The sequence below is a fragment of the Magnolia sinica genome, chromosome 6 (genome assembly GCF_029962835.1).
Source record: "Magnolia sinica isolate HGM2019 chromosome 6, MsV1, whole genome shotgun sequence".
Taxonomy (NCBI): Eukaryota; Viridiplantae; Streptophyta; class Magnoliopsida; order Magnoliales; family Magnoliaceae; genus Magnolia; species Magnolia sinica.
The window spans coordinates 43,302,839-43,447,017 of NC_080578.1; the positions used below are offsets into that span (position 1 = coordinate 43,302,839).

Genomic DNA, 144,179 nt, shown 5'->3' on the forward strand with positions numbered 1-144,179 from the left:
AAAATGATTTTTTTAAAGGTTTGGGACGAAAATAAGACAGATTTATTTATCAAGTAGATCATAGTGCACGGTGAGGATTGAACGGCTATCTTTGAAATCCTTGAGATCTTAAGATTAGATTGGATGGGAAATAAATGTTATGGCGGGCCTTGAAAATTTTAGTAGTGGAAAATCATTATCACCACTTATATTTGAGTGTGGCTCATTTGATAAACATATGGCCATGTGGTGTGGCCCACTTACCATATTTATGGCCCATTGTTAAGGCCCACCTTGTTATATATGAGGTCCCTGTGATGCGGCCCATTAGATGTATTTGGGGCCCATGGGTTGAGGCCCAATATGATGTATATAAGGCCCATTTCAATGCGTGATTCCGCCATGATAAATGTATTGTATATCTGCACCATTTAGCCCGCTGGATGGTAGGACTCTTCCCTCCCGATGTATGTATTTTATATCCGCACTGTCTACCCGTCTTGATGGCGCAGGGCCGCTTGCTGCATGTGCTGGGCCCGCCCACATTGTACAGGCCCACCATGCTGAGTGTACTTCACCCACACCGTCCACTTGTGCGGCCCGCCTAGATGTACGTATTTTGTATCCACACCGTCCATAATGTTGAGATAGTGCAGGACAATGTTTGATTGGCGCCGATTTATATGGATATGTTTGGACAGTGCTGATCATCATATGTGGGCCATGAGTGGAGCAATACACATGTTATACCTACAACTGTTGAAATGATTTTTGGTGCGGCCCATATAATGAGGCCCACCTTGATAAGTATATACGAGACCCATGTATGAGGCCCATTTGATGTACTGGAGGCCCATGGGTCAAGGCCCAACAGGACGTACATAAGGCCCATTGTAGTGTGATTCACCATAGTATTTATGTTGATTTTATAGTGGATTATACCTTGGGAGCAATGGTGGTTTGATGTCCACATTGTAAGGGTGACGTTGGTTTAATGTCCGCATTGTCACTCTCTCCCTAGGGCCCATTAATAGGCCCGTACCTGTAGCATATAGTCTGTCTAGGCCCATATTCGTTTTGATTAGAGCCCACCTCATATGTTCCACCCTAACCGTCCAGGTCATAGAGGACTAGCCTCGATGTATGTTTTATTCACACCGTCCGTGGGATGTGTGACCCACTAGATGTATGCATTCTATGTCCTCACTAACCATCTAGTGGGACCTATCTGCTGCAGGTGCAGGGCCTACCTATTGTGCATTGTACGACTCATTGATGCGGCTCACTTGTTGTATATGAGGCCCATTGGTACGGCCCAATGTATCGACCACCATGATGTGTAGGCCAAGTGCTTTATGTGTAAGGCTCACCTGTGATGACTAATTAAGGCCACTTATTGGATATTTGGGCCCACCTTATGATTAACCCTATGCAGACCACTGCTTGGGAGCAGTGTTGGTTGAATGTCCACATTTTTGGGTAATGATGGTTAAACGCCCACATGGTGACCTTTCCTTAAGCCTAGTTAGACCCATTCTCATCGATACTTATTGTATAGGCCGATTCTAATTGCCAAGGCCGAGTATCGAGGCCGGTTCTGAGCGTCGAATCCGATTATTAAGGCCGATTTAGTTTGTCGAGACCTATTTGATGTATATGCAACCCGTAGTTGAGGTCCAATGAGATGTGTATTCGGTCTGCGTAATGTATATGCAGCCCGTGTTTAAGGCCTAATATGAATAAGGGTTCTATGTAATAAGGCCCATTGTGATGTGTATTAGGCCCATAATGCATGGCCCATTCGACATATTCGAGACCCATGTGTAGAGCCCACGTGTTATGTATTTGAGGCCCATGTGCAGGGCCCACCCGTTGTGTATATGTGGCCTTTGGGTAAGGCCCATTGTGTTGTATATTAAGCCTTTCTGTAAGGTCGTGGTCCCATTATATGAGCGTCATTCCTTGGGGGGCAATGTTGGTTAAATGTCCACATTGTCGAGGCCGATTGTTGAGGCCAGATATTGATACCGATTATAAGTATGTGACAGCATAGCATCATGATACATGCCCATACGCATCATCTGCATGTTTGTTATGAGATGTGGTTGATCATTGTGTACGTCATTGAGCATGTTGTTATGAGACTCCCTGATAGGCGGAGGTTATCTCACATGAGCACGCGGTATACGCAGGATTGATGCATGACTGGATTGTATGACTCATGCATCTCGCATGAGGATTACTTTCCGCCCGAGCGGCAGCCGGGTCATCGCCTCCACAGGCGTATCGTGGATGGCCAAATGGGACATCGAAAATATTTTGTTCTAGCATACGAGCGTCATAGATGTCCCTGGGTGAAAATCCCTAAACCTCCGTGGCCAGGAGACGCCCCAACGTCGAGACCGAGTGGATGCATGAGCGCCCGAGTGCCGAATACCAGGAGGCCGCGTCTCCCACTGTGTCGTGGTCGGTTGGGAGGGGGTGTGGCCTTACTCCCCCGAGGGTAGGGGCGATACTAGGCTGAGTTTAACCAGCTCGTGAATGGGTCCGCTATCGACGTGCCGGATAAGTATTGGCAGACTATTGGCAAGGCGGATAGTGAGGTTTCTTATGCTCACTTGGACTGTGCGGCTGGGAGAGCGGCAGTGCCATTTGGAGTGTACTAAACCCCAGTGACAATCCCAGAGATGAACTGTACTGATATGTGGATTTAGTGAGCAGGAGTTGCATACTCATTCATGCATTCATTCATTCACTATCTACTCGGGTTGGTGGTACGCAGCTGGTTGTTACATGTGCCTTCGCAATGGCCAGGATTTCGGTTGGGGCGCGCGACTGACCTGAGATCAGGAGTTTACCACATTGAGTCTGACTATCCAAATTTAGGTATGGGACTGGTTTGGATAGAAGTCCCTTGTGATGGACCCCATAGCCTGCGATACTACATACTACCATCCCGACTTCACACTCCAAAGACATGGTCATTCCATTCACACCGCATATTGCATTACATCCATGACATACGACATCTTGGGTTCCTGTTCCGCATTTATATGGTCTAGATATGGTGACGTATTTGTGAACACATAAGGAATTATATACCCAATTGCATTCTCGGCATTCGATATTTGGCTCTTTATGACTCCTCGTTTGCGTATCTGTTATGCGTATTCCGATATTGATTGGCTCATGGACTTGCTCGTATTTCCGCTTACTCTGTTATCGTATGATCTATGATCTTGTGAGTATTTCTGTTTACTCTGATAATTCCTGCTCTTGTCAGTATTTCTGCTTACTCAGATAATTCATGATCTTGCTAGTATCTCTGCTTATTCCGATATTGTACGATTTATGGATTTCCAGTACTTCCAGTTTGTATGATAATGGCATTGTATTGAATACTTGGCACTTACCTTGTGCACACACTTACACCACCCCCTAAGCTTTCTATAAGCTTATGCACGATAGATGCGTGCAGGTGTTATTAGGTTGCAGCAGCGTTGAGCTTGGAGCGTGCAGTTGTATTCTGGAGCTTTGATTTCGATATGTGTATTTTCCCTTTCAGCGTTGTACTCAAATGATTATATTAGTGGATATGTGATGATGATGTTGCCTTTGTCAATTGGGTAATCTTGTGGTTATGCTTATTATGAGTTAAATGTACAAAAAAAAAATCCTCCTTATAGGATCCCAGGATCGGAATCTGGCGTATAAGCTATAGGTTTAGGGAACTGAGAATAGGTTAAGGTTTAGGTTTAGGAAATTAGGATCGGGTTCGGGATCGGGTTTAGGTTTGGGTTTTCAAGTTTAGGTTTAGGTTAGGGAGTTGAGATTAGGATTAGGTGTAGGTTTGGGTTTAAGGATTTGAGAATACATTTAGGTTTTAAGTTTAGGTTTAAGGAAAGGTTATAAGTTTAGGTTAGGTTTAGGTTTAGGTTTAGGTTATAGGTTATAGCTTTAGGGAATTGAGAATGGGTTATGGTTTAGGGAAAGGTTAGGTTTAGGTAATAGGTTTTGGGATTTGGGAATAGTTTTGGGTTATAAGTATAGGTTTAGGTTAGGTTATAGGTTAAGGTTTAGGGATTTGAGTTTAGGCTATAGGTTTAGGTTTAGGTCTAGGTTTAGGTTTAGGGAATTGAGTTTAGGTTATAGGTTTAGGGAAAGCTTAGGTTTAGGTAATAGGTTTTGGGATTTGGAAATAGTTTTAGGTTATAAGTATAGGTTTAGGTCAGGTTATAGGTTAAGGTTTAGGGATTTGAGTTTAGGTTATAGGATTAGGTTTAGGTTTAGGTTTAGGGATTTGAGTTTAGGTTATAGGTTTAGGTTTAGGTTTTATGTTTAGGTTTAGGTTTATGTTTGGGTTTTGGGATTTGAGAATGGGTTCGGGTTTCGGTTATAGGTTTTGGTTTCGGTTTAGGTTATAGGTTTTGGGATTTGAGAATGGGTTCGAGTTTAGGTTATAAGTTTTGGTTTTGGTTTAGGTTTAGGTTATAGGTTTTGGATTTGAGAATGGGTTATGGTTTAGGTTTAGAAAATCGGGTTCAGGTTCGGGATTGGGTTTAAGTTTGGGTTTTCAAGTTTAGGTTTAGGTTTAGGTTAGGGAGTTGAGATTAGGATTAGGTGTAGGTTTAGGTTTTGGGATTTGGGAATAGTTTTAGGTTATAAGTATAGGTTTACGTTAGGTTATTGGTTAAGGTTTTGGGATTTAAGTTTACGCTATAGCTTTAGGATTCGGTCTAGGTTTAGGTTTAGGGAATTGAGTTTAGGTTATAGGTTTAGGGAAAGGTTAGGTTTTGGTTATGGGTTTTGGGATTTGAGAATAGTTTTAGGTTTGGGTTTTATGTTTAGGTTTAGGTTTAGGTTTGGGTTTTGGGATTTGAGAATGGGTTCGGGTTTAGGTTATAGGTTTTGGTTTCGGTTTAGGTTATAGGTTTTGGTTTAGGTTATAGGTTTTTTGGATTTGAGAATGGGTTCGGGTTTAGGCTATAAGTTTTCGTTTTGGTTTTGGTTTAGGTTATAGGTTTTGGTTTTACTTTTGATTATGTGTTTTGATTTAGGTTATAGGTTATAGGTTTAGGTTTTAGGTTTTGGTTGTGGTTTTGATTTAGGTTATAGGTTAGAGGTTTAGGTTAAGGTTTTGGAGAAAGGTAATAGGTTTTGATTTAGGTTATAGATTATAGGTTTAGGTTTAGGTTTTGATTTATGTTATAGGTTATAGGTTTAGGTTTAGGTTTAGGTTTAGGTTATAAGTTTAGGGATTTGAGAATGGGTTCGGGTTTAGGTTATAGGTTTTGGTTTAGGTTATATGTTTAGGTTTAGGTTATAGGTTTTGGTTTTGGTTTAGGTTATAGGATTTGAGAATGGGTTCGGGTTTAGGATATAGGTTTTGGTTTTGGTTTAGGTTATATGTTTTGATTTAGGTTATAAGTTGTAGGTTTAGGTTACGGTTTTAGGGAAAGGTAATAGGCTTTGATTTAGGTTATAGGTTATAGGTTTAGGTTTTAGGTTTAGGTTTAGGTTTTGATTTATGTTATAGGTTATAGGTTTAGGTTTAGGTTTAGGTTTAGGTTATAAGTTTTGGGATTTGAGAATGGGTTCGGGTTTAGGTTATAGGTTTTGGTTTAGGTTATATGTTTAGGTTTAGGTTATAGGTTTTGGAATTTGAGAATGGGTTCGGGCTTAGGTTATAGGTTTTGGTTTTGGTTTAGGTTATAGGTTTTGGGATTTGAGAATGGGTTCGGGTTTAGGTTATAAGTTTTGATTTTGGCTTAGATTTAGGTTATAGGTTTTTGGATTTGAGAATGGGTTATGGTTTAGGTTTAGAAAATCGGGTTCAAGTTCGGGATTGGGTTTAAGTTTGGGTTTTCAAGTTTAGGTTTAGGTTTAGGCTAGGGAGTTAAGACTAGGATTAGGTGTAGGTTTAGGTTTAGGGAATTGAGTTTAGGTTATAGGTTTAGGGAAAGGTTAGGTTTAGGTAATAGGTTTTGGGATTTGGGAATAATTTTAGGTTATAAGTATAGGTTTAGGTTAGGTTATAGGTTAAGGTTTAGGGATTTGAGTTTAGGCTATAGGTTTAGGTTTAGGTCTAGGTTGAGGTTTAGGGAATTGAGTTTAGGTTATAGGTTTAGGTTTAGGTGTCGGTTTGGGTTTTGGGATTTGAGAATGGGTTCGGGTTTAGGTTATAGGTTTTGATTTTGGTTTAAGTCATAGGTTTTGGGATTTGATAATGATTTCAGGTTTAGGTTATAGGTTTTGGTTCTGGTTTAGGTTATAGGTTTTGGTTTAGGTTATAGGTTATAGGTTTAGGTTAGGGTTTAGGTTTAGGTTATAGGCTTTTGGATTTGAGAATGGGTTATGGTTTAGGTTCAGGAAATTGGGTCCAGGTTCGGGATTGGGTTTAAGTTTGGGTTTTCAAGTTTAGGTTTAGGTTTAGGTTAGGGAGTTAAGATTAGGATTAGGTGTAGGTATAGGTTTAGGGAATTAAGTTTAGGTTATGGGTTTAGGGAAAGGTTAGGTTTAGGTTATAGGTTTTGGGATTTGGGAATAGTTTTAGGTTATAAGTATAGGTTTAGGTTAGGTTATAGGTTAAGGTTTAGGGATTTGAGTTTAGGCTATCGGTTTAGGTTTAGGTCTAGGTTGAGGTTTAGGTTATAGGTTAAGGTTTTAGGTCATAGGTTTTGGTTTAGGTTAAGGTTTAGGTTTAGGTTATAAGATATAGGTTTAGGGAATTGAGAATAGGTTAAGGTTTAGGTTTAGGAAATCGGGTTCGGGTTCGGGATCAGGTTTATGTTTGGGTTTTCAAGTTTAGGTATAGGTTTAGGTTAGGGAGTTAAGATTAGGATTAGGTATAGGTTTAAGTTTAGGGATTTGAGAATACATTTAGGTTATAGGTTTAGGTTTAGGTTTTAGGTTTTAGGTTATGGTTATATGTTTAGGTTAAGGTTTAGGTTTAAGTTAAGGTTGAGGTTTAGGTTATAGGTTAAGGTTTTAGGTCATAGGTTTTGGTTTAGGTTATAGGTTATAGGTATAAGTTAAGGTTTAGGTTTAGGTTTAGGTTTAGGTTTAGGTTATAAGATATCGGTTTAGGGAATCAAGAATAGGTTAAGGTTTAGGTTTAGGAAATCGGGTTTGGGTTCGGGATCGGGTTTATGTTTGGGTTTTCAAGTTTAGGTATAGGTTTAGGTTAGGGAGTTAAGATTAGGATTAGGTGTAGGTTTAGGTCTAGGGATTTGAGAATACATTTAGGTTATAGGTTTAGGTTTAGGTTTTAGGTTTTAGGTTAAGGTTATATGTTTAGGTTAAGGTTTAAGTTTAAGTTAAGGTTGAGGTTTAGGTTATAGGTTAAGGTTTTAGGTCATAGGTTTTGGTTTAGGTTAAGGTTATAGGTATAGGTTAAGGTTTAGGTTTAGGTTATAAGATATAGGTTTAGGGAATTGAGAATAGGTTAAGGTTTAGGTTTAGGAAATCGGGTTTGGGTTCAGGATCGGGTTTATGTTTGGGTTTTCGAGTTTAGGTATAGGTTTAGGTTAGGGAGTTAAGATTAGGATTAGGTGTAGGTTTAGGTTTAAGGATTTGAGAATACATTTAGGTTATAGGTTTAGGTTTAGGTTTTAAGTTTTAGGTTTTAGGTTAAGGTTATATATTTAGGTTGAGGTTTAGGTTTAAGTTAATGTTGAGGTTTAGGTTATAGGTTAAGGTTTTAGGTCATAGGTTTTGGTTTAGGTTAAGGTTATAGGTATAGGTTATAAGATATAGGTTTAGGGAATTGAGAATAGGTTAAAGTTTAGGTTTAGGAAATCGGGTTTGGGTTCGGGATCGGGTTTATGTTTGGGTTTTCAAGTTTAGGTATAGGTTTAGGTTAGGGAGTTAAGATTAGGATTAGGTGTAGGTTTAGGTTTAAGGATTTGAGAATACATTTAGGTTATAGGTTTAGGTTTAGGTTTTATGTTTTAGGTTAAGGTTATATGTTTAGGTTAAGGTTTAGGTTTAAGTTAATGTTGAGGTTTAGGTTATAGGTTAAGGTTTTAGGTCATAGGTTTTGGTTTAGGTTAAGGTTATAGGTATAAGTTAAGGTTTAGGTTTAGGTTATAAGATATAGGTTTAGGGAATTGAGAATAGGTTAAGGTTTAGGTTTAGGAAATCGGGTTTGGGTTCGGGATCGGGTTTATGTTTGGGTTTTCAAGTTTAGGTATAGGTTTAGGTTAGGGAGTTAAGATTAGGATTAGGTGTAGGTTTAGGTTTAAGGATTTGAGAATACATTTAGGTTATAGGTTTAGGTTTAGATTTTAGGTTTTAGGTTAAGGTTATATGTTTAGGTTGAGGTTTAGGTTTAAGTTAATGTTAAGGTTTAGGTTATAGGTTAAAGTTTTAGGTCATAGGTTTTGGTTTAGGTTAAGGTTATAGGTATAGGTTAAGGTTTAGGTTTAGGTTTACGTTTAGGTTATAAGATATAGGTTTAGGGAATTGAGAATAGGTTAAGGTTTAGGTTTATGTTTTGGGTTTAGGTTTAGGTTTTAGGTTTTAAGTTAAGGTTTAGGTTTAGGTTAAGGTTGAGGTTTAGGTTATAGGTTAAGGTTTTAGGTCATAGGTTTTTGTTTAGGTTAAGGGTATGGTCCCTGCAAATACAGATATAAACATAGCCATCTGACACAAATGCCAGACCCTTCCAATGTTGTCCATAAAAAATGGACAGCTTCATCATGGTCATAATAGCGGCCATCTGACACCCCGCTCTTCCGAATAGCTCCGACGCACATCCGGGTCTGCTCCATTAATTTCAATCAAATACATAAACACGGCCTGTCCAAATGGCCAGGCCCCTCCAATATTGTCCATAGGAAATGGACAGCTTCATCATGGTCATAACAGCAGTTCCCACCTTCCAGAGACCCCCGCTCATCCGGATAGCTCCGACGCACATCCGAGTCTGCTCCATTAATTTCGAGCAAATTTAATGAAGCAAATACGTAACCACTTGGTCCCAAATACTTACTTTATAAAAGAAAATCTCCTTTGTTTTCTCAAATTTTCTATTTCGATCTTTTTTAGCTCAAATTCATGTTAATGCATGAGAATCATGCATAAACATAGATTTTAAGCAAAATACATGAGGGAAATTACAACATAGATATCATGCACATGATATCACATAATGTATTGTTTGATGAACTACACATGTTCATTCTTGACAAGAGACATACCAGATGCTTGAATCTGAAATATGCAGCTCCAACCCTCCCACATGCAACATCCACCTGAAAGAATGTGCATAACCGTCATGCTTGAGTATTCAATATAGGAATGTACAAGTAAAACTATAAAACCAGAGATACTCACTGCATTTTCAAGATCTCCTCCATAGTTGACGATTCATTCTAAAGCCCTTCTCCCTCCTCCTTTACCCGGGCTTGGGACCGGCAATGCAAGGAATTGCATTGGCGGAGTTAAAAAAAAGCTTAGGCTCCATTTGGTTTTAAAAAAAAATATTTTTATAAATACTAATGTGATGACCAAATGGAGCCGAAGACTATAAATACGTTCAAATATAGAGTACAAAATTCATTCAATATTAAAAGAAATAAAAAAACAAGTGCCAAATTAGTTCAAAATTAGTTCAAAATGCACACAACAAGTTCAAAATTAGTTCAAAATGCACATAACAAGTTTAAAATTAGTTCAAAATGCACACAACACATGTTCAATTATACAGTACCAAATTTGTTCAAATTATTGAATTCTCAAAGCCTGTTTCTCCCATTGCACAAATGATCTTGGACCGGCCTCTCCAAGTGTAAATGCGAACCAATCTTCTTTCCACAAAGGAGAGTGAGGTTGTATAACCTCAGTCAGGACAACAACAAAAGCTCCATCCTCCAACGGCTCGCAATGGATAGTTGCATTTGGATTAACTTCGTGTACTTCACCACGAGCAACTACACCACGTTTTTCAAAACCAAGTAAGTCGTATCTCTTACTGATATATATAATATCCGGCTACATTTACACATAAAATGGCATTAGTATTGTTAACGTTTATAATATAATTGTAAGCTCATTATAGTAAAAAATTTATACTTGCATACCGACAACGTCTGAGTAGATTTAGCGACTGTTGGTGATGAGAGATTTTGAGTATACTGTCCATCTTTCTACATATCAACCAATGTTTTCTTCATCTCAACTATATCTTGAGTCATACCATCCAATTTTTTCTTCACCTGAGATAACTCTTGAGTTACGCTCTCTTTCTCTTTTGTCACATTCTCTACCTTTAAAGGAGCAGGGCTAACTTCTTCAGTCCTACCTTGCTTATTGAGTAACCTAGACCCCGCATTCGCCCTTTATTGTCAGACCCAACTAACTGTAAAACATTGTAAATTAAGTTATTAGGATATTCATAATTACCATAAAACTTAAGTAATTTTTAAATTTTATTAGTACCTCTGTAAGGGCATCATCCATGCCGGTCATCCTAGAAGCAGGATTGCTACGATAGAGCTCATCTAGTTTTTTCTGTGAAAAAATACAAATGAATGCAATATAATTCAAAGTTATACTTAGGCTTTTCATAAGGGTACTAGTTAGTGGTACGAGGGATGCACTTACAGCAAGGTCAGGATATTGGACAACTTTGTCCTTTCTTGTATGGGCTCTTAAGAAGACTTCACATTTACCTATCTCGACATCAGAGGTAAGATTCTTCTCCATCGCCTTTGACACATTACATATCATTCAAATACACATCATTAATAGATTTAGATGATGATAATTCAAATTTAAATTCAATTTTAAACTATAATATCTATTTTTAAATACATACCATCTTATGGTGAGTAACAGCCATGCTGTGCCTCCCGAGACACGCAGGTCCTTTTAGCTTTGGCCCGATTGACTTTATTCCTTACACTTACCCTCTTGAATTCCTTGGTGGTATGTTGATCCACGAAGGCCTTCCAATCCTCCATAGGGATACCTGGGGGGGCAGGACCATCTCTTACAGCAATAGGATCCTTGTTTGTAATATATTTTGCAGTTAATCTTCTCTTGTAATTCCTTCACGCTTCATTGATGCGTTTTGTAACGTAATCAAGACTTGCAGCCCAACTTTGACCCTCAAACTCATAAAACTGTGATAACTTTCTGTGACCATATGAATTTGTTCATGAGGCACTTGGCGAAAGTCCACGTATATGATCGGGATATGAGAACGGGTGAGGACACCGACATGCGATGCAAAGTCTCTGTGATCGGAACAGTCCTCATTCGGTTGCCCGAATTCATTCGTCTTTAGGACTTTTTTCCTATCAGGTGGCACAAGTAAAGAGACCCCCTTAGTAATGCCTCTTTTTTTAGATGAAGAAGAAGTTGACACAATTATATAAAAAGAATAACAGCTATATATACACATCATTGATTACTGCCAATATATAAGGAAAAGAAAATTTACATATATAATTAAGGAGAAGTATCTTATTACCTTTGGTATTACTTGAATCTGTACTCCCAAGCACCTGCGCACCCAATACCTCTGGTTGTGAATCCATGTGTCTATTTCTTCCCTAATATGAAAAGATAAGAAAAGATTTTTTTTTAAAAAAAACTAATGGTTAAGAAATAATTTAGATCACAGATAAAGTACAAAAAATTCACTATATTACCCAAACCTTGTTTAGATTTCCTCCAATAAATATCATTCTGTTACATGCTTAGAAAATACAAACAAATCAGTAGATTCTCTTCAATCGTTTTCTTTTCTTTCTTTTCTCGACCATAACACTGACATCTTCAGATCTATTGAATATCAACTCATCAACCATTGCTAATGAGGTGAGATCAGGTCCTGCATCAGCATTACTTATAGCCTTTAATCGTTCCGATAGAACGCATGTCTCTTATTCGATAAAAAAAATTTTGGGAACCTCCAAGACAACATGCCAGTCAGGATTTTTTGGATCTCTGGAGTAGAAAACTTGTGTGGCATGCTCTGCAAGAATGAAGGGTTCGTCACCGACTTTGTCTGAACTGTAAAGACTAGCCAAATTTACTAATCTTAAATTCGCTTCTGCATCAAAAGAAACACCATGATGTGTCACTTTCACCCAATCACACTTAAATAGGACGAGCTTGTACCCTATTCGGTACTCCAATTGGATAATTCTACGAAGGACTCCGTAGTAAGGTTGATTTTCATCCACTGTATTGATATCCTTAGCACTTGATTGAAAGGTTGTCATACCCTCTGTCCTAACTCCACTGTTTTGGTTCGTTTTATTCTCCTCATAGTCCTTAGTGACAAAGAGGAAACCATTAATACAATATTTATTGTATTGCATAGAAAAAGCTAGAGGTCCTCTCACAACATTTTTAAATTCATTATCGTCAGATTCAATGAACTCTGGTTGCCTCTTAACCAAGATATGAATTCGTCCTCGCTAGGCACCCTGTTGATCCTCTTATAGCATCACTACAAGAAATCTTTGTGCTTCCTGCGCGATATTCGATAACATTGTTATATTGAAATCGCATAAAGTAAGGAAAATATATATATATATATATATATATATATATATATATATATATATACATATATATATATGAGCTTATTATACATACCATTCCCACTCGTCGTAGCTGGGATGACTCTTCAATACCCATTTACGAGCTTGTTCGTATTCGATACCCGCTAAGATAACACTTTGACCCGAACCTACTGGACCAACATCGTCATCATTAGGGTCATTATCAATGATATCTTCCAACTTACGTAGTCCTGTAATGACTCTGTTAAACTGTTTTTCCAGCTTTTCCAGTAGGCTTGTTTTCTGTTTTCCTTTATATTGGTTGCAGAATATAACTGTCTCCTCTTGGATGTACTGCTCTGCAATACAACCCTCAAGTCGTGTCTTGTTACGAACATAGGCCTTGAATGTTTTCATGAACCTGAAAAAGTTAATGATACATTATATATACATGCAAATGTAGATATTAAGCCGATTTATTCTGATTAAGCTCACAACGTACCTTTCGAATGGATACATCCATCGATAGTATACAGGACCACATATGCGAGCCTCATAAGCCAAATGGATCGACAAATGCATCATAATGACAAATATTGATGGCGGGCATATAGTCTCAAGCTGACATAATGTCCTAGTCATGCCTCTCTCGAGAGTAAGGAGTATTTGAAGGTCTATGGTTGTCGAGCACAAGGCATTAAAGAAGGTGCAAAAGCTTGTAATTATAGGACGAATGACCTTTCTATCCCTGAATGCATGCTGGATGAGAACTGGGAGCAGATGTTGCATCAACACATGGTAAAAATGAGACTTCATTCCCTTTAAATCCATGCAATCTTCCTTTATGATGGTCCTCCAATTCGCACTAAAACCGATCGAAACACGTAGCTCATGTAAAGTCTGGATGAAAAGTTTTTTCTCTTCTTTTCTTAGACAGAAAGGACTTTGTTTCTGAATCACCTTGTCATTGTTCTTTTTCAGCCATAGACGCTTCTTAATTCCCAATTGTTTCAGGTCCCTGCGTGCATTAGCATCATCCTTGGTTTTGCCAGGCGTGTTCAACATCAAGGCAACAAGGATTTCACATATATTTTTCTTAATATGCATGACATCAAGGTTATGACGTACGGGAATATCTTTTCAATACTCCAGATCAAATAATATAGACCGTTTGAAGAACCACGGTGATTCAACATCATCTGCTAGCTCTTGTCGGCCTTCATCAATACCCCTTATATTACTCTTCCCAGTCTTCCCCCACTGCATATTCAAGTTCGTGGTTTGTCTTTTAACCTCAATCCCATCCAGACGGATCGGTTGACATCGTATCTCCACCTTCTTGTTGAACATGCCAGCACTTGTCCTTCCTAGCCTATTCTGACATTGGCAACCATCGTCTATGGCCCATATAAACATGTTTCTTTCTATATTGAAGTCACAAAGAATCTGTGTTAGGACCACATACAGGACAACCATACTTACCCTTTGTCCTATAACCAGAAACGTTACCATATGCTGGAAAGTCATGAATTGTCCAAAGCAGAACGACACACATGTTGAATTTATTTTCATGGTATGCATCGAACGTCGTGACCCCTTCTCGCCATAACTTTTACAGTTCATCAATCAATGGCTGTAAATAAACATCAATATCCTTTCCCGGTTGTCACGGTCCCTCAATGAGCAAAGCCAACATAGCAAACTGAGGTTTCATGCAAAGCTTTGGTGGAAGGTTGTACGTCACACACATAACGGGCCATGAGCTATACGACATACTGAAAGTGCCAAATGGGTTAAACCCATCTGTAGCCAAACCCAATCGAACATTGCAAGGCTCAGCTGAAAAATCCGTATACTTGTCATCAAGATTCTTCCATGCAATAGAATCAGCCAAATGCTCCATCTTTTCATGTTGAAATTTCCTGGTTGAGTTCCAAGACATTTCTTTCGCCAACCATAGCACACTGAACATTCTTTATAGCCTTGGTATTAATGAAAAATACCTTAACACCTTCCTAGGTATTGTAGATCCTTTTTTCTCAGAATCCATTTCAGTCTTGTACCTAGAAGTTTTACAATTTGGATAAATGGTTTTCATCTCATTCTCTCTCCAGTATAAGATGCAGTCATTTGGACAAGCATGGATTTTCACATAATCAAGACCCAACTTTGTAATGATCTTCTTCGCTTGGTAGGTATTAGTTGGGGCCTTGTTACCGGAAGGTAACACCTTCTTTAAGACTTGAAGGAGCTCTGTAAAGCTTTTTTCACTCCATCCATGATTCACCTTTAATTTGAAAAGCTGTACAATGAAAGTCAGCACGGTGAAATCGTGGGCCCCAGGGTATAGCTCAGCCATTGCGTCTCGTAGATTTGCTTCAAACTCATTAGTTTCATTTTCTCCGAAGACGCCTTCAACTATAGGGGTCACGTTGGGCTCATCCTGTACAACTTCATCTAGGTTATTACCACCAAGTTCTTGAACGATCGCGTTGTGAACCTCATTTAAGTTTGAGACACTATGGTATTGTTGGGAACTTGATTCACGTACAGTACACTTAGGTGATACATGCTCCACATGCATGTTCCAAACCCTATAGTTTTGGTCGAATCCATTTTTCATTAGATGTATTTCCATATCATCATAAGAAACCGGAAAACGTGCACATCAGCAAGTGGTGCATGGACAAGGAACAAATTCTCTACCAGGAAGGTTTTCTTGTGCAAACCTTGAAAAACTTCTGATTCCAGAAAGAAAAAGTGGGTCAGGATATTCATTACAGCCAAATCTCGAGTAACCAATGGGTCCATTTTCAACCTGCACCTTACCAAAAATTAAAGTCAAAAATTAACCTAATGCACCATCCTCCTTAAAAGTTGGAAATGAAGGAAGTGCTATCAGATGATTGGACCCATACAGATATTATCTACCAAAACAATGTATTAAGGAGTTTGCAATCATTGTATTTTTACAATAAATTAATAATGTAATTAATAAGTAAAATCTTGAACCACTTGCATAGATGAAAAGTCTCACATGCAATTCTAATATATCAAGCTAAATGATGGATCGTACCAGTTAAAGACTTCACCACACAAGGGCAATGGAATGCTTACAAAGACCTAGGATGAAGAAACCACACAAATATCAGCTCTATCCCAAATTTCTTCAACCCACATTAAGTTTTAATGGTGAATTACCACTGTTTCCTGTGCATCCAATCCATTTGTATAGTATTGGCCCATCATGATGAAAAAAAACTACCCAAAAATTGTATTATTCCGAGACTGAAGTGGACCATACGATGTATATTTAGAATTTTTAGGTATAATTTTATAAGTGGCCAGACTAGGAGTTGAAACAGCCTGATTTTTTGAATAAAAGCCAAAAATGTTTACCCCCAAGCTTGATTCCTGATGAATGCAATGTAGTGGATTAACATGTTTTATGACACGTGTGGTGGATGAGTCACCAACATTTTAAAAAATGGTGTAAATGCACATGCTAGTCTAGCACTTCAATCATATTTCTCAATATATATATGAATGCCTATGCCAGTAATATAAAAGACATTGTAAAAAAAAAAAAACACAGAAATTCAAATTGATGTCACAATCTGACAAACCCTGATCCCAGGATATAGCAATCCCATGGATCTTAAGACAATCCACTGACATCACCATCATTACCTTTAAATCCCATCCAATCCACCCTAATCCCTTTAAAATTGCTTGGGACTTGTTTGGTTCAAGGGATTAGAAGGGATTGGAAGGTTTAATCCCGGGATTGGCCAGGCGTCCCAAATAAACCAGAAATAACAATCCCGGGATATAGCAATCCCATAGATCTTGCACCAATCCATTGACGCACTATCATTACCTTGAAATCTATATAATCTACTCTAATACCATCCAAATCCATCCAATCTGCCCGGCCAAACAGGCCCTAATGGTGGGCATTCAATCACCACAGTTTCCTATGGTGTGGTCCACCTGAGATTTGGCCCTAAAATGAAGTTGAAAAAATGAATGGCCTACATACACATATTATGGTGGAGCCCACAAAGCATTTTTAGGGCCCGTTTGGCTGGGTGGATTGAATGGTATTATGGTGGATGGCCTGGATTTCTAGGTATTGATGGTGTTGTCAGTGGATTGTCTTCAGATACATGGGATTGCTATATCCCTGGATTGATATATCCAGTCTGTTTGGCACACCCGGCCAATACTGGGATTAAACCTTCCCATCCCTTCCAATCCCTCGAGCCAAACACGTCTCAGGGATTGGGATCAGATCACCGACTCTGTTTGGCACGCCCGACCAATCCCAGGATTTAACTTCCAATCCCTTCCAATAACATCCAATCCCTTCCAATCCGACCGGCCAAACGGCCCTTAGATTTCAGAAACAGAGAGAGGGGCAAATCCTTCCAATCCCTTCCAATAACATCCAATCCCTTCCAATCCGACCGGCCAAACGGCCCTTAGATTTCAGAAACAGAGAGAGGGGAATGCGGATTGAAGGATTGAAATATTTGAGAAAGAGATAAAGAGGGAGAAAGAAAGAAACTAACCGTACGATGCTTCTTCTTCTTCTCCTTCTTGCAGCGAAATGGGTTTCGGGAGATGCGGAATGCGGCCTTGAGACAGGGAGAGAGGGTGAGGGAGATCAGGAGATGAAGAGAGGGCAAGGGAATGAAAGAGACTGAGTGCGAGAGAGAGAGAGAGAGAGAGAGAGAGAGAGATGGAGACAGAGATGGAGAGATGGGTTTCGGTCTTGAAGGGCGGGAGAAAATGGGGATGGGTTTCAGTTTTGGAGGGAGTAGGGGTTTTGGACGGGCGCGTGACGGACGGCCCTGAGAAGTTTTGTGATTTTAGTTACGTGGGGCCCGCTATGATGTATTTCATATATCCACTCCATCCAATAAATTTAAATTAATATTTTAAGTGTGATAAAAAAATTATTTAGATCAAATCTTTAAGGTGACCATACAACAAATTAATAGTAAAAATTTAATGTATATTATTTCTTATGGTGTGGTCCACTTAGACATTTAATCCACATAATTTTTGGGCTCATGCAATAAAATTATATATCCGAATTTTTAGACGGCTTAGATCAAACACATATATTCCAATGGACCTCATGGATCCCCCTAAGCACCATCTATATTTAATATGCTTTAGGTAGAGAGGTACGCTTTAGCTACAGAGCACTTAAGCTATAGCTACGGATTAAATCCGTAGCTATTTTACTACGGATTAAATCCGTAGCTAAAAGCTTTCAACCTCCATGGCCATTGCTCGATTTTTTGGTAGTGCGTACTGAAACAGTTCATGTGAAAGGCTAGGAAAGGAAGGCATTTATAGTTTGTTTTGAAAACTTTAAATAGACCATTAATTGTTTTGTTGATATTGTGCTAATTGTTGTCTCGATGAATGTTAGATTATTGGGTAATTCAAATTCTTGTCATTCAATCATAGGTTTTGATAGTTATGCAGATAAAAATTTGATAGTTAGATTGATGGAGATTTGATTGTAAGACAGCAATTATAGGAAAGGATTAGTCAAAATCAACAGGAATTTGTGTGAAAGGATTAGTAAAGAATCACAGGAATTTCTATTATCGGCACTTTATCGGCGTTTTTCAAAGATTTTTATCAGCGTTTCTCTAATCTTTTAGCAGCACTAATCTTTTAGTAGCACTTGTTACATCTTTTACCGGCGTATTTAGTACCGTTACCGGCGTTTCTAACAAAATTTACATACGTTTCTTATCACTTTAACGGCATTTTTATAGTTTTTAGCGGCATTTTTTATCACTTTTAACTGGCGTTTGTCGGAGTTATCGGCGTTTGTACAATTTTTACCGACGCTTTGTGGAGCTATTAGCGGCGCTTTATTGCTTTACCGGCACTTTATAGTTTTAGCGGTACTCACGGAAGCGCCGGTAAGTCTACTATTGGCGGTGGCCGTTAGAAACGCTGCTAAAAATGGGAGACCGCAGGTAAAAGATACAGTAACGCCCCCTTTTAGTGGCACATGCCCGACCGCCGATAATTCTTCTACCGGCAGTTTTTGGACTTTTAGGGGCGGTTTCGGCCGCCGGTAAAGGTCATTTTCTTATAGTGGCGCTTGAAGTTGGATGATGGCACACTAGCATTTGCTCATCTTGAAAATTGGCACATGTGGGGTGCCTTAAAATGATGGTGGCACATCGGCTAAGGAGTCAAGTTAGCACATGGATGGACACGTGGCACTTCAGGTTGGGCACAGATTAGGTGTCACCCGGGTAACACCTTAGCGGCTGTTACCCTTACTGTAGGGCCTACCTTAATGATGTGTCATATATCTACACCATTCATCCGTTTCTCTAGTCAATTTTGAGAAGAGGTCACAAAAATCAAGTAGATCTAAAATCTCAGGTAAACCACACCATAGGAAACTTAAGTGATTGAATGACTTGCCGTTAAATATTCCAAATGCCCGTCATAAGATTTTAGTAATGTTTATTTTCCAACCAACCTGTTAATAATGTCAAGTAGACTGGAATGAAGGTTTTTAAAAAAATTAAAAATAATAATTTTTTTTTTAAAAAAAAAAAAAACATATATCAGCTTGATTCAAAACTATTTTGGCCACGAAAAGCTTTTAACGGCCATTAATCATTGTTTCTATTGGTGTGGTCCAAATGATATTAGGATCATTTTAAGGTTTGGGATTGCTTCATAAAATGATATATAAAAATAGATGGACAACTTATATATACAAACAAATATGTCAAGGTAGACCCCACACGGCTAGGGTAACAGTTAATCGCCTCCCCTTCAGCACATGTGTGGTAGATGGACGGCTGACATGCGGCACATTGGCAGAAGTGTACCAACTTCCTGTGTGTCAGGAAATCGGATTGCATACTGAGTATCTGAGTACACTTTATCGAGTAAACTCTGTCCGGTCGAATATGAATGTACATGGTTTATTCACACCACGCCACCATTTTTACTTGCTCATTTTAGGGGTTGAGCTCAAAATTGAAGCATATCTAAAGCACAACTGAACCATAGTAATGTTTATTTGTCATCCCACCTATTTATGAGATCACTTAGACATGGATGAATGGAAAACACAAACATTATCTTGAGCTAAAACTTCTGTCGTCTCCAGGAATTTTTCAACAATAGACTTTCAATTGACATTGTTTCCATTGGTGTGGTCCACTTGAGATTTGGATATGTTTAAATATTTTTTTCTAAAGCCTTAAAATTATCCGGTAAAATAGATGGACGGAATGGATAAAATATATAAATTACGGTGGGCCCCACAGAGTTTACTTGGAGTGCTGAGTTACTCGGTACGCAATCCGCTACCGTGTGACAGAGCATCGAAGTCTCTTCTCCTTTATTTATTTCTTCCGCGCGTACAGTAGACGATGAACAGTACAGCCGATTTTTACAGAGCATCGCCGTTAGATGCGGTGAGAAGAACCGGCCCTGACGCGCTTGCTCTGCAAAAAGGCATGTGGGGATGGCGTACTGCGCACCTTTCATGGGCTCGCATTAAGAGACGTAGTGATCTTACTTGCAACCGCTCAGCTGCAGTCGGCATACACGCGAACCCCACCGTGCCAACTTGGCACCCGTGTATGAGATCTGTCTCGATCATCAGCCTCACCGATGGTGCGGGTCCACATATCAGACGGTGTGAACAAATAGACAGCTGGAAAGGGATGACCAACGGGTATATTCGATGTAAATTTTCACCCGAGCTTTAGGAACGGTTACATACATACTGGGGCCCACCTAATGAACGTCTCCGATCTCCTGGTTGAAACGTGTCGACACGTGTGGGGGACTTGTAGTAGTTGCACCTGCATTCACGACTGCAAATGGCATTCCTTGTGTTTAGATACCTAAATAGCGGGGCCCACATGAAGCCGGCATGTGACGGAAGCGGATTGGATGGTGTACCACACATCAGCTATGTAGCTGGTGTAGATACGTGTCGTGCGAAGACGGAAAGCGGATTGGCTGGTGTACCACACATCAGCTAGCTGCTGTATTCACGCCAGTAAGCTCTATGGGTCTGATCATGAGGTATGTGTTATATCCAAACGGTTCATCCATTTTTGCGAGCTCGGTTTGAGGTTAAGATAAAAAATAAGGCAAATATAAATATTAAGTGAACCACATTGCAAAAATCAGCAGGAGATTGAATGTCTACCATTGAAACTCTTTTTGGGGTCATTGAAGTTTTGAATCGATATAAAATTTATTTTTCCTCTTAATTCAGTTACATGTGACCTTATGAACAGATTGGATGTAAAATAAACATTATGGTGGGCCCCTTCAAATTGTTTAACCGTGAAAATTATTACCTCCGCTGCTATTTATGGTGTGGTCTTGATGACGTTTATATATGATTCATCTTTTGTATAATGCTCTAAAATGATCTCTAAAATTCTATGAACGGTGTAGATATAATAAATACATAACAATGGGGTCGTGTAACTTTGATCTCCTGGGAACCGTTCGTACAACTCGGAGCTCGAAGAGCGACAGTGCCCGTCTTCGCATGACACGTACTCTGAGGTACACCAGCCAATCCACTTCAGCGACGACGAACGCCGATGCTCCTCGAGCTCAGTTATACGAACGGATCAAAAGACATCAAAGTTACGTGGCCTCACAATGATGTATTTATTATATCCACACCATTCATTCATTTTTCAAGATCATTTTAGTACATTATCCAAAAAATGAATCATATCCAAAGCCCAAATGGACCACACCAAAAATAGCAGAGGGATAATGATTTTCGCCGTTAAAAAATTTGTTGTACCTACCATAACCTTTATTTTCCATCTAATACGTTCATAAGGTCACAGATACTTGGATGAAGAGGTAAAAAAAATATCATATTGATCCTAAACTTCTATGACCCCCAAAAGGGTTTCAATGGTAGACTTTCAATTTCCAACAGCTTTTTGGAGTGTAGTCCACTTTATATTTAGATCTGCCTTATTTTACGCCTCAAGCCTTAAGACAGGCTGTCAAAATGGATGGACGGTTTGGATATAACACATACCTTATGATGTTACCCACAAAACTTGCTTACGTCAGCCAGTCCGCTTCCGCATGTGACATGCCCGACGTCCTTTTCATTCCTCAGAAATGATTGATCGGTGGATGGAGGAATGGACGGTTGGATGGATGCCTTTTCGTTTACTATTTCCACGTATCCTAGAGAATCTAGACTCCTTAGCGTGTCCTTTCCCTCAGTCATTAGAAAGAGGCTGTACGGTCGCTTTGGTAGATCATTGTCATACGCGTGACCTTAAAACAGTGTACATGTGGAATACTTGTTACTCAATCCACGGACGTGGTTTTCCTTTCGCGGGAAGTTCCTGCATTGGGAAGCTAGGTGGGCCACGGTGATAAGGTGATGTTTGGGAGAAATCCATCCCGTCCATCCTTTTTTGAGCTTATTTTAGAACATAAAATAAAACATGAGGCGGATCCCAAATTCTAAGTCGGCCACATGAGAAGAAACAATGTGTGGAAAGAATTGCCACTTTGAAACATTAGTAAGGCCAAAAAAAAAAAAAAAAAAAAAACAAATCATGCTAACTTTTTCGTATTTGCAGTTTATCCCAAGTATGAATAACTTTATAAACGGTTTGGATGACTTAAAAACATCAAGGTGAAACTAAAGACCGTGTCAATTATAAATATTTTTTCTACTGTGGCCCACCTGAGTTTTGAATTCGCCTCACTTTTGGTTGCATGGCTTAAAATGAACTCGCAAGACGGATAATCGGGATATATTTCTCACAAACGTCAGTGGCCCCACATAACTTTCTAGTACAGGATCTTTTCCTAAGAAATCTGCATCCAATCCAAAGTCATCCGAACGTAGGGCACCGATATATAAAAATTAGGTTTGGTAAAAAGATGTGAATGAGCAAGTAAATGTTATGGGGCTTACTATAATATATGTGTCTTATCTAAACCATTTGTTTCTTTTCCTAGTTCATTTTAGGGCATAAGCCCAAAATTTAAGCATATCTAAAAAGGTTAGAATGGTAGATGCCATTATCCCCCCACTATTTCTGGGGGTGTAGTTAAGTTGAACGTTGGATATGCTTAAATTTTGAGCTCATGACTTAAAATGGACACGGCAAATAGATGTGTTGCGTGGATAAGATACATACATCTGAGTTTATTGCTCAGCACACAATCACCTGTAAGGAAGGCCAAATGAGTACGGTAAGTATTGAACATTGGTCAATTTATTTAATCTGCGTGGCCCACTTAATGAGAACTAGTGGGTGCAACATAGTTCTAAAACTTGGTGAGTTGGACTTGAAACTCGGCCGAGTCAAGGCACTGAGTTGATAATAAATCAAGACTAAGTTTTTAAGAACATCACAGATGGATGCATGAGTTTGATATTTGGGTCCCAACTCGGCAAAAACTGGAACAACATCTACAAGCAAGTCATGAACTATGTTTGTCTTATCATATTCATGCTCATACCATTGACCATTCCAAGTATATGTTATTATTTATGTATTATTTGAGTGTAATTATTCAATATCAAGTCGAGTTCAATTCAGTCTCTAACCTGATCTGACTCGGTTAGATATCAAGTTGAGTAGGGTTTTCAGTTATTAGAAAGAGGACACACAGGGCTATGGTTTTAAGAATCGGATGAGTCTCATGCAATTTGTTCGAGTCAGTGGACCCGATCCACCTTAATACAATGAGTGAACCCAGATTCAGGTGAGTTGGACTGAATCAAACCTGGCAAGTTCTCTAAATAGATTATATCTTGCACATGTGGTACACAATGGCACATGTGTGGCTTCCCCATTTTATTTTATTTTTCAAAAGTAGTGCAACGGCGCCTGGAACCTACTTACAATTAAATGGTTATTAAGTAGCACCTAAAGAGGCCTATAACCTGTTTGCACCCTTAAAAATGAATGGCTCTTATGGTTCTTCACAAAGTTTTTTCTTTTTTCTTTTTTATTGGCTTCTTTTCCCCCACCTAGTGATCTCTTAAAGTGGGAGCGAAGTAGGTGTCATCCGGGTAACACCTTAGTGGGTGTTTGCCCTTACTGTGGGGCCCACCTTAATGATGTGTTGTATATCCATGCCGTCCATCCGTTTATCCAGCTCATTTTAGATTGTGATCCAAAATACTAATTACATTCAAATCTCAGGTGGACCACACATCAAAAAACAGTGGTGATGAATGTCTACCATTAAAAACTACCCAGGCCCCTCCTTAAGCAGATTTGTAGTGTTTATTTGCAATCCAACCCGTTGATAACGTCAAATAGACCTGGATGAAGAAGAAATAAAAGGACTAGGTTGATCCAAAACTTTCGTGACCTATAAAAAGATTTTAATGGTCATTCACCACTTTTTCAAAGTTGTGCCACCGGAGATTTGTATCTGCTTAAGTTTTAGGATAACGTCCTAAAATGAGCTGAAAAAACAGATGAGCGGCGTGGATATACAAAAAATTCCATAGGTAAGGGTAACACCTAATCTCTCCTTTCTTAAATTTCTTGAAGCTGTACGTGTGGGACCAGGGACGCAGATTTCCTGCGAAAGCCTTTCCTAATAAGTTACTGGTATGGGAACTTAGGTGGGGTTCACCTTGTTGTTTGTGAGAAATTCACCTGTCCATCTATTTTGTGAGCTCATTTTAGAATCGGATTCAATGTTCACAGTTGAAATATTGGTGGGGCACTAGAAGTTTTGAATTTGGCTAATATTTGTGTTTTCAGTTAATCCCATTAGGAATGACGCAATGAACAGATTGGATGCCATGTAAACATTGATGTAGACTCTCAAGTGAGGTTTCAAAAGTAAGAATTTACCTACCGACTAATTTCCTTTAGTGCAGACGACTTAAGTCTTGGATCCTGTTCACTTTTGAGTCTCCAGTCCTACCATGAGGCACATCCAAAGTTGGAATGGGCCACACCAGATGAAGAAGCTGAGATGGAAATGCTTGCCATGATGTTTATATCCCGTCCAACCCATTCATAAGGTGATGAAATGAAAAAACAAAAATAATAGCCTGATCCAAAACTTCAGCTAGCCATCGACAAGGTTTCAATTGTGGGTGTTCAATCCCAACCGTATTTTCATTCTAGCCCACTTTTGAGTTTCCAATGTCTGATTTTTCTGCTCAAGTCCTAGCATGATCAGGCACATCTGATGAACGGAGTGGATATTATATATACATCATGGTGGGCCCCCTCATTGTCATTTTTGGATACAACTGAACACCGACCATAGGGCTAGGGCCCATACAGATTTTCGTGCCTAACTAATAAGCCCGTGCCTATGGTCTGCCTAAACTGAATAGGTGGGAACGGGAATGATACAAAGGCCCAATTAAAAGATGGCCATCCATGGCACATTTTAGTGAGGCCCAATCTCATAACACAATGGTTCGTTGTAACAACCGTTGATCCATATTCAACTCCGGAATTGAAACATTTCTTTCTTGATTAAATCAGAAATGAAACATGTTTCTCTGTGATGCATTTGTTGTTGCAGCAGACGACCGTTTGATATTAAGGAGGCCCTCAAGCCCCTCGATCACATATGCCGGAAAGGTAGCTGAAGCCCTTTTTATTGGCTTAATTAGCTTAAGAGTAGATGTATGGTGTTGTGCTCAATGTGTTTGCCCCACCACCCATGCGGACCATTCATCAAATGTGTATGTCCCACTACCATTGTGAATGGATCATTGAAAGTGTGGGTCCCGCTACCTGTGTGAACCATTCAGATGGCATGTCAGCATCTTTTTCACACCATTTGCACCTTTTTCCAAACCATTCAGATCTGATTTACGACATCCAAATGGGTTAAATTCGAAATCAGATTTAACAGATCACACAAGATCTCCGACTGTTTTTTTACTGGCATCCCAATGGGCACTAACATGTTTAAAAGGAATCCAATCTAGAATTCATTGAGGGTGCATTTGGTTGATCGACAGTAGAATGGCTGACATGAAACAAACAGGAAAACGCTACATTGATAAGATTCCAATCCTTGGGACGGGTTTCCCATAAGTAAGGTCAGAACTCGGCAATCTGCAAATCAACACACATACACCAGTCTCTTACAATCAAAAGCTACTCCAATTGAATAAAGATCAACCTTGAAAACCTTATGATGAATACCATTGAAAAATTTTCATAAAAAAAAAAAAAACCCCACGATTAAGGCCACGATGAGAGAACCCATACATGTTAGATAACAACCTGATGGACTCCTGAACGGGTGATTGACGCAGACCAAGAAAGGATAGAGAATCAATCAATCCTACACACGTTCATATGAAATTTGGAAAAATATAAAAACCCCACAAAATAAAATCATGGCCCACCCGTGCATTGAAAACAGAAATCAAATCTGTACAGTAAGATGTAATCACTTTACGATAGATATAGACACCTATTTCGTGAATATGGTTCAAATAGTTTCAGCTAATTACAGTTCAAAGCCAAAGCATTTACACCACACAATCTCAATGTTTCAATCATCACCGTCTTTGTTGTTTATATCAATGCAGATTCTAAAAACCCATTTCAAGAATGTTAGGCAAAGGCACCAACATTCAGAATTGAACGGTCAGCCTCTTACCATTTCAGCTCTTCTTTCAGCACATGTTCCCAATCAGAGGGCGGGCTCTCAAACCCGCTGGCTTTGAATTGATTCCAAAGTGGGGCCGGCATGCATGAAGGAATCACAGGCTCATCAGGAACACGTAAACAGAACCCCTTGGTCATTTCCTGCTGTTGTGAAACATAAGAACTCAAGCATTTTTCACCAATGTCATTTGGAAGACATTGCCCATCATAGATGTTTCCAACTTCCAAACATCTTTCTCCAGATTGATCCGTGATAAACGGCCAAGGCTTGCTCCTCTCTATTTTCTCCTCAAAACAATGTGGCACGGAGCCTCCAACGACTACTGGCATTGGTTGTTGTTGCTGGCCCGTTTTACTTGGACAACTTAAATTATCAATCCGGCTTTTTAGAACCCTGAATCTGGCCATCACTGAAGACTCGACATCCTCCACCCCCTCCATGCTCAACTGATCCAGTTCCACTGGGTTGTTGTGACTGCTCACATCAACATCATCTCCTACGGTGGAGACATGCTCAGACGGATTTTCTTTAGACTTGGGTGCAGATGCATCCTCGACCTTCTCCTTCATCCTCATCGGATTCGTCACCTTGGGTTTTATGGGACTGCTCGGCTTAACATGCTCTTCGACAATGGCAATTTTCTCAGTCGAACTCTCTTTAGCCTCGTGTGAGTATGTGTCACCCGCAGTGGTCCCGCTGATTGAATTCAAGCTTGACAGTTTCTCATTTATAGGCTTTCCTGCCACGTCCGCTGGGCCATTGGAATCTGTAGCTACATCGATCGATTTCACCGGAGGTAGGATGCAGTCAGTTGAATCAAAGGTGTTCAAAAACAGTTACGTAACGGCCAACAATGGCACCCGTCACGCATTATGGAACTCTAACGCCCCATTCTGAAAAGTTTGAACATTAATGGCTGTTAGGTCCAGTGTAAGGACCCAGTGCTGTGATACATGCTATATATGCATATGTGTATGATGGGAGACCCTTTCGCAAAGACATACCATGAGGTATATATAGCACATGTATATGTATATATAGAGGAAAAGGTTCTATGATGTCGACCTCATGGGAGCTTCCCATGAGGTTGAGCTATGTAATGTGTGTCGGACATCAACACAATTAATTAGATGCACCCTTCCATGGTGGGTCATGGGCCTACAAAACAGGCCAATCCATGACTTCGGTGGGCCACACCATACACAACCGTTGAGAGTGGATGCCCACCCATTGAAACCTTCCTGATTGTTTATAGGGCATATGAAGATGCGGTTTAGACATCTAACCCATTGTGTATGTCCCATTTGGATGGGGGGCACACCAAATTTTAGGCCATTCCACCAAGTGCTTTAAGATGTTTTAGGCATGATTTTACATGGTTTTGAGTTTCGGATACGACTGATTTTAGGACATCTAATAACCTAGAGGGGACCCACCAAATGCATGGTGAATGTCCGACACACATCACGGTGGGGGTCGACCTCATAGAACCTTTTCCATATATATATATAAGCAATATTTTTAAATATATATATATTTTTTGGTAAAATATTTGGAGTTTAGATTATTCAAATACACATACGGAGTCTAGATCAACATATGCATGCATTAAATCAAAGTTTTTCAAATGTTTTTCTATTTATTGTTATCTTTTAATTTCAAATTATGTTGTTAATGATTAGTGCCAAATTTATTTATTTTTTTCCTTCAAATTTTTTAAGGGGACATTGGGTTTAGATCTACATATGCATGCACGTAATCACCCGCAAACCACGGACATTGGGTAATCCCCCCCGGGGAGGGTGGGGGATGACCCATGACACTTGTTGTTTGCCCAAACCCCGTGTGGGTCACCACATCAACAACAATATTCATCCAAAATTTTATCTAAATTTTTTCCTTCAAATTTCTTAAGGGAAATGATGTCAAATACATAAGGATGTGCAATAGTAAAATGAATCCCACAGATTGGATAAATTTAAATCCTTTTTGAGGGCAAATGGCAGCTCAGCTAAGAAATAAGGATATTAGATGGTAACATTATAAGAAAGTAAGTAGGAATAGGCATGCCATAAAATTCAATTATTGTGGCAAATTAACTGAAGGAATCACACGAGCGAAACATCAAAAGGAGGCAAGTTGCAGGGTGCCCAAGCATCCCAAAAGAGATAAGGGAGATGATGGGGCAGAATTTAAAATTTAAAATTTTAAAAATTAAAATTAAAATTAAAAATAAAAAATAAAAAGAGCTATAGTACAAAAGAAGCATAGATCTGAAAATCAGTATCGTATCGGCTGATACAGGCGTATCGTGCATTGGTCACCCCTGCCTTTGAATCACTCAAATACATCATCAGATAGAGATTTCCGACGCCATTAACAGCTACCTGGAGGATCAAAACATCGGATTTCAGCTGATTTGAAGGATCAAAACAGTTTCAAGCCGGTTTTGAAAAAAATCAAAAAATAGGTTAAAAAATCCATTTTTTTCTGTTGATCCTTGTTGAAATCCATAATAATGTTTATTATATGCCTAGATCTACCAAAAACTACGAGATTTGAATATCGTTTTGATCATTTTTAGATTTATTTTTATTTTTTTGCATCTACACTCGATTTTTGTTAAAATTTTGAAAAACCAATTTTTTTAAGCTGATCTCATATTTGGAGAGGAGAGCCATTTCCGATCAGATCTATAGCAGATCTGATTGGGGAAAAAAAGTTTTTTTTTATTAAATCTGTTGAAATTTCTGAAAATTCCAAAAACAAAAATTAATATGATCACAGATCTGGAGAGGAAGTTATTTTCAATCAGATCTACGTCAGATCTGATTATAAAATAAAATAAAATAAAATAAGTTTTTTTAAATTTATATCAAAAAATTTGGAATTTGTAAGGAAAAAAAAAAATCAAATATGCTACTTGTGGTGGGGGGGGTAAGATCTACTCCAGATCTGAGTAGTTTGGTTGTTTTTTTTAAAAAATATTATGTCTACTTTTCTTCAATTTCAATTTTTTTGTCATTTGTTTTTTTTCTTTTCTTTTTTTTGAAACTTGAAATGTAATACATGTCTAGGGGAGTTATTTTGCATCAGATCTACATTGGGGAAATCAAAGTTGGGGACCTGATTTGGGGAAAATCAGAAATAGATATTATATATATATATATATATATATATATATATATATATATATATATATATATATAAGATTCTTTTTTCCTTATTTCAAAATTTCCAATTGAATTTGTAATTAGTTAATGATGCATTATGTATGTTTAGTTTCTTAGTTGATGATGCGAATTGATAACATATTTTCTTTATTGTTTATAGTGTTTTGTTTGTGGCTTTGTAGCTTGTGTAGACTGCAGAGTGCCAGAAGCAGTCTTGTCTACTCTACTATTGTGTATTGAATTTGATTGGCCATTGTTGTATTTGTTAGGGATGGCTGGGAATGAGAATGAAGATGTAGGGTGGAAGTATGGAGTAAGGATAGGTGGGTGTAGACAACAAATTGTGCAAGTTTTGCAGCAAGAGTGTAAGCGGGGGCATAACCCTATTAAAACAACACTTGGCCCATCAAAAGGGTCAAGTTTCAAGGTGTCCAAGTGTCCCTCTGGTAATAAAGGAGGAGATGAAGAACTTAGAAGAAATTAATAGTAAAAAGGCGATGAGGGAAAGAGAACAAAGCTACGCTTGATGCATGTAGAGCAGAGGTGTTTGGGGATCCTACACCGCTGCCTGAAAAGGATGTTGAGTTAGGGGAGGCTTCAGATAGATAGGTGATGATTGCGAGGGAAAGTTTATGATCTCGACATGAGGATGAGGAGCGGCATCAAATGTTTGGGAGGATTGGTTCAGTTCGTTATGTGGGTGGGGGGAGTGGTATTGGTAGTGGGCATGACAGCAGAAGATTATTTGGGGGCACTAAGGCAGGGCTATGTCATGCCTTTAGCATGCGACGATGATAGCCACAACCTTCTCAGCCCAACCCCCTCCATATTCATAATCTTGATGATGAGAGGGAGCCACGAGCACCTCCCAGTGATGAAACAATGTTTAGAAAGGCCACTAGCATGCAAACGAAATTGAAACACATATGGTCAAAGCAAATAGTGGATACTCTTGCAAACGCATCTGCAAAGTTGTTCCTGCACAATAGTATCCTCCAAATGTTGTCGATTGCCCATACTTTCAGGTGTTTGTGGATGCAGCAACTGATGCGGGACCCGAGATTAAAGCACTCAATTCTTATGACATAGATCGAAGTATTCAAATAAAGTGTGCAATGAAGTGTGGACTTATGTACAATCATTTAGAAGCAAATGGACAAGTAGAGGATGCACAATCACATGTGATCGTAGACATGGCCCAACCAGATTGAGTATGATAAATTTCATGGTCTACTCCCACTTAGATGCAGTCATTATTAGAGCAATTGATTCATCTGATGAAGTGAAGAATGTTGATATTATATTTGGCCTGATGGATAGAATGGTAGAAGAAATTGGTGAGAGTAACATGGTGCAGATTGTCACTGATAATGAGGCATTATATAAGGCAGCAGGAAAATATCTTATGGCAAAGAGGCTTCATCTGTTTTGGTTGCCTTGTGCAGCACACTGCATTGATCTCATCCTTGAGGATATTGGGAAGAAGCTTAATGTGTCGATACTAATTGAAAAGGCAATATTGATCACGACATATATTTACAATCATAATTGGATAATTGCTTTTATGAAGAAATTCACAGGAAAGTGAGAGTTGTTGAGGCCTAGGGCACTTAGCCCTGTACACTCATAGAGGAGCACTTAGCAAGATGGTTGCATCTTATCAATGGATCAACTTGAAGTGAGTTGTACACGAGTCGAACCGAGTCGAGCTTGGCACAGCTTGACTCGGCTCGGCCAGTAGCTGACCCCAGCTCGAACTCAGCTCGGCTCGGTCCTGGAGCCTGACTGGCCAGCTCGACTCGGTTCGGTCAGCAGCTCGGGCCAATTCGAGCCGAGTTCGAGCCTGTGCGACATTTTCTCAAACACATGGAGTGCACCTTCAATTTCTCACAGTATACAAAACAGCAGCAGTAGTTTACAGGTATTTCATCAAACACTCAATAGGGAGCATAAAATCAAAATACGAGGGTGGTTTGATCATGTACATTTTTTTTTAGTGATTTGTTTCGTATTCATACCTTCCTCGCCACCAACCGATCCCGCAGAGAATGTATGCACTCGAAACAACAATTCGTTGAGTCATTTCATCAAACAGTTGGTGAACAACATCAATATCAAAATAACCGAGTCACCGAACTGATTCGATCTGAGTCGATTCGAGCTCAAACAAACTCGAACTCAGCTCGAAATTTTTTCGAGCTCCTAGAATCAGCTCAACTCGCCTCGAACTCAGTTAATTGAGTCAAATTGAGCTTTTTCGAGTGGAGTCGAGCGAGTTAACCGAGCTAACTCGATTCGTGTATAGCTCTAATGGAGATGTATGTGATTATAAGAGGTAATAAGTATTGTAAGAAAGTCCAATAAATTACGAAAGCAATGGAACATTTGATTAAGGCTCTTCGACAAGTGGAAAGTGATGAAAGGCCGACGATGGACTTTCTTCATGAAGTTATGGATAGAGCAAAGTTGTTAATCAAATGTGATTTTAAACACTACAAGGATTATTGAAAGCTCATAGATAGGCGTTGGAATAAACAGCTTCACTATGATCTCCAAGTTGCAAGTAAACATAGGTTACAGTGATTAAATTTACTTATTCTTTTTCCTTCGGTTTTTATATAGTGTTGATAATTCGACATGTTCTATTGTTCTCTCTTTTAATCAGTTTGTAGGCTTCTTTTTAAACCCACAATTCCAATACACGACTACATATAAAGAAGCTGATGAGATTACTATCAGTTTGAAGGATGTCATAAAAAGGTAGGAGCTAGACATTAACCGACGGATTGATGTTATTAATGAAGTTAACAATTATTTACATATGTGAATTGTCTAGTGTAGAGTATGAGATTTGTGGTACTTATTATTAACGACTATTTCACAGGTAGAGATGTATAAACTGGCAATTGGCAGCTTTGAATATCTACTTGCACGAGCTGCAATACAAAGAACCAATCAAGGTAGGTGCATTAAGTTATAAAATATAAAGTATGTTTTTACAAATTTAATAAGCTAAATAACTAATATATGATATATTTCTTTGTTACCTATGCAGCTCAATGGTGGGTCAATTATGGAGAAAGTGCACCTACGCTCCGGAATATTGCAATAAGAATGTTGAGTCAATGTACATCATCTGCTAGTTGTGAAAGAAAATGGAGCATTTTCGCCAACATCCACATTAAGCAGCGAAATCGATTAAAAGAGATACATGTGCAAAGAAATGTGTTTATCTACTACAATGTGAGGTTGTGTTTGAAAAACATGAAAAAAGCAATAGGGCAAGCTGACAATAAAGCGCAATATTGTCCAATAAATTTGGACTATATTGTTGTTAAAGACAAACATCTTCTTTCATGGCTTGAACAAAGGGAGAAAGACAAAGAAGCAGCTTGAATACCCAGAACTCATTACAAAAACCGCTCAGAGCCGTCCTCCAGAACCAATCATTGAAAAAGATGACGAAGGTGAATGTAGTAGCAGTGCGACTCATACTAATAGCAATGCCAGTGATGGTGCTGATGCACATACTACTTGTATTGCTCGGTACACCATACACCCGTCTACAGACCGTGAGGCTGATGAGCACTGAGTTAGTATATAAGACCGGACTTATGAGTCTACTAAGTCACGATACAGCCAATCGGGGGGGGGGATCATGAAGAGGTTGAAATTAATGGCACTCATGGAGCACCGGGACATCAGGAGGCTTACGGACATTATGGATATGGTTAGGATCCGTACAAATACACGGGGCTGGTTGAGCCACTTTCGTGTTGGAGACGTGTAGTCCTCCTGATCAGCAGTATGGATATCCAAATCCAAGTTATTCGCCATTAGTATCACAGTCTCAGCAGTACGAGCAACAATATGGCTATTTGTCTAGTGCTGGTGGATATCCTTACTCAGGATCAAGGTCGGTTCATAGTCAGGATTAGTCTACCTCAGGTTTCGTTAACCTACTCTTTCCATCTAGCTCTAGTAATAATGGATATGCAGCACTAGTACCTATTGAATAGCCACAAGTGTAGTCGGATGACTATGAGGACGTAGAGGTCGACAAACCACAACCAACCAAATTTTCATTTTGGTGGTGAGGTGATTGGTGAGTTTTTATTAAGACTTAAAGAGTACTATTTTTTTAGAGATTATTCACATTTAAGGAAATCAGTAAGTATTTCTACACTTACATTGTAACATACACCTGTCACACACATTCTCCAAGTAAACACAATACTAGTGACTAGACTAGTGAGTAGTGATACTTCTTGGACACTTAATAGTTAATACTAAATAGCCCAATAGTTGATATAGAATCATATTAGACTATTAGCAATATATGATATCAATTTATGACATATATCAACAGTTATATATATATATATATATATATATATATATATATATATATATATATATATATGTCAACACCAAAACTTATAGTTTGTCAACCTGCCAGGACAGCATTCTTACCAAAGAATGGTCCAATACACCATTTGAATACATGGTCAAAATGCAAAAAACAAAAAAAAAAAAAAAAAAAAAAAAAAAAGAAAGATAGATTCATGAATCTCATTTTTTTCCCTTTTTTTTTATTTTTTTCTTCAAAAAAAAGATATGGGCCAATACGGCCCCAATTCCGATACGTGACGTCATATCGTATCATTTTTCCGCGGGACGGGTGCGATGGCCAATACTGCCATTCAGAACCATGAGCATAATGCTCTCCATGCAACTCGAGCAAAAGTTTTTTGTCCTAATTATATGGGTGTGGGTGATGATGATAATGCTGAGTTAGGTGAGAATTCTTACAAGGAGGGTGACAATGGTGAAAAGAAAGCATGTGTACTGCTCATGAAGATGAAGAAAGCTAGTACATGTTTGGAGGAAGGTGGTAAATTTGCAACGTAGGAGGCAGTGAGAATGGGAGTGGGAGTTGGGCCGGGAGTGCCAATGGAAGGGTACGGTGAGAGTGGGAGTAATGGTACGTTCAGTAGTTCACAGTGTGCCTTTAGTCAATGATCGACTTCACATGCTCCTTTGGCTGCTGATGATGTGGATGTGGAGCTAAGAAGACCTTCATGTGATCCCGTTGTTTAGAAAAGAGACGATAAAACATAGGAGGTTGAAACAAGTGTGGAAAAGAAATTGTAGCTGATAAGCTTGGTAGGCCAATAAACAAGTTATTCATACGACAACATAGCTTCAAATGTTGACAAGTCCTCCAATGGGCAAGTGGTAATAGATGCAGTATCAGAGATGGCATAAGAGTGCGTACACCCACAACTCGTGAAATTATGAAGAAATGAACAGATATGTAATACAAAGATGTGAAAGCCTATGTGACCACTTTTTATATCAATTATGGCAGAACAAATATTATGTGTGATGGTTGGACTGGCTCAACCAGATGAAGCATGATAAGCTCCATGGTGTACTGCCACTTGGAAATTGTGTTCTAAAAAGCCATTGATGCATCCGAAGTAACGAAAGATGCACAGTACATTTTCAGTCTTATAGATAAGATGGTTGATGAAATTAGAGGAAAATACATGCAAATTATTACCAACAATGAAGCATCATACAAATTAGCTGAAAAAATGTTGATAGAGAAGTGGAAACGTTTATTCTGATTACCATATGCCACAAATTGTATCAAGCTTATACTAGAAGATATTGGAAAGAAGAAAAATATTTCAAAATCAATTAACAAGGCAAAGCAAGTCACGACATTCATATATAATCATAACTAAGTAGTTAATATAATGAGGAAGTTCATGAATGGGAGAGTTACTTAGGCCTGCGATGACTTGATTTGCCATGAATTTTATTGCCCTTGAAAGTTTATCCAAGCATAGGGAAGAGTTGAGCGAGATATTTGCTTACCTACAGTGGCTCGATACAAAGTATGGGCAAAAGATATCAGGGAAACCAGTTGAGGTTATGAAGACCACATGAGACAACAAATAATGGGAAAATGTCTGAAACATCCTCAAGGTAATAGAACTACTGATGAGAGTTATCCATCTTGTAAAATCCAAAGAAATACATGCCATAGGCTTCCTCTTGAAGCCATGGATAAAGCAAAGCTTGCTGTAGGTCGTGATTATAAGAACTACAAAGATTACTTAAAAATAATCGACTAAGGTTTGACGAATCAGCTTATCCACGACCTTCATGTGGCAGGTAATAATGTAGAAGTGATGCACAATATCTATTACTCTTACTCTAGTAATGTCTCATACTCATTCATTATGCACTTATTCATTATTACTATTTTATTTTTATGATATAATCATTAAAGTCTTTTATTGTTTTCATTATTGTAATGTAGGCTACCATTTAAATCCAAGATGCCGGCATATTGCATCATTTGTTGAGGATGAAAAGGTTCGTGTTGGACTAAAAAATGTGACAAAAAGATACAAGACCGATATAGATATGCAAATAAGGGCCTCAAGGTAGTTCAACTCTTTAATTATTGGTGATTACTGGTATTGTAATACATATTTTGTTATTTTGGTACTTAAAACAATTGAATGTTTTGACGTATTATCCACCGTTGAAAATATACGGACTTTACCAGGGATGTTTCTCAGATCCACTTGCACAAAGGGCAATTTTTCAGACACGTCTAGATTAAAAAATAAAATTAAATAAATAAATGATATTTATTACTATTACCAGTACATATCATAAAAAAAAAAATATTTTATTAGTAATGCAGAGTGATGCATTTGACAGTATTTGCCATTACATATCATAAAAAATATTTTCTTAGTAATGCAGAGTGATGCATTTGACAGTATTACTATTATGTGCATAAGGTTTTTTTTTTTTTTTTTTTTTTTTTTTGCCAATCAATAGCTTCATTTTGGAGAGTGCAAAAGGCTCTCTAAAAAATAACAACAAAAGTTTGAGCCAAACAACTTCCTCGGCTGCGAGAGAAATTGAAGTTGTTTTGCACTAAATTCATTTGAAGCAAAAGAATGAGTTGCAGGTCAAGACATTGGATCGGCTTGTCTACATGCACTACAACATAGAGTTGAGATTACAGAATGCCAAGCATGCAGCGAACCAAATTAAAGAAGGCGGCTTTTGTCCAATAAATTTGGACAATATCTGCGATGAAGATAACCCACTTTTTTGTAAGTGAGGATTTTATTAGCAAAGAAAGGAAAGCAAACCAATTACAAAACAAAACAGGAACAAGATAATAAAGGACACTCGACGAGAGCCTTCATATTAGAGGCTCCCCCAATAACATCATATTTTGCCCTTCTAAGACTTTAAATAGCAACCCACTTCTACATTGGTTGGAACAAAAGAGAAAAACGAGTAGAAGAAGAAAATGAGGAAGTTGAGGCGCATGACTTATCATTACGCACGAGCCAGCAAGAGAGTCGTGCAACTGTTTTGAAAAGGGTTACAAAAATTTGACCTGAAAAAAAAAAAAAAAAAAAAAAATAGTAGCAACGAAATCGAGACGGATGATGATGATGCACCCTGTCCTGCTTCTAGTGTTGTCAGCACACGAGGGCACAACTGTCCACACACTTTGAGACCGATAAGCATCAAGCAGAGGAGGCGGGACTTAAGAGCATAATGATTCATGACACTATCAACTAGGGGAGGAGCATCATGGGAAGAAGACCAGCATCAATGGTACCGGAGGATATAAGACACCAATAGGACATTAAATGACTTACTAAAATGGATATGACCATGACCATGGCAGTTTAGGGAGGCCCCTCAGGCACTTTCTTGTTGGACTATTCTTGGAAATTATTAACATAGAGCAAGATATTGGGGATATAGATATCCAAATCCAGATCTGAGTCATTCGGCGTCGTCGTCTCAACAGTACAAGTAGTTCTAGTATAACTATGGCTATGACTATGGGTCATCATCTGGTACTACTAGTTATTCTTATTCAGGTTCGATATAGCAAATGCCTAGTGACAATGATATGATCATGATCAATCATCCTCAAGTTTCATTAACCTAGTGATGCAAGACCGATGCATGAACTAAGTAACATGTGAGATCAAATAACCGAATTAAGATATTTAAGAAAAAAACACAAACATCGCTATGTTCAACACAAATATCATGAAAATCAAAAGAAAATCATGCATAATCCTAACCTAAGCTACCAACATCGTAACACAAGATCATTAAATAAAAAGAAACTACGATCTAATGGATGTAGGGACATCCAATTAGCATAGAATATAGTCTATTTTGAAATAGGAAACCAAATACAACTTAGGGTGAAAATTATGGTTTGTGTAATTTGGGAAAGTAGGAAAATTGGGAATTTTAAGTTTAGGGTTAAGGTCTGAATTGCGGATGGGTATGGAAAAGTTGGGTTTGGAAGAATACGAAGATTTGGGATGAAAGAATTAAGAATCTAAAGGAAATACCTGGATGAGGAAGAAAAAAAGAAGATGGTGTGGGGATAGATGGAGACCTCGCATCTCCGTTGATGAATATTAGCCTCGCGCCAATCTTCCTTCCAAATCACATGGAAGTATCTTCAAATCGCATGAAGATGGGAAAAGAAAGCAAGAGCTTTTCTCTTTTTTTTATCACGAAATTCAATGAAGGAGAGATCACACGCCCTCCTCTTTTTATAGATCCAAGAAGTTTCAAAAATTACTAAAATTTCCGTCTTTTAAACGTTAACAAAAATAGTCCTAGTCTAAATAAAATCAAGTAAAACACTCATAATGCGTCCAAATATAAAATAATCAAAAACTAAATCCTAAAATATGATAAAGTCTAAAACCGATGTGGACGATCAATGATCAATGGCCTGATCATTGCGTCCCTCCGATCCAACGGTTTGAATCACTCCATAAAGTAGCTCATGTACATCTTCCCAGTGTGGGGTCTTCCAGATGCTCACACATGCACATGGAGTCTTCAGCACGATCACTGGTACTCGCCTAGCCACAAGGAAATCGGCGTAGCCCGCTTCCTCCTCTAATACGTACGTAAGGGTGTACGTGACGTGATGTCCTCATCACGTAGTCTTTCCTTCTGGTTATTATGGATATCTAACACCCGTTCCATAGTTATAGCTAGACGATGGCGATGTTGAAGTTGAGCAGCCACAGGTAGTACAATTTTCTTTTTTGTGATGACATAATTGGTGCGGTAAGTAATGTTTTTGTATTTATGTGTCCCTTAACATCATTTTATTACTTATAATATCATTTTATTATAGTTATATTATGGTTGTTTGTGGTAAACTGGTTATATATATAAAAATATATAATTGTCTCATCATTAGATTTATGTTCATGTGATCCTATTTATATTAAATCATTGACATTAGATATTTAGATAATTAAATATAGGAATTTTAAAGTCAGTCTAAACCTCTCAGGTTGATAAAATTATCAGGCAGCCTGTGACAACATTCTTACCAAAGAATGGCCCATTATACCTATTAAACATATTCAAAACCATAAAAGAACACATTTAGAATCCTCTCATTTTTCTAATTTTAAAAAAAAAAATTCATATTTTTTTATTTAAGAAAAAAATCCAACTGTTATGGGGCCATAACAATCATTACGCGCCATTACAGCCCATAACATAATAGTCTCACGGTCAGCCGTTACCGTAATTGAATACCTTGGTTAAATCAGAAAGGGGTAGAGATGCACGGCTGAGTTCACCTTTTGCTTGGTGCTGCTCATATTTCTCCATCTCGATTTTCATGCGAGCGAGTTCGTGTTTCATGGAACATAGTGCAGCTTCAGCCTCGAACCATAAATTCTTATATAACAGAGTTTGAGGATGCTCCTGTACCTGCTCATGAGTTCTTTCCTCCATGACCTTCGTTAGAGCCTGTAGATCAGGAGAAGAGAATTTTGAATGGTACCCATAAGAGTTGCATACCCTCCCCACAAATGCCAGTGTGTAAGAGATCCGGGACCTTGAATATGCAAGGCACATGTACGTGACCTTGACTCAAAAATCAGGCTGGTGGGACATCTGAGCCGTGCAGCAGTTACACTCCATCATGTAGAGGACCAGGGGCCAGGGGAAACTGCTTTTATACATGCATGGACTGCCTGATGAATTGACTGGTCTGTTTTTCGGGCACATAAGCTACATAGTAGGATCCACCTGATGCACGGCTCAGATACCGCATGGAAGGCCACATGCAGAGGTGGGTGTGTTGAGATCCATATGGGCTTGGCAACGGTCATAAAAAGAATGGATGAACTGGGAAAACACGCTACTGCTATGAAACCCCGTCGAAATCATGAACACAATCAAGTGGTCCGAAAGGCCCTGCTGCACGTTCATATTCTAGCTGACAATACCATCAAAATGGGATTTATGAAGGATGAGCATGAAGATATCATTGACAGAGCTTTGTTAAGTGCACACATGTATGCAATAAAACTCATGTTCATACCACACATGGTCCACTCAGCATATGAGCCGTACATTTGTTTTGCAAATGGTGGCCCACCTGACCACTGGATCAACCTGATTATTGTTTTAGGGAATCAACATAGTGATGTTGTTCTGATAGATGGATTGGATCTTGGACCTACCATGCCATGCTGGCATGTGTGGCATGTACATGAGCTTTATTGGGCACACATGTAGACTAAGCAAGGGTTTCTTTGAGATTATGTAGAAAAAGGAGGAGAATGGAATCAATTATTCCTCAAATACCATTAAACTTGAAACATAACAAAAAAGCTGCTAAGGTTTCACAAATTGTTGAATATCTTGAAAGAGTCAAGGGCAGTATTCATACTTCCTGAATTATGTACTTTCATTTGAATTGGGTACTTAGAATATATATATATATATATATATATATATATAATGCTAACCAGATACCAGAATCATAAAGAGCTGAATGGATTTTTATTTTTTTTTTTTTCTTTTTAACAGTGAACAAGGGTGTTTCTTTTAAACTCTACACAGTTTTCCAACTGACAGAAAATCACATGTTGAGAGCATATAAATATAACCCGGAGTTCACTAAACCCACACATATGGAGCCCTGCTTATTCATATGCAAGCACACCTCCCAATATGGCACACCTGCATTGTAATCCGAACATTCCATCACGTGGGCCAAACTTTCAAATTTTTGGCCTAAACAATCAGGCTGTTTCACTACTCACATGGGCACAATGTACAAAATGACTGGATGGCTAAAAGAATGGGTTTAGCCATTTGTTTATTTTTATAATCTGGCCCAGCCGAGGAGTGAAACAGCCTGATTTTAGACCAGAAGATTCAAACAATGTGGCCTCCTTTGATGGAAAGCTCCTTGTGCACATGTGTAATATTTGCATGTCCATTTCGGTGTCAATGGGAAGGTTGCCACACACATGTGAACTTAGTAAACCTCTACATAATATAGAGTATGCTAAATTCACGTCTGGAACCATACACATGTCATGCACATGTGGACACAGGTGCAAATATGAATCACGTAGTGAGATATGAGCTTTCTATTAGGTTGGAAATATTGCTTAGATATCCTGCCTATAAATTCAGAAAATTTCACTCTTCAAGTGGGCCACAATGTACAAAGTAAATTCACAGCTAATTATTTTTTCTAGCCATTCATTTGTCATGATATATTTATATTGAAGACACAGGGTGTCCCTACCTCATTTTTGAAATGAGACTAATCCCTGCAGATACACGCATTCACCCACAACCACGTGTATCGGGTAAAGCCAAGGAGGGGAATCGAACCCTCACCTATAGGGAGCAAACCTACGGTGAAGACCATTCGCCCAAACCTCGTTGGGTTCATTCGTCATGATATGTTGTACCTGAGGAGTGAAATTCCTGATTTTGTATGACAGAAGATAGAAACAGTGTATCGTACATGATGGAAAGCTCAGATTTCACACATGTCACATTGTGACATATTTACCCACATGTGGATGTGTATGGCTCCTATACACATGTGGAATTAGAGAACCACTATAAGATATACTAAGAGTGCCTCCAGAAAAACCAATAAGAGCAGAAGATGTGTCAGAGGCAAGGAAATTCATGAAGAAAAAGGTGTGCACCTGCACATTGATTGGTTCACATGGGCGGTCCAACCCACACCCTGGAGTAAAGTACTGCTAACTTTTTTGGATTGATCGCCTACATGACCAATCCAAGTGCGCGCAAACTCCTTATTCTCACATGCAAGTGTAAGATTAGCACTAAGAATAGAAAAGCTATCATTACCTTGAGAGGAAATGATTCGGGCATTGTTTTTGTCAATCCAACCTTGTTGGGAACGCATGCTTGAAGATTGTTTATTACAAGCCGAAGAACCTCATAGTCACGCTCCTTCAATGCATTGGCATAAGGCAGCAATTCCGAAATATTAAACATCATCATAACCAGCATCTGAGATTCTAATTTTGGCAGTGAACGCACACTTGAATTATCAGAAACTCCAAGCATTTCAGTAATCCCACAGGAAGCACCAACTCCAGAAGAAGAAGCATTTGAACCATGTTCCCCAGCATAAGAATGGAAATCTGTTGAACCTTTTTCAGCAGCGTCAAAATCCAACCTAGCTTCTGCAAATCTAGTCTCTGATGCATGTTCCGCAACAGAAGTAACAACATCTTCCTGGCTTGAAGTCATCCCTTCTGAAGTCGTGAGTCCAGAATTACCTTTTGGATTGTGGGGAAGAACATAACAATTTTCCAGTTCTTTCATGCCTACAGAACATTGGGTCCCATTCAAATCAACAGCCTCTGAACAATCAACTGGAAGGGGTTTGGTGGGAAATGACAATGAAGAATCCTCCCTAAACCCAGTTTCAGCAAGGGTTAAACATCCATATGGTTTTGGAGAGGAAATGGCTTCCGTATCATCACCATTGACGGGAGAAATCTGACAGTGTTGATTCAAATCACTGCATCCTTCTGATTCCTTTAAAACAGCCATAGTGGAAACTGCATCCACAGCCCCAAATGGAGAGAGTCGAGAAGATGAAGCGCCTTTCCAACAGGGTGAGTCTACGGCAGATATGAACTGATCGAACTCCTCAGAGGAACTTTGCAGAGAATCACCCGGTCCAGCAGAACCAGGTGCCGAGGAGACATTGGCAAGGTTCAAATGGGGCAGCTCTAGTTCAGGTTTGGCCTTCAAAGAATGGTTCGAGGAACCATCTATGACTGGTTTGGGGTTTAATGGTGTACTTATTTTCACTGGACCCGCAAGAATATGGGGCTGTTTTAGATCAGATTTCACCTCCGAAGGATGGCTCGAGGAATTGTTGACAGCTGCTTTGAGGTTCAAAGGCGAACTTATTTTCACCAGAGAGGGGCCCACAAAAATATGGGGAAGTCCTTGTTCAAAATTTGCCTTTGAAGCTTGGTTTGAAGATTCCCCGATGACTGGTTTTGGGGCTTTTAATGGCAAATGTATTTTCATCGGAGAGGGACCCACAAAAGTAAGATCATCTTCTTTTGTGTCATTACTGATTCTATTTTTATCACCATAGCTTTCTTTACCATGTGCAGCATTCAGCTGGACAATCGGCACCTTTACATTGGCAGACACACGGCCTGTATGACCCACAAAAACATAGTCATCATTTTTCATGTAGTTACTAATAATGTTTTTGTCAGCATAGCCTTTTCCAGCAGCATTCGACTGGATGATCGGCACCTTTACATTGGCAGACACATGACCCACAGCTTCCTTGTTATTACGTGCATCCATGGGTTGACCACCAGAGCTCATATTTTTAGGCACAATTGCCACTGGCGTTGAACTAGGGCGGCTGGCTGGTGGGCCAAATGCTTGAACTGGGGGTGTATAGCTCATCTCAGACGGATAGAAAATTGTGGGATTGGTTGCCTCATGTTCTGTATGGAACATATCATATGAAGCAGTGTTTAGATTAAAGGGATTCCAGACTTCTGTGGGGGATGTTGGATCCGGTAGCTGGGAATAAGGCATTTCTTGGAGTACGGACCCAGGAGCCACACCTGAAGTTCCGGGCATGTTGTATGAAGTCACATTTGCACTGTCCTCTGAAATCCCCGAGCACTTTGCATCCAACCATTCAGTACCAATGACTTTTGATCCAATGTGAACTTTTCTTGCTGCCGATTGGATACCTTTTCCATGCAAACCAACTGAAGCTTCTTCACGTGCCATAAAGCCTTCATCAGCAGGACCTGGAAAATAACATGAAATGCATGCAAATGAACATAATGAATGGTTGAAGAAATGTATAAGCATGTGAATAGAATAAAAGCGAATAAATATTACTCTAGGCATGAATGGAATAAATGCATCACATTTTGCATATTGAAATGCTTTAGAAACTTGACAAGACAGCCCATAACTCAGACTAGTCAATCAAAGTAGGCAAAGAACTGCATCATAAGAAGCAGACGGCACATGTCTGAAGCTTCCAGGTGCTATCATTTTATTCTACTTTATCTTTTTGGTGCTGTACACACATAATTGATGAGACAATGTGACGAAGACAACAACAATTATGACAAAGACGAAGGTGACAATGATGATGATTTGCACACAGTTCCTCAGAAATCCGCACCATTCATACGTGAAAATTAGTAAGTATGAAACTACATGATGCAATGGCAACACAATTTTTGTAAACATTGAAGATAAAGAACCCTCCAGTATGTTCTATTACTTCCGCATAAATAGCACATAGCAGGAAGATAACAAGGATCAAATCTAGTTCTCGTGAAGAACCAACAAAGATTACAGCTTTTTGCTCTATAGGATAACACTATCATCATTGTCATCATCGTCATCTACGCCGTATCCCAACTAATTGGGGTCAGTAACACAAATCCTTTACAGCATTATTCGGGATTTGCATCCAATGCTTTACAGGAATACACTCATGACTCTTGAATACATAATGTTATTGCAGATTTGCATCCAGTGGTGAAGGTTTTGTTTGAGAAGGATGAAAAGAAAACATATCATAAGTTGCTACATAAATCCCATAACAACATTTTATCATCAGATTCTTCTTTCGTAATCTAGAGTTTGACTCAACTTTCATATAGAAGTAGCTAGTTGGTGATCTATTCTAATTCAATGCTTTTGTAACTTTCATCGCTTTGCTGATAATTAATACATTGTTTCCTTGTCATTTCACTCATTTTCTATGTGAAATTAAATACATATTTAAACATTTAAATTCAGTGTAGAGAAGTAAATTTTATGATTTTGCAAAAAACATACCACTAAATTTACGGCATATGTCACACATGACAACTAACCACTTGCTCTAAAAAACTCAAACTGATACAGCGTGGAGAATCAATCCCTTTATCTCATAGCCCAGGTCAGGTCCTCAGCCAAACCCCCCTTTTGGGCCCCACTTCACAGGGGTCCTGCCTCACATGGGCCGCTCACCCCGAGTGTGCCCCCGCTTCATATAAGCCACCCCACTCGAGCCCAGTGTGAAAATGCCCCTGCATTAATATGACTTAGTACTTTTTAAATTTTATGATAACATGATACTACCTAAATTGAACTTTTATATGCTACCAACTATTACAAACTTACAAAAAGGTTTAGCTATAGATGTAAAACTAATGCCCTTTTTTATTTTCGTTTTTTACATCTTTTTCTTCTTTCTTTTTTCTTCTTTTTTTTTTTTTTTTTTTTTTTGGAGGTATAAAGAAAATTTTATTAAGAAGCCCACTGCCAAAGCAAAACGGGAAAAGTGAGAAGCCCATTCAGTCACTAACAGCTTGACCTTACTGATCACAGATTTCTCCAACCCCATAATGTTTTAGAAGCAACATGGTGTCATAACGGTCGTTACAAAGCCATAAAGGTTGTTACATAAAGGTAGTGGTGGCAACCGTTACACATTACAGGGTCATAATGGCCGTTATGGAAGAAAATGACCTGTAACAGCCCCGCAACAGTCCATTACAAGGCTAATGCTGTATTTTTTTTAAGTACCAGTAACTTTTAATGACAAGACGCCAAAAGGCAAGAAAGAATACAAGAAAAAAGAAAAGATCCCCAACCCAGCCTAGGCTGAATTTACAAAAGCTACCCATTCGAAAGCAAGGCCTTTAATCCTACCAATGGCCCCCCTTCAACTGACAAACATTCATTTTGAAAACAAGAAGCATTCCTTGCCCCCCGAACAACCCACATGAGAGCCATAATATGGAGCCTCCAACTCAACTTTTTTTATTTCCCATTTCCGCCCCCGTGCCAGGCCCAGAGGAAATCCTCCGTTGATTTCGGTATCACCCACATAGTGGAAACAAACCAAAAAGATGGTCCCAGATCTTCTTCAAAAACGGCCAACGAATGAAGAGATTATCAATCAATTCCGCCACATCAAACATATATTCGGTAGAATGGGGGATCTTCTCTGAAGATTGTCAATGGTAAGGATCCTCCTTGTCACTAGCCAAACAAAAACCGCAACACGAGGGGCACCATAAAGCCAATGGTGGAAAGGATGAGGCAAGTCACGATGAATAGCGGTTGTGGCAATCATATTGTATAGCGATTTTACAGAAAAGTTGCCCGATCGGTAAACCTTCCAAACCATGGAATCGGAAGCCTACAGAGAAGGCGTAATATTTTTTAAGCACTTTAACAAACCCACCAGCTCCTCTGTTTCCGCATCCATCAAATTCTTGCGACAAGGAGGATTCCAAACAAAGGAAACCTCGCAAATGGAGACACAATCTGAGACTGAGATGAACCGGTAAGAAGCAATGAGAGCCAGTCTTGGGAAAAGATCTTGTAACGCTCTATCCCCACACCAAATATCCACCCAGAACCTAATATGACTCCCATTTCCAAGAGAGAAAACAACCCCTCTTTGCACTAAGTGCTCCATTACTGCAATTGCCTTCCAAATGGATGAGGCTCTATAGGAGGAGGATCGACAAACGAACCACCCGCAACGTTTTGTCCCGTACTTATTTGGTATAAGCTCCCTCCACATCCTCCCCTGCTCCGATCCAAACCTCCATACCCATTTGCCAAGAAGAGTTGTATTCATGTTCTCCAAGCTTTTAATGCCCGCCCCTCCCAATTCAACAGATTTACACACCTCCTCCCATTTAAGGAGATGAAACTTACGTCCCTCAATAGAACCATTCCAAAAGAACTCTCTTCTCATCTTTTCTAACCTGTGCAAAACCGCTTTCGAACATTTGAAAAGAGAGAGAAAGTATATTGGCATATTTGCGAAGGCTATCTTGATCAAAGTCAATCGTCCTCCACAAGCGAGATAGTGAGTCTGCCAAGTCACAAGCTTCCTCGAGATTCTTTCAATAACCTTGGCCCATGGATGAATAGGAGGCTTACCAATATACAACAGGAAACCTAAGTGTGTCGTCGGGAAGTCAGTAGGCCTACATCCAAAAGAGCTTGCAAAGGGCACAAGATCTTGACCACTGATGTGAATTCAAAACATTGATGAGTTAACAACATAAACTTTCAATCCCAAAATTGCCTCGAAGCACATAGTAATTCTTCAAAGGTTGTCCACGGATGTTAAGTTCGCATCACAAAAAAAAAAAAAAAAGGGTATCATCTGCATGTTGGAGATGCGTGAATGAAGCACTATGGTTAGCCATTTTGTACCCAGTAATCATGCCATTATCTTCACCCTTGCTGAGCACCCTACTTAAAGCTTCCCCAACAACCACAAAAAGGTACAGAGACAAAGGCTCCCACTGCCTTAGACCCCTAGAAACTTTGAAAATTCCTTTTTGGAGACCCATTGATCAAAATGGAGAAAAAGGTGGATTGCACACAAGCCCGCATCCACCCTCTCCATTTTTTACCGCAACCCAACTTGTCCAACATGTAGTTCAAAAAGCTCCAGTCGACACGATCGTAAGCCTTCTCAATATCTAACTTGCATACAATACCTGTCATTCCATCCTTATAGCTTGAATCGATGCACTCATGAGCGATGAGAGCGCTATCTAGAATTTATCTCCCTGCAACAAAGACACCCCGATTCTCCGATATAACATTACCAAGCATATTTTTAAATCTCAAGGCCAAGACTTTAGCTAAAATCTTGTAAGGTCCCCCTATCAGACCGATTGGTCTATAGTCTTTAAGATGCTCTGCCCCCTCAAGTTTAGGAATAAGAACAACAAAGGTCGCCCCGAGCTCAATCGATAGACGTCCCTACTCATAGAATTCGGAAATATAGTCCATGATATCTTTTTGTAGTAAAGGCCAAAATTTCTCAAAGAAGAGTGTTGGGAAACCGTTAGGGCCCAGCGCCTTGTCCCCACACATCAAGTCTACAGCATCTTTCACTTCTTACATGAATTCTACCTCAAGCGACAATGCATCGTCATCTAAAAAGGTCTGAAACTAAAGATTGTCCAATCGCAATCTTTACCACTTTATCTCCTAAAAGCAGATTCTTATAAAACTGAACTATAGCATCACAAATTTTGTTCTTATCTATCATTTGCCTCCCTTCTACAATCAAATTGGAGATCTTATTATCACGTGCCCGAGCGCTAGCCATGAAAGAACCGAGTGTTTTTGTCCCCTTCTTTAAGCCAAACTGCTCTCGATCTTTATCACCACTTTATTTCCTCTTCTTTTGCCCGCTTTTCATATTTTGAGGATAAATCTGACCTTCTTTCTTTTTCTACTGAGGACAAGCCGCCATCCCCTTCAATGACATCTAAAGTATGAATTTCTTCTAGCATGCTATTGAACTCCGCCTCCCGGTTTCCAAGAACCTCCTTTTTCCAGATGTTGATTTTGTTCTTCAAGGGTTCTAATTTCCTAGAGATCTAGAATCCCGCATACCCATCCACCGACAAATCATTCCACCAATCAGAAATTAACTATTGAAAGCCTTCGATTTCAAGCCAAGTTGCCTTGAAACTGAAAGGTCTCGGCTCCCAATTATCTGCAGCCACATCTAGCAATATGGGGCGATGACCTGACACGATCCTAGGCATAACACGTTGAGAGACCAACGGAAATTTTTCCAACCAAAGAGGCGATACCAGAAATCTATCCAATCTAGATAAAATTGGATTCTGCTGACCATTGGACCAAGTGTATTTTGCACCTTCCAGTGGAAGATCCACCATATTGTGACTGGCCACCCAATCTACAAAGGCAGCCATGCTGCTGGTAATGCAGTCTCTAGAGGATTTTTCATGACTGAATCTGGTGACATTAAAATCTCCCCCAACACACCAAGGGTCCAACCATCACTGTCTAACAGCATCCAGCTCGGCCTAAAAACTACCCCGCTGACTATAGGAGCAGGGGCCGGCCGTACACAGTTGTAAACACCCAAACTGCTCCAGATGAGATTTTACTAAACTGAACAGAAACAGAAAAAATACCAGCGAAGGAGTCTATCTTCTTCTAGAGGTCCACATTCCACGCTACAATAATACCTCCGGCAGATCCAACAGCACCAGTAACCACACAATCCTTGTATCTTACCCCCCAGATCGAATCCAAGAAGCCCCTATCCATCTCCCAAAGTTTGGATTCTTGTAAGGCAATAATATTTGCCTTAGATTTCTTACACATTCTCCTAACCTGAGCCCTTTTTTTCTTTACCCCCCCAACCCACTAACATTCCATGATAAGATGATCATTGAGAAACCTCTTTCCCCAATCTAGTCCTCTTACCTCCACTTGCTCCCCAAGCTGCTTCGTAATTGATAGAGCATTCCAAACTAAGCACTTCCATCCAGCCCTTGGACTTCTTTTTTTTTTTTTTTTACCTTAGAACATGGCAGTCCTATTAGATTTGAGTCCCCCTGAGTCGAAGAAAGTGTAAAAATTCACATACATCCTTGTCACTTACTCCATACGACATCCCCACCATGCCTCCCACCCGCATTAGCGCATCTTTTGCCCACTGAAACTGAGCTTCTGAAATCTTACATGTTTCCCCGATCAAATGATGATACTCTGTACCAAAATCGTTGTCGTTCATGGGAACATGCCTCTTTTCAGCATACAGAGGAGTCACGATCATAGCCTCTTTTAGATCATTGGCCTAATTTGCGAGTGCGAGTGAGTCTTACCCTTTTTTTCGTATCGAAGGTTGAGAAATTGTTATCATCTCCTTCATCTTCGCCATAGATTGTGGCCACTTCCCAGCAATCCAGAGGGCTTTTACTCTCCTGACGATGTTCAGACTTATCATCCTCTGCCCATAAGTCATGGTCAGCTTCGATAGATACCTTTTTCTTCTTCTTCTTCTCCTTCTTCTTCTCCTTCTCCTTCTTCTCCTTCTTCTTCCTCTTCTTCTTCTTCTTCTCGCCCTGCTGCAGGCCTCCTCTTCCTTCTTCTTCTTCTTCTTCTTCTTCTTCTTCCTCTCTCTCTCTCTCTCTCTCTCTCTCTCTCTCTCTCTCTCTCTCTCTCTCTCTCTCTCTCTATTTTCGGTTTCCCTCTCTCTCCCGTCTTTTTCGTCTGAAATCGGAAGCCGATTGACTGGTGTACACACCCCAGCTATAGCTATATAGCTATTGTAGGTACGTGTCATGCTAAAACGAGCACTGAAACTCCTCGAGCTCTGAGTTGTACGAACGATTCAAACGAGATCAAAGTTGCATGGGCTCCACAGTGATGTATTTGTTATATCTACACCGTTCATCTATTTTTAGATATTATTTTAGAGCATTACGCAAAAAATGAATCATATCCAAAGATCTTCTGGACCACACCAAAAATAGCAGCAGAGATAATGATTTTCACCGTTAAACAATTCGTAGGCCCACCATAACGTTTATTTTCCATCCAATATGTTCATAAGGTCAAAAAGACCTGAATGAAGAGGAAAAACAAATTTCATATTGATCCAAAACTTCTATGATCCCAAAAAGGGTCTCAATGGTAGACGTTCAATACCCCACTGCTTTTTGCAGTGTGGTCCACTTGATAATTAGATATGTATTATTTTTAGTGTCAAGCCTTAAGACGAGCTCGTCAAATGAATGGACAGTTTAGATATAACACATACCTCATGATCAGACCCATGGGACTTACTGACGTCAATACAGGTATGTCATTGAGGTACACCACCTAATCCGCTTTCAAAGAAATGTGTGTGGGACACTTTTGTACACGTGCCGCGTGGCCCCACCATGATGCATATATTTTATCCATGCCGTCCATCCATTTTGCCACATCATTTTAGGTCATGATCCAAAAAATTAGTAAGATCCAAATCTCAGGTGGACCACACCATAGGAAACAGTGGTAGTCGAATGCTCACCATTAAAAATTTCTTAGGGTCCACTGTAATGTTTACTTTTCATATAACCTGTTAATTGGGTCACACTGACGTGGATGAAGGGAAAACACACATGTCAGCTTGATTTAAAACTTTTGTAGCCCCCAATAAATTTTTAATGGTGGATGTTTAATTATTGTTGTTTCTTATGCTGCAGTCCACCTGAGCTTTGGATCTGCCTCATTTTTGGGCTCATGCACTAAAATTATTTGGCAAAATGGATGGACGGTGTGGATATAACACATTCATTACAGGTGGGGCCCAAAAAACTTTGACACTCGTGTGCTACACTTCACAATTCGGGCCCCGCCTAATTCGGGCCCTTAAAAAATTGAACACGAGACATGTATTAACATAAAATTTACCAATTAAATTATGGACTGTAATTGCTAATTCACAATGCCAAAATCAAATTGTTTGAATAGTTTTAATAGTTAATTTGTGGACGTTTATTTTTTACAATAGGGCCTTTTGATTATTTTTTTTCATGATTCACTATCCAATAAATGTCCACCAATTCATAAGCGGGATAATGCCAATAAATTGCATGAATTTGAGGCTGATTTGGGGCACGGATTGGTCCTCCAAGTCAGCCCCAAATTGGTTACGCTATCTACCTGAATTTAATTTCATTTTTTTAAAGAACTATTGGGAGAAATGATATCAAATTGTTAAGTATATAAATTAGATATTTATAAAATTAAATATATGAATTTTGTAGTCAAATTCAAGTTATTTGGTTCATAAATTCATCAGACAGTCCGATACAACTTCTCACCAAAGAGTGGACCGTTACACCACCATAAACATGTTCCAATTTCTAAATGAATGCATATTTGGAATGCTTAGAATATTCTGGATTTAATCCATATTTTTTCATATTTTTTTGGCAAAAAACAAAAAAAAATGCACCGTTACGGGCCGTTACGCCCCCGTATCCGCATCAGTATCGGAGGGCACCATTACGCCAACCGATACCGATACGGGATACCTTGCTTCGTCCACATGTCTCAATTTGCAACCGTTCATCATTCAAGTTTCAAAGGGTAGATGGACAAATTTTAGCATGAGCTTCGTCAAAAGAGAACATATGTTTGTTCAGACTCCTCCGACATCTGTTGTTGATGCGTGTCCCGATCAGTGTTGTCATGTGCGACCGCATATGCGCATATCCATATGCAGATCGCATATGCAATCAAGGCATATGCGATTGCATATGTGGCATATGCGAAAATATGCGATTACATACAACCAGTGTTCGAGTTGTCGGTATCGCTACAAGTTTCTCTAGCTAGAGATAGAAACAATCTTGTTATTGCTGATAATATCTTTAATAATTGGAAATTCGAAGAAAACAAGAGGAAACATGGGGAAAACGGTGGAATTTTTTAGTGGAACTTTAGGAGATGCCTAAATACATTTGCATATTTAGGAATTAAAAAATGACAAAAAGAAGGCTTACATAATAAGTTTTCATTTAATGGGGGTCTAAAAGTATGTGTTGCCATAAAAAATTACTCAAATAGCAATTAAAATGAGTTTATATAATACAAATACAACTACAATACAATAATTAAGACAAAAAAGTAAATGAACTAAAAAAAAAAAAACAAAAAACACATTTCTAGGAGTTATACAATACTCAAAAATATACACATGGAAGTGGGGCCACATGATGTGGCATATATTAACTCAAATAAAACAAACCGGGTTGTGCAGCCCACTATCTCCATGTTAATCCCAAGATCAGATTGGTTGATGAATCTTAGTTGGAAACATGTTTGTGTAAATAAGACTATTGGATTTTATATTTTTTCCATTTTTAGTTGTTTTATTTTTTTCATTTTTGTTTCTCCTTCGTTCATGTCCATCTGACCTAATGAATAGGTTGGATGGCAAATAGACATGATAGTGGGCCCTGGGAAGTTTTTAATGGTGGGAATTCAATTACCACTGTTCAATTGTGGTGTGGTCCATGGTCCACCTAAGATTTAGCCGTTGTTGACTCCAACTTGGCTGTGGTCCGATGTGGGTGGGACCCTAATTGTAGGGCTGACCTCCATGTATGTATTGTATATCCATGATGTTCATATGTTTTGCTAGCTTATATTAGGGCATGGTCTGAAAAATGAAGTAGATACAATTTGAGGTGGACCACACCATAGGAATAGTGGTCATTGAACGCCCACCATTAAAGACTTCATGGAGTCCATCGAGATGTTTGTTTGCCATTGAACCTATTGATAAGGTCAAATGGGCCTAGATTAAGGGAAAACACAAAAAGCAGCTTGGTCCAAAACTTTTGTGGCCTGCAAGAAGCGTTTATGCTGGGAATTTTATCCTTACTGTCGGGTCCACCTGAGATTTGTAGTTGCTTCATTTTTGGGACCACACTGAAATAAGCTAGCAAAACAGATGGATGGAGTGGATACACAATGCATATATCTAGGTCGGCCCCACGGTCAGGGTCGTACCAACATTAGTTGCATCTAGGGTAACAGAATCTAGATTTTGCGCAACCCTAAAATTCGGCGTAATTGGGCTGCGACCTGGAACTAGCAATGTGAACGGAACCCTAAATGTAGGGCCCACATCCATATATACATTGTAGATCTACGTCGTCCATCTATTTTGCTAGATTATTTTAGGGAATGGTACAAAAAATGAACCAAATACGAATTTCAAGTGGACCACACAACAAGAAACAGTGGTCATTGAACGCCTACCACTAAAAACTTCCTACAGTCCAACGTAATGTTTGTTAACCATCCGCCCTATTGATAAGGTCACAAAGACCTAGATAAAATTGGGGGGGGGGGGGGGGAACAAATATCACTTTATCGAAAACTTTTGTGGCCCATAGAAGGTTTTTAATGGTTGATATCCACGATTTATGTGGTGTGGTCCCCTTAAATTTGTATTGCTTCATTTTTGGGACCACGCCCTAAAATAAGCTAGCAAAACATATGGATGGCGTGAATATGCAATGGATAAATGGAGGTGGGTCCTACGGTCAAGGTCCAACACCCACATCACCAGCTCCAAGGTTGCAACCAAGTCACTCCAAAAATTATGCGCGCACGTGATTGTGTTTGGAGAACTCCACTTTGATGTTTGTGGGCCCCTTGTTATGTTTGCAAGAAATCCATCCTGTCCATCCGTTTTGCCTAATCATGTTAGAATATGGGCCAAAAAATGAGGCAGATCCAAAAATCAAGTGAGTCGCACGACAGCAAACAATGAGGATTGAATGTCGATCGTCGAAACATTAGTGGGACCACAATTTTTCGATCAGACTAATATTTGTGTTTTCGGATCATTCCAGAAGGAATGACCTTAAGAATGGTATGGATGGCATATAAACATCATGGTGGGCCAAATGGAGGTTTCAACAGCAAGCATTCTCTACCAACTCTCTCCTATCGTGCAACAAACCTGAGTTTTGAATCTGCCTCATTTTTGGGCTCATGTCCTAAAATGATCTAGCAAAACGGATGGACATTGTGGATTTTTCACAAACATCACAGTGGGCCCCACGGCCCCAATATGATGCAAGATCTTGCAACAGGCTGTTGCACAAGAAACGTACGTCCATCTTCCTCTCCCGAGCCCTGATTCCATCAGAAAAATCCAAAAGAAAGTTTTTGGAGACATTTTTTTTGAAAAATTCGAAAGACCTTCGAATAAAATTTCCAAAATCTCGTTGAAATCCCTCCTTAATATCAAATTTATCATCTAATCCAAGAAAAAATGGGATTTTTTTTTTCGTACCTTCAAAAACTGGCCCATAGGCTATCGATCCGTGATTGCCCACTAAAATCCACTTCTAGATCCACTAAAATTCCTCCAATGACACTGGAAAACCCTCTCGCAAATAGATTTCTTTAAAAAATTAGAGTTCGAATATTTTTTTTCCTTTTTTTCCGATTTTACAGGTATTTTACACTGTCACATTCTTGCTGATAAATTGATTTATCGTGTAAATCGATAATTTCAGTGATTTCTCAGCGAAAATGCGAACAAAAACAACAATGTTTGGTTTAGGTTTCACAGAGCCATCGACAACAATAATATCAGCGAATTATCGACATTATCGTCAACTTAAACACTACATACAGCATATGAGATCACATATTAACCATGGCACATTAATTTTTTTTATTTTTATTTTTTGAAAAAAAAAAAAAAAAAAAAAAAGTTATGCCTATAAAAAAGGCTTCCAAACTTCCATTTGCAATATTCTCACCCCAAAACTCTCTCACTCACTTCTTCTCTTACATTTCTTAATTCCAAGTGGTCTCTCTCTCTCTCTCTCTCTCTCACTCCCCCCCCCCCCCCCTACATTCCTGCTCTCTTGGAAGTTGGAAGATCAAGATTCAAGCACTTTCAAGTTTCCAAGAAGATAGCTTGTTGATTTTCTACAATAATAAATAAATAGCTCGTTGATTTTGTTGTTACTTCTTACTTGTTAACTATATTGTTGAATATTAATGACTTGATGTTTAATTCATTGTTTAATTGATTTTATTTCTCTCAATGTATTTTAAATATGTAAAATTAGTTACTATTAACTTAGGAAAGTTACCTTAGTTTCTTTCTCTTTTTTACATTTTTTTTATATTTTTCCCTATTTTTTAAATTTAAAAAAAAATTAAATATGTGATTGCATATGCGCATCGGCATATGCGATCGCACATGATCACATCTGCAATTCAACAACATTGGTCCTAATTCTGAACCGAATCCTCGCCGAAACTGCCAGCACATACAAGCAGTCTGGGCACGGAATCTGAACCTCCATTTGAAAGTCAGTTCAGGGCGGTTTAAATTGGTTTCGGTGCTCCTGCTTCACACCAGTCATTGCATGTCACTGCGAGAGGAGGAAGATCTTCGCCAACCCTATCTCCTTCCACTACTTCGTTACACGCATCCCCTCTGTTATTCAGTGCTCCTACAGAGGATGGAGATCATGCTCCCTTTCCCTCTTCTTTTCGACCGCCATTGAAGCCTTGAGCAGGTGTCTCCTCTCAGGTCTTTGATGGGGACATCAAAGGACATACTTGGGTGTACCAGAGACGGAGGCAACCACCCACATCAGTGCAGCTCCCTGTGGATAGGAGATAAGTTGCAAATGGGGCCCGCCGGGCTATTTTAAAGACCCCACATGCATTGGGTGTGCATCAGGAAGACCCCACTTTGGGATGATGCATGTGGGCTACTTAAAAGACGGTTTTAGTCATTGGATTTTTATTTCGTATAGATCCGACCGTTGGATCATGCCAATCAGGCCACCAATCTTCCATATCTAAGCCCCCTTGGACCCTGATCTTATTTCATTTACATTTTTCGTTATTTGTAGGATTTATTTGATTGTTAAGATTAATGGTAAGTGTTTTAATTTGCTTATTTTGGATTATGGGCCATGTCACTTAAGTGAGTGGTATAGTTGTAATTTTTTTTTAATTTTTAATATATAAGCAAAGAGGGGGTGAACGTCCAACCCTAGTGGAGTTTGAGGGGGGACAAAAAAAAAGGAGACTTTCATGTGTGAAAGGTATTTTCCTCTTTATTTTTTAGGGTGTGTGAGAATCCCTCCCTTCCAATTGAATTGTGGAAGGGTGGAGGCTTGCTTGGTGGTGGATTCCTCTAAGGTGCTTTCTTACTCTTTCTCTTCTCCAACAAGGTATTCCACTTTTCTCTTTTTTTCATCTTCTCCTTCCCTTACAACCCTTCTCAACCCAACCCAATCCACCTTCCCTCTCCTTTCCTTACCTATCCACACTAGACCTACACACACACGCACGTGCGTTCGTACGGACCGCCACATGTGGGCCCCTTTTGGTATTTTTCCCTCCTTAATTCCCCTCCAAACCTACCTAATCCCTAGTTCCCTTAATCCCTAGAACCCCAATCCCCAAATCTCAATCCATGCACCCGAAACCCTAACAAAAATCTGATTTTTTTTGTAAATCCCCTACTCAATCCTGATTTTATTGCCATCATTGTCTTTTCGTGTGGTTGTTGCACTACCACAGCAAGATTGGAAGTCCCTACTTCCAAGTGTGCCACTTTCGTAATATTTTATATTTTCATGCACCGCATACGTGATAGCCTAGGTCTTTTGTGTTACAAATCTCAATTTTCTAAATCTATTATGTGGATATGTTTGGTTTTACATGTTGAATGTTGAAACTAATGCGTAAATTGATCGCAAATCTTGCATCCTACATTAGTTTTCATCATCCTACATCAGTCTTCCAAAGCTCACCCCACCTTAGCGAAATCCCCCATTTCTCCTCTCTTTGAACCTTAAGAATAAGCGTCTCTTCCCCAACCAGCACTGTAATCTCCGACGGATCATCCAACGCATTCTTCCTCTTCACATAAATCCAAGCAACTCCCAACTCGTTTCCTTCTTCTGTGGCCTGATCAATCACCATAACCTCTCCCAAATAGGACCCAGCCACCATGAAATTTTTACTTGACCATCGAGAGGAATCCCCCATATGGAAACCACTTTGGTTTGCATCCAAAGTGGGAGCAGTCCACCCACTTTCGGATCCTCTTGATCGGTCTGTTCCTATGCAATCCTCCAACAACCATCAACAAATCCAGATTCCTCTCCGGCCGAACCCAAATCCAGACCTCCTTAGGTCCGATTGGTCTGATCGAAAAATCATCCCTAAACCAGCCACAACAATCTTCCAACCAACCTTGAATTTGGGGTATAGTCGAGTTGGGGATAGTTTCAGTGAGTACAAACCATCTCAAGCCCTCATTAGCTTTCTCCAACACCTTCGAGTTTATTTTCACTGCTTTATGCCCACCCCCACTCCCCAGATTGGTCTGATCGAAAAATCATCCCTAAACCAGCCACAACAATCTCCCAGCCAGCCTTGAATTTGGGGTATAGTCGAGTTGGGGATAGCTTCAGTAAGTACAGACCATCTCAAGTCCTCGTTAGCTTTGTCTAGCACCTTCGAGTTTACTTTCACTGCTTTCTAACCCTGAATGAGAAATCATCCATAAACCAACCACAACAATCTTCCAGCCAGCCTTGAATTTGGGGTATAGTCAAGTTGGCGATAGTTTCAATAAGTACAGACCATCTCAAGCCCTCGTTAGCTTTGTCCAGCACCTTCGGGTTTACTTTCACTGCACCCCCCCCCCCCCCCCCCCCGTCACTGTAACAATCCATTCGTCCTCTGGAATATCCTGATGGGGAGTGCTTAAATGGGTCTCCACTTTCTTAGCAGAAGTTGATCATGCCACCACGTCTCGGAAGGAACAAGTTTCCCCCCTCACAACCCCATTCCCCTCCTTCCAAATCTGAACTTCTCCCTTTCGTTCTCCCTGTTTCCCGACTCCCCCTCCCAACACTTTCCTTCCTATCGATCCCCCTGCTTCCTTGTTTTTATGTTTCAGACCAAATCACGCCCTTTACACTAGGATTTTTTTTCCCACTAAAACCTTCCCCATGTAAGAGCCCCACTCACATGCCAGTTCCTCCTTTGAACCCATCCGCACGAAGGCGAAGCCCTGAACTGTGCAGATATTCAATCTCGAGGAAGAACGGCCTCCATCACGGCTCTTGCTTTGTTGAACTCTCGGGAAGCTGATCGGAGCCCACCTCTTTAGAAAGCCTATAACGCATAGAGTCAAACAGGATGAGAAGTCCTTTTTCTTTCCCTGTACTTTGTCGGTAGAGGATGAGATCTTCCCGACTGTTGTCCATCCACAATCCTCAGAACCTGCCCCTTCACTCACACCCACGCCTTTGGTTTTTTATCAATAATAATTTAAAAAAAAAACATAATGGCCGTTACAGGAGCCTCATAAAGGTAATAGTGATGGCCGTTACAACCACTGTTACCATTGCAAAATACCTTGGGGATAGTTTCAGTAAGTACAGACCATCTCAAGCCCTCGTTAGCTTTGCCCAGCACCTTCAGGTTTACTTTCACTGTTTTCTACCCCCCCTCTCTGATTGGTCTGATCGAGAAATCATCCCTAAACCAGCCACAACAATCTTCCACCCAACTTTGAATTTGGGGTATAGTCGAGTTGAGGATAGTTTCAAGAAGTATAGACCATCTCAAGCCCTCGTTTGCAACATTTAGTTGATTTGGTAATATCAGTGTTTTAAATAGCTATGCTATGTACCATGTATCTTACGCTACATATAGTGTAGCTTTACCCTAGCGCTATGTAGCTCATGAAAATAGCTTAAGTTGCTCGTAGTCTATGTTGCATGATAATTTGCATACCCTAAACGCTACATAGACTAAACTACATGCTACGTACCTTACATTACAAGTTATTTTTCACTAAAATATTAAAATCAATTAATGTTTTCAATGATTTGTTACATTTTTCTATTTTCAATAAAAAAAATTAGTTAATCTTTTCAATGCTTTTAGTAAAAATAATATATAAGTACCAGAATTAAATCAGTTTCATTGCTCTTTCTTTACATTTATACTTTTACCCTTTCCTATTACTTGAGATTGTGTTTGGTTGAACCAAATATCATGAAGTTTTGTTGAATTTCATGATTAATCAGTCTAATTTGGTGCGGAATATCATGAAATTGGTGCAACCAAACGCAACCTTTATTAAAAATCTAGAAGTAGTGTGTGACATCCACACGCTATTTACACATCATGCTTCCTAGGGGTAAATGCTACACCACACGAGATTTGCTATTTAAAACACTGGGTAATATAATGTTGAATCAATACATTTGCAGTAAGAAAAAACAAAAACAAAAATGAATTTTTACCTATTTTTCTATTTTTATTTTTTTCAAATTCAGACCCAAATCTTTGACTCTTCAAAAATGGTTTAGATCTTGTATTTAAATCTTCAAAAATTGCACAAATTTAGTTGAAAATGAGCTAAAAATAGTCTCACGAAGCAAAAATGACCAAAAAAAATGGAAGAAAATGGAGGCGTGGGGGGGCTGGGGGAATTAAAAACAACCCCCAGAACGGGACTTATATACGTGTAACAGCCCTGGGCCATTATGCATGGTGATAACTCATAACAAACCGTTATAGATCTGTTACAGTTCGTTTGACACAGGCTGTTATGACACCATATCGCGGGCTGTACGGCATTACATAATCATTTTCGTATACCTTGGTGAAGGCACATCGTAAGCATTAAGACAGCCAAGCTGATTGTGTCCAATATGAAGGAAGACAAAACATCAAATGTTAGAAGTTACACTACAAAGAGAAAGAAGTCCATACTATGCAAGGATTTACTTTCCTTCCATTAGTGTTCTGATCTAGAAAAGCCTTTCTTTTCTCTTTTTCCTTTTTTTTCATTTTGAAGGAAAGGATAAAATCTAATTCTTTCCTTATATTGGACTTTAATTTAATAGTTTGGTAAGTGAAATTTAAAGATTAGTAGTTACAAATGAAGAGAGCATAGATAATGAGGAAAAAGAGATGGGATGAATACATATCAAGGGCTAAATGAACAAAGGAAGAAACGAATATGTATCGAAATACTAAAGGAATGAAAGAAGAAAAGATTTCCTATCTATTGTTTCTTGTTGATAGATGCCTACATTTCGTCGTATTCAAAAAAAAAAAAAAAAAAAAAATTGCCTACATTTTCCGATGGCCAAGTCTTGTATGTGGTGCTTCTATGATGAATATCTTGTTCAATCAAAAGTGAGCAACAATTCAATTTTCAAAATGAACAAGAATTATACATAAATAGGACATGTACTTTACTATTTTTTAATCTGTGACCATTATCATCATAGCCTTGTCATCTTTCAAAAAAAAAAAAAAAAAATCATCATCCCCCAAGGTAGAACAGCATTAGGATAGCTGACCCCAATTAGTTGGGAACTTGGGAAAAGGTTTACATGATGATGATGATGACGAGCCGAGGCTTTGAACATTGGTACAGCTGGCATATTGGCCAGGCCCAAAAACAATATGATATGGGGGTGTACCAAACCTGTATCGGCTTAAACGTTTTTTGTCCTAATTTTTTTGAAAATTAGGAAAATAGGAAAAATATTAAAACACCAAAATCTATCTTCTTCTTCTTTTTGATGTTTCTAACAAGTACTCAATGATGTCTCGGACATTTCTCTGATAAGAGTGTTGTCTATCAACTTCACCTAACCAGAGTTTTAAATATCAAAGATATCGGCCAATATATCCCACGATATATCTTGTATCCCACCTGTGTGATACGAAATGCACGGGTAGTGCCGATATATCCCACTTATTTGATCCAGTGAGCATTTTTTATTTTCGATCCATTTTTTTGCTATAAATCACGTTAAATCAGTGTCAAATGGTTACAAATCTATGATTCTTCATGTTTTCAATGAAAAATCATGGATTTGGAGCTTCGATTTCGAGATTTGGGGGAGTTGGGGCAAGTTGCGGAAAATTGGGAAAAATCGAAATTTCCCAATTTCTCGCAAATCAGTTGCAAATCTTTGTATCCAAATACAAAATCAAACATGTATGTAACCTGATCTAGTGATTCTTCTTTTGCTTTTGAATGTATTGATTGTGTTTCCATACATGTCTTCTTACATTTATAAATTATATGAATAGACTTTAAATATACTTGCATCAGTTCAGTTGGACAGTGCATGTATTAGGACCCCATACAAAGGAAACCTCTATTATGTGCACTTATTTTTTGTAATGTTTTGATTTCTAAGTGTGTATTGATGTCTTTTTCAACAATCTTTGAAGTTTCCATGAAAAATTCGATCAATTTCTCAATGTTCCCATGTTTCCCACAATAGTGATACATTACGCGATACAACCGATGTATCCCATGCGATAACCGATATGTATCCGTATCCCAAGGGTGTGATACATTATGCGATAACAATATTTAAAACATTGCACCTAACAAAAGTCAAATAAACAGGCCCTAATCAAACACAAATCAAGCATGATTTTATTAGGTTAGGGACATTATAATGAAATTAGTGTTTTAAATAGCTTTCGCTATGTAGTGCATAACTAACGCTATGCAGCGTGCGACTTACGCTGCGTAGCGTAGCTTAGCCTTAACATTGAGCAGCTCATGAAAACAGTTTAGTTGTGTGCAGCCAATTCTACATGTTAATTTACATATGCTACACGCTACATAAACTATACCACACGCTAGTAGTTCACATTACAAGTTATTTTTCACTACAACATTAAAATCAATTAATGATTTCAATGATTTATTACATTTTCTATTTTCAATAAAAATTAGTTGATCTTTTCAATGCTTTTTTTAGAGGTAGCTTTTCCATGCTTTTAGTAAAATAATATTAGTATAAAATCAGTTTCATTGCTCTTTCGTACCTTTTATCCCTGATCATTGCCCTTTCCTATCACTTTAGATTGCATTTGGTTGTGCCAAATTTCATTATTAACTAGTATAATTTTGTGCAAAATATCAGAAATTGGTCAACGAAGCACAACCTTGCTTAAAAATCTGGAAGTAGCGTGTAACTTACACCTCACGCTTTAGAGGGGTAAACGCTACGCTACATGCCATTCACCATTTAAAACAATGACTGAAATATAACAAAACAATGATTTAAAAATGTAAACATGATAGTTTTTTCCTTCAATTTTTTTCCAAAATGGTTCGTTCCACTTCGATTCATCGAATATCACTCAAATATTGCTTTTTGATCCCCCAAAATTAAGCCTAAGTCAATTGAGTTTTTAAGCTTTGTCTATGGTTGAAATGAAGAAACAAGTGAAACTGGCCTCTTTTTTCTTTAAGGTAAAGATGATTTATTGGAAAGGTGCACGCCAAGATAGCGCCCAAGCCTTACAACCCACTCAAGCAAAAAAGAAGACTACAATCCTTTGAAATAGCAATACAAGAGGCCCATTTGGCCACATGGGATTTTACCCTTCAAACAGCATAAGAATTAACATTGCTAATATTGTTAAAACATCTCCCATTCCTTCCCCCCACGCGATCCATAAAACATCCATTCGCACCAATCTCCACTCAGCCCGAGCCTGCTTCCCGAGGTTCACCCCATGCCACGCCATAAACAAACTCACTGCCAAGGTTGGTATCACCCACTACACATTAAACGAGGTGGGAAGGCAGGCCCATATCCCACACATGAAGGATGAAGCTGGCCTTATCGGCCCTATTAGCACCGATTAGGATCGTCAACAGGTTGGATTTGGATCGGGTCCTATAGTACCCTTACCCGGGTATTGCCAGGTACAGGTATAATTCTTGAAGACCTTGATAATGCAGGGGCATTTTCACACCGGGCTGGAGTGATGTGGCCTGTGGGATGCAAGGGCACACTTGGGGTGAGCGGCCCGCGGAACCCATGGATTTGGGGCCCACGAGGAAGATTCGGCCGAGAACCTAACCCATGGATTTGGGGCCTAGGCTATGAGATAAAGGGATTAATTTGTCATGCTCTATTAGTTCGAGCTTTTAGAGCAAGTGGTTAGTTGTCCTGCATCACTAGACCTAGATCCAATCAAGTTCGGGTACCCATCAAATACCCATCAGGACATTGGCTCTATGTTTCAAGTTGGATTTGGGACCTCCAAAAAGAAAAAAAAAAAGCATTTACATGTTTGGACCCACCCGATAGGTGGATTAGATTGCACATACATAAGCCACTTGGACATGTGCATAGTATGTAAACGAGCTCTCTTACATTTGTGTGGCTTAGGAAGCCTCATTTCTTTTGCTAGAATAATTGTGTGCGTGAATTTTACTATTAGAACTAAATGGACATGACTCTAACCTGACTTTAAACAGGTCCATCACATGGACCTGACCCGAACCCAACTAGACCTAATTTTTAGTTGGGTCCAAAAGGTGAGAGCCTAAACCCAAGCCAATTTCATAACGGGTCCAATAAATGGGATCTAGACCCATTAAAAATGGGTCAAGTCCATCAGGTACCCACATATCTAGGTACCCATGACAGCCCTAGCACTAAAATGGCCTGTGCACTGATCAATACAGGCCAATGCAGTCCATTTTTTAAACAAAATGGTTTACCCATTATTGCATATTGGGGTGGACCAATGCGGTTACAGTATGGCAAATGCAGTCATATCATGACAAATATTGAAATCGATGCTTGTCCCAGCCATTTGGGATTGGCATATATCTAGATTTGTGATGAGTGATGAAATTATTTAATTTCATCAACAGTTAATCTTACTGATGCACAAGGAAAAATGTCGATTAAGAAGGTTTTACAAAGACGACAAGCAAAGTTTAGTTCTACTTCAAATATCGAAATGCTCCATTACATAATCCCAAAGAAACTTTTTCATCAATTAATCCCAAAGCAACATTTTCTTATCTTAAAATAAAAAAATAAAAAAAGATAAAAGTTTGTTCCTATAATCAACTACTTGAAAGCATATATAGACTATAGAAAGCCTGATTCTAACCCAAATAGGAAACTAACCACAATAGAACCTACATTATAACAACTAGCTAGCAACAAAATTACCCAATCTATAAAGCTTACTTTACTCTAACAGCCCATAAATTAGGAAATGTCTAATCCATGGTGAGCCTTAACAGCCATTATGTAATGGTAACGGTGGTAACCACTACGCCATATGGGGTCGTAATGGCCATTACTAAAAAAAGGACCCACAACGGTCCATTACAGGGCCAATACAGGTTTTCTTTTAAACAATTTTTTAAAAGGCCGTTACGCCCGTATCATAACAGTAACCATGACGGCCACCATTGCCATTAAGGAATACCTTGGTCTAATCTACCCTTGATCTATACATTGAAATGGACGAATTTGGTGATAGAAACATCACTGTAGCATAGCTCAGTTCGAGGAAATATCTGAGCACTATTGTATGAAAATTGCACAACCAAGGGTGGAGTTGTAACCACCTAATCCCAACCGCATCAGTTATAGACTATAATACCAAGATATCAGATACGAAAGAGGAAGCAAAGGTTAGAAGTGAGGATATCACTCCATGTTTCCCAAATCCCAGAACATAGAACTATGAGCCATCTGCACAATGCATCTAACCAGCTTCCATGGTCCACCAGTTCCTTTGAATGTGGAATGGTCGTCATTATCCAATTGGGGAGTTTCATGCAACATGACCATCTAATTTGGGCCCAATCAAATCAACAATCTGGATCACCCGAGCACATAACCCACTTATACACAGCAGACTCTGTCAGCAATAGTGAACAAACCAATTTTCGCACAATTGAGAATTCACCCTCTACGGTTAATCATCAATCGCCGTCAAAAATAGTAAATCAAGATAAATACATCAACCCATCAAAACAAGAACAATTACATAATTAAGGCAGACTATGAGCATGAGAACTAAGGGCGAAGAATCACATCAAACCCCATGTTGGGCTTGAGTTACCTTTCTGAAATGAGCTTCCGTAATTCGATACCACCTTGCCGCTGGGGCACCTCCAAGAGAAATCCACATCCTTCCACTGACCCGTCCAGTCAACTGAATTATAGCCAAAACCAGATAAATTCTGGACATAATCAGAGGGAGATGGACCTTCTAGGGGGCCGACTGCACCAGATTTCGACAACCCAAATCCTGATTCTTTCAAACCCAAATCACCCTTATCATGGACTGCCGGCAGGTATTGGGGATAGAACGGCTCCGCTTCAATGAGGCTGCTCGTTACCAATCCTGATTTCTGCCCGTACGAGAAACCACAGGCCGTAGGATCTATAGAGGGTAAATGGGCCCCATCTGAACCGATCAATGGATGGCCTAAGTACCCATAGCTCCTGCGAACCGAATCGACATCTGAGCTCGGGACGTAAAACGAATCAGACACGGGAGTGGAAGGCTGCAGCTGGAGCCAATTATCAAGGGATGACCTCGCCGCGACGTAATCGAAGGGATCGTCAAAAGCGTTTGGCGGCGAGGCCGGCTTGGGTTTGGGGACAGGGAAGCGATCGACGGTGAACGGCTGAGCTAGTGGCGATAAGGTGGACGACGACGACGATCCGTGGCCAGGGAAGGGACCAAGACTCATCATCCTTCTTCAAGTGAATGAAGCAAGATAGATAAAAGGAGTTGAGTCTGAGAAAGATGAAAAAGGAAGCTATTTCGCAAAAGAAGAAAAAAGGTGTTTGGATGTCACAAAGAAACCAAATTGAAAAGGGTAGAGACTGTAAATAAAGACTAGAAAGAGGATGGAATTCATGTCACGAAAACACAGCCCAAGATCGAAGTGTAAGACGGAAGTGCAAAACCAATACCTGGTGTTTTGGTAAATTTCTGATGGGAGGGAGGAGAGAGTGGGTATTGGAAATAACGAGGAAAGTGGCGTTTTGACGTCGCGGGACTCTCTTTTCGCTCTCCTCTTCGTGCTACGCCTTTTTCGAGGCTCGCACGTGTAGAGAATGGACGCGGAATAGCTCCGGAAGCGGATTAGCTGTTAACCGGGTAACACCATAGTGGGGTGTTACCGTATGGAGCCCACCTTGATGTATTTTTATTTTTTTTAATCCGCGCCGTTCATATGTTTTTTTTTTTATTTCATTTTAGTAAACGACCCCAAACCTTAAGAAAATAAAAGTCTCAAGTGGATCACACCACTAGAAATGGTGATCGGTGATGAATGACCGTTAAAAACTTTTCATGGCCCATGAAAGTTTTAGAACAAGCTTATCTTTGTATTTTCCCTTCATCCAGATCTTATTGACATTACCAACAGTTTGGACGGCAAATAAACATTACAAAAATCTCACAATGGGCGGTTTGGAATTTTTAATGGTTAGGCAGTCCATCACCACTGTTTCTTGTAGAGTGGTCCACCTGAGATATTAGTATGCTTGATTTTTGGAACTATAAACTAAGATAGGCTGGAAAATTGGATGGACGGCATGGATATACAATACATCATCATGGTGGGCCCCGCAGTAAGGGTAACACCCAGTAAGGTGTCACCGGGGTAACACCTGATCGGCTCCCATTAGCTCCCACCCGGTATCCAGCCAGGTGGACCGTCGGGCCCTCCTCGAGTACGGAGTTGTATATCCACACCGCTTCTCTGTTTTGGTAGGTTATTTTATGGCATGGTCCGAAAAGTGAAGCACATTGGAAAGGATGGTTATTGAATACCGGCTATTAAAAACTTCCAAAACTTTGTTGGATCCCCTGTAATGGTTATTTGCCGTCCAACATGTTGATATGATCACATGGATCTGGAACAAAGGGAAAACACACATGGCAGCTTATGATGTAGGACATGAAATTCAAGTATGATGTACAAGATTTTCAGACTCAAGATGACGTTAGTTCAAAAATAATCACACAAATTTCCACATCCCACATAAAAGTGCAAACACTCGATCAAAAGGAATCTTATGCGGAACGAGGCCTACACATGCTAAGAGCGGATCAATCAAAATTATAAACCAAACAAGAATCAAATTAAGGTAAAGTCAGCCACACGTACAGAAATAATTCTCCGATCCAAGGGGTTCACAAATTTCAATTCAAGGAACTTTAGGGTCAGTTTGGGCGGTGGGATTAGAAGGGATTAAGAGGGATGGGATTCAAAAAACATAATTTTTACCCATGGCAGGGATTGTCCCCTGTTGCCATGGGATAAGATTAATGCTTGCTTTGTTGATAATACGATGGTACATTGAATGAATATACCCACCATCATTTGAAATTACTGGGAATAACACTCATGTGTGTATATCTAAACTGTTCATTTGTTTTGTAACCTCATTTTATGACATGGGCCTAAAAATGACGTAGATCCAAAACTTATGTGGCCCCAAAGAAGTTTTCAACGATAAGTATTCAATCCCCGTTGCTTTCTATGGTGGGGTCCACTTGAGCATTAAATTTACCTAATTTTTTGACCCATGCTCTAAAATAATCTCGAAAAATGGGTGGACAGTGTGGATTAGCCCACACATCATGGTGGGACCTACAACAACTTGCTAACATTGAGTGAAATTGGCATGGGACCCAATGCAATTCTATTTAATGTAATTCCAAGCTTTTCCATTCTTCCCAAACATGGAGTGGAATTGGCACAGGACTAGATGAATCTCATCCCACCTAATCCCTTCTAATCCCACCGCCCAAACTGACCCTTAAGGTTGAAGAAAGGGCATGAAATTGAGTTTTTGAGTAATTTAGGGTTAGGTTTAAGGATTTTGGGTGAAAACGGAGTGAAAGAGAGGAGAGAGACGAACGAGAGAAGTACCGCACACGTGGACAACAATAATGGCCCAGACGCACGTGCGTGTGAGCTCGGGCGCACGTGTGTGGGGCCCACTATTTAGAAAAAGGTCACCTTGGCCTTGGTCGACCAAGGATATACTCCAAAACTTCCAAATTGCAACTCGATCCGATGCACGGTTTGTGCGTGGTACTCCATCGAAGTTTCAGCCCTCTTGTAGGGCCAGATTCTGAAAATCTGTTGAAGAGAGGAAATTTGATGTAATAAGGGACAGATTTGTAGCGCAGATGATTATGAGAGATGAGAAGGGTGGATAGTATAAGATGGGGGCGGATTGGGATAGATGTGAGATATGGCTTTGCATCACGGTAGTTAACCCTTCGATAAAGGGAGGGCTTCGCACCCAATTAGGCTTCACAACTCAGAGAGTAGGAAAACACAAAATTTTTATTAATCTTCCATCCTTCAAAAAAGCTAAAATGGGTGTCTATTTATAAGAAAACCATATACTCCAAAATTCATCATGTGTGCAACTTATTACTTGGCGATGAAGTAAACCAAAATAAAAATTAAACAAAGAAATCTAAAGCGTTCATGATATTCTAAATAATAATAATAAGCAAAATCTAAAATATGAAATCAATCCAACTAGTGAGCCATGATCAAGAGATCCCATGGTGTGCTTTTCTTGACAGTTGGGCTCACTCTTTTGAATCAAAACTCCGTCTCCTAACTAAGAGGCTCTCACTGGATGTCGTCATCGATCCAGATCGACAGTGGGGTCCTTCTTCTGGCGTACTTGCGTAAGGGGTGGCGTGTGTGCACATGTGCACATGATGTCCCCATCAGCTTGATTCAAAACTTTGGTGTCCCCAAAAAGTATTTAACGATGGAAATTCAATTCATAATGTGTCATTCACCAAAAATTTGTATTTGCTTTATTTTTTAGAATCAGATTAGGTGAGACCGTAACTAACCCAAGACGTTATGGCCTTTGCTGTGGGGTCCACACTATTCATCTGTTTTTACATTTTAGGACATTATCCAAAAAATGAAGCATTTCAATTATTCAGTGGACCATATCATAGGAAACAGTGGTGAACAACCATTAATGAGCCACAAAAGTTTTGGATCAAGTTGATATTTGTTATTTCCTTCCATGCCTACGTGACCTTATCATCGGATTGAATGGAAAAAATATAAACCCTATGGAAGCATTAAGGTGCTCCCTAATAAGTTTTTAATGGTTGGGCATTCAATCACCACTGTTTCCTATGGTATGATTCGCCTAATAATTTAATCTACTACATTTTTTTAGATAATACCCTAAGATTATCTAAAAAAACAGACGAATGGTGTGGATACAAAATAAATACATTAAGGTGGGCCTCATGGTAATAGTCGCACCGTCTTAGGTGAGTCCAGGGTCTCACCTAATCTACTCCCATTTTTTGGGACCCTGCCCTAAAATCAATTGGCAAAACAGGTGAATGGGGTGGGTATACAATGCATAAAAAAAATTAAAAAAAATTAAAAAAAAAACAATGGTGATTGAATGGCCACTATTAAAAACTTTGTAGGCCCATTGTAATGTTTATTTGCCGTTCAAACTATTGATTGGGCCACACATAACTGGATGAAAGGAAAAATACAAATATCAAAATATCAATATTATCTTGATCTAAAAATTTTATAGCCCTAAGCATTTCTTAATTGTGGGCCTTCAATCATGACAGTTTCCTATGATGCGTAATCCACACAAGATTTGAATTTGACTCATTTTTTAGTCATGCCTAAAATGAGTTGAAAAATGGATGGATTGAATAAATAATATACATTATAGTGGGGCCATAGAGCACTAACCAATATTGATGTCCATATTCGCAAGTTAGAATAAAAAGTAAGTTTCATGGAAATTGTTTCTATTTTTACCTATCATTTCATGGACATATCAAATGCACCTTTATAATGAAGTTACACCATCCATTTTGTTGACCATTGATGGAATTTTTTGGATTGTGAGATTCTGGAGAGACTTACATTTGAAATCGGATGGTTTATCGATCGAGTGCTTAATCAATAAGTAGACCTTTTCAATTGAGAAAAAAAAAAAACTCAGAAAGAGTGTGACAAATGATACACATGTACTTAAAATTTGCACACAAGGCAGAGAAGTAATTCAAATCAAACCATCCAAATTGTCTTTCCTAATTTAAAAGTACCATGTACCAGAGGTTAGGTTGCTATTAGATCTGTGTCCATTTATTGGATGGTTAAAACAAAAAATATCCAATAGTCATATTTCAACAAACAAGAGTTAATGAGCGGGAGGTAAGAATTGCTCAACCTGTTCATCCCCATTATAGCCACTTCCTATGGGAACCAATCAGATCAAGTTACGTGTGATCTGGATGGATTTGTGTGGTGTATTTGAATATATGTAAAGATATATGAAGAGGATTATAAGATAATAAAGCTGGAGCACATTGAGTGACGCCACGACATTATTTAAGCAACCGATGGAAGAGCAATCGTGTATAAGCGGTTACAAGACATATGGCAAGAGTAGAAACAAAGAAGGTTGCGTAGTGTCAAATGGTTATAGCAACCGTCAGAATGTGGGAATGATCTAAATGGGCAGGGTAAGGCTATAAATAGCAGGGGAATTCAGCAAGAAAAGTTGTCTCATACCAATCCAATCAAACCCAAAAATTATCTTTCAAGTATTAGTCCTTTTACATTCCTTAGTGTAAATCGCTTTGCTTTTCCCGCCAATTCAATTACATTTCCTAATGTAATCGTTTACTTTTTGCTCGTTGTTTACATTCCATAGTGTAATCCGTAGCAGTAATCAAGTAACTAGAAACTTTAACTGTAATTGAATCTACGCTCATACGTTGGATTCAGTTCCTCATCTAAGAAGGTGCTTTGCAGTCGTCCTTCGCGACTGACTGTAAAAATTCATTTCTCATTTTTTATTTTATATGTACTAGAAAGTTTTTTTTTTTTTTTACAGGAGGCAAAGGTGTAACCCATCATCAGAAATATACATTGTGCACCGGCCATGCAAATGAACAATGAGCAACAAGCATTGGCACGCCCGGTGGGACGCTATCTCTAACTTACAAGTGTTACATTGCCATTCAAAATTATGAATAGAATGAGCAACCAAATTATTGGGGTTGAACCCTCCACACCGATCGCACCGCCTCCAACCAAGGATGTGTTGGTTCAAACGGCCCCTGAAATATCAAATCAGAATAATAGCCCGACACTCAATACTAAGAATTAAGAAGGGGTCTTGACCTCTCGGACCGTTTCTCCTGAAGAGATAACAGTCGCACTCTAGGATGTACAACTGAGTATATTCAACATGTTCAGAAATATGGAAGAGCCCGAGTCGAGCAATTCTGTATTCAAACTAAGAATACTAATAGATACATGGTCAGCTAAATCGAGGCCATGCATCGATTGATGGCTATGATGGTCGAACGAGCGCCAACGGCAAAGCAGTATAATGTCGAGGGAAGTTCTATTGGCAACACAGGTCAACCACCATATATACCTCCTTCAAAGAGGAATCCACCACCAATTCCAGTTCAAGAGATATGAAATGCTCCGCCTCCTACTAAATTAAGACGACCAGAGTGGGAGGCTAAGAATTTTGTAGCTGAAATTCAAATTCAAGGCTTACTGGGAGGATATAATCCCCAACAATTCCCCAGGAACTCGTTGCTCTAAGAGAGACCAAACCAATTAGGTCCTGATCCACCACTGGCAGTTGAACCTCGGCGAGTAGAGCATAATCAAATCATACAAATGATCAAGGAAGTTGCAGGTTAAGTATTCAGTTACAATACTATTCTGGTCTACCATAAGCCTTATCCTGAGTTGATTGGAATTATGGATCGGACTTTGCCATGTTTTCAGGTGATCTTAGTCAGTCGACCATCGAGAACGTTGGTCAATTCACCATGCAATGTGGGGAGTTGGCGAACGATGACTATCACAAAGTACATTTATTTAGTCATTCGTTAACGACAACGACTTTCATGTGGTATTCCAATTCATTGCCAAATTCGGTTCACAATTGGCAAGATATGGAAGAAAAATTTGGTGCTCAGTTTTTCTCTAAGAACAGAGAAATAACTACGACTGATCTCGCCCGTTTTCGATAGTTATTAGAAGAAACCTACGAAAGCTATATCACTCAGTTTAAAAGGGTAAAAAGTCAATGTAAGATTGTTATGACCGAAGTTAAATTTGGATTCATTCATCATCGTGGTTACCAATTATTTCACTAAATGAGTAGAGGTAAAGCCTATGAAAAGGGTCAGCTACAAAGAAATCATAGAATTCATTGAAAGTAACATTATCCATCGGTTCAGGATTTCAGAATCAATCACCATGGACCAATGTGCAACATTTTTAGCAAATGAAGTAAGAGCCATGATGGACAAGTACGAGAATGAAAAATGAAATTGGAAGTTATGAGGAGAAAGGAAGCCTATGATGAAAGAATATGGACATGACGCTTATATCAGTCAAGGTGATGGAGTATTTATTATGGCATCATTATGATTTTGCTTAGTACATTGCAAGTACACATGTCGTAGCAGAGTTTAGTTCTTATTTTGAAAAATGGTGGTATGGTTGACGTGTAGGGATTTATCGGTCGAAGATGGTTACTGTGACATCGGCACGTGTATATAAGTTCGGTTGCATTAGTGAAGGGTCACTCGTCACTTTCACCTTTTTTTAAAGGTGAAGAGATGTGGGGGCAATGTTCATCTCCATTGTCACCATTTTCTACGAGAACCAATCAGAGCGAGTTACGTGCGATCCGAATGAATCCACGTGGTGTATTTGAAGATTTGCAGAAATATATGAACAAAATTCTATGATAATATAGTTGGAGCACATCGAACGATGCCAAGACATTGTTTAAGCGGTCAATGGAAGACCAATCATGTATAAGTGATTACAAGACAGATGACAAGAGCGGAAGCAAATGTCATGTAGTGCCGAACGGTTATTACAACTATTAAAACATGAGAAGGATCTAGATGGCCAGGGTAAATCTATAAATAACAGGGGAATTCAGCAAGAAAAGTCGTCTCATACCAACCCAATCAAACCCAAACGTTATGTTATCTTTCAATTGTCTTTTTAGATTCCTTAGTGTAATTGTTTTATTTTTCCTGCCAAATCAATTATATTTCCTAGTGTAATCATTTAATTTAAGCTTGTTGTTTATATTCCATAGTGTAATCCGTAGTTGTAATTAAGTAGCTAGTAACTTTAGCTGTAATTTGGGTCTACGCTCATATGCTAAATTCAGTTCATCATCTTGAAAGGTGCTTTGTAGCCATCATTTGTGACTGACTATAAGAATTCTTTTCTTATTTTTTATTTTATTCATACTGAAAAGTTCTTTCGTACAGAATATAAACTTGTAACCTATCATCAGAGGACGAACCCTATCATCTGAATATCGCTTAATCTTATTTACAGATTGAGCGAATGGCCAAATAGGCAGTCGATCTCATCCAATCTCAGCCATATACTCTGTATCTGCCTGTCTTGGCACTTGAGGTCATAATTGTTTAGTTTGAATTGGGCCGCAAATTCAATTTTGGCACGCCTGCACTTACCACGTGACCAAACTGCCAAAAACAACCAGCAACACAACCAACTCATCGACGTCTTATGCAATTTACTTGGTCTAATATTAGTTATGGGTCTTTTGGCACCGCCTCAAATACCCTGGTTATTTGGTATAATAAAGTAACTGGAGGTTTCAAATCCAACGGGTTTGAAATCCAAAGCGAGAGCTTGGATCACACCTAAAATCATTTCAATAGTTGCATGTGTAACATGTGTGTCACCATGCTATTATTCTATTGGGCACATGGCTCACTAATAATATCCAAGAACAATTAGATTATCAATGGCATCACCATTAATTACTTTAATATGATCATCAGTACCATCCAAATATTGTCCATGTAAATCAACGGTTAGAATCATTGTTTAGTCACTCGGACATGATCTTTTTCCTGTGGCTCATCCAAGATATGGAATTTTATCATTTTCAGGCAAGACATATTGCAGCGGGCTTATTACAACCATTGTGTCAAACACTACATATGTCTCTAATTAGAGCTACTAAAGTTGATTTAGTAATTAAATTCAAACCCCCGTAGATATACAATGCAGGGCTACTTTTCGATTAAAGTTGATTCCCAATCTAGGGTGCAAACACATTAGGAGGATTTCAAATCCATGGGGTTTCAAATCCAGAGCATTCCGAATCTAGGGGTTCCAAATCAACGCCTCCAAACAGGCCCTAGCTAATAGAGAATACATGCCATATGCAAAATTTCTTAGTGCCCGCATGTCAAGTGTCATCGTCTGCTAGAGTATGAAACAACTCCCGTTTTCAACTGTAACCAATCTGAACCCTCCGTAACACTAGTGAAGAGGGCCAAACAACATACCACAAAATCAGAATCTTGCGGTATATTTTTTTTTGCTACATTGGAAAATTTGCAGTTCTAAAATATTGCAATATCATCTCCACCCAAACACGTTCTAAGAAAATAATTATCACATGCAAGTCTTCATGTTTATTAAGCATTTCATTAGCAATGAGAATTATGAGAAGCAAGCCAAACACCCACAAATTCCACAGAAACCAAACAAAAGCAAAACCCTATTAAACTAAGATCAAGAAGCATATTAGACCAGAAGAGAAGTGGACATACCTTGCTCGAACGGGCTTCTTTGATAGAAAACGGCATTTCGCTTGGGCTCCACCCAAACACTCATCCCTTTGGCTTTTGATTCAATATCAGACAGATTCTGCGCATAATCGGATTGAGAGGACCCTTCTAAGTTTGCAAAAGTGCCAAAACTCGATGACCCAAAACAAGATTCTTTGAAATCTGAAGCGTGGTGAACATGGATTTCATATGGGTTTGGAGGATAATAAGGCTGTGCTGAAACAAGTCTGCTCGATAACGACTCCGACGGCTGCCCGTATGGAAAACCATTGGCGGTGGGATTTGGAGAAGGCAAACGGTTAGCATGTGGGCTGTTGGATTGAGTCATGTAGTACCCGTAATTGAAAATTGGATCCTCATCTGCATTCGGAGACGGAAACGAATCAGGGCGCAAATGGAGCCAATTTTCACTAGATGGCATTGGTGCAACACGACGGTAGTGGTCTTCCAGAACATGGGCCAGGGTGTTCGGTTGGGATCTCTGAGTGGGCCGGTTGATGGTGAAAGGTGGAGCTAGCGGGGATAGGGATGTGGATGATGATCCGTGACCGAAAGATCGATAGCCCTTCATTTTCTTTTAATAGAAGAATTAAGTAAAAAGTGTTCAAGATGGATTCTAGAGAAGATGCAGAGGTGGTTTTGAGAAGGAAAGAGATTTTTCTATGAAATGAAAGAACCTGGATTGAAGTATGACTTTGTGATCAAGACCCAGATGAAAATAATGAGAGAGAGAGAGAGAGAGCATTGAAGTATAAACTAAAGACTCAGGCAAGAAAGCTTAAATTCAGGCAAGAAAAGAAAATCCAAGATCAGAATATAAGATAGAAACGCAGAGAGAGAGAGAGAGAGAGAGAGAGAGAGAGAGGTTTGAGGACTTGAAAGGTCGTTCTTAAAATTTCATGAGAGGATTATATTTTTGGAGTAGGCGACGACGGAGGGAGATGATACATTATAGCTGCTAGACAGAATGTAGAAAACAATCTCTTCAAACTTCAGTTGAAGATTGATCTATCAATCAGAACCGTGCATATAGTAGTTACTAGTATGGATTGCTAATATTTCAAGATTCACATAGATGCAATGATGTTTTCTATCTAGACAGTGGAATTCAAAACGACAGTAGTAAACAACAATGGATGATTGTCAAAATTAAGGTGGAGAAAAAATGGTTAGAACTGTCTGTAGATCTCATTTTCGAAATATAGAGAATCCTTAGTAAGGCCCACTAGATTGACGGTACCGATTGCACATAACTCTTCCACTTATATTGACGAAGAGACGACCCTACCGCATCATCTTCCAGTGACGAAAGGCATGGGAATTACGCGTTCCTTCGGTACGAAGGCTCTTTCCTTGCATTTGCCTTTAACTTTCCTTTGGATGCCCATTTTTTTAATGGACTGCACTTGCGTCACAACGCGTAGTCATACAGAGGGCTAACTTGCGTTAATTGAACGCTGTATGGAAGAAACGTGTATCAGATCCAACTCGTCCATCAGGTTTCCCGCCATATTTTCACTATAGATCTTAAAGTTTATTACAATGAAAGACTTAGGTGGCCACACAGTAAGGAACGGTGTAGAATCATGCCTGAAAGTTCTAAATTCACTAATGCGGCCCTCAGAATATCTTTTTTTTTTTTTTTTTTTGTTAATAGCATGGTGAGTGTGTCAGATGAATGGATTGGATTGCTTATATACACCATGATGGACCCCACACCCATTTGGATGATTTTAATGATGGGTATCCCTAGCTCAACTGTTGCCCTCGGTGTAAACCGGACGCGCGGTATTTATGGTGTTGCTAACACCATCCCCAACGTTGGTGTGTGATTTGTTGGGTGCTGTAGGGCCCATCCTGATGTGTTCTATATCGATATTGTCCATCCATTTTTTTCTAACTCAGCCTATTTCATGAATCCAAAAGTAAATCAGATTTGAAGCGTAAGTGGACCACACCTAGGAAACAATAATAAGGGACAATGACACCCCACCGATTAAACTTTATTGAGGGTCATCTTAATGCTTATTTGTCATCCAAACCTGTTGATAAGATCATATGACTTAGTTGATGGTAAAATACAAATATAAGCTTATCCAAACCTTTTGTTACCCTTAAGAGTATTTTTTTTTTTTTAAACGATGGAAGTTAATCACCACCGTTTCCATTAATGTGGTCCACGTGGCCTTTTTGACCTCCGTATTTGGGTTCATACCTTAAAATAAGATGGTAAAACAGATGTACGTCACGGATATACATCAGAGTGGACCCACAGCGCCCAACACATCATACACCTCTGCTCTTCGTCCGGTGTAGCCAGAGTCTTGAATGTAGTCGCCGGTCAAAGTCAGGGTGGTGCACCTAACAGACGGGGCGGATCTCATCCACACGAAGTCATCCATCACAAAATCGGATTGCATACGGAGTTACTCGGTTCTCTCTTATTGTAAATTTAGTTGGGCTCACGGTCTATCAATTTTTCATCTAATTTAATGGGTGGACCCCGTGATTGAAGCATATCCAAAAGATCAAGTGGATCTTATAACGAGAAACAGTAGGGATAATGATTTTCACCTTTGAAACCTTACTAAGCTCCACGGTGATGTTTATTTTTCATCCAACCTGTCCGTAAGATCATACGGACACGGATGAATGGAAATATAAATATAAGCTTGATACAAAATTTCGGTGGCCTCCAAGAAATTTTCAACAGTAAAGTTTAAGTCAATTGTTTCTTGTCATGTGGTCCATTTGATCAATGTATATACGCAAGTGGCGCAAGCATTTTATTTTTTTCACACAATGCTGCTGGTCAACGCGTTTTGGCAAGTGACCCTGCTAGTAGCCAACGGTTAGTGGTCAATGCTCCCTGGGCCACATGATATATTTGTTTCATCGACGCCGACCATCCATTTCTACGGATCATTTTAAGGTATATGGTCAATGCTCCGTGAGCTACCATGATATATTTGTTTCATCCACGCCGACCAGCCATTTCTACTGATCATTTTAAGGTATGATCTTAAAAATGAGGTAGATTCAAATCTCAAGTGCGCTATATCACAGGAAACAGTGTTCACTGAAGACTCACCGTTAAAAACTTCTCGGAGGCCATGAAAGTTTTGAATCGCTATTATTTTCCTGTGGTGCGGTTCACCGGAGATTTAGATCCCTCATTTTCGAGATAAAGCCGTTAAAATGATCTGGAAAAATGGATGGACGGCACGGATGAAACACATGTAACACGGTCGGGTCCATAGAGCACCTGCCACAGGCCACCTGTCTAGTGATAGCGTCACTAGCCAAACCGCGTCCGATGCTGCATTGCTACTTATCCACGTGGTTTTTACGTGCGGGGCCTTAATTCCACATTTGGATGAATCACGTGTCAGAAATCGGGACAATTCATCAGTGCACATAATGCTATATATATGCCAAAAAGTAAGAGCATTTTATTCATCATCTGGATACACACGTACTTAAATTAGGGCTTATCATGATTTTGCACATAATGCTATATATATGCCAAAAAGTAAGAGCATTTTATTCATCATCTGGATACACACGTACTTAAATTAGGGCTTATCATGATTTTGACTAATGCTTAGGTTGGAACTGATGTATCTAACTTAAGAAGTTTAACATCCGAACGCTGACCGATCAAGAAATACGGTCGGGCTCGGTGTCCCGCCAACAGGTCAGAAGATCGACTCATCGACACACCGAGAGGAAAATGGAGTTAAACTCTGTATCTCGTCTCAGGTCGGCACATCCACCGATCTGCCCAACGTGGAAGGAAGCTCAACCACTTGCCAAAAGAGTTAGGTCGGCATTTCCCAAGTCGTTGCAACTCACCTTCCATCAATCCCGATCTGATCCCAACTGTATCTACCCGGGATCATAGCCAGAGATTTAGGAAGTCGATCGCAACATGAATCTACCCTAAATCCTAGCTAAGAATCTCGGGAGGATCCGAATCCTACAACAACAGACTCTTGCTAAACAGGGAGATCTCCTTTACGCCACCGCCTCTTCTCACTTATAAATAAAAGCACCTCCAATGGTGAAAGGTACCCACAATTCTAAACCCAAAATCATACTCTCGACTAAACCCAGATTCCTTAGTTTGACTTTGGCATCGGAGGGTCCCCTGCTTTAGCCAGTGTCTCCTTTATTCGTTCCTTATAGTCATTCGAGGTCCAGGGAAGGCTAACCAATTTTTTGCATCAACAGTTTGACGCTGTTTGTGGGAACGACGTCGAAGCTGTTCTCTTCGTTTATAACAAACTCAACGATGGCAAAAGGGAAAAAGAAAGCTCTAAGCTCCATCGCTGCACCTAATCTCGTACCGCTAGAGCAATCTGTCAGCCATCGGGATTCCTCTTCCTAACTCCAGGTTGATTCTACGCCCGTAGGGCCAATGCAGAAATCCTAGAATCGGGGAGGACGACTTGTATCCCTCGAGCAGCAAGTTGAGACGTTGAATAATAACAATAACTCGATGAAACAAATGTTGGAGCAATTACAGCCGCGTCCCGTCCATGGAACTGGGCAAGCGTCAGGACCAGCCGCTATAGAGATCCCTGAGCCTTCTGAGGCGCCCGCCAGCTCCCGAAGAAGTAAGCATATTGGAATCTCAGGGCTACAGCATATTGGAATCTCAGGGCTACCACTCTCTCACATTTCAGGCATCGCTGCGCTACATGCTTCCGATTTACGACATGAGCTAGAGAAAAAGAGGAGCAACAAAGCTCCTGAGTCGACAATCGAGATGAAGGCCGAAAGTGAGGATCCCTGGGAAGTGGAACTCAACGACTTGCTAGGCCAGATCGACAACATATGGAAGGTATGCCGTACGAATGCTTCGACCTCAGTAGAAGCGATACTGAAGGAAACAGAACCGTCATTTACTGCTAACATCATGCATGCCCAGCTTCCACCTAGGTTCCGGATGCCCCAAATCATGCCGTACTCTGGAGCCGCCGACTCGGCCGAACACTTGGAGTCCTTTAGGGCTTAGATGGAACTCCTTGGTGTATTAATTGTAATCATGTGCCAAGCATTTTCCTTAACCCTAACAGGAGTAACCCGTAAGTGGTTCCGACAACTGAAACCTCAATCGATTGACTCTTTCACGCAACTCAGAAAAGAATTCATCACCAACTTCATTGGAAGAAAGGAGAGGCTTAAACCAACTTCCCATCTCCGCAATATTATCCATAGGGAAGACGAGCTGCTAAAAGATTACATCAAACGCTTCAACCTTGAAATAATGCAAGTGCAAGGACATTCAGAAGAAATTGCCTTAACCGCCATGATGGAAGGCCTAAGGGAAGGACGATTCCTCTTTTCGCTTGGCAAAAACCCTCCGACAACGATGGCCGACTTCCTCAATCGTGCCCAGAAGTACTCCAATGCCGAAGAACTTTTCAGCTTGCAGAAGGCCACTTGGAACAAAGGAAACTCAGCCAAAGAGAAACGACCTAAGGAGGAACTGTCTACAGCCAACAACAACAAAAGAAGGAAAGACGACGAGCCAACCAGAGGCCAGTGCCCAAGAAGGCGACCCGAGAATAAGTTCAACTTGCACACCCCCCTCAACACGACACTCGAGCAAGTCCTCATGGAGGTCTAGGACAAACGAATCCTCAAATGGCCTAACAAGAAGAAATCTGATGCCGACAAGTGAGACAAGAGGAAGTACTGCCACTTCCACCGCGACTACGACTATTCGACCGGTGATTGCTTCAATCTAAAAGAAGAGATCGAGGACCTCATACGTAATGTGCATTTGCGGGAATATGTCAACAAAAGAAAAGAACAAATGGGTCTCAAGGACGATAGGCTCATTAACAACGAACCTACTGGGAAAATTTAAACTATCTTTGGTGGGCCTACCGGAGGAGGAGGCTCGAATCGGGCTCGGAGAACTTACACCCGAAGTATCAGTCACTATAGCCCGGAGCATCAAATCAACATCACCAGTTGACCATTAAAAGAACAGAAAGTCACATCATGTGATCTAACCTTCACCGAAGAAGACGCCTGAGGTGTCCATCATCCCCATGACGACACATTAGTGGTGGCTATGACTATAGCCAACCGCAAAGTGTTTCAGATATTGGTTGACATAAGACGCCTTTGCTCGAGTTCGCGGGAGATAAAGTCACCTCAAAATGATCTATTAAGCTCCCAGTAACAGCAGGGGAAAGAAAGAGCCAGACGACAACCATGATCGACTTCCTAGTGGTCGATTGTCCATTCGTCTATAACGTCATTCTCAGACGTCCTTGTAACGCCCCGAATTTCCACGGCCAGAGTTTATACTCATGCCCGAGGAAAATCGGGTGTTAATAATGTAAGAAGTGGGTGTCTCGAGGGCTTGCCTTGGAGATTCCTTTTATTTAGATCACATCCAGTTACATTTGTAATGTTAAACATTCATAAGAAATAAAATTGATCGAATTTCTTATTCCAAAAATTAAATAAATCGTCAAAGGCTCTCATAATGGGAGCTTAATACAAAATCAAGTTACAGCGAAAACGTAAATAAAACTAAATCATGTTCTCGTATCTATTCAGCATAGTCTTTCTCAGGAAGGTGATCCTCTGGGTCTCCAATCTGTTCGTCACTTGCATCATCTATACGATTGGAGAGGTTTAATGCCCTACTCATAGTGATGGTTATCCATTAAGATTAACATTAATTCAAGATATTCATAAAAGTAATATAAGGGTTCTGATACGTTTCATACTCCACTAATATGAGAAGTATCTTCATGCGCAAACAACCTATATGAGATGCATGCCTAACAAAGTATGTACGACTCATCATACGCAGTGATCATCACAATGTAGAGTATAATTTATAGAAAACCCGACTCGATCCGCATCCCAAACGCTAACGTGGATTTATGCGAACATCCCAAGGCGACACAACAATGCGGTTGGGAGATTTACGTAACACGATGTGTTCATGGAGCGACTATTTGCGATGTCTAATCCTGAAAAAGGTGATGTAACACACATGATGACTTACTTACATTGATTGTGCACCACGCCAACTAACCCACGAAATTACATGTCGACCAAGAGGGCCGCTACCCATAACGCATTACATCCATGATAAATTTTGAGTCACTAGTTGTGATACCTCTTAACACATCACTTTCACATATAGATAATGTAAACTGATTCATAGGGTTTTGGAATGTTAAGACACATGCCCAAGCCTTAAAGATAGATAGCAAAAGGCCAATACAACATCATGAAGAGTGACAATGGTTAGCTCAATAACGAGGAAGGTGGTAAGGCCAACTTAATAAAGATGAGAGTAGTAATGGCTAACTCAACAAATAGGAGAGTGACAATGGCCAACTCAATAATAAGAAGAGTGGCAATGGCCAACTCAATAAAGAGAAGAGTAGTAAGGGCTAACTCAATAAATTTGATAAAGCAAAGACAAGGCTTGTACCCATCGCCCATATAAATTTATAAAGATCACTTGTAATTAACATCATCATATAATCTAAAAGCGTAAATTATTGTTGATGATAAATTAAACGTCTGCAGAGAGAAAAGCATAATAATAAGTAAATGGCAATAGAATTCATATTATCTTGAATTAGAATAAGCTTAAAGGATAAAATCCTCATATAAATTCTGAAAGGTCATGAATGATTATCATTACTCCTAAATTAATATTTTCAAAGGACAAATAAATGGGTGGTGGTAAATTAGATACTTGCAGGAAGGATTTAAAGTATGTGAGGGAACAAAATAATTCATACCATCTTAAATTATCGTAAGCTTAAAGGAAAAACCCTCACCTCTAATGTTACTCTTTCTACGAATGTAGGTGTGTGTCGAAGGATAGATCTTAATAATTTCCTTTGGGGTGGTTAGCTTTGTTTGGACGTGATTTGAATCAAACGGGTTTGGAAGAAAAAGAAAAGGAGGCCTAGGAAGGAAGGGAGTCAGTCGACCTCTTCTTGTTGTTGCTGAGAAACTCCCTCTCTCTCTCTTTCCTTCTTCTCTTCTTTTCTTTCTTTCTTTCTTTCTCCTTCTCTCTCTCTCTCACGTTTCTTTCTCTCTTTCTATTCTTGAGATAGTGTTTACTCCCGTCCTTGGATAGTGGTTTTATAGGCAGGAGAGTCTCCAGACTCTTCTGCGAAAGTTTCTTTACGCACCCTGTTTTCCCAGCAAGAAAACGGACGAATCTTAAGCCATTTACAGCTCGCGATCCCCTCCTCAATTCAATCTCTCCTTTCGTATATCGCATCAGGTCTGGACGGCATAGAGTTATCCTTAGATGGGCCACAGATGGAGGGTTGCGACCGTCTCTGATTACCAGACCGTTCAGGAAGTGGCCCTGTAGCAGAGCCGAACTTAGTTTCATGCGTAAAGATCTAAGAGTGTTGGTCTGGGCTTCTGATTTGGATTCGGTGTGAAAACTCCTTGGTCTTGATTGAATTTTCTATTCTGACAGGATGGATGGTTCAGATTTTCCATTGCATTTAAGATGGAGGCCCACAACAATCATCAGTGATCGATGTCCATCCAAATTGTGAACTGCACAAAACAAGGTATGCGGGATTTGCGGTGTGGATTGGGTTTTATCTCCTATTAACACTGAAGGTGAAAGGACCAGCGTCCGGTCGATTTTTCCTTCTGATTAAGATGAACGGCCCTGATCATCTTGGGTGATCTTAGAGGTGGCCCACCAGGCCTTTAAATGGATGTTATCCGTTCAAATTTTGGATGTGGGAGGCGTCTGTTGCAAATAGTTGGGTTAAACCTAGTTTGACCCGACCTCTTGTTTGGTACACCCCTGGTGTATGTGCGCTGTGCACACCTGGGGTTAATGTGGGGTCCATGAGGTCGCATCTAAGGGAATCTACTCCATCCATATGAAGGGAAATGTCCCACTACAACTATCTATGGGGTTTCTTCACTCGGTGGACACCAAAATCAACGGTTACAGGCTAATTTGTAAATTGGGCCACTTGTACAATGATCTAAGGGTTAAAGTTAGACATGTACGACTAATTTATGATGCATGGGCATGGTATAACATTTCACATTACCCGGATTGTGGGAACTATGTGATATAGTGTTATGGGGATTAGGCTAATGACGTTTCTGTAATTATTGTTGATATGGGAGTTTTGAGAAATCTAATGGTTTTACATGGTTGTAGGCACGTTTGTAAATAACTCTTATGAAAGAAGTTATGTCAAGTCATTATGGGTAAAGCTGTAAGTGCTGTGATGTATAAAGTACCCTTATTTGTCAAATTTTGATGAGACAAAATAGTTTATAGTGTGACTTAATCATGTGATGGAAAGTTCAGCATTAAGTGAAGTAAGACGAAAAGTTCACTTCAAGATCAACATATAAAGTTGGAAAGTCAAAGACATGAAGATGATACTTCAAGTTTGAGTTTTAATTCACTTCAAGTTCAAGATTAAGCTACAATTACAAGTCTACTTCAAGTAGAAGATCTACTGAATGCGATTGAAGATTCAAGTAGTAATTTCAAAGTATATACTTTAATGTCTAATAATTACAAGTATAATTGACCTTAGAAAGACCCTAGACTTAGGTCCTTTCATATGCTAATTATACACGGGTTTTTATACTTTGGTTTGTCTTAAATTCGACTAGTTCAAGCCTAAGTTTGACTAGTCTAGGCTATGCTTCAACCAGTCCAAGAAATGCTTCGACTATTCCAAGATTCAAATTTAAAAATGGAATTTTCTGGTAGTTCCTCGACCAGTCGAGCAGTGTGCTCGACCAGTCGTGGACACTCACTTGATTAGTCGAAGGGAGCTCGACTCAAACTCCGGCAACTGAATTTATGCTCCCTCGACTAGTCGAAGGCATCGCTAGACCAGTCGAGCAGGCCACTCGACCAGTCAAGCAGGCCTCTCGACTAGTTGAAGGATGGTTTTATTCGATCGCGCCGAAAATTTGAAATTTGGTTGATTCTTCGACCAGTCGAAGGAAACCCTATACCAATCGAAGGAACCGTTTTTCAGCCTATAAATAGAGGTCTTTTCTCATTCTAATTCATTCAGAAAAGCCACAAAAATCCTTCACTTTGAGAGAGTAAAATCCCTGTCATTTTCAAGCTATAGCACGATAATTTTATATCTTTTAATAGCTTTCTGTTTTTGTAATTCTTTGATCTCTATTTTATGAATCTTATATTTTGAAGGGAGTTTATACTCTACTTAGTGAGATCTAAGGAATTCAAACAAGTAGCCCAAGGTTTGAGTTAATTTAAAATCTATTTAGAACCTAGAACCCTTGATTATGTTTATTGGACATTGAACATCTATACATCAAGCGAAGTGGTTCTACGGGCTATATCAACGAGTAAGAAGATAAGTATTCTTTATTTATTTTTAATTTCTTGAGATATCCAGTAAATCTCTGTACTGGTTTTAACTAAGATAGCCAAAAAATCTCAGCGCGGGGTTTTGATTGTGATAACCCATTTGAAAATATAACTATATAGGTTTAATGTGAACCTGAGAAAACCTTGATTATTAGTGATCGCTAATATCACATAGGTTGTGATTATTGGGAGTGGAGTAGGTGTGACTATTTAAGAATAGTTGGTGTACACACCGAACCACTATAACTGCTGCTATTTTATGGTGAATGATGTATGTGATGTATATGTGTTAAATGATTGTAATCTTTTCATGTATATGTGGTGAATGCTTGTAATAGATAGCTTTCTTCCCTTGCCTCTTGTTTTAGCTTGCAATCTTGATCCTTACTGTGTTCAAGAAATCAGGTTGTCCTGCCTAAAACATCTATTTTTGGTGTAAGATTGTCCTTTGAATAAGGTTTGAATCAATTTCTCAATACTATTACAATTGTGATATCTAATTAGTTCTGATTTATTTAATCTTTTAGTTCATTAATTTTTAAATTGGCATAGTCCTATTCACCCCCCTCTAGGACCGAGAGTTCACACTTTTCATAAGGTTTATTTGTAAATTTAGTTTAGAGGAATGTACATGTAGAGTTAGATTTTATTGTAACACTCGAGAACTTTCAACACTCGGGTTTTGAAATGTTCAGGGTGTTACAGTCCTTCCCTCAATACTCTTCGAGTAGTAGTGTCGACATATCATCTTGCAATGAAATTTTGAACTGAGCATGGTACCGGACTAGTCAAGGGAGACCAACAAGAAGCTCGACAATGCTATTCCATGGCATTAAGGACACAACATCAATTAATGACCATCACCTCCCTTAATCCCCAAGAAGACTCAGGTGAAAAAGGAACCCCAGTTGAGGACCTCATAACCATATCTCTCGCTGAGCTCGACTCGACCCAAACGGTCTAGGTCGGTTCATCGCTAGCGCCAACTCTACGGGACGAGCTCATGAGCCTCCTCAGACGACATGTTGACGTATTCGCTTGGTCCCATTAGGACATGACCGACATCGACCCAAAGATCATGATCCACAAACTAAATGTAAACCCTGATCACCGACCAGTAAGGCAGAAGTGACGAGCGTTCGAAGCAGAACGATACATAATCATCGGAGAGGAGGTCGGCAAACTCCTCGAAGCAGGCTTTATCGAAGAAATCTATTATCCTGACTAGATTGCCAATGTCATCTTAGTGAAGAAGTCTAATGAGAAGTGGCGGGTTTGTGTTGACTACACTGACCTGAATAAAGTTTGCCCTAAGGATAGCTTCCCCCTTCCACGGATCGATCAATTGGTCGACAACAAGGTCGGGCGCGAGCTTCCGAGTTTCATGGACGCTTACTTAAGCTACAATCAAATCGCTATGCACCCTCACGACAATTAAAAGACGACCTTTATCACCGACAAAGGGCTTTATTGCTATAAGGTCACGCCCTTTGGGTTGAAGAATGCTAGAGCCACATACCAGCGACTCGTCAACAAAATGTTTGCCCAACAGATCAGACACTCCATGAAAGTCTACGTCAATGACATGCTTGTCAAAAGTATTAGGTCGATAGACCATATTACCGACCTCGAAGAAATGTTCTCAATACTACAGAAATACCGGATGAAGTTAAATCTAAGTAAATATGCCTTTGAGGTCAGCTCGAAAAAATTTCTCGAATTTCTGGTCAGCCAAAGAGGGATAGAAGCAAACCCTGACAAAAGTTAAGCTCTGTTCGACATGAACTTGCCCAGAACAATGAATGAAATTCAATGCCTCATTGGAAGAATCATCGCACTCAACCGTTTTGTCTCCAAAGCCAGCGATAAATGTCTTCCCTTTTTCAAACAATTGAAAGGGAAACAAAGAATAGAGTGGACAGAAGAATACAAGCTCACCTTCCAAAAACTCAAGCAATATATGGGCTCCCCGCCCCTACTCTCAAAACCCTAGCAAGGAGAGTCACTCCTGCTATACTTGGCAGTTTCCACAGCCGCAGTCAACTTGGCCCTCATTCGAGAGTAGAGAGGGAAGTAATTACCAGTATATTACGTCAGCAAAGCCCCGGTCTCAGAAGAGACTATGTATTTATATATCGAGAAACTTGCCCTGGCCTTGGTCGTTTCGTCCCACCACCCACAACCATATTTTCAGGCCTATACCATTGTAGTTCTGACTAACCTACCTCTCCATCAGGTACTCCAAAAACCTGAAGTTTTGGGGAGGCTCACGAAATGGTCAGTCAAGCTCAATGAATTTGACATCAAATATCGGCCTTGAACCATCATAAAAGGGTAAGCAGTCGTCGACTTCCTTATCGAAATCACACGTGAGGCCGACCTGGCGATTAGTCCTAACACCTAGCTCGACCAACTCAAAAATCGGATAGTTGAATTAGACTTGCCGAAATGGACGTTGCACATCGACGGTTCAACTAATTCTAAAGGCAGCGAGGACGGGATAGTCCTTAAGGCTCCTGACCAAACTTACATACAATATATCTTAAGATTTGAATTCCAGACATCGAACAATGCGGCGGAATACAAAGCTTTATTAGTTGGGCTCAGGCTGACATCATCAATGAGGGCTCAGAACCTGAAAGTACATAGCAATTCTCAGCTTGTAATTAACCAGATTGTTAACGAATACTAGGACAAAGAAGAAAGAATGATGGCCCATCTACAAAAAGCTCGAGAACTCATCAATAAGTTCTCGAAATGTGACATCAGCCTAATCCTCAAATCGAAAAACTTCAAAGTAGACATGTTGGTAAAATTGGGTACGACGATCGAAGATGATATCTCAAAATCAACTCCTATCGAGTTCTTGGCTGAGCCAAGCATCGACGAATCTAATCCGAGCACAGTCCTTCCTATAGATTAAAAGCCGAGCTGGATGAACCCAATAGTCGACTACATTCAAGAAGGCAAGCCACCCGAAGATCAACTGTAGGCATGCAGACTGTAACGCCCTAGTTTTCAGGACCAGAGTACATGACTCGCATTCCAAAAACGGGAGAGTTAACTGCTAATAGTGGAAATCAATGAATCAAAGTGCATAGCAGGAATGAGACGTAGCATAGATGTGATTCAAAAAGGGAACAATATTCTGGCCCACTCAGCTGGGGACCAATTTACACAACCTCAAGTTCTCAAATATCGAATGTACTGAAATAAAAATAAAGAGACTAATCTACTAGTTCAGCCCAAAATAGGCAGCTGCCTCCTGTTGCAGCTCCTCATCATATAGCTCCTCTTCAGCCGCCACCGCCTCTAAATCTGCTACGTACTTGTCGGATCCTGGACCTGCGCCCTCTGTACGGTTGAACATTGATGAATGAGTGACCAGCTTAGTGTGATCTCCCCTTAATATTACATACCATCGCCCTAAACAAGGAATAACATAAAAACATATAGACAATCCAGAACATAGTATATGTAGTCTTGTTAAATGCATGCATGCATAGATGCAATCATCAGCCCGGGTAAGACATCTAGACGGCCTGTGCCCCGGGTAAGACCTCTAGTCAGGCAAATACGTACGATGACATTAGATACTGGTGTGCCCCGGGTAAGACATCCAGACGGGCAATTACGCAGGTCACGTACAATAGCAATAGATGCTAGTATGTGCTATGCATGCATGATTAACTAACCCATTATTAGTCCAATTGTAACTAGCTAATTTAAATGAGCTCACGGTCACTACGGGGAGCACATGGCCCAGCGTAGGCCGACGGCTCGGGCATAGTGTCCCATGACCACCATCCCCGGCCCATGAGGCTTCTATCTTAGGGTGTATATAGTACCCACCAACATGTAGTCAGGCCACCACCAATGCTGACTAGGAATGAAAGGTTGAAATCACTAAATATGGTGATTAAAGCATGTCGACATGGATGGTTCAAAGACGAGTAAACAATGGTATCGAAAAGGTTGTGAAATTCACCCCAAATCAGTTAGGTGAAACCACACATTGATGGTAAGCTCCCATGGTCAATTGCCAACAACCTAAACCTCCATGTCAGGGGCCTATGCACATCACAACTAGTCCATTTATACCTTAAGCACGGACACTCCTTTGCTAGGATTTCCCATGGAGAGATTTCAGCAATATATGTGTCACATCATCATATCAGCAACATAGATCTTATTATGAATAGGGAATAAGAAACAATACATATATTTCCATCAAATCACCCTAACTGAGTTAACATAAGATACATGACATGAATGATTGAATTATTCACCTAGGTAGTTCAGAGTATATAATCAAGAGTCTAAACAATAGTACGCATGAGAATCATTTTGTTAAATAGATGGATCAAGTGAATGCAGTCCATTTCCACACATAATTTATTATTAGTCTAACTAATCGTTAAAATTAACAAAACTACTATTTCTGGTCTAGTTAGGGATGGAAAGCTTAAGGGGAGGAAAATCATCACCAAACAATTTGCAGTGTGCCCCTTGATCCGAGTAATCACGAATATCTAGCTACCCAATAACACGAGGGTAATCTCCTGGAGTCATTCCCAATACAAAAACTGACGTTAGAAGGCGTCCTTATCTATAAAATAAGTACGGCTAGGGACGACTTGGTGATTTGGGGTACATGGGCCTGATTCATGATGACCAGGCCCACCAACCTCTTACCTAGTAAGGACCCAATTTGGGCCCCAAATTCACACCTAACTAAAGGCTGAACTGGTCATTTGTTTTGGCCCAGCTATAGGGCCTAACACGACCCAAGATGAAGCTAGGTTAGGCCGTCCTTGGCCCATCAATTCATGGCTCAACCCAGCATCCCATTTGAATATGGCCCACATGCATTGCAAAGTGCAGCCACCTGTGGAAGGTAAGGCTCACTGCACATTTCTGGTGAGGTCCACAGCCCTCTGAATGGGACACGACCCATCTGATTTTCAGAGTGTGGCCCACTTGACATTTCATGGTGCGACCCACCTGATATTTCGGGGTGCAGCTTGCTGCACATAATGGTGAGGCCCATTGTACTAAAGCTGTGGTTAGGGACGAGGACCACCAGCAGGGTGCAGCCCACCGAGAGTTAAATCTCAGGCAGGACTCACGGCTATACATGGCGCGGCCCACCTGTTTTTAAATAGGTGTAGCCCATCCCAACTCCCTTGCTGCAATTGGCTCGATTCTGGGCTGATTTTCAGCCCAGTTCTGGGCTGATTCTCAGCCAACAGATCAGTCTGATGCAACTTGCCTAAGGGTGATCTCGGCCCTAGTCATGGCCCACCTACTGTGTTGCATACGACCCAATAAGGGGCATGTATTCTTCATCTGAACCAAGACCCGGTATTAGTCTGAAACAGGGCCCAATTACAGGTCGTTTCTTTGGCTTGGTTGAGACGTCTATAAAGGGCCTCTCCCAACACATCGCATGGCTAATCTCAGCCCTTGGTTGAAGGCTCAATCAGAGACCATCTGCAGGCCCAAAACCAGCGTTTTAGACCAGCGACTTCCAGCACCCGACATGACTCGGTTGGGGCTGGTTTTCACTGCATTCCCTGGCCTGGTTGCTGCTAATTGAAAAGTCCAGATGGGAGCCTACTGTTTAGGCTAGCTTCAAGGCTCAATTGAGAGCCCAATCCAGCTCACCCACAGTTTATTTAGAGAGCTCTCAATCGTCTGGTCTTGTAGTTAGCTAAAGGCCCTGTTTCAACTTGAAAATGGGGCTACTGTAAGGCCCATTTCCGGTCCACAGCACAACTGACAGCGGCCTATCATGTGGCCCTGGTTTGGCTAACCACTCGGCTTGGGTTTTGGGTTGAAACCTAGTTGCTTCACGTCCCCTGCTTTGGTCAGAAATTTGGCCATCATTTGGCCTGTTGTCAATCTAAAATAGGGCTTGCTTGGCCTGCTTCAGACACCAACCATGGTCCACTAATGGCCCTGGATTCAGTTTGAACTATGGCCATTGTCGGGCCTAGTTCAAACATCGGAACAGAGCCTCCGTTTTTACCAGATTTTGGCCCGAACTCTAGCTATTGTTTGGCATAGTTTCGGTCCAGAATACCATTTCCGCTGGCCTGGGTTTAGTGCCCTAGCAAAGCTCCATTTGAGAGTAGTCTTTAGCTCTGAACAGAGCTCATGCATCACGGAGTCCCGGTTTGGAGCATCGTCGTAGGTTTGGCCTGATTTTGGCCTGAGATAGATGCTCCAACTGGACCTGCTTTTAGCCTCAATATGCCACTGCTGTGTTGTCTGGTTCGAACCTGGAACAGAGCCATTATTTAGATCAGTTTTAAGCCGAGTTGCAGCTGTCATCCAGCCTGGAATGTGGCCATTGTCGACCCGGTCCCGGTCTGACTTATGTGGGCCTATGGGAACTTGGTGTGGCCTTTCTTCATGGTTTGTAGGAGGCCCACAACCACTCCCAGGTGAGTCGTAGGTCAAAATGAGAGGAAAACGTGAGGGGGAGGGTTGATTGATTGAGTTCATGGGCCTGTACCTAGTGGAAACTTGGCTCTTGGTTGAGTCGTGCGACAAGTTGGGTCGAGCCAACTTGCTCACTTGTCCACCCACTCTCTCTCTCTCTCTCTCTCTCTCTCTCTCTCGCATCTCCCTTGCTTGTGTGAATTCCGAGGCCACAGTGCCCCCTCTTATAGCCTAGGGAGAGAAGGCTTCAATGGTTGGGATTCCCATGTGGCTATCGGACGAATGCGATTTCCCAGTCCCTGTCCTTCCCAAAGAGGAAAGTTCTCTCTATGCTTTTTCCTACACAGGCCATTGCTTGGCCGTTTTTGGAAATGGGAGAGCACACCTCTCTCACGGAATGGGCGGTTGTGATGGAAGGGTCAGGCTGATCGTGGGCCACCCAAGTGGTCGTAAATGGGCCCACCATCTTGGATCCTAGTCGCACGGAGGATTCCGAACGGCCCAGTTCGATCCTCCACGTCCCTATGTATGGGACCAAACCGCTATACGGTTTTGTTAAGCTGGGCTCCATAGAGGATTTGAATGGCTCATATGGCCCGAAAAGTGGCCCTGGTGGGTCACCTAGGAGCTCAAGGATTGGCCGCTTAAATCCCTGTTTTGGCGGGAGGGCGTTGGATTTCTCATTTTGTGTAAAGAGCTCGGTCAAGGCCAGTTTGACCGAGCCCATAGCTCTGGTGCATGTTGTGCATATGTGTATGGGGTGCACACGCACATCGTGTGGGGGCCCTCATGATGTTTGTGATAAATCCAGCCCGTTCACAACTCTTAGGGTCCCCAACCAGGGATCCTGGCCCAGGTTTAGGCAGGGCCAAGGCCTAAGTGGGCCATATCACACACTTCAGACCCTATTTAGCCCCATATATGCTGATCCGATGGTTGGATTGATCTGAGGACGGGTTTCAATGGTTAAATGGGGCTTTGTAGTGCAATGATGGCTTCTTCAAGGGTCGTTAGTGGATGCCTTGCCCCTAATATGACTTAGATAGATTGATCTATAAGTTTAACTTGAGGCATTCGTTTAGTCTTACCTCACTGTCTGGTGTCGGGTTAAGCTTGGCTCCTCTTAACTCTGATAGATGGCCTTAATGTTAGCTAGAAGTCCCATCCCGTGCATGTCAAAATTTTAAATCGCCTAGTATTTTAGGCTCGATTGATGCGGGTTTTAAGATAAGGTAACACCCGTGTACCAGAGGTGCAGGGTGTTACATAGACTCCATTCTAGATTGGCTCGTTATGTTATGATCGGAGACATCTTGCATAAAAAGGGATTCTCTCACCCATATCTCAGGTGCCTCTGACTTGACGAAGCTAATTACGTGCTGAAAGAAATTCATGAAGGCATTTGTAGCAACCACTCCGGCAGCCGCGCCCTCGCTCACAAGGTCATCTGACAAGGATATTTTTGGTCAACCGTCCAGGTGGATGCCAGGCAATACACTCAGAAATGTGATAAATGTCAGCGATATGTGGCTGTACCCCACCAACCACCTAAACAGCTGACCCCATGACTAGACCATGGCCCTTTGCGTAATGGGGGATCGACATCATCCGCCTCCTACCAACTGGCAAGGGACAAACCAAGTTCGCGGTCGTCGTGGTTGACTACTTCACCAAATGGGCCAAAGCAGAGCCCCTAGCCTAGATCATCGAATAGAAAATTACCAACTTTGTTTGGAAACGCATCATTTGTCGGTATAGGGTCCCCCACATGATCGTCTCGGATAATGGGAAGCAGTTCGACAACGACCGATTTCGAAGTATGTGTGGGAACTTCGGAATCTAGAACGTTTACTCGTCACCCCGACACCCCCAGGCTAACGGGTAAGTCAAAGCAGTCAATAAAATCATCAAGAACCACATTCGAACCAACTCGAGAAGGCCAAAGGAGCCTGGGCAGAAGAGCTTCCTCATGTCCTCTAGGCATATTAGACCACCGCCCGAACAGCCATAGGAGAAACTCCTTTTTCCCTGGCCTTTAGAACGGAAGCCGTTGTCCCAGTTAAAGTCGGACTCCCGATTGCTCGAACCCTTTTGTACGATGAACAACAAAACGCTGAGCAAATGTCGTTAAGCCTTAATCTTATTGAAGAAAAAAGAGAGCAATCCTAACTCAGAGTTGCAGCTCGAAAATATCAAGTCGCCAGGTTCTATAATTCTAGAGTAAATACGAGGAGATTACAAGCAGGAGACTTAGTCTTCTGCAGAACCTTCCAGAACACCATGGAGCTCGGCTCAGGGACCGTTGGCCCAAACTAGGAAGGACCCTATAAGGTGACGAACACGAGTTGGCTGGGAGCGTATTAGCTTAAAGACATGGAAGGATGATCCCTACCGCACCCGTGGAACACAGAGCACCTAAAGATTTACTACTTGTGAAAACCAAATAAGCTCAGGACCTAGATCTATTGTATCATTAAATTCTACAATAACCGACTAAGTCAGAACTTACATGTTTTTCTCAGAATTTGCAATAAAAGTCCCGAAGTCTGGACGTTTTACTTTCTATTCATTATCTACAGTAACTCGACCTACATGAACTACCGAGGACTTCCCTTAGTGTAAGGGAGGAACAATCCCCACTGGTTGCTCGATCCTTAGAGAAGAGGTCGGGAAACCAACTAATCAACACCATCAAGACTATGTGATCTACAAAGCTCGGATCTAAAAAGATCAAGGATGACCTAAAAAAGGACCGACCTATCAGCTAATAATGAGACCGATCAGTCCACTTAGAAAATCCAGACAAAATATTATTGCGACAAAGAAATCCATTCATCGATATAATACAAAATTTCTTTCATTAAAAATATAAAAAAGTACATTACAAAACAAGATTACATAAAAAGAAGAGGATATAAAGTCACAATGTCGGAGGTGGCTGCTCGGAAGGGGGCTCCTCGGAGCCTTCGGAAGGGTCAACCTCAAAAGCAGAGAGGTTAAGCTCGGGATACGCCTCTTTAATATCCTCTAGGCACTTCTCATACCCGAGGCCATATAGGGCATCCCTATCCTCCGTGAACTCCTCGGAAGCTTTGTTCTCCTCCACAACAGCCGCTCGAGACACGGGGATAACCCCCCAGGCTTCTTTCATCTTAACGCTGTACTTGCGCCTCGACTTGCCAAAGTTGAACTTCTACTGGGCCCCCCTCTTCAGAGGTTCAACAAGAAGCTTCTTGGACGCCTCTAGCGTGGTCATCGTCCCCTCCACCTAGGCCTTTATAGCAGTATTCTCCCCTCTCGCTTGAGCCTTTAGAGCAGCGTTCTTAGAATGAAGCTGCTCTACCTCGACGCCGTTCTGTATTAGTGCCGCCTCGGCCTCCTTGTACTCGGCCTTCCCACGCAGTATCTCGTGACGGGCGTTAAGGAGAGAAGGGACGAACTGAAACCAAACTCACGTTAGAAAACACGAAAACGACTAAGTAGTGAAAAGAAGATTTCGAAAGAAACCTCACCCTAAAGAGGAGCTTTGCCAACTGCTCCACGATGTCATTTGGAGGCATGTCCATCCTCCTGGCGAATTCGGCATTCGTAATATGCCATTCCACATAGGGCAAAAGACCTTCTATCGAGGCACGGGCTAATCTGGAGGATGCTCGACCCCCGTCAGCTCAACCTTCAACTCGAGGCGGAGCTTGGACCTTCGCAGCACCTGATGGCTTAAGAGGCCGACCCTCAGAAACAAGGTTGCCTCTACCACTACTCTGACCACCTCGGAAGCAGTAATTGTATGGACTGGGGTCGGTGCGACATCTACGATGCCGTGGCCCGCAGAAGAGGAAGAGTTGACCGCTCCCTTATTCTTCTTCAAGGTTGTCTTTTGGCTCTTTGGGGCCACCTCGGCCAAAGAAGGCGCCCTACGCTTCGAACCCCTCTGATCAGGCATTTCTATATGATAAAGAGAAAGAGGAAGAGTCAATAGACACTATGAAACAAAAAAATTCTTCAACGATCTCCTAAAAAGCAATGTACCTGTCAGGAATAAATCAAGGACTGACTTAAGTAGTAACTCAGGAGTAATGAGATGCCTCCAAGATCTCAGCTCAACATCTACCGACCTCACTTTAACAATCCGAGCTAGCTCTTCCCCACTCACCCCGATAGAGTATTTGGGCAGAACTGTCACAGACGACCACAGTTAGAGAAGAAAAAAGAGAGATAATGAAGCAAACTAAGGAAAAGAAGTTCGGACATACTGACCTGGTGTTGCAAAAGAGGTCAGAACCCACGAACGCAGCCTGGAAAGTTCTGACGTCTCCCAATCCACCGATGCCCAGAACCATTTACCCTTCCAATTTTTATTTGAGGTTGGGACATCTATGATTAAGGCTTTACCAGTCTTCTTCCAGGCGGCAAAACAATACAGGCCCTCATGAAGAGGGTTGGACTTCACTTGGTATAAGTGAAGGAACTCATTCACGGTCAGCTCAGGATGACCAAGCTCGGACCAGAGAATGTATGCCCCCAATAATGCTCTTAAAGCGTTAGGGATTAGTTGCCCAGGGGCCAACCCCAAATATGCAAGGGCTCTCCTCACGATCCTCTATAGAGGGAACCTTAACCCACATTGGAGGGCGACCTGGTAAATGGCCACCTCGCCCACCCGAGGTTCATTTGGGAGTTCACCGGGTGTGGGAGCTCGGAGTATCACGAAATCAGGGACATGATACCCCGACCTGATCCGCACCAGGTTGGCTTTCGTCAGCGAAGACCCCACTGGCCCCTTCTCCTCTCCCTCTGACGAAGACCCACTTGTGTCCTCGTCTATTGAGGCAACCTCTGCCAAATCATCTGGCTGCTTGGTTGAGGACTGCTCCACCACCTGTGACTCGTGGGATGCCTAGAAATCCTTGTTGCTCATCATCATCAAGGGTGATGGTGGATTCGACATAGGACTGAGATCACCTGCCCCACCATCACACCGGGATGTCCCCTCCCGTTGACTAGATATTTCAGGCAGGATGGTCATTAGGCACCTAAAGAAGAGAAGAAAAAGACAATAGGAGGGGATATGAGGTCAAGAAGGAAGCTCACCGGGGAAGAAAACATTTGAAGATCACCATAAATTGTCCCGAAATCATCTAAGTACAGGGTGAGAAAGAAAATGGGTAGAACGACGATGCGAATAACCCTTGCATGATTAGGGTTCCTCCTTTTTATAACAAACCTATTCGTACAAGCATTTATTGTGCAGATGAAACGACTCCTCGATGCCCGCGTCGGACACGTGGAGAGCTCCCACATGCCACATAACCCGACTCTTGAGAACAGTCCACGCGTCCTCGCCCGACACGCAGAGCACCGAAAAGGCGACCTGAAAATGCATGTGACATTGAGCCATAACACACTCGAGCGTGGTGTATCATGATTGCAGACACACCTTGATTCCTGTGCATGCCACCTAACTTGACGATTGACAATGAACTGATTTGACACCCCGAGCATAAGATAATCCGACCTGACTAAAACCGACCTACTTCCCGAGCCTGTTATGTGAACTCAAAAGTAAGGGGGGCTAACTGTTATGAAGAAAATGAATGGTGATGCAGGATAATAGGGGGAGCATCAACTCAAGCAATACAGTGTGTACTTGTGTAGTTTTAAAATACAAATGTAAAATTGTGTAATGAAGTTGTAAACACAATTTAAGTTCTTGTTCCAAGTGTTATAGGTGTGTTGTCACGTAATTGACAAAGGGGGAGATTTAAAGTACCTTTGTTTGTCAATTAATGTGAATGTTGAGTCAGTCAGTACAGTGAGCTCCAATTGAAAAGACTATAAGATGCAGACTCAATACATTGGATGGATCAAGAACTTCAAAGGTAAATTAAACCTCACATCCCATGACCAAAACACCTCCGGTAAATAATACTCATTAAAAAACACTCTAATCTATTCAAAAACTAACAAAGAAAACATGTTTTATAGATTAGGTGATAGAAAACTAAGTTGAAAATTTATATGAAAATCATATCAGTTTTCTATCTCCTTCGAGTCATCGAACACTTCGAAAAGGTGCCTTCGAATGGACAGCGAGCTCAAAGCAGAAAAACATCAAACATTCGATGAATCAAGACTACATTCGATGACTTCGAAAAGGACCTTCAGATGTCTAGCAAGCTCAGAAGGAAAAGCACTTAAAAGATCGTGAATCGAACTACTGATTCGATGTCATTGAAATTCAAATTTCGATGATATCGAATCACGTTCGATGACATCGAACAGTGATATGAAAATATCCAGGAAGCTCTGAAGAAAAATCACTTAAAAGATCGAGGAATCGAATTCGATTCGATGAGATTGAATTCAAATTTTGATGACATCGAATCACGTTCGATGACATTGAGTAAAGTAAAAAACTGTCTAGCAAATTTTAGCAATTTTTCATCAGAAATCCCAAGTCATCGAACTACCACTCGATGACATCGAAGGTGCCCTTCGATGACATCAAACCTGATTCGATGACATCGAATACGGGATAATTCTACCCATTTTATTTCCGTTGGGATTTTTGTCTATATATCTGGCAGTTGGAATTATGGGTAAAGGAGATGGACCATCAGTCTCATGTCCTCCCATCTTTAATGGCTTAAATTATGCATATTGGAAGGCAAGAATGATCTACTTCTTACAGACTTTAGATTATAATGTTTGAGAGATAGTTGAGAATGGATATGTTACACCCACTGAACAAGTAGTACTTGAAAATGGCACAATAATCTTTAAACCTAAGCCAAAAGAGAAGTGGACTCAATTTGATAAAGAAATGAGGATGTGTGAAGCCAAAGCTATGAATACAATTTATTGTGGAGTTTCACTAGATGTGTTCAGTCAGATAAGTATGAGTGTAAACTCAAAGGCAGCATGGGAGTTATTAGAAACTACCCATGAAGGAACTAACACAGTAAAAATGTCAAGGCTGCAACTTCTAACATCTCAATTTGAGCACATAAAGATGGAAGAACATGAGACATTCATGGAGTTTTTCACTAGGTTATATGGTATATGTAACTCCATGGGGGGACTTGGGGAAAGAATTCTGGTATCTAAAATTTGTAGAAAAATTCTGAGATCCTTTCCAGAACTATTTAACCTCAAGGTCACCACTATAGAAGAATGTAGGAACATTGAGGTAATAAAAGTAGAACTAGTAGGTTCCCTACAAGCCTTTGAACTACACCTGAAACCACACACAAAATCTAAAAATAATGCTCTCAAGACCTCTAAGAACATGATTGTGATAGAGGAAGAGGAAAGTGAAAATGAAGGTGGTGATGAGGAGGTGGCTCTCTTGGCTCAACAATTCAAAAAATTCTTCAACAAGAATCGTGGAAAACCATATAATAATAAGGGGAAACAATTGGACAACAAACGCCAAATAGGCAAAACATTTAGAAAGTCCAAAGAACCCTAATGTTATAACTGCAGGGAATATGGTCATTTATCCACTAATTGTCCTACTAAGAAATCGAAAGGAAAGGCTATGACAGCCACATGAGATGACATGGATGAATTCAATTCTGAAAGCAGTGATTCTGAAAGTGATGGAGACCAAAAGTCTTTAAAAATACTTATGGCCTTCACTATCACAGTTATTCCCAGCTTAAAGGATAATGAGGAAAGAGATGAATCACAAGCCAAATAGACACACCCCTTAGTTGATGAGGAAGAAGTAGTAGAAGAAGAAAAGGATGACATCCATGATGCTTATGATCAACTCTATATCCATAACATCAGTGTCTTTAAGAAACTTGGTGTTGCTGAAAATAAAACAAACCGTTACAAGATGATTTGAACAAAATTTTAAAGATCAATACCCATTTGATAAATGATCATCAGCAATACCATATGGAAAATGACAAACTAGAAAGGACAACTATTTCCCTCACATCTGAAATGCTGAAATTAAACAAACAGATTGAACTCTTAGAATCTGAGAATATGTACCTTAAGAATGAAAATCATAAACTTATTTTTGATGTAGAAAAATCAAAACAATCTATTGAACTTAGTCATAGGTTTTCCCAAAGTAGTGAAAAACTGGAGAAACTTCTAGGGATGGGTAGAACACAGAATGATAAGAGAAGCTTGGGCACTTATTTTCTGATGCTATATATCATGCTTTGCCTATGTCTGGTATTAAAATTGATCTTTTCTATATTGTTTCTCCTATGCGATTTACATACCGGCATATGTTCTATATTTTGTGCACTTGTCTACTAACCCTTTGCCAATGACTGACAAAAAGGGGGAGAATAATCCCACCATTCCGTTTCTATGATTGCATGTCTAAAAATGAATGGTGATGCAGGATGATAGGGGGAGCACCAGCTTAAGTAATATAGTGTGTACTTGTTTAGTTTTAGAATACAAATGTAAAATTGTGTAATGAAGTTGTACGCACAATTTAGGTTGTTGTTCCAAGTGTTATAGGTGTTTTGTCACGTAATTGACAAAGGGGGAGATTTAAAGTGCATTTGTTTGTCAATTAATGTGAATGTTGAGTCAGTCAGTACAATGAGCTCCAATTGAAAAGACTACAAGATGCAGACTCAATACAGTGGATGGATCAAGAACTTCAAAGGTAAATTAAACCTCACATCCCATGACCAAAACATCTCAGGTAAATAATACTCATTAAAAAATACTCTAATTTATTCAAAAACTAACAAGGAAAACATGTTTTTATAGATTAGGTGATAGAAAACTAAGTTGGAAATTTATATGAAAATCATATTAGTTTTCTACCTCCTTCGAGTCGTCGAACACTTTGAAAAGGTGCCTTCAAATGGATGGCGAGCTCAAAGCAGAAAAACATCAAACATTCGATGAATCGAGACTACGTTCGATGACATCAAGTGACAACATTCGATGACATCGAAAAGGACCTTCAGATGTCCAGCAAGCTCAGAAGGAAAAGCACCTAAAAGATCAATGAATAGAACTATCGATTCGATTTCATCGAAATTCAAATTTCAATGACATCAAATTACATTCGATGACATTGAACAGTGATATATATGAAAATATCTAGGAAGCTTTGAAGAAAAATCACTTAAAAGATCGAGGAATCGAACTCAATTCGATGACATCGAGTTCAGTCAAAAACTGTCCAGTAAGCTTTAGCAATTTTTCATCAAAAATCCCGAGTCATCGAAGTACCACTTGATGATATCGAAGGCGGCCTTTGTTGACATTGAACCTAATTCGATGACATTGAATGCAGGATGATTCTGCCCATTTTATTTCTGTTGGGATTTTTGTCAATATATTTGGCAGTTTGCTTTCTGAGTTTGTATTGATAAAAAGAGAGAGTTTCAAGAGGGTAACTTCTTACCTACCATCATTAATCCTTTTTCTCATACAAGTTCATCCCTCAACCCCTTCTTAATAATTAAATACTCAATATATTGGATTGGAGAATGAACTTCACCATTCACGGATCCTCTAGCAACTTAATAACAAATCATTATGCTGGAATCTCTTGAATGCACAACCCTAGAATCACTCTGTCTCTTAATGATACACATTCATTAGAGTAGATTCCACCAAATACCTTGACCCAAACCCAACTACTATTAGAGCATCTACAAGTGTTGCGGTTCAAGGGACTAGAAGATTCTTCGCCATCAAGGAAGATCTTCTTCATTATGTGCTAAATCAGGGGCTCACCGACTTACAAGTAAGTGTTTAAGAGTCCACAGAATCTGAGGATACTTCATTGTGTAGGATTGATCTTCAGGTTGTGTTTCACAATCCAACTAAGACCTTTTATAGGCATCCGACGAGAGAATACGTATAGAGTCTTTGTGTAAGATCTATTGTGCCTTGTATAGGCATGTTTGGTTGCCTTGTGTAGGCATGTTTGGTTGCCTTGTGTAGGCACGTTGAATGCCTTTAGTAGGTAATTCCTTGTGTAGGATATATCTATCTTGTGTAATCAATACCTTGTGTAGGTTGTGAAGGTTTGTGGTTAACCTAATTTAAAACCATCAGATAGTGAAATCTGACACACTCTAGGGTGGAGTGCGTCAATCGGGAGTGGAGTAGGCATATAACCGAACTACTATATATTGATGTGTTTGTGATGATTCTTGCATATTTGGATTGATGGCTTGATATGTTTAACTATGCAGTATTTGTGTTCTGTTTAACTTGGATCCTTAATATGCTTTTTAACTATGAATGTGAATGATTCTCTGATAATCTTGCTGAACTAATTTGGATTAGTAAACATTACAAGTCGGTAAGATTAGAATTTTTGAAAAGTCCTATTCACCCGCCCTCTAGGGCACTTTGCCTAATTTCATACTTCTACTGTAGTGGTACCATCGCAATTTCAGGATCCACCCGAGATCCTAGCCAAGAATCTTGGGAGGATCCGGATCCTACTACAACACACTCCTGTTAAACAGGGAGATCTCCTTTATGCCAACGCCTCTTCTCATTTATAAATAGAAGCACCTCCAATGGTAAAATGTACGTACAATTCTAAGCCTAAAACCCTACTCTTGACTAGACCCAGATTCCTTAGCCTGACTTTGGCATTGGAGGGTCCCCTGCTTTAGCCAGGGTCTCCTTTGTCCATTCCTTGTGGAGGCATTTGAACGTCCAGGGAAGGCAAACCAATTTTCTTCATCAACAAGCTAAAAAATGAGGCATATTAAAGGCTCGAGTGAACCACACCACGTAAAGCAATGAGATTAAAAACCTACCATTGATTTTTTTTTCTTTTTTTGAGGATTATAGAATTTTCGGATGTTACTCATTTTTTGGCACACAATGTTAAATTAAATTCTAAATTCAATGGATGTAGTGAATTCGACACATACCCCATAGTGGGCCTTATGACCCTTAATACATGATTATCTAAACCCTAAACACATGACAACCACGACCCAAACCCTCGACACATGATAATCTTAAGCTTGACCCTTAACACATGACAACCATGACCCAGATTGTGACAACATTGACCTTTAACATATGACAACCACAACTCATACCCTTAACACATGACAAACTTGAACCTTAACAAATGATATATGTTCATTTTCTTCCAAGCAAATATATTATAAAATCTAAATTCTATCTCATTCATCGTCTTCCACATGATAACCGTAACCATCTATCTCCACCTCAAATCCCTTCATACAATCACTTCTCCCCATGACAATAACCATGGCCATCCCTCTCTACCTACGACCAAAAGTTGCTTTTATCTCTAAAAAAATTCTATTTTATATATATATATATAAAAATTATTCAAAATGTCTTCCACTTATCAGTAGCTTTCATCTCTAAGAAATGTGATCGTCAGAGAAAAAACAATACTCATTTTTAAGGTTGTAGAAGTTGATGGTGGTACCCACATATTAGCAAAGTTGCTTGTGGTGATTGTATGCTGAAAAATATAGCTAGGAAATCCTTGAAAGACATGCTTAAAAATTAGGATGAAGAGTTCTAGAAAAATAACAAAGGAAGAAGAACAAGGCGCTGGGGGCGACTAGGGTATTATTATTATTATTATTATTATTATTTTATAACTCCTATCACGTTTGGTTATACCACGGGACTTACCTTCTTTAGATGCAGTGGATCTAGATCCCTTAGGGCTTTTGCATCGTATAGACCCAGCGTATTACCCATCTTTTTTTGGATGCAAAAAAAACCTTAAGCACGAATGAACACGGACTAATTCCGAAATATAAAAATACCCCTGCTGTTAACAACTTTTTACTCACTTTTGCAAAACAAGACTTAATGTTGCGAAAAAAACAGGGGCATTTTCTTCCGAAAGTCCAACTTTGTATCTTAGGGTTTTGGGACGTCGCCAAATCATACTGGGTAAAAGGCAGCGTCAAAAGCCACAATTATTTCGATCCCTTACCGTGGAGCCGATTGTAATGTAGGTGCCTTACGTGCAAGTGGCCCATTCATTTTAACATGTCATTTCAGGGTATGATCCAAAAATTTAAGCATATTCATTCATTTCAACAACACTAGAGAAAACGGTGGTTATTGGCCATTAAAAACTACCTGCGGCTACAAAGTTTTTGATAAGCTGATTAATAAGTATGGTCGCTTATCAACGAGGTTGGATGGGAAATAAACTTTTCAGTGGCCCTCAAGAAAATTTTAACGGTGGCTATTCAATCACAACCATTTCCTCTGATGTGGTTCACCGGAGATTTGAATCTGCTTCGTTTTGGGGATCAAGCCCTAAAATGAGCTGTCAAAATGAAGGGACGGCGTGGATTTAAGGAACATACATCACGGGCAGGCCCCACAGTCAGAGGTCCACCAACCTCGGATCCACCGAAGCCGCGCTGTCTCCTTCTCGTACAAGTGTGTAATGAGTGGATGCTCTCGGTGGATCCCTGACTATGGGCCCACCGTGATATGTGTCCACCTAACCCTCGTCCACGGTTGGGGAGTTATTTGATACTCCAGCTGGGCAGGATGCCACCGAAATTGTCTCAAATTAAACTCATTGTCACCAAGTCCAAGTCCCAATATCAGATTGGTAGAACAATCCTAACCTCTCATTTCTTATTGTTGACACTGGGCCGTTGGATATTTTTCAATTTTAACCATCCAATAAATATCCACCACTCCTATTATTGGGTCACGGTACATGAGAAACATAATTTGGACAGCTCAATTTGAATTACCTGTATTCAACTAATACATTCCTTTTAAAGTAATTTTCAAGTGCCTGCGTATCATCCATCACACGCTGCCAGAGTACCAGAGTCTTTCTTACATTTATGGCAGTCCACACAATCCAAAAATTGGGTCTCGTGTCAAGGTGGTGGGGGCAGGCTTAATTTCGTAGATCCGTGGGACAGGCCTCGCCCTGATTTTCTGGACTGACAATTATGGGCCAGCCCAGTCCCAGGTAGGACACACGTTTTCTTTTGACCCTTAGCTCTGGGCTGTCTAGGGTCAGATTTACAGGGCCCAGAAACTCAGACTCACTCCTGACCTGTTTGTCCTAAATGATGAGTTCAACCTCAGACCACAATAAAAGGACCAAGATTTAGTCTTGGACAGAACGGGTCGTTAATTCAATGGCCCATCTGGCCCATCTATGTCTTTTGGGGCCAAAGTAGGCCCAAGCCTAGAGACATAATGGAAAAAAAAAAAACCCAAGCCTCACTCACCTTAGACTTCGCTGGAAGCCCAAAAGTCCGGCCTGGTCCATTGACCACCCTACTTGGGCCTAGCTCAAGCTGTCCCAAGCCTGACCATAAACGAGCTCATTGACCCACTTAGGATCATTGTATATGGATCATAGTATCACATCTCCCTGATCATAGAATCTCAACCATGAGCTTCTGCTCTGAGTTTTTGGACCGTGGCCCATTTTTACTCTTGATTATCCACTTGATAACTATCAATTGGATGGTTAGGATATTTCTATTTGTGTTGCTGCAATATGAGGTCCATATTCTGTCCACTACAGGCCCATTGAATTGGAAATCTTGGATTGAAATATATGAATGCCAAGTGCACTACTGCACTATAGATGAATCATCCACGTAAAAGGGAGTATTTGAGAATAAGGATTTGGCAAATCCATGGATTTAGAAAATTTATTGACTGGCTTCATAAGAGATTTTACATATTCATGGATTGGCAAATTGTCACCCTTCGTATTCATGATTCACCTAAAAGATTTTTTTTTTTTTTTTTCCTTATGTCTTTTTTTTTTCCCTCTTAAAAGTTGTCATTTGCCAAGTACACATAATGAGATACTATTCTAAAAGTAATAATTAATAAAGCTTTGCTTGTAATAAGTAATTTTCTTTCAATAAATATTCCCAAAACCTAATAATCTAAAGAAATTACTAAACCTATGCTGGCATTTCTCTCATCCAAAACAGGCAAATGAGAATGGTGGCATACTGAGTGAAAGATACCTCGTTTCAACGCTGAGGTCTTGGTATCGATTCCCTAGTGGGGGTGGCTAACAGTGAAGTGTGAACTGACAGTGGGTGTACTAACAAGCTAACATTAAAAAAAATAAAATATGGATAATATAATAGAGAAGTGTAATGGATAAGCTTTTTTAACTGTATTTTTTTATAAATATAGATCTCAGTCCTCTTACCTTATCGATGTAGAGTGGGTCACAAACACTTTCATGGCAAAGATGGACAAGAGAAATCCTAATCGGATGTTGAAATGATCCGGACCGTTAGAACCTTAAATCAGTTGCATCTCGCGGACCGTAAAAAACTTAAATCAGTCGTATCTCACAAACTGGGATGGATTTTTTGACATATTATATATGATTTTGGGGGTAGGAGAACCTACTTAAGCCAACCAACCCCGCTATGCCGGGTTGTCTAGTAAGTTTTAGTTGGATTATAAATTTTGATCCTTTATGTTGTACAAGTCGTGGCCGACATGAAAAGGGCTTAGAAAAGTTGGGAGAATATTGTGCTTGGGCCAAATTGGACACTTACTATTTTGGCCAAAAACCGTCTAGTAGGAATAGAGGTCGTCTATAAATGGTAAGCATACTATTTATATTAAGTCACATTTTAAGGTGTTTGAGTTGGAATCTAAGTCTAAAACCCCATCCTAGGTTTGAGTTCCTTATTTAAAGAATTGTAATTTCATTTTTTTTTATTATCATCAATCAAATTATTTCGAATTTATTAGAAATTATTCTTGCTTTTATCCCTTGTGGATTCGAGGAATATTTATGAGGAGTCCAGAGAGGTCCATGGATTTACAGTAGTTATCCCCTGAGGAAGATGATGATCAACCTCATCACACCCCTCTCGTGCCAAGCGGTATTAGAGCAAGGACTCGTCTCGAGCCAATGGCAACTAACGACGGAATAGACCAAGATCTTTTGGACAGTGATCTAGAGATTCGCTATCTATCGGAAAGAATAAGAGCTTTTTACCAAAAGAGTCAGTTGAGCATGCAAGTATTGTAGGCAACCCTCGACCGTATGGCGGATGCGCTAATTCTGCTCTGAGCCCAAGGTGACGCTTAGCCCCCCATAATCACTGTATGGTACAATCTCATTTTTCGTATAGTGCTTCCATATGCAAATTGTAAGGCTATCCCAAATGAGTTGAGCTCCGGTGACGAGACCTCTAAAGCCAATCTAAGTATGTTCAAATGAGGCTCCTAAGGCTTGAGGTATAATCAATAAAGGGTTTACCTATTAGGCTTAAGATCATCTAGAAGTTTAGGTTGTTTGGGTCAAGGGTTTGGGTCATCAAGGTATACCTCTTCTTTGCTCCTTGATGCTTCACCTCCACTTGTGTTTTTGGTCTTCAGCTTCTAAGGGCTCAACCGACTCCCCGCACAATGACTTGCGTGATTGACAAATAAGGTGCACAAATCAGTGTACTAATAACTTGTGCAAAAAATATTGGGTTGCACTTGTGTGAAGTGATCTAGATCTATGTAAGGAAATGATAGACTGTTTAAAGATACATTGTAAAAAGGAAGTAAAGTTAGTATTTGAACCTTACATCCATTCATACGTTGCTCACTTGAGTTCGTAGATGCACAATTACACCATCAAGTGCTTATTCAAAGCAGATAAGATTTCGGTTAGGTATGAGACTAATATGAGATTAGGAGTTTACCACCTTGAAACTCGTTATCCAAATTAGGTATAAGATTAGCTTGGATAAAAGTTCTTTGTGTTGGACCTCATACCTTGTGAAACTACGCACTACTATCCCTACCCCACTATGTCTTGGTTATATTTCCTACTCGTCATAACATGCTCACTAATGAAAACATGCTTAGTTATTTACCCGCTTTGTATCCTTGATTCTGTATATTGTATGCCCATTGAGCATGTTAAACTTAAGCAATGTTTTTTCTCATTTTTTCAAGAATGTATTATTAGGCCCATTTGGAGTGCCTAATGCTCAACCTATTTTTCTATGTTGTGTGTTTATTTTAGAAATTGAGAGTGTAATATTTTGGATGGATGATTGCTATGTTGTGTGTTTATTTTAGAAATTGAGAGTGTAATATTTTGGATGGATGATTGTATCTTTTAGATTTTGATGAATATGGGTTATTAGGTTTTGTTCATAAATACCTTAAGTTAAAAATATTATAGAAAAAAAAGAAATAAAAAGATGATTTTTCTTTGTTATAAACTAGATTTAGAGCTCTGAAATTTAGTGAGCCCATTTTCCAAGTTTGTAACGTGATAATGGGAAATTGGAAACCTTTACTATTGCAATTTGGGTTCGGAGTTTGAAAATTTAGTGAGCTTGCTTGCCAAACTTAGGACATAACAACATCGTGTTGTGGTTTGATTTACAAATTCGGTCACATGATTAGTGTGGGCATGCTAGAATTGAATGTGCGGGTAAATTCAAACCGAACAACTATGACCCAAGCGCCAAGATTGACAGATACATAGTACGTGACCAAGATCGAATAATATCGACCACCTATTCAACCACTCGAACAATATTTTAAATAATTATCATGCGATAGTCAAAGGGTAGAGTTTGTCATCTGAAAATGGGTTGCACCTTTACCTTTCGTATGAAAGGACTTTTTGATACAAGTAAAGGAATAACAAAAAGGAAATTCTTATAGTCAGTCGCAGAGAACAATTGCAAAAAATACCTTTCTAGATGGAGAACTCTACTTGATACTTGAAATAAATCCAATGTATAAGCGTGGACTTGAATTACAACTAAAGTTTAACAGCTACTTTATTACCATTATGGATTAGACTAAGGAATGTAAATAGCAGATAAAGGTAAATAACTACACTAAGGAATGTAAATAACTGGTAATTGAAAGATAAATTTGGTTTAGTTTAGTTGGTATGAGACAATTTCTTCTATTGAATTCCTTTACTATTTATACCCTTAACCAGACCATTTAAATTCTTCTCACGTTCTGACGGTTGCTATAACCATTTTAACACTACTTGATTTCTCGATGCTTCCCATGTTTTGACGGTTGCTATAACCATTTTAACATTATTAACCTTTTCTATGCTTCCTTTTAAATTCAACACTTGTCCTAGTAACCGCTCTAGACTTTCTTACCAACTTGACTGCATTTCACTCGGCTGCTCGGTCAACCTCCTGGATGACTCTCGACCGTTTGGTTTATTTTTGAATTTCTTTCAATTGCTCCCACTTGTCATCCCATTAGCTATGATTTTATAAAAAGTACTCCATGCATCATTGAAGATCTTTAACATGCTATATATTTCCATTGGTATAACATGTGTCTTATCCAATTGAGTTTCCCAAGAATGGTTAGGAATATGGTATAACATTGTTCCCCACATCTCTTTGCCTTTGGTAAAAGGTGAATGCGATGTTAATTCGTTGTTTGATGCAATAAATGTGATTACTTGGCTGTGTAAAAACATAACTTTCGGCTATCTTGGTCGAACTGGACCATCTTGATCGGAAAACATGAAAGTCGGTCGACTTGGTTGAACTAAGCCATCTTAGTCGAAAAATAGTAAAGTCGGTCGTCTTGGTTAAACTTGATCATCTTAATCGAGAGACAACAAATTCGGCCGTCTTAGTCAAACACAACCATCTTGATAAAAAAATAGCAGAATCGGTTATCCCGGTCGAACTCGACCATCTTGATTGATAGACAACAAATTCGATCGTCTTAGTCGAACTCAACTATTTTGATTGAGAAACAACAAATTCTCCAGTCTTAGTTGAACTAGGCCGTTGTGATAAAAAAATGATTAAATTAGCCATGACAATGGAATCTATCTATCAATCTATTCCGAATAGGGCTTATGGTTTATTGATGTAATTATACGACCGAAAGCTTGGCCTGCTACTTAACCATTTGAATAATTTGGTTACGATTCAAATGGCGTGGTTCGACTATTGGAGGTGGTTCAAGGCCTACCTGGTTTCGTCTTCCATGATATGGTAGATTCCCAAGGCAGGGCTGTCCCTAGGTATATCCTGGTTTCCTTCTTTAGGAACAACATTCCTTACCTCCCGCTCTGGTTGCCTGAACTCGACGAACAACGAAGTGTTCTGTATTTCCTGGATTGGAGTTGGTTGAATATTCTATTGTGGAAGAGGTAACTGCGGTGCTGGCGGTATTGACGTCATATTTTTGAAAGAACTCAAATCAACAATTGGCTAAGGCACATTTGCTACAACACAGTAGGTGTTCCTTCAGAAAATACCATATTCAGGCTTCCACCCTGGCTGACCATCCACATTTGAATGTCTCGTCCTGAATTCGTAACTGCTTGGCCTGAGCTCGTAATTGCTATGACATATGTTGATTCTCCATTTGCATATCACGTAGCCTAGCCGTCATTATATCAAAAAGATCTATCAACCATCTTACATGCTCATTACTTTCATACCGACTCATATTATCTTGTTCCACCGGGCGTGCCAAAAATTGTTATTTTTCTGTACGGCCAGTGTAAAATGAATATTGATGACAACCAAGTAGTTTTTGAGTCTCACCGGGTGTGCCAAAAATTGTTGTACTTTGATTTATAGATTCAATCACATGATAAGTGCGGGCTTCTCGGAATTGAATGTGCGGCTAAATTCAAACTGAACAACTATGACCCCAAGTGCAAAGATAGGAAGATACGTACCATGTGACCAAGATCATATAAGATTGGTCGCCTATTTTGATGATCAGACGATAGTTAAAGGGTAGGGTTCGTCCTCTGAAAATGGGTTACACCTTTGCTTTACGTATGAAATAACTTTTCAATACAAATAAATGAACAAAGAAAATAAAATTCTTGTAGTAGGTCGCAGAGAATAGCTACAAAAAATACCTTTTTAGATGGAGAATTTTATTTGATACTTGAAATAAATCCAGCATATGAGCCTGGACTCAATTACAGTTAAAGTTTAACAACTATTTGATTATCGCTACGGATTGCACTAAGTAATGTAAATGGCAGGCAAAGGTGAAGGGTTACACCAAGGAATGTAAATGACTAGTAATTGAAAGATAGATTTGGTTTGTTTTGAATGGAATGAGATGATTTCTTTTGGTGAATTTCTTTACTATTTATAGCCTTAACATGACCGTTTGGATTGTTCACACGTTCTGACGGTTGTTATAACTGTTTCAACACTATTTACTTTATGGATGCTTTCCACATTCTGACGTTTGCTATAACCATTTCAGCAATACTAACCTTCTGGATGCTTCTGTCTAAACTCACAACCTGTCTTAGCAACCGCTCTAGGCTTCCTTGCTGACTCAACCATATTCCACTCAACCACTCGATCGACCTTCTGGATGACTCTTAGCCGATTTGTTTCCTTTTGAATTTCTTTAAATTGATCCATGTCTTGTCATCCTGTTAGCTGTGATTCTGTATAAAAATAATTCAAGCATTCTCGAAGATCTTTAACATGCTATATCCTTCTCTTACTATAACACATGTCCTATTGTAATGTCCTGGATTTTTACTGCCTTGGATTTTCAAAAACCCTTGAAATTTTCTCTATAATTAACTCACGTGGTCACTAATCGAACCTTAATACTTGAGTTGATCCCATACATGGGTGATACTGGTAAAGAACCGCACAAATTCGATAAAACAACTGTAGAAATCCAACAAATCCGCCTGATCACATAAATCTCAAGTCTAGCCTCGTGATTTGTTCACATAGGGCCCACATCTAGTTGACCTATCACTGACTAATCAAGACAACCGTAACTAAATAAAGATTTACCCAAAGCCGAGACAAGTAGAGGTCAGATCGCAATTAACAAACCAAATCAATCCAGTTATTCCTTTAGCCTAAAAACCAACGGTTTAGGGTTATTAAGACCGAATCGACGTTTTCACTAATTATAAATAGGCCACACTATGAATGTAGTTAATCTAAACCCTAATACTTGCGCATAAAAATTTTTGATACCTAATCCATTCCAAAAATGCCTTGATTTTTTGAATAAGTTTTAGACTGCTCGTTAGTGGGCCACTGTTTCAAAACTATAAAATAATGTCCGTCTCGCTAGGCTTGACGTCTATCGTGGGACATCGAGGTAAGATCGCGTCTCGAATCATTCAATTTGGACTCGTAAGTCGAGTGCTTGGGTTGTGTGAATATCTTATATGAAAATATGGAACTTAAGTGAAATAAGTTCATTTCTTCTTTCATAAAGTTGTAACTTTCGGACCGTCAATTCACAACCAAATTTGGAGTACCGACTAAAGATATTTGCCTAAACATATCCGTATAGCTGCGACCCCGATCAACTATCGGTGAACGTTGAACAGATTTCTAATCATATCTGTCGATCGACGTATCCAAATGGTAGGCCGATCATATCCATACGTAGATCATCATTAGGGCTAACTATCCTATGGTGTATATCAATATGTATACCCCATAGTGGGCCCTAGAGATTAGAAAAACCCTCCCATCGGGCTAGTATAGTAAAAACCTAGTCCTTGGGGCCATTTACACCAAATCTGGCACTATCTAAGGGTTTCATTTGGGCACCCCATCTCTCCATATGAATTTGCATTTTCTAAAGGAGAGAAAGAGAGAAAAAGAAAGAGAAAAAAGAAGAAGAAGAAGAGTGAGAGTAGGAGTTGGGGGTTTTGGTATTTCCTTTCATCGGTCTCCTCCAACTAAGGCCCTGGCCTTGATCATTTTCCTCCACCGAATCCACCCCACTTGCGATTGGGAGGTAAGAAACAAATCCTACTTCCTAATCTAGGTTTTTTTTTAAAAATGAATTACATGAATCTCACGTATTTCTTGGTGTTTGTATAGGAATTTGTGATTTTTCCTAAATTCATAATCCTAGGAGCTCAAAATCAAAGATTTCTTCTTAAAGGTGCGAACAATTATGCCTAGGTTTCCATTTATCGATGTTTGAGGGTCTTAGTTAATGATTTGTTATGGCGAATGATTTGTAAATAGCTAGCATGTTAATATTTCGCGTTTGATTGTAATATGTGTCATTGCTTGTCTATGCATGCTTACATGATTGATTAAATGTGTTGATTTGTTGATGCTCACGTGTTTGATTAAATGCTCCAATGAATGTATTACTCTATTATTACTTACGCGTTTGATTAAATACTCCAATGAATGTATTACTCTATTATTGCTCACATGTTTGATGAAATGTCTAAGTGATTGAATCCATTATTTCATTGGTGCTCAAATATTTGATGAAATGCCTAAGTGAATGTATTGCTCTATTGATGCTTACATATTTGATGAAATGCCTAGGTCGTTGCTTAGTAGTATGTATGCTATAATTGTATAATGCAGTATTTAGTTCATAGCGATGCTTATGATTTATATGATGTTGGATCAGTCAGTAAATCGCCCAAATCAACGGGTGGCCCGAGTTAGGGTGGCCACCTTAGGCTTGTTCGATCGACCTGGGTGAACACGGACAACTGACAGTAGCTGGACTACACAGGATGCTTGCACCTAATGCCAGTTACATTGAGGTTCTCCAAGGTCAATTAAATTAGTCCATTAGCTGACTGATTATGTATGTTCACAATGTATGATAAGACCAAATTGAATTTAGGATACCATATTCCCAATAGATGGTCCACTCATAACCGTTAGTGCGATACGATTCCCTAAGACTTGTGAGCATGGCATGGTGGTATGGGACACCGTGTTTAAGTTGTCGGCTTATACTAGGGTGACGAGCCTCCCCGTAGTGACCAGTGAGCACTAATGGAGGTGATACACCATTGTTCGAATGATCCTTGTCAAATTACCTGGCCGATGATTTCGTGCTAGAATACCGTTCAAACGACTCGGGCATGAATGAAATTGGGTGACAAGCACTTTCCTTATGTGTTTTTGGTTTTATGTGACAAGCTCGCACCTTGGAACTGAGTAATTATACTCGGTTTTGGTGACAACCCATACCGGGTTGATCCTCATACATTTAGGTATCATACTGTACCTTTGGAATTGTTGATTTATGAGATAAACGGATGACACCTAAATTTGGATCAAGGGACACCGGTAAGGAGTCGCTACATGTGGCAATGAAGCATGTGATCCGGATAAGGATTCGTGATATAACGTCGGTATCTTAACTTTGCCAATATGCTGGATGAATTGAACTTAATAATTACTCGGCTAACATAATCATTCATCACATTGCATTAGTTTAGAATGTGGCGAAACAGGCGTTGAGTCGTATGTTGAGGAAGTATTGTCATATGTAAATCAGGTGGTCGGAGTCACGTGTGAGGGAGTGTTGTTTGGAAAGGGCATGCATCATGTCATATCTTCGTATACATATTTAACAAGAGTATTTAGGAATTGTTTAATTTCTTGTTTATCATTGACTGCGTTGATTGTGTTGATAACATGTGTAACTTAGAACTAATGGAACCACTGAATTAGCTACTCACTCATACTTGGGACGGTGTTTTAAAACACCAACCAGACATATTATTGATGCAGGCTCTATCGAGGCCTCCAGCGGGTAGGCTTAGATCGGCTTGCGCCAACACCGTTATGTTCTGGAGGATTTAGAATAAACTAAGACTTTTACACTTTAACCATCTTGGGTATGTATATTGTGGCTTGTATAATCCTCATTAGGGCGAACACCACTTTCAATTGTACTTTGACTGTTTACCCTATATTTATTAATTTTTTGTTATCTCTGCCTTCCTTTGGTTCCGTTAAGTTGAATTACACAACTCTGATTATTCGTCTGTGGACTTAATGTGAATTAGAATGAAGACGCATGTGCATTTTATTAAGTTAACACCTGAGAACTCAGGACCGGAGTCTATATACTCGGGTGCCGATTTTCGGGGCGTTACACCTATTTAATTTGGTTTCCCAAGAATGATCAGAAATAGGGTACAACATATTGAAAAAAAAAACTCTACCAACACTGAATTCAAAAATAAAAGTAATATTTTCAAAATTTGAATTCGGAGTGTGACAATTAATATATTCATCTGGGATTTTTCCGTTTCATTGGGTGGAAACCGCCCTCATTTCCTAAAAAATTCAATTGCACGATGCTTAATTGGATGCTTATCCAGTGTGATGGACTTAAGTTCCATTTGTTAAATCTAAAGTCTAAGCCTGAATCTAAAATCTGAAGCCGAAATCTAATTTCTGAATGTAAAGTCTAAATCTGAAGTCAAAAAACTTGTTTGGTAATTATTACTGAAGTCTGGAAATTAAGTATTGAATTTGAAACAATCCGTTTGTTAACAAACATTTGAAACGTCTGAAATTTGTTAATTTGACACATTTGTCCCTATCTCCTTTTTGGAAATGTTTTACTTTATAAAGTTTTTTTTTAATTAAATGAAAATAAAATCATTCTATTTAATTCAAATAAACTAAAGTGCTTAATAGAAAATTAAAATATCATTATTCATAAAAAAATAGATAAAAAAAATGAATGATTTGCATGTATAAGTATGGTGGCAATTTCTTCTCGCATATTGGACATAATAGTTTGTTTAAAGAGGGGCCATTCTAAAGTGGTTGTCGAATCGGACTCACAACTAGTGGTGAGTGTCTTGAAGGGAGCTTCCCTCCCAGGTTGGAACTGGAGGAATTGGATCTCCAGGATAGAGAGGCTCAAGCTCAGAGGGCAGGTTTAGTTTGTCCATATTTTCAGGGAAGGTAATGCGCCGGCAGATGCCATGGCCCATAAGGGCAGTGATAGTCAATCTTCTTCTTTGGTGGATTGTTTCGCCGACCTCCCAGCCTAGGACAGAGGGCTCCTCTTCCTTGACATGGTGGGGTTGAGAGCAATCAAAGAAGTATTTAGTGGGGTTGATTAATGGGCGGTGGCCATGTTGGGTTTTGGGATGGGTAGCCCTCCCTCTTAAGTGGTGTTTTAGTTTTTCCCTGAGTCTTTCTTGTTTCTGGTTTTGGTTCGGTTATGATAGGTTCTCCCCAGGTCCTTTTAATCCTGGGGGAGCCCGAATGTAATTTTTTAAAGATATATACGAATCGCGGGAGCATGTTTTGTTTTAAAAAAAAGTCTCCAAATACTCCTTCCACTTAAGGCATACCATTCTCTGATTTGATATTCATTTCCAAAAGAACATTTTCATCATTGTATTGTTGGAAGAGTGGATCAAAGATGGATTCTTTTCTGATGTAGATGTGTAGGTCATGCATGCAATAATTATGTCTCTTTATGTTGGGAAGGAATATGGTTCTATCTGCTTTAAAATTGCAAAACGCGCCTTCAACATGCCAAAAGCCCTTTCGATTACATTTCGTAACTTTGCATGCATATGATTAAAAACATCTTCTTTACTAGTAGGCCGCCCACCACTACCAAAGTCATCCAACAAATACCAAACATTACGGTATGGTGCCATAAATCTTTGTGTGTGTATAAGCAGCATCAACCAGATAATATTTATCTATATAAAAATAAATGACATTTTAGCAAAATTTCAAGTAATAAAAAGATATTTATATGAAAAAACATATTAAATATTATCAGGAGGGGGCAATGGAAATTTTTTTGTTGGATCAAGCCTAACATCCATAAGGACCCTCGAATCATCTGCCACTCTTTCCCATCCAGCTATGACATATGTAAAAAATCATATTAAAGTCACAGATTGCCATAACGTTCTTAGCACATTCATCCCTTTCTCTTCCTTTGTAGGGTATTTGTTTATTTGTCGAGATATATGCAGGAATTAGAGTTTCATCTAACACACTAACGACACCCTAAACATTAAAAGTAAATGTTAACCGTTGAGTAGGATGATTCAATTAGAAGTAAATATATTTATATTTTTATATGGAGTTTTACCTTAAATATTTTCCAAAATGTCAGTGTATTCTGATTTCTTAGACATTTTGATCAAATGATGAAGTGACAATCATTTACTTGGCAAATTTTAACATAACAAATAATACCTCATGAAAGTACTTATTCACCGTTTGTGTTGAATCTTGGAATCGATTTCTCACCAATCTATTTCGAATGTTATAACTAATCGTCATTATAAACATGACAATCTTCTCCTCAATTGATACATACCTACTATCAAATAACCACCCTCTAATGGGAAACAAGTTACACAAACTAATAAATGTATTTTTCTCCATTCTAAACAAATCATAGCAAACTGAAGAAGGACCATCTAGAATTCTTTCGCAAAATATGATCTAGGCAATGCAGGAGAACTTGCTTGTTTTCTGTTGGTAGACATCCCTAAATAATTAAATATGAGTTTTTGTAACGCCCTGAAAATCGGGGGTCGAGCAGAAGCTCAACTCTCGAGTTCCAATACATCACTTATGTAACATAGATAATGATGATTAAATGTTATCCGTATTAGTGCATTAAACATGAGTGAGATTGTACCAAAACAGCATATTATACTCCACAGACAGTTTAATTACGCAAGTGGAAGACTGTGATAAGTATATAGAGCATATACATGGTTGTAAGTCCCCAAAGTATGAATGTCATAAGGTTAAATAATTATATATAATTCTAAAATTTACAAAATGATGAAGTACAATGTCATCTAATCCATATCCCTGTAGCTCCGGTGGTGCAACTACAGGTCTACATAGACCCGCCAGAGAGTTGTAGGTAAGAGAAATCCTCTTCCTCATTGTAGAAGTCAGGCTCCGCCTTGTAAGCCTCGACATCACCTGAAACTACAACAGAGTCTGGGTTGGTGTTTTAAAACACCGTCCTAGAGTGGGAGTGAGTGATCAACTCAGTGGAGCGATAAGGCAAATGTTAACATGTTATTAATTCAGTCAAGCAGTAATAATAAAGGAATACAACAAGCATTTTTAAGTACTCTGGTTAATGCGAGGATGGTATGTATTAATGATGTATGCCCTCACCTGCACTCCCTCTGCAACATCATCTCATGGTCGAGCATGCAACACTCCTGCTGTGCTCAACTCCAATGCTAAATGCACATGCAATGCGGTGCATGTACGTGATTAGCCAAGTTCTTAATTAGAACTATTCATATAGCAGATTTAGGAAGCTAAGGTACCTTCCTTTATGTCATTTACCCAAACAATGATCCATCTAGGGTCGTCAATCCTAGTTAGTCGCATACGATGACAGTTCCAAGTCGCTACGGAGAGGCTCGTCACCTCAGCGCAGGCCTAGTTTATACTTGAAGTCACTACGGAAAGGCTCGTCACCTTAGCGTAATCCTAGTGTATACTCGAGGTCACACCACCAATGCCCTACCAACTGGTAGTCTATTTTTGAAGGCTCGTCACCAACCCGACTGGGGACCACAGTCAGGTTGCGCCGGGGTAGGCCGACAGCTCGAATACAGTGTCTCATACCACCGTATTCGGCTCACGAGTTTGGTTTGCTCACTGGACACTATGGGGAGGCTTGTCATCTTGGCGTAGGCCAACAGCTCGACGACGGTATTCCATACCACCATGCCCAGCTCATGAGTCTTGGGGGATCATGGTACTAAGGTTAAACGGGCCTTTTAGTGGTAAGTGGTACCTTAGATTCAAACAGTAGCGTCCATACATGATGAACATACATTAGGCCAATCGGGTTACTTGACAAGCTCGACTGGTACAAGTGCACATTGAATTAATCGACATGGAGCGCGTAAGCATTCCTTGTGGCCTAACCACTGTCAATAATCACCGTACGACTCGGGTTCATCGAACGTGTCCGTGGTGGCTAAACCAGTTCGACCACCGATCGTAAACTATTACCGATTGCCTGGATTACATCGTAGCCCCAATCACACTCCAAAGCAATAGCATTCACATGTGATAGTCAAAGACAACATATGATAACCAATTTAAATATAAGTCTAATTTGAGCATTTCAACAAATACATAATGCACATGTTATTATACATAGGCATTTCATCCATAAATCACATAGTAGTAAGATAGGTTACATAAAGGAAACTGTAACTATAGATAAGGGAATTGAGAATCCTATCTTAACACTCTCATTAAATACATTTCAAAAAGCATTTCCTCATTCAGGCATTTTATCAAACACTTAGACTACACATATCACATACATGTAATAAATTAGTTAAAACGTATATTATGGCAAATCCTTTCACAAGGGAGTTGCCACATGTACAATCAATCATGTATTCCTAAGCAACAATCATGGCAAGCACAAATCATAATTTCATATTCATATAAACATTTAAACAAACACATGGAATGCATTATTTTTAACATAGTTCATATATATATGTAATACATGAAAAACATTGCATTTAAGCGTATGTGACAACAATCAATTCAGTCATAAATCATTAACTGACATTGAAAGCCTTAAAAACCATAATCTAAACGTTTATAGTCCGCACCTTCTGTCGGTAAACTCGTATCAAACTCAGTTCGAACACTATGCCTTCGTCAACGGTACAACGACTACATGAATCACGAAATAGGTTAGCTATTTCGTCGATTCATCTACTTGGATACTTAAAATAGATTAGGATTAGGATTTCTTACCCAAAAATGGAATCAAAATCGCCGGTATAGCGATACAGGTAGGATGATTCGGCATGTGAAGTGGTGGGATCGAATCCCAGCAACTATCTCTCACTCTCTCTCACTTCTCCTCACTTTCTCCTTTTCTTTTCTCTCTTTTCTCTCTTAGGGTTTTGGAAAATCGTTTGGAATGAGAGAGGGGTGGGTTAAGGCCCTTATATAAGCCCAGAATCGATGCCAATGGCCCCAGGGCCATGGTATACTTAGGCTATAGCTAAAAGTTGTTTGTTTTGGTCCAACGGAGTTCATCTGGAGGTCCATTTTCCACGTACGGTCTAGAGAAAGTTTCCTTATAATGGATCTATGTCAGGTTAAGATTTTGGTTTGATCGGATTAGTGGATCAACTGCGAAGGACCAGTTTCAGTTCAACGGCTATCGTCCCTCGATCAGGGCCACAGGTACACTAACATGTGTTAGAAATTTTTCCTGATCCACGGGTGTAGTTAGGTCAAAATCTGACGGTCTGAAACCTTAAATTTGGCCTGCAAGCGAACGGCCTAATTCACTTAAGTTTGAGTCTGTTTTTTAAAGATATTCACGTTTCTCATACACTTCGCACCGGGATCAAGTTATGCATTTCTAGATACTATTTGGACTTGATTCCCGAGATGGTTGTCAAGCCTAGTAAGATGGTCATAATCGTATAGTTTTGCGGTAATCAGACTTTCGACGTGCGGTCCAGGTCCAATACGGAGTTTCAAGATGCTCCCGAGAGCAACTGCGTTTTGAGATTGATCTTAGATTTTTAGGTAATGTAGAGTTAGCGATTATGCTGGTTTTGGATCTTGCAGTTTATATAGAAAGTAATTTGAGCTAATTCACCGATTAATTCAGTTTAGTACTTAATCAATTTTCGTCTAATTTCTAAAGGATTTGGTCCTTAGTGATTTTTGCCTGAGATGGTACTCGGGTCTTTCTACGGATTTTTTTTCAAGACGTTACAGTCTTAATACAATAATCTTCAATAATTTCCTCTGTTGATTTGTTAAATCCATAATTTTATCAACATTAAAAGTTAAGACTTTAATTAGACGTTGTAAACAATTGAATAGTTAAGATTAACAAATCTCTTAAATAGTCTATATTGACAAATATTAATATGGTCTATATAATAATATTCACATGTTAATAAACCAAGAGTTCTTGTGGAATTAAAGACATTCATGAATGAAATAAATAAAACTAATATTAAAATTATTCAAAATGAATAATACACTAATATAAAGTCTATAACCAAAACTAATGTGAAAATATTAAAGAGAACAAAATAAGAATAATGTCAAAATTATCTAAAATAAACCATACACTAATCTAAAATCTCTATCCAAATCTTCATATCATCTTCTTTTTCTAAAAGCATCCACACTTCTCTATTCTTTTTCTTCCGGATAAACGATTTTAGAGCTTTAAAGTATAATGGATCTGGTCTTCTTATTGATAACATGCTTTTTAATTTCATTAAACATTCTTAGATAGTGGGTCCTTTTGCATCTGTCTTTTCCAGCTGATGTATGAGTTCATTTACGTTGCTTTGAATATCCTTCTTCTTATTTGGTTTGCACAGTTTGTTTTGATGAGCTTGTAAATCAAAAAGTGGTGTGTATTGACATTCTTGAGTATTCAAATTTATGTCAATGCCGAGGCTGTCTAAATTGATTTCATTGTTACTCATAGGTATATTCTAAAGTATTTAAGATGACGACCAAAAACACTTAGTAGGAAGATTATCGCTATGTGTCATGTAGGCTTGAGCATAGTTGCAACAAAACCTTCGAATAAGGCCCTCAATTCGTTCTCAAATGCTAGTGGTCTATTTCGGAATTGGGCTGCATTCTTATTTGCCTATAATAAAAATATCATAAAATCATATCTTAATTCAATGAAGGCAAATTCTTATTTAGCTATGCAACAAAATTTTATAATTACTTTTATATACTCATCCCATCTCTCTTCAGGCCAATCGAATTGGCCCGTCAATGCATTATACCCATGTCAGGTAATGTTTATCAACTTAATCCATGCAATATATTATACTTTTAGATAATCCCATAGATTCTTTATTTGCTTTTTATTGAATTCTTTTTCTATACGCTATTTCAATTTGATTATTAATTTGTTCCAAGCTTGTTTGATCAAGCTTGACCCTAGCCTACCACCCTTATTAGCTTCTTCAAGACAACAATCAATAAATGTTTTCTTTTTTTTTTTTAAAAAAAAAATCATTCCATCTTGCCCTGCCACCATCCTTTGAAGGCATCGCTACAATAGTCTAGTATGAACCTAAGGTAAAAACTTGAACTTTATTTCTAATTGATGAATATTTAAAGAAGAACAATTGAGTGTATATATATATATATATATATATATTTGCAATCTTCAAAAGAAAAATAAAAAAAAGTATTCAAATATTTAAAATATATGATATTAGATGTAACCAAATAATTCATATTTACTCATGATCTTGAGTAACAAATTGAAAAAAACAACTAGATCAAAATAGATAGAAAATACAAAAAAAATTAAGAAAATTAAGTCATTCTTTAAAGAGACCCGCTAAGAGAAATACTTCTACTCTTCTACAAAGAACCTAAAGAAACAACTAATGATGCAAGGAGAAGTGAATGACAGGTTGCTATGTTTTAGCAAAAATTGAATGTGGACACTACTATCCCTCTTATTTCTCATTGTATTTGATATGATGGGTATTGTGGTATCAATTTTTATATATTTGTTTTATATCCACTCCATCCATCCCCTTTGCCATCTCATTTTAATGCATGGGCCCACAAATGAAGTAGACCCTAAACTGTGGTGGACCACACCATAAGAAATGGTGAGACAATGGTGCTCACCTCGGGTGCATCCAGATGTGCGCGGATTGGGTACTACTCTAACAGGACGTAGATTTCCAGCCAAAGGTTCCCGCACTAGATGCAAGGTGGGGTCCAATGTGATGTTTGTGGGAAATCCACCCCGTCCATCCATTTTGTGAGCTCATTTTAGGACATTCCATCAAAAATTAGGTGGATCAACAACTCAAGTGGGCCACACGAGAGGAAGTAGTGGGGATTGAACTCTTACTATTGAAAACTTCCCACGACCTATCGTGATGTTTATTTTCCATCCAACCTGTTTATATGGTCACTTAGAGCTGTATGAAGGAAAAATAAATAATTATCAGCTTGACAGAAACTTCTGTGGCCCCTAGAAATTTTCAACAGTAAGCTTTAAATCCCCGTTGCTTCATGTGGTGTGATTCACTTGAGCCTTAGGTTTATTTCATTTTTGGTATCATGCCCTAAAATGATCTTTCAAAGTATATCAATGGTGTGGATAAAATATATAGATCATAGTGGCCTCCACAGAGCCCATGACATCACCGTCCGTCTTTAATAGGGTGGATCCAGTGGCTGGCAGTAGCATGGATGCGGATATCTCGGAAAGCCTTTCGTAGAAAGTTCCTGCATTGGAAACATAAGTGGGGCCCACTGTGATGTTTGTGAGAAATTTTCTCCATCTATCCGGCTCGTTAGATCATTTTAGGACTCGAGACCAAAAGTGTGCAGGATCCACGACTCAAGTGGGTCGCAATAAAAAGTAAAAAGTGGGTAAGAAAATTCTTACATTGAAACCTTCATCGGTGGACAGTGATGTTTAAATGCCATCCATACCATTCATAATGTCATTCCTACTGGGATGAACTTAGAACATAAATATTACCCTGATTAAAAACTTATGTGGACCCACGAATAATTCAAATGTGGACGTTCAATCCTCATGTTTGCAGCCCACTTGAATATTGGATCCAGCTCACTTTCGGTCCTATGTCCTAAAATAAACTCATAAAACGGATGGGCGGGGTGGATTTCTCACAAACGTTTGATGGCCCCCACCTATGTATCCTGTGCAAGAACTTCCCGCAAAAGGCTTTCACGGGAAATCTCGCGTTAGCGGAACTGGATGGGGATTGCTTACTACGTTGCCACATTGAGGTGGCTATTAAATAGTGTTGCATGGCCCCACCATAACATACATGTTTTATCCACGCCTTCCATCCATTTTTTAAGATAATTTTAGGGAATGATTCAAAAAATGAGGAAGATCCAAATTTCATGTGGACCAGACCATAGGAAATAGTGGTGATTGAATGCCTACTATTAAAGCTTTTTGGGGACAAAAACAGTTCTGGATGAACCTAATATTTGTGTTTTCCCTTCATCCATGTCTGTGTGATCTAATCAACAAGTTAGATGGGCTTAGGAAGTTTTTAATGGTGTGCGTTCAATCACCACTGTATTCTTTTCTTGTGGTGTGGTCTACATTAGATTTGGATCTATCTCATTTTTAATCCAATGCATTAAAATGATAAAAAAAAGTAGATGAACGGTGCAGATAAAACACATATATTATGGTGGGGCACAAAAAGAAATGCTCAATCCCTCCTCACTGGTGGCAGCATTTCTGCACAAGATGCTGGGTGAGGCCCACTTCCATGTTTGTGAGAAATTCAACTAGTTCATCTGTTTTTCAAGCTCATTTTAGGACATGCAACCAAAAATAAGGAGGATCCAAAACTCAAATGGGGCACACGAGACGAAACTGTGGGGATTTAGTGACCACCGTTGAAATATTTAATGGCCACAAAAGTTTTGTATCAGTCTAAGTTTCTGGTGTTTTCACTTCATCTTAATGAAAATGACCTTATAAACGGTTTGGATGGCATATAAACATCAAGGTGGAGCCTAAGAAGGTTTCAATGGGAGGCATTCCTTTCCTACGGTTTCATCTCATATGGCCCACTTGAGTTTTGGATCCTCATTTTTGGTCACATGCCCTAAAATAAGCTCAAAAAATTGATGGACGGGTTGAATTTCTCATAAACATCACGGTGGACCCCACCTTGCATCCTAGCTCAGGAACCTCACGGGAAAGGCTTTGGTAGGAAATCTGTGTCCATCGATCCCATGCCAGCTGTAGAAGGGCGGCCCGGTTAGTGGCTCTGTGGGGCTTACCATGATGTATATGTTTTATGCATACCATCCATTCACTTTTTCATATCATTTGGGGGCATAAGATAAAAAAGAGGTAGGTATAAGGCTCAAGTGGCCAACACTGCAGGAAATAGTGAAAATTGAGCGCCTTCTGTTGAAAATTTCTTGCCTTCAGGCCATAGAAGGCCTTAATCAAGCTGATATTTTTTCTTTTTCCTTTTTCATCTAGGTCTGTGTAACCTTATGAAGAGGTTATATGGGAAATAAACCTCACATTGGATTATAGAAAAGTTTCAACAATAATTATTCAATTTCCGTTGGTTTCTATGGTGTGGTCCACCTGAGTTTTATATGTGCCTCATTTTTGGGCTCATGCTTTAGAATGATCTAAAAAAGTTGATGGACGGTGTCAATCTCATACATAAATCATGATGGGGCCTAAAGAAGTTTCACATGTTAAAAGTTGGGTTCTGTACAATGCAAACTATTCAGAAGTGAAAAAAATCTCCATAGTAGCTCGAGGAAGGGTAATTTTGGACGCAAATTTTTTATATAAAAGAATTCATGGAGCGCATTTCACATTCACCGTTAAGCCAGACCGCTGTAACCGAAAAAAATCAATGAAAAATCACATTGTGCTTTTCAAATTCGTCGTTTACAAATAACACTTGACACGGTTCATTTTCCCAATTCCACGTTAAGTAATATTTTTCGGAGTTAGCAAACATGCCTTCTAGTGGGAAGTTGTAGCAAAGGACTTCTAAAGCCAGGTTGGTGTTGCGCAGCACACCAACAACACAGTGAACCGAGATCCAATCTCCAGTCTCACCCACAAACGATAAACAAGAAGAAATATAGACTAGAAAAGCTTTCCAAACAAACCACAAGACAAATATACATGGAAAAACCCTAAACAAGGGTAAAAAACCACATATGCAAACTTTCACTATGAAGAGAAACAAAGATTATAAGGCAATACTAACCTCTCCCTTGAAAGTACAGAGAAAACCCTTTGCCCACACCTTGGAATAACTCTCATAATACTTAGAAAAGCCCTAGGAACCCCTATTTATAGTTTAGGCAACTTCCCTTTCGCACCTATGTGAAAACCGACTCATATTTCCGCAGTCCGCATAAGATTCGGACTCAAAACTGCGTGAGCTTGACTGGTCGTGCAGAGTCCTCGACCAGTCGAGCGGCACCCTCGATCGGTCGAGCACATCCCACGATTGGTCGAGTACCTCAGAAATCCAAAACCCCAACTCGCCGGAAAACAAATCGAGCCAGTCCACGACCGGTCGAGTGGGCCCCTCGATCGGTCGAGCAACCCACTCGACTAGTCGAGTGGTGCTGCCCAGATGTGACTCCACATCTCGACAATCTCCCACTTGGAGACACATCGCCATAAACCTTCGTCTTCTACATCCGGAGTTCACCACCTCCCCATCTTCAAGCCTGAAGACCAATCAAAGCTGAACAGAGCTTCAACTTCTCCCGTGTGATCACCTTGGTCAGCATATCCACAGGATTCTCACTTGTATGAATCTTCTTTAGAACAATCAATCCATCTTCCAGTAACGAATGTATGAAGTGATATCTGATGTCAATATGCTTGGTCCTTGAATGAAATGCTGAATTCTTAGCCAAGTGTATTGCACTCTGACTGTCACTATACAGCTTGCAATCTGCTTACTTCTTACCCAACTCTTCCATAAAACTTTGCATCCACACTATCTCCTTGCATGTTTTTATAGCCGCAACATATTGTACTTCTGTTGTACTGATAGATACTATCTTCTGTAACTGAGAGACCCAACTGATTGCAGCACTACCTAGAGTAAAGACATAACCTATAGTGCTTCTTCTGCTGTCGATGTCTCCTGCAAAATCTGAATCCACGTAGCCTTGTAGCTTGATTTCTGATCCACTATAACATAGCCCTATATCCACAGTACCTACTAGGTATCTGAGGATCCACTTCATAGCTTACCAATGTTCCTTCTCGGAGTTGTTCATGAACCTGCTAACAACTCCCACTGCTTGAGCAATGTCTGGCCTCGTGCTCACCATAACATACATGCGCTCCTAATAGCTGAAGCGTATAAGACTTTAGCTGTGTAGTTCCGTTCCTCATGCGTTTTTGCATCTTGCTCCTTAGAAAACTTGAAGTGGTTGGCTAATGGAGTGCTAACCGGCTTAATGCTTCCCATATTGAATCGATCAAGTTCCTTGGCTATGTATTCTGCCTGTGACAAAACCAGTTTCTTGTTTTCCCTGTCACGCTTTATCCTCATGCCTAGGATTTGTTTTGCAGCTCCTAAATCCTTCGTAGCGAATTTTTTAGACAGTTGTCTTTTGAGATCTGAGATGTCCTTCATGCTTAAACCGGCCATAAGCATATTATCAACGTACAGAAGAAGGATGATGTATGACGTATCAAACTTCTTCAAATAACAACAGTGGTCTGTATGACATCTCTTAAAACCGTTTCTCAACATGAAACTATCGAACTTCTTGTACCACTGCCTCGGGGGCTGCTTCAAGCCATATAGACTCTTCTTCAGTCTACATACCTTGTTCTCCTTTCCTGGTGCCACATATCTTGTCGGCTGATGCATATATATATATATATCTCTTCTTCAAGGTCCCCATGAAGAAAGATTGTCTTAATATCTAGCTGAAGTAGATGTAAGTCTTCTGTAGCCACTATACTTAAGATCATGCGAATCGTAGACATTTTCACATTTCAGTGAAATCGATACCTGCCTTTTGTTGAAACCCTTTCACAACCAATTTAGCCTTGTACTGTTTCAACCCATCATACTTCTTCTTCAGTCTGTAAACCCACTTGTTATGAAGAGCTTTTTTACCCTTAGGTAGAGTGACTAGCTCCCATGTACGATTAGACTTAAGAAAGTTCATCTCATCATCCATGGCCTGCTTCCACTTAACCTGTGTATCTGACTGTAATGCCTCTTCAAAACACTCTAGTTCACCATTATCTGTCAGCAGTAGATAATGTAAGGAGGGTGAGTATCGGATCATGGGTCTCCTCTACCGAGTAGACCTCCTCACAACCAGTGTCTGTGGCTTTGCCTCATAATGCTCCTGTGTATGATTATCCTGTGGCGCTATCACACCCATATCCGGTAACTCTTCCAACTCTATGAATTCTTTTTTATCGGCCTTATTTTCCTGCATACTGTCCTTATGCATCACTTTTTCATTGAATACTACATCTTTGCTTTTGATGATTTTCCTGTTTTCTGTATCCCAAAACCTGTAGCCAAAATCATACTGCCTGTAGCCTATAAACGTACACCTCCTAGACTTCGCATCCAGTTTGTTTCTGTGCTCTGCATCAATGTGAACATATGAAGTGCAACTGAACACTTTAAGATGTGCAATGTTCACTTTTTTCTCAGTCCATGTTTCTTCTGGTAGCCCACCATTTAATGGTGCTGAGGGACTTCTATTGATGAGATATGCGGCAGTATTCACAGCATCTGCCTAAAACGTCTTAGGCAACCCTGCATGTAACCTCATGCTCCTAGCACACTCAAGGATGGTCCTGTTAATGCGCTTAGCCACACCATTCTGCTGTGGTATCTCTGGAATCGTTTTATGATGTTTGATTCCATTTGCTGCACAATACTCCTCAAATTTCTTATCACAGTACTCTCCCCCATTATATGATCTGAGACATTTTACTGTTTTACTTGTCTCATTTTCTACCATTACTTTCCACTTCTTAAATACATCAAATACATCAGATTTGTGCTTTAAGAAATAAACCCACAGTTTTCTACTAGCATCATTGTTCACTCCCCAAGTGCAGGGTTGTGATGTAGTAATAAACTCGGTAAGACCGAGGTCGAATCCACATGGACTGAAACCTGTACATTATCTGAAAATAACCAGATCTAGAACTAGGCCAAGATGAAATCTAAACCAATTGTGATTTGAGGAATAATGGTGAAATATTAATCTAAACTTAAAGAATTCAGAGAAAGGGAACTAGGGATTCAGAGGATCCACTTGTAGAGATCAGGGAGATCTTATGCCTGCTTTATGGATATTATACTGAACTTACTTGATATAGTTTTCAAGAGATGAAAGGTATAAGAATTAGGTATGATCCATCACAAATCCATGCCTAAGAGACAAGGTAAACAACAGAACTTAGACCAATCCATAACCAACCAAAAGATGTATGAGTGTTAGGAATGATCCCATCATCCACCCATGTCTATGAGACGATGGCGAACAACAGGGTTTCCGAACATCAAAATAAAAGGAAAGGAATTATTCAAGCCATCACAAATCTACTGTAATTTAAATCACAACAAACCATTAATGACTAAAAGAATTTCTTAATCAAAACAAAGTCAATTAGTTCAGTTCAATCAAACCTGTAGAAGCTCCCATCACGCCACAAGCTTCACCTCTTAGCCCTAGCTAAGGGATTTAGCCTAACATAATCATAGGAAAAAGAAGAAAAATAAAGAAAAAATACATAAAAATTCCAAACACTTCTCTCTCCGCCTCTCTCTCTCTATCTGACGTCCCCTATTCAAGCATACCCTCTTCTCCACGTTTGGAACTCTTTTTATAGCTTTTGGAGTGGTGGAAATCGAATTTGGGAAGCTATCGCACGCACAGCGAAAGCCTTTTCGCAGCCGAGTTCGGGGCTTCATAACTCTCGCGTTCCTTGCATTATTTCTGTAAAATCAGCGTCTCTTGGAAGTGTTTTGGCTGGCTTACACGATGGACGGTTCAGATCTGCCATATGATCAAAGATGGTGGGCCACAACTGCCTGAAAAGTCCGATTTCGCGGACGTGCGTAGCCTTTCGCATGTCCGGTGCTGACGTGATCGGTGGGCCCCACAGAGGTATTTTCAGAAAAATTAACCCCATCCATTAGATTCAGGACGAAATTTCAGTTAAGAATGGGTGGTTTTGAACGTCCATTGACGCGGCTCAGAGAAGAAATCACCTCAAAAATCGTTTTGAACGTCGCAGGACCGCCTGTTTGTGGCCTCTGTATCGCGCACGTGTGCTTTCATGGGTCCAAAAGTTCAGCAAGGTTTTGTAGTAGTCGAGGCTCTCTACACGATGGACGGTTTGGATTGTCCGTAAGTATGCTCTGTGGGGCCCACTAGCGTTCGTAAAAACGGACAGCGTCCGTCCGTTTTACGTGAAACAGAAGTTGCCGTATTTGAGAAGGAGATGTGGGTCAGCGCTGTTGACCCACGTAACGTGGTTCGGTGCGGCTCGGCACGTGTACACGTGCAGTGTACACGCCTCACGTACAAGCCCCAATGTGATGTGATTTGAAAATCTGATCCAGCCATTTACTTTCTCATCTTATTTAAACCGTCGAGACCAAAGTTGAGACAGTTCCAGATATCAGGTGGGCCCAGAATCAACAGTTTATGGGCTGATCTGTCAGTTGGGGTACTTCCATAGTGATCTGAGGGCTGAAATTTGATATGTACGGTTAATTTATGGCCCTCAGGCCATGTATGAAGTTTTGAGCCAATCAGATGGCGAGAACTATGTGATCTTGCATTTTTTACCAATTTTGGGCCTCTTTAACGTGAATAACTTGATTTCCTCGGATCCCTGGTGTGTAATTCCATCGATCTTGGTTCCCTAGAGTCCGTCCCTTGCCTTGGGTGTCATCAGAACGTCAAATCCATGGTTTAAGTACCATTTTTCAGTTCATGCTTGTAAATACACTCTGCATCACAAATACAATTAAATCAGGCTATTAAACGGTATCATGCTTGTAAATCCATGCAATAAATGGGTCTGATATGCAATATTTGACCCTCAACAATCATCAATAAAAAAATAAAATAACGTGAACCACCAAGAGATGATACCTGTGTCGGTCCCCACACATCAGTGTGTACAAGCTCCAACTGATGTGTCTTTGGAGCCCGTCCCATCTTCTTGAACCTTACCCTCTTCTGCTTGCCATATATGCAGTCATCGCAGAATTTCAAGTCAATAGACTTCAGTCGTGGTAGCTTCCCTTTTGAAAATAACACTTTCATTCCCTTCTCACTTATATGTCCTAACCTTTGATGCCATAACTGCCTATTCACTCCAGTTGATGCGACTGCGAGTGAACTATACAATCCTGAAGTCACGTACAAAGTACCTTCCTTCTTACCTCGATATATCACCAAAGCACCTTTTGTGATATTCTAGGAATCACTAGTGAATGTCGTCACATAACCGGTATCGGCCAACTGCTCCACTGAGATCAAGTTCCGTCTCGAACTCGGTACATGTTTGACATTCTTCAATTTCAAAGCCGTTCCATCTTTTTGATTTATATGAACGTCTCCCTTTCCAATGATACTACACGGCTCATCATCACCCAAATAAACTCTCCCGAAGTCACCTGATACATAATCACGCAGAACTTCCTTACATGAAGTTGCACGAAACGAAGCACTCGAGTCTATAACTCAAGACTCATTCCTCGCTTCAAGAGACAAGATCAATGCCTCTGTGTCAATCACCTCAGATATATTCACTGAATCCTTCCCGCCTTGAGAGCTTCTTTCTTGTTTCTTGAGCGCCCTGCAATCACGTTTCATGTGCCCCCTTTTGCCGCAATGCCAACACCCGTCTTTGTCTTTCAGTTCCTTGGACTTCTTTCTCGACTTAGAACGTCCGTATTTATTGCCTCATTTATTCAACGATCTTCCTCTTCCCTCAACGTTTAGAGCATTCCCTGAATCTCTTGAAACTCCTGATGCCTTTCTTCTAGATTCTTAGCTGAGAATTAGACCGGTCACATCATCAAATTTCAGCTTTGTCGACCCTAAGGTATTGCTCACAGCAATCACCAAACCATCCCAATTGTCTGGTAACCTGGATAAGATCAATAACGCCTTGACCTCATCCTCAAAAACAATGCCAACGTATTCCAACTGGCTCGTGACTGTATTGAACTCGTTTAGATGTTCAGCCACGCTCCCACCATCTAACATCTTCATGTTGAATAGCTGTTTCATAAGATGAACCTTGTTGGACGCTGAGAGTTTTTCATACATGATGGCTAGGGCTTCCATTAATTCTTTAATAGTTTTCATCTTGGATATATTGAAGGCGACGCTCTTAGACAAAGAGAGTCAGATCGTTCCTAAAGCCTTTCGATCCAATAAAAATCATTCATCATCTGTCATCTTTTCTGGTTTCTTCTCTTTTCCTCCTATAGGAATATAAAGGTCCTTCTGATACAGATAATCCTTCATCTGCAACTTTCAGAAGGCAAAGTTTGAACCATCAAACTTCTCAATTCTAGTATTCCCTTCTTCCGTCATCACTCCTAATAGAACTAAACCAATAGCTTTGATACCAGTTGTTGCGTAGCACGCCAACAACGTAGTGAACCGAGATCTAATCTCTGGTCTCACCCACAAACGATAAACAAAAAGAAATATAGACTAGAAAAGCATTCTAAACAAACCACAAGACAAGATATACGTGAAAAAATTCCAAATAAGGGTAAAAAATCACAGATGCAAACTTCCACTATGAAGAAAAACGAAGATTACAAGGCAATATACTAATCTCTCCCTTGGAAGTAAGAGAAAACCCTTTGCCCACTCATTGGAATAACTCTCATAATACCTAGAAAAGCCCTAGGAACCCGTATTTATAGTTTAGGCAACTTCCCTTTTGCACTTATTCGAAAATCGATTCAAATTTTCGTAGTTTGCATAAGATCCGGACTCAAAACTGCGTAAGCTCAACTAGTCGTGCAGAGTCCTTGACCAGTCGAGCGGCACTTTCGATCGGTCGAGCACATCCCATGACTGGTCGAGCATCTCGAAAATTCAAAACCCCAACTCGCTAGAAAACGAGTCGAGTCAGTCCACAACCGGTCAAGTGGGCCCCTCGATCGGTCGAGCAGCCCACTCGCTAGTCAAGTGGCGCTGCCCAGATGTGACTTCACATCTCAACAGTTGGCGATACGTGTGCAAGTACACTTACCAATAGGCCTAGCAATTATTAGAGTAAAAAGGCATTTTGATCATTTGGCCTCTAAATTATAAGGCTTTAGTTAATAAATTCAGAACTCTTGAAGATTTTTTTTTTTTTTCCCCCATAAAAATCCCTACTTGCTTAGTTGCATAGTTGGATTTCTTTCTTTCCGTCACAATTTCAGATCTCATTTCAGGAAATTTCTTGGCTTGGAATTTAAATAGGAATTTTTAAATTTTGATGTTACTCTCAAGGCATTGCATGTGAACATTTTTCTCTTATGGGTTTAAACTATTATATTTTTTATTAAATATTTTAATTGTGAAGATAAACAAATTATCTAGGGAAATTTTAAGTATTTCTTTTTATATTTAAGTTTCCTAAATATAAAAAATTTCAATTAAATAGTATGCAATATTATTTTAACATTATTTAAATTTCAAACATATTAAATCTTGGTATAATATTCTAAATATTATAAAAAGAGATAACCTCTATAAGATGATATAATATTTTAATTAAAAATCTATTTTTAATAAAATAACGGTTCTATTAGTCTTTACTATTTTGATTTTAATAAAATATTTTAACTATAGAAATTGAAAATTTTAATTAAGGACTTTTAATGAATTTTCTTAATAATTTTTTAAATAAATTTCAAATTATTTATTCTATTAATTATGTTTATTAAACTTTGTGTTCCATATGCATGTGCATACACCAGGTTAACTAGTAGATATACAATGAGTTAGTTAAGAAATATATCCAAAAATTCAAAACTTGGACATTTTAGAAAAATATCCCAATATTATTTTGATAAAATAGTTCACTTAGTATTTAATAGAAGTATGGTGGGACTTTCAATTCTTGTGGCATAAATACCGCGAAAATTTCAAAATCTCGGCGACTTTTGTCACACTGCTCTCCTTCCCTGCCTCCTTACAACTCCAAGGCGAATTGAAGCCAATGACTCGGACCAAGTAGGTTGGTCTGACTCGGTCTACACATAACCCCCAGAAATGAAGGACATGGTCCCTACCACATATGCCCCCCACATTGCTACTTTCTGAAGCTTTTAATCAACGGTCACAAAGTAAATCCTTGAAGTCCAATTGAATCAGGCATCTGCCTACATAAATACTCATGTCTATAAAAAATGAATAGATAGTCAGTCTTGACCATGAACTGCTAGGTTGGTGGGTCCCACACTTTAATCGGTCTTGGATGGTGACCATCAGATGTAGCTATGGTCCAGTTAAGATCAAACGGCTTATAATAGTAGTTTGAGCCCAAAATTCAGAATCTTGAGGGTTGATGGCCACAAGTCCACGGGCTTCGAGTGCGCACGGTGGGTTGCTCTTTGGACGGTTGTCAAGCCTTTAGTCTGGGTTTAGGCCCGAATTAAGATGGATAGATAAATGGGTCAGGCTCAGGCTTTAGGTTTTATGGGCTTTCCACTGAGCCTGGATTGATGTTGGGCCTTGGCCCATTTAATCTCCGATTCTCTCGTCATCTCGGATTGGGCTTTGGACCTTAACAACAGCTCTATCAATAGGGTGTGAAGTTAGATGATCATACCCTCAGGGCTGTACATGAACCGAGTTTGCTCGGTTAGATTGCTCAACTCGGCTCGTAAAAGCTCGGTTCGAAATTGAGTTTGAGCCGAGTCGAGCTGACTTCTAGAGCTCGAAAAAATTTTGAACTGAGTTTGAGCTTGCCCGAGCTCGGCTCGACTTGGATCGAACCCTAACTCGAATCGAACTTGGATTGAACAAGTTTGGTGACTAGGTTACTTTGATATTGTTGCTCACCCAGTGTTTGATGAAATGACTCAATGAAGTGTCAGTTGATGGCAAGAAATTTGTGTATATGAAACAAATATCCTTTTTTTTTTTCTCTTTATTTTGATGTTGTCTACAAGGTGTTTGATGAAATACCTATAAAATCGCTGCCGCTGTTTTACATAAGTGAGAATTTGAAAGCATAGTCTATGTGTTTGTGAAAATGTTGCATAGGTGAACTTGGCTCGAACTAGCATAAGCTGCTGACCAAACCATGCTGAGCTGGCTAGTCAGGCTTGAGGACCGATCCGAGCTGAGCTCGAGCTGGGGTCAGCTAGTGGCCGAGCCGAGTCAAGCTGTGCCAAGCTCGACTCGGTCCGAGTCGTGTACACCTCTACGTGCCCTAGACTGACTGGAGCCCATCCCTTTTACAGCCTAGTTTGGGCTGGCCCAAGATTAGAATCGGACCTGAAATTTGAGCCTGTACCTAATTGGGTCGAGATCAGGCCCAGCATGCCCGAGCCAGTTGCTCTTCCATCAGTTAAGCCGCATCATGGAGAAATAAAGGTACCTGCCTCATGTTCACCTTGGAGCCCAAAAATCATGACCATATAGAACAAATGCAAGCAGGAAAATTTAGGTTTATGCCACCATTAGCTTTGTGCAGGACCCATTGTGGTGTATATATGCCATCTAATCTGTTCATCTGATTTGTCTCATCAAGATGAAAGAACTATCCGAAAATCAGATAATTCCAACACTCAGGTGGGCCATAACATGTGAATTTTAAGGTTTTTTAGGTAAAATTTTATGTGTGGCCCACATGAATATTGAATCAAACTGATTTTCAGGATCAAGGCAAAACAAGGAGTGATGCATCTGATGGACGGGGAGGATTTCGTGCACATTAAGCCGATTTCCTCATGTTAGAGAAAACGAACCCGTTATGTAGGCTAGTGTATTTTAGGGTTAAAATGTTCAATACATTTGGGTAACCAGGCTGTCAACGGTTGGATCTTATAGTACCCATAACTGCCCTAACTGGGTTCAGGTCTTGCGCTTTTTGGGTCTGGGTCTAGCTCTTGAAGACATGGACCCACGTCTGATTGGGTTTGGGTACCCATCAGGCCTTTGCATATCGGTTTGAGTTGAGTTTGGGACAAATAAGAATACTTACATAATTGGGCCCACCTAATGGATGGATTTTTATTTTCTTTTTTATTTTCTTTATTTTCTTTATTTTTTTTTTTAAAAAATACCACACGCACACACACCCCACACACTCTTAATGGATGGATTAGAGTGCACATACATGTGTCACTTCAAAACGTGCATGGTATGTAAATGGTTTCTTTTACACGTGTGTGGCTTAGGAAAAGTCATTTCTTCTGCTATAATAATCTACATGCATCGATCATATATAAATCTTACTATTGAAGCTAACTAGACTTGACTAGGACGGTACTAGACCTATCCGGACTCAACTTTCAAATGGACCGGACCTAAAGCTTATTAGACCCGATTTTTAATCATGTCTAAAAGATACGACCCGGACCCAATCACTTTCTTCACGGGTCCATAAAATGGGACCCCGGCCCATGGGCCGGATTCATTAGGTACCCACGGGTCCAGGTACCCATAGTCAGTTCTATGGCGTAGCCTATTAGGGTGTAGCCAGTAGGCCAACGTACAGCTCTTGGTGATGACATCTGACGGTCCTGGTTTGGATTTGGAGGGACGGGGATCAGGTGGTGGTGTGTGATGTGTCGGGTACTCTGGGGCCCACCTTGATGTATGTGTTTTATATCCACGCTGTCCATTCATTTTTCCCGCTCATTTTAAAGCATGAGTCCAAAAATCAAGCAGATTTGAAGCTCAAGTGAAGCACACTATTCAAAACAGTGGTGATTGAACACCCACCTTTCAAAAACTTCTTTGGGCCAAAAAGTTTTGGAACAAGAATATTCGCATTTCCCTTGGTACAAGTCTGTGCGACAATAAACAAATTGGATGACAAATAAACATTAAGATGACACCAAAGATGCCCCCAGGAAGGTTTCAATGGTAGTGTCTATTGGGGGATCGTGGAAGCATAGAGAGACGAATCTAGGATAGCAATCCAATAGCACTAAGTAAATATAAAAAGAATACAATAATTTAATGTAGATAAACCTTTTCAGGAAAAAAACCACAGCACAAAGCGATAGATGATCAGTATGAAAGCTGAAATTACAAAGTAAAGAGCTTACCTGATTCGAACAATCTCGAATCTCACCCTTGCTACATCCTTTGAAATCCGTGGATGATTTAGAAACCCTAGAATCTCCTTGATACACTCTCAATTTAGATTGCACTCCAATATATAACCTTTAGAGCAAGCATAATAACAATAGAAAACAAACCTCACAAATTCATAGTTCTATGAAAATCTGCGCAGAATCTGTTGATCGCATTGAACACTCATCGATGACATCGAAATTATGTCGATGATATCGAACTAACATTTCAACTGTCCAGAGACAATTTGATTTTTTGAAAATTTTCGACGGCATCGAAAATGTGCCCAGTTAATCCAGCGACTAACTGAAGAAAATATGGACGGAATCAAGAATTGCTTGATGCTATCGAAGTTGACATCGAACAGACTATCGATGGCATCGATAGACTCAATAACAAGCTTGATTTAAGACATCTATTGCAACGGTGTCAATGTCCCCATTATTTCCTGTGGTGTGGCCCACTTAAGCTTTGGATTTGTTTCCTTTTTGGGTTCATGAGCTTGCAAAATAGATAGACAACATGTATATAAAAACATATACATCAGGGCAGGCATCATAGTGCCCAACACATCATGAACCTTCACCACCTAATCCATGTCCGATTTGGACAATGGAAATGTGCAGATCATGGCCACCTAGAGTGGCCTCTCATCTTCAGATCTTGATCAGACGATGATACCATTCACTTATTTTTTTGCTCAAAATGTAGTCATTGATGCATGCGTATAGTGTTGGGCTAACTATAGTATGATATGGCTCGCAACAAACCAAATGCCTTTGACCCCAAGCACCTGGATAAATTGAGAGATTGAAAACTTGGCAGCTCGATCGTTTATTTAGAAACTTGTAATAAAGAGCTGGCAATTTATGAAGGGGGTGGGTCACCCTTTTTAGTAGGTTCCTTGTCTTTTAGTCAAAAAAGCATTTTCTCACCATAACAGTACATGTGAATAATCAGAATATATATATATATATATATATATATATATATATATATATATATATATATATATATATATATATATATATATATATATATATATATATATATAGGTAAACTTTGGGTTATCTTTAAAAGGTTAATACATGAAAATTCAAGGACTATAGTGTAGCTTGTGAGATTTTCAAGCTAAGGTTTTCCTTAGTACAATGACTTAGATGTAAATGAAAGGAATTATGCTAAAAACTATGCTAATATCAGTCTAACATAATAATGTAGACAAACTAGATTACTCCTAAGCTAAAATTGGTCCAATGTAGCAGCGCAAATGGATTAAATTATGCCACTTTTTGGACTTATACTCTAAAATGAACTGGAATAACGGATGGGTGGTGTGGATGTACGACACATACATCAATATGTGCCCCATTGTCACGGGCCTCGTCCAACAAGTTTGTTACCCGACCTCACCTAATCTGCGACCAGGTTTCAACTACTAATTCACTATAGTGGAAGTTAGATCGTGGGTGTTCGGCATTTATAGGCTTGAGCAAACCAAAAAGCAAAAAACCAAATGGAATCTTATATATGGACTTTGGCTGATGGGAAAAAGAAGGTTAGAAGAAAAAGAAGCTTTTGTTCATTACTAGGATAGCATAAGGCTTCTTTTTCCTTCCTCATTTTCTTTTATTTTTAATTGCTTTTGAGAAAATGGTATGGTAGTATATGAGTGGAAAGATTGAAGATGTGATCTGTGGGGCGTGCCGACAATGTGGTACACCCGGAAGAGATTCAAACCATTTGTCAGGTGGGGCCTGCCGTTAATACACAACCATTAAAATCATGACCATCCACTCTTGTATGAGTCGATTAGAAAGTAAAATGAGAATGGACAATGGCATACACATGCGCATGTGGATCGGCCTGACTTTTCTTTTTTTTTTTTTTCCTTTTTTGGTGGCAGCCCATTTGCATCATAGACTATAGCTGATGAATGGCCAGGATCTAGCACATATGCATAATATTGATACGTGTGATGTTAATTTCATATAGATGGCCCAACAAACTTGATTTTGCTGGGCCACGCAGAGCCAGCACACCATGACTGTTAAAAGACTTAAGCCCAAGGCTACACTGTGGACATGAATGTTACGGGAAAGTTCTCTCTATGCAAGCTAAGGCTATTTCTTGGCTAACCTACGTACTTCTCTAATTTTATCGAGTTAAAACTAATGTTTTTGGTAATTAAAGAGTAAAGAATTTTTCTCTAAAGTTGGATAGTACTGGTAAATAAGCTTCCCACGTTAAATATTTTAAAGATGCTTTTGCCAATTAAAGTCATTGCACTGCTACTAATTAAATCCTATTTACTATTCCAAAAGGTTTTAGAGAGTCTAGAATGTTATACCCCTACATTATTCGGTTTCCCATCATTTAAAGTAGACATTTCTTCTGTTTCCAAGGTTTGGGCTAATATAGAAAGGTGGTTGTAGTAGGTTTGAATCCGATACATTAATCTTATGTTTGACTTGGGCAGAAGCTCATTGTATCACTTCCTAATCTCGATAAATTCCAGTCTTTTGCTTGATTAAGGCATTGAGTCCATTGGTAATCGCCTATGATTTAGAGCTTGGATCACACCGCGAATACTTCACTTACAAATAGTTCCATATTCTCAATCAATCTAGGCCCTTAGGGATCAATTACAGGGAGAATACATGTCAGATCTAATGTACATCTCGATGGTTAATTGATTCCTCAACGAGCCCGAGTTTATTTATAAGTTCGAACGACCATCCCAAGACCTTTCAAGGGAGTCTAAAATGCTATATTGTTAGGCTATTAAGTTTTTCTAATTTTACGGGATTCCTTCTCAAGTTCGATTCTCTAATCCTAAATATCCCAACATTAAATCATTGTGGATTGTATAAGTTCCATTCTCAAGGCCTGATTATCTCAATACTTCACTTTAATATCACCTTGTAATGTCCTAGAACCTGGCACCCGAGTACTGTAACTCCCTACATTTCAGGGGTCGAGTACGTGCTCGATCTTCGATATTTTAGGTATTACTAGCGCGATAAGATAATGTTGTTACTCGACTGGTCGAGCAATGCACTCGACTAGTTGAGTGAGACCAAAAAACATTGCTGGACTTTGAGTCGAGCCTGCACGATTGGTCGAGTACTGTTCACTCGACTGGTCGAGCAGTCTCTGTGACTGGTCAAGGGTCCAATAGAAAATTCTAAAAATTTATAACAAATCTTGGACTGATGGAAAAATCTTGGACTAGTTGAGCCAGAGCTTGGACTAGTCGAACAAAGACTATGACCAGTCGAGGAAATGACCTATAAACTTATGAAATGACCCACATAGCATATGTAATGAATGTGACCTAACGTATGTTCAATCTAGAGTCATTCATACCTTGTTTATGAGTTTAAACAATTGAAACATCGTTCGCTCTGCAAATTCACACATTTGAAATACTTGAAGCTTGTCTTTAAATCTTGAACTTGAGCTTGAGTAAAGACTTGAGTTCTTGAGTTTTTAAAATACTAAACTTGAAGATTAGACTTGAACTTGAGCCTTGAACTTGTACTTATAATTGAGCTTGAAATCTTGAACTTTGATAACGCTTCTTCAATTTGAATATGTAGAGAAGTTTGACAAAGATTTGATTGATCTATACATTTCATCAATATATGATACAGATTGCAAATGATTTGGTACAACAAAATTTGACAAACATGGGTGCTAGATTTATAATATAGCATTTATGATTTTTCCCTTTGTCAAATTTATGACAAAACCAAATAAAGAACCATGCACCAGTTACCACAAAAAATGAATCATGCACCAAATGTGCAACAAATAATCTCCCCCTCAATCCATTACTCCCCCTCAATCTAAGCGAGGTGATATGTAGAACCTGTATAAATCAAATACATGTCCAATCCACAAAAATAAAATAAAAATACCATATCTATAATCACACATCCCTAATCATCATAAAGCATAAAAACATTCCATATTTTCTCCCCCTTTTTGTCACAATATGACAAAGGAAAGAAATACAATCAGATGATATAATCAAAGAGATATGAGAAGTATAAGAAATAAGAGACTAATTAACATAAACAAGATCAACAAAATATATTCATGAAACATAAAGTCATGTTCACATGCTCAAATACTATCCAATTGCAAATAAAAGTTAAAATTTAATACATGCCCAAAACAAACAGAGTCTAATCAGAACCAGAAGAAGGAGCAGGGATAGAAGGATCAATCTGATGTAATCCCTTGTTAATGCGCCTAAGATATTTGCGCATATATTTGAATTGAGTCTCTTGGGATATATGCAAACCTTCCACCTTTTCCTCTAGGGTTCGCAATGCTGAAAGTCAGGATCAGCCTTAGAATCAGATTCTAACTCATTAAATAAATCATCCATATTTACATCATCAGGAGGTAAAGCATCTTCCTCTCCAGCTTCTTCAGCAGCTCCTACATCATCTCTATCAACTTGGCCGGGTACCAACCTCAGATTCATCTTGTTAATGTTGGAATTGTTGAAGGGTAGATGGGAAATAGGAGCTTCTCCAACAGGCATAACCATAAGACTATGAATAGCTAGCGTGGTCATTAAATATGGAAAGGGAATATCATTATGGCCAGGATGGAGACGAAACTGAATAATGATATAACAAATAAGAGAAGGAATACATATTGGAACACCAGAAACAACTGAGTGAAGTATGCGAGCCATGAAAGAAGTTAACTCAGTTTTGTTACCAGATCGAGGATACACATTAGAAATGAAAATACAATGAAGAATCTTGTATCTGGGTAACATATTTTTAGAACTGAGAGCAATACCAGAGTTATATTCCGCATTCATGTTGCATAACACTTTAGTTAGCATACATTTTTCAGATTTAGATGGTCTCGCAACTAACATAAAGATAGGTATTCCTTCATCATTCAGAGTAATATCCATTAAGCCAGATATCAAGTGACGATCTACATCAACTAGATCTTCTCTATTTGTCACAGTAAAAGTTAAATTTTCAACAAAAAAGTCACTTATATAAGCAAATATGGCCTGTGCAATGGACTGGTATGCAGGACCGCCCCAATTTAAAATGTTAGCCCATCCTATAGCTTCAAGGAGGGGAACGATATAGAAAGGACTCAAATGATTGGAGTTAGCTGTCTGCTCAACAATTATATTGCGGAGACAAATATCCTGTACATATTTGGGGTCCTCTTCGGGTGGTCAAAGAGTACACACCGTAATCGGTGCGGAATGGGAAGAAGAGGGACCATGAGAGGATCTCTTCTTGTATCTACTCTCCATTACAAAATACACAAAAGGAATACAAGAAAGGAATGAAGGGTTTCTCCCAAATCAGATTTTAAGCTAGAAAACTAAAGAAACTACAAGAAAACTTGAAATAAACTACAAAATCAAGGAAATAGAAGTGCAAAGGTCCTAAATCCAAAAGAAAAATGAAAAAGATGCACTAATCAAGTAGCAATCGAAGGTGGGTTCGACCAGTTGTGGAAGGGTTTGTTGGAGAAGATGAGAGAAATGAAGAAAAAGTTACTTTTTGCAAATTTAAAACCCTCAAACCCGAGCTACTCGACTGGTCGAGTACATACTCGAACGGCCGTGCCACGATTGGTTGAGTGTGTACTCGACTGGTCGTGCAACCTTAAAAATATCCATTTTCCAGCAATTTTTGATTTAAAAATTTAAAAAAAATAAACACATGCAATATAGTACAAGCAAACACAATTAGCTCAGATTACATTACACATACCAATATCTAATTTCAATTTAGCAAACCTGTTTCTATGAAGTGGTTTTGTGAAAATTTCTCCAAGTTGATTTTCAGTTTGAACATAATCCAATGAAATAATCTTTTCTTCCACTAATTCACGAATATAATAATATCTAATGTCAATATGCTTAGTTCGTGAATGCTGGATTGGATTTTTAGAAATGTTGATTGCGCTAGAATTATCACAATACAAAACCATAGAATCTTACGCAAATCCGTAATCATTTAACATCCTCTTCATCCACACAAGCTGAGTGCATACATTACCGGCTGCAATATACTCATCCTCAGCTGTGGAAAGTAATACGAAACTCTGTTTCTTACTATGCCACGAAACAAGGCAGTTCCGACATAAAAACATCCACCGCTAGTAGACTTGTGGTCATCAATATTACCAGCTCAATCAGCATCCATATAACCGGCTAATTGAACATTAGTATCATGTGGATACCAAAGACTAAGATTGGCCGAACTTGCAACATATCTCAAAATATGCTTAACAACAATCAGGTGGGATTCTTTAGGGTCAGATTGATATCTAGCACAGATTCCTTCCCTGAATGCAATATCAGGTCAGCTTGCAGTTAAATATAATAAACTACCTATCATAATGTGATATAACTTAGGATCTACACTTTTACCTGTTGAATCCTTAGAGAGCTTAAGTGTCATACTCATAGGAGTATCGAAATTTTTACCACTCTCGAATCCAAACTTTTTCACCAAGTTTAGAGCATACTTGGTTTGAGAAATAAAGATTCCGTCTTCAAGCTGTTTCACTTGTAGACCTAAAAAATGATTCAATTCTCCAACCATGTTCCTTTCAAACTTAGATGTCATTAAATCTGTAAACTCAACAGACATGTTAGAACAAGTAGATCTATAGATAATGTCATCAACATATGTCTGTACTGTCAGTATGTGATCATTGTGTTTCTTTACAAATAGTGTCTTATCAACACTTCCCATTACAAAGTTATGACTCAGTAGAAACTTAGTCAATTTATCGTACCTTGCTATGGGAGCTTATTTTAATATATAGAGTACCTTTTTCAGGCAATAAACATGATCAGTATGTTTAGGGTCTTCAAAACCAGTAGGCTGTTCTACATATACTTCCTCATGTAGATCACCGTTTAAGAAAGCACTCTTGACATCCATTAGATAGATTTTGAATTTTTTGTAACAAGCAATGGATATAAAGAGTCTGATAGATTCAAGACGAGCTACTGGGGCAAAGGTTTCATCATAATCGATGCCTTCTATCTGAGTGTACCCTTGTACAACCAGTTTAGCCTTATTTCTTATAATATTACCTAATTCATCAGACTTATTTTAAAAGATCCATTTAGTTTCAATAATATGTTTATCATTAGGTCTAGGAACTAAGTACCATACATCATTCCTTACGAATTGATTAAGTTCATCTTACATAGCTACTATCCAGTTTTCATCAGCAAGACTTCTTTTACGTTGGCTGGCTCAATCTGGGAAGTGAAGCACACATAATTACAAATGTTTTCTAATTGTCTATGAGTGCGTACACCAGTGAGAGGGTTCTCAAGAATTTGATCAGTTAGATGGTCTTTAATTGACCGTAGTTAAGTGTCATTTTGACTGGATTAAGAGTCTGACTTATCAAATAAAGAGACTTCATCATCTTCTGAACTTGAGACAGGTGTATTCAGGTGATCATTTATAACCACATTAATGGACTCCTGAATTACACCAGTCCTCTTATTAAGAACATGATACGCTCGACTATTTAGCACATATCCTAGGAAAATACCCTCGTCACTTTTAGTGTCAAATTTTTTCAGATTTTCCCGGTCACGTAGAATGTAACATTTGCTGCCAAAAACTCGAAAGTATTTGGCTGTTGGCTTCTTATCGAACCACAGTTCATATGTAGTCTTGTTATTTGATTTTCTAGTATATACACGGTTAATAATATAACAAGCCGTGTTCACTACTTCAGCCCAAAGATTTTTAGGAAGTTTCACCCTGTTTAACATCACATTTGCCATTTCTTGAAGCACACGATTTTTTCTTTCAACAACCCTATTCTGTTGAGGTGTTTTAGGAGCAGAAAATTCATGCGATATACCATGTTCGCTACAGAACTTCTCAAAACTGCTATTATCAAATTTAGAACCATGATCACTACAAATTTTAGAGACATGTGATTCCTTCTTAGTTTGGATATGCTTGAGTAACCTTTTCACTTTATCGAGAGTTTCAGATTTCTCTCATGAAAACTACCCATGTAT

General features: G+C 39.5%; 1 protein-coding gene across 7 annotated transcripts; it reads right to left on the bottom strand.

Annotated features, from left to right (window-relative positions):
* Positions 1-25,901: 25,901 nt before the first annotated feature.
* LOC131248709 (uncharacterized) lies at positions 25,902-66,024 on the bottom strand. Of its 7 annotated transcripts, XM_058249118.1 has the most exons (5): positions 65,101-66,016; positions 65,051-65,067; positions 41,597-43,551; positions 39,046-39,217; positions 25,902-26,955 (listed from the first exon to the last, which is right to left on the bottom strand). In XM_058249118.1, exons 1-5 carry the CDS (start codon positions 65,688-65,690, stop codon positions 26,171-26,173), a joined length of 3,519 nt encoding a protein of 1,172 aa, XP_058105101.1. In that variant the 5' UTR covers positions 65,691-66,016; the 3' UTR covers positions 25,902-26,170. The 7 variants fall into 7 exon arrangements, with proteins under 7 accessions (XP_058105101.1, XP_058105100.1, XP_058105099.1 ...); XM_058249117.1 differs by having other exon boundaries at positions 25,902-26,949; positions 65,051-66,016; XM_058249116.1 differs by having other exon boundaries at positions 65,051-66,016.
* Between the last annotated feature and the right edge of the window lie 78,155 nt (positions 66,025-144,179).

What these genes read in the sequence shown, in the direction of transcription:
- LOC131248709 (XM_058249116.1), bottom strand. Translation starts at nt 65,690, where the DNA reads ATGATGAGTCTTGGTCCCTTCCCTGGCCACGGATCGTCGTCGTCGTCC. An exon ending in CCGAATCATTTCCTCTCAAG is followed by an intron (nt 39,218 to 41,596) that starts GTAATGATAGCT and finishes CCTGATCTACAG; the next exon opens with GCTCTAACGAAGGTCATGGA. An exon ending in TGAGCAGCACCAAGCAAAAG is followed by an intron (nt 26,956 to 39,045) that starts GTGAACTCAGCC and finishes CGATCGATGTAG; the next exon opens with CTACAGATTCCAATGGCCCA.